At 42.9% G+C, this 144179-nt stretch overlaps 5 protein-coding genes across 6 annotated transcripts in view; 4 read left to right on the top strand and 1 right to left on the bottom strand.

Moving 5' to 3' along the window:
- Nucleotides 1–3423: 3423 nt before the first annotated feature.
- Nucleotides 3424–3876, bottom strand: LOC119825407 (40S ribosomal protein S13-like). The gene has a single exon (XM_038346252.1). The coding sequence runs from the start codon at nt 3874–3876 to the stop codon at nt 3424–3426; it is 453 nt and encodes a 150-aa protein (XP_038202180.1).
- Nucleotides 3877–12644: 8768 nt separating this feature from the next.
- Nucleotides 12645–94890, top strand: Atp13a3 (ATPase 13A3). The gene is given in 51 exon segments (XM_042055879.1): nt 12645–13117; nt 13254–13397; nt 13820–13864; nt 36832–37037; nt 38598–38698; nt 40615–40788; nt 41171–41353; nt 41567–41637; nt 43152–43232; nt 45132–45201; nt 46713–46847; nt 48742–48814; nt 51212–51343; nt 52308–52487; nt 52601–52758; nt 53590–53778; nt 55379–55440; nt 57164–57314; nt 59755–59871; nt 60489–60509; nt 60593–60746; nt 60840–60960; nt 62710–62801; nt 62804–62850; nt 63713–63748; nt 63750–63783; nt 63786–63859; nt 63861–63890; nt 64845–64910; nt 64912–64968; nt 65067–65146; nt 66212–66239; nt 66242–66271; nt 66354–66463; nt 67144–67186; nt 67189–67242; nt 68158–68179; nt 68182–68229; nt 70565–70605; nt 70607–70740; nt 71433–71475; nt 71477–71503; nt 71506–71529; nt 71532–71624; nt 72212; nt 76299–76319; nt 76322–76377; nt 84118–84126; nt 85052–85126; nt 88365–88370; nt 92310–94890. Coding segments are annotated over 47 exon segments (3702 nt in total). The 5' UTR covers nt 12645–13117; nt 13254–13397; nt 13820–13864; nt 36832–37037; nt 38598–38647; the 3' UTR covers nt 92508–94890.
- Nucleotides 94891–98839: 3949 nt separating this feature from the next.
- On the top strand, nt 98840–100545 carry Gp5 (glycoprotein V platelet). Its single transcript, XM_038344609.1, is given in 2 exon segments — nt 98840–99733; nt 99736–100545. Coding segments are annotated over 2 exon segments (1704 nt in total).
- Nucleotides 100546–124838: 24293 nt separating this feature from the next.
- On the top strand, nt 124839–135423 carry Lrrc15 (leucine rich repeat containing 15). Its single transcript, XM_038346698.1, has 2 exons — nt 124839–124912; nt 133663–135423. Exon 2 carries the CDS (start codon nt 133666–133668, stop codon nt 135421–135423), a length of 1758 nt encoding a protein of 585 aa, XP_038202626.1. The 5' UTR covers nt 124839–124912; nt 133663–133665.
- A 6200-nt stretch (nt 135424–141623) lies between these two features.
- Cpn2 (carboxypeptidase N subunit 2) overlaps nt 141624–144179 on the top strand; it is an 11322-nt gene continuing 8766 nt past the window's right edge. For both annotated transcript variants that reach the window (XM_038345893.1, XM_038345891.1), the window contains exon 1: nt 141624–141761. The gene's annotated coding sequence lies outside the window, so the exon portion shown is untranslated. The remainder of the gene's footprint in view (nt 141762–144179) is intronic.

Genomic DNA, 144179 nt, shown 5'->3' on the forward strand with positions numbered 1-144179 from the left:
AGGCTGCGCTTGTCCCGGGTTTGCTCTAGCTGCCAGCTCTGAATCTAGGCCACAGGTGACTGGCAGTCCCTCAGAGGCTCATAGGAAATAGCTACAAAGGTCAGGGGAAGTTTTTAACGACTGAGTATCCAGGAGGCCAGCGAATGACGGGCTTCGAGGAGGTCTTTGGAATGTGAAACAGGCGCTTGGAGCGGCAGCCCTGGGCACAGGATGACAGGTGTCAAGATGTCAGCCTAGTGCTAAGGACCTGTGGAAGCGCTGGCTTTGTCCTTCTGTGTAGAAAACCCCTCTTTAGGCAGGGGACTTCTTGCGGCTGACCAATCCCTTGTCTGAGGGGCGTGGCCGCTCCAGGGGCAAAACATACCTTTAAAAGAACCTGGACTCATCCAGTAGGACTGCAGATGATCAGGAGAGCTGTCTTGCTCTAGCTTTAGAGACCCGCTATAGTATTCTCAATAGAACAGCCTGGATGAGCAGCCTTTGAATTTCTCCTTCCCTTCCCCCACTTCATGACTGAACCTAGAGCCTCAGGCAAGATGAGCAGAGTAACTACCACTGAGCTACATCCCTCCCCAAAAAAGCTCCTGAACGCCAACTCCCAGCCTCCTACCAATTCCTAATTGTGGTTTTACAGATGTGTTTGGTACACAGGGTCTTGCTAAATTGTCCAGTTGACTTTGTGTGCTTCCTTTGTGGCCCAGGTATGTCTTGCATTTATACCCCCCTGCTTCAGTCTCCTAAGTGAGTGGAATTACAGGTGTGTGTTAGCAGGCCTGGCTGCGTCATTTTAACCCAAAGATGGGATTTCAAGAAATGGGAAACAAAAGTGTTCTCTCTCTCTCTCTCTCTCTCTCTCTCTCTCTCTCTCTCTCTCTCTCTCTCTCTCTCTCTCTCTCTCTCTCTCTCTCTGTCTCTCCAGTTTATTAAGAATGGGAAAGATACTCCTGTGAATGGGAGTAGGCTAAGCAGCTGGGGAAAGATATCGGTTCAATGCCTCAAAACACAGATTTTTATGAGATGCTTGTCAGCAAAGGCCATACCTTGTGCTCTTAAGAATGCCACTTCACTGACCAGTCACTGTACTGGCGTTACTGGGCGTTACTCTCGCTCGTCTCATTGGTCAGCAAAGGTAATTTCCAATCCAGTTTCACCCACCACTAACAGCTAATGTGTCGCCCCACACATGGCAGGATGCATGCCACGAACGGATGCCAGCGAGCTTTCTCTGTAAAGAGCCAGACAGTAAGTGTTTTGGCGGTGTGGCCCATGTGTCCCTTATCACACTTCCTCACCTCTCTCGTTCTAGAACAAACACTGCTACAGACAATATAGAAGTGAGTGTGGTTGTGTGTTCCAGTAAACTCTAGAAAACCAGTACACTGGGTGGGGCGTAGCTCAGTGGAATAGTGGGTGTAGGCATAAAGCCGAGGGTTGGCGACTAGCAGTAGCTAAACATGAAAAAAAACCAAAGGAGAAAGGAAGACAGGAATGAAGGAAGAGAAAACACAGGATGGGAACCAGGTAGCTAACTGGTTTGGGAGCTCTAAACTTTAGATCAGCGATTCTCAACCTTCCTAACGCAGCACCCCTTTATTTAATACAGCTCCTTATGTTGTGACTGTCCCCCAACCGTAAAACTATCTTCATTGCTGCTTCATAACTGTCATTTTGCTACTGTTAGGAATCATAATGTAAATACCTGTGTCTTTCAATGGTCTCAGGTGACCCCTGAGAAAGGGTCATTTGACCACCAAAGAGTTCACGACCCATAGGTGGAGAATGGCTGCTCGAGAGTTTAGGATGATAAAGACATGGGATCTGGAGCTGAGTTTGAGTCTTGAGTCTTACTCGCTAGCTGTGTGACTTAGATGTACGGTCGGAAGACTTTGTCCCTTTACCTCTATGCTGGGTATAGGACTTGGGGTGTACTTGAAGCCTAACAGATAGTAAGTGCTAAGCATGGTTGTTAGACGATCCCGTAGAGGGGATGAGGGAGATAACACTGCATTAGCGCTGAGGCTGGGGTGCTCTGCTGACACAGAACTACTGCAAGCCCAACTGCTTGGCAGACTGAGGCAGGAGGGTTATGAGTTCAAGGCCAGGCTGGGCAATTAAATAAATTATTGTCAAAATGAGAGGTCTGGTGCTTGCCTAACATGCGTGAGACTCTAGGTTTAATTCATGATACCACAAATAAAAGTAATACAAAAATTGGGATTCAAATTAAGAAATGTATGGTTTCCAGCCAGGTGGTGGTGTCATATGCTTTTAATCCCAGCACTCGGGAGGCAGAGGCAGGCAGATCTCTGAGTTCAAGGCCAGTCTGGTCTACAAAGCTAGTGCCAGGGCACGTTCCAAAGCTACACAGAAAAACCCTGTCTCAAAACCACCTCGTCCCCCCCCCCAAAAAAAATAGAAAGAAAAAGAAATGTGTGGCTAGACTTAAAGTCGGTTTCTCCAACTTTAACACAAGTGATATTTTCTTTTCTTTTAAATTCAAACGTGATCTTTTCTTGATACAAATGCAGTTACCTCGTCTAGACACAAGGACAATCTCTGCAACAACTGAGCCAGGTGCTGCCCTTCAACCCCTCACTTGAAGCGCTGTTTGTATTGCCTCCACATGGGGGGCACAGGGTTAGAGCAGGTTTGCATGGCCGCACTCAAACTGACTGCTGAATTCTCAGTAATTCTGTGACCTACTTGTTAAACCCATAGCAAGTTGAAATTGAGTGTGGTGAGATCATTAATATCTCAGAACTGGACCACATAACCAAACCTGGTTTTTTAACGAATGGGAAGCTAGTAGGGAGGTCCCTATCAGAAAGCAAGTGGCCTGTGATCCACTATATGAATAAGCAGTAAGATCAAAATATGCTATGTTGTTCTTTTATTATTATTATTTTGCTATGCTGAGGATGAACCAGGGCCTCACATATGCTAGCTAGCCAAGTGTTCTAGTACTCAAAGTACTTTTGTTCAATGTGAAGTTTTTATGTTATTACATATGAGAACATATATTCATTGTGTGCGTGTGTGTGTGCGCGCACAAACCAGACTGCATGTGTGGAAGTGAGAGGACAACTTTCAGGAATTGGTCCTCTCCTTCTGCCATGTGGGTCCTGGGGATCAAACTTGGAACCACTCACCAGCCTTGTATTTTCATTTTGCTGGTTGTTGTTTGAAGCAGGACTTTGCTATATAGTCCTGGGTAGCCTGGATCTCACCGTGTAGATGAGCTTGGCCTGGAATTAAAGGTGTACACCACCACACCTAGGTAGTCATTTCTTTGGGATAAAGTCTCATTCTATAGCCAGTCTGGGTTTACCTGGAACTTATTATATAGTCCTAACTGACATTGAATTCATGGCAAACTCTTTTTTTTATTCAAAGTGATTTTATTATTCGTGTAAACAAGAAAATTTATGCCACTAAAGCAGAAGCTGTGGATGACTCATATTTCCAGTTGGGTGGGAGGACCCGCTTGGTCTTATAGTAATGAGCCAGCCGGTGAATTCTGCTCTCTATCAGAATCAGGAGGAATTTAGCATCCTTGTCCTTTCTGTTCCTCTCAAGATGCTTTCGGACAGCGACTGCCTTCTTAATCAAATGGTGGAGGTCCTCAGGGAGATCAGGGGCAAGGCCTTTGGACTTAAGGATTCTCAAGATTTTATTACCAGTCACAAAACGGACCTGGGCCACACCGTGCGAGTCCCTCAGGATCACACCTATCTGGGAGGGAGGGAAGCCTTTCTTGGCCAGTTTGTAAATCTGCTCCTTCACGTCATCAGACGTCAGCTTCAGCCACGTGGGGCTTCGGCAGTAGGGCAGCGCCGACTGGGACAGGTCCTTCCCGGGAGCGTGCATGCGACCCATGATGGCGGAGGTCTGGCAGCAAAGACTCATGGCAAACTCTTATCCCAGCCTCACGAAGGATAGGTTACAGAACGATCCACCTCACTCAGCTTAGTTTTTTCCTTCTTATTTTCTTAGTCTTCTTTTGTAATTGCTGTTTGGAGACAGTCAACTCTGTAGCCCATATTGACCTCAAACTCCTGGTGACTCTCCTACCTTAACCTCTTGTGTGTCAGAACAAATGTGAGCCATCACACCTGTCTCAAAAAACTTGTTTCCTTTTGTGGAGGATGCAGAGGGAATACAAAGAACACTGGAATTAGTCAGAAGGACTCACGGTAATTAACCCCTCCTGCGATCTTCAGTTTTCTTCCCTATAAAACTGCATTTGAGTCTAGCATGGTGTTACACACCTGTGATCTCAGAACTTAGCAGTAGAGGCAGGAGGATCAGAGTTCAAAGCCAGCCTGGGCTATACGGGAACCTGTTTCCAAAACCAACCAAAGAAATCAACACATAAAGCAGGAATAATTATTCCATTGCTAGCAGGTCATAGCAAGTCTGAGAACTAGTGAGTCTGTCATCCATTGGCCTGTCACAAACTCAGCAGCATTCTGGCCCAGTGCTCTGAAAGAGGGAAGGTTCTAGGAGCAGGTAAGAAGGTCTTGTTCTCGAGGGAGCTGAAGTCTGGGTGCTTGAGCAGACACTCTGCATGCCAGAGGATGATCACTGTGGCCTTGCTTGGTCTTGGCTGTCAGAAGTTTGGCTCTAGGGCCAAGCTGTTTGGGTCTGAATGCTGCACATTATGTTTATGGGCTCTGTGGTCTTGAGGGAGTTATTTGTATATATTCCTAGTCTATAAAATGAGATTTGAAGATTCTTCAGTATTATCTGTAAACAGACGTAACAACAGTCTATAATTCCTAATACTATTATAAACATTGGATATAATAATACATTACACTATTTAGAAGCCTAGCAGCTAGAACACGAATAAATCAAGTATGGGGACACACAGGCCTGCGTCTTAAGCAGTTGGAACACAGAGGCAAGAGGACGAGGAGTCCAAGGACAGCCTCAACTATCTGGTGAGACGGAGTATTTTACCTCACACAAACAAAAAGAAAACCCCAAACCAAGAATGAGTAAGAAAATAAGAAGAAACACAGAAATTCATGAGTAAACGCAGAGGAACGGGATATCAACACTAAACAGATCCAAGATTGTAAATGTAGCGATGCTCCCAAGAGGGAGTTCGTGGGTGTATGCATGCCGTTGTCCACCTGTGAAGATCAAAGGACGACTCATGGGAGTCTGTACTCTCTTCACCATGTGGGTCCCAGGGATCAGATTTAGGTCACCAGGCTTGGCCTCGAGCATCTTTACTCCCTGAACTGTCTCGCTGAGCCTGGTTTTGGTTTTTTGAGACAAGTTCTCAGTATAGATCCCAGGATGGTCTGGCACTTAGGATCTTCTTGTCTGCATTTCCCAGGCACTAGGAATACATGTCTGCCTGCCTTCCTTCCTTCCTTCCTTCCTTCCTTCCTTCCTTCCTTCCTTCCTTCCTTCCTTCCTTCCTTCCTTCTTTCTTTCCTTCCATCTCCCCTCATTCCCATGTAAGCAAGACTGGCCTTGAACTACACATAGGTCTTTCAGATTCAACAACCCCAGTGCTGCGATTAGAGGTGAGGGCCACCATACTCAACTACATCTGCCTTTCATTGCCTTTTTGTTGTTGTTGTTGTTGTTAGTTTGCTTGTTTTAGTACAGAGTATAATGTAGCTGAGTCTGGCCTTGGCCTCAAATTCACTATGTAGCCAAGGCTGGCCTCAAACTTCTGATCCTCATGCCAGGATTATAGGATTATGCCAGAACACCCTGTTGTCACTTAAGAAAATTTCAAAACTACATATTAATGTAGTTAATACTATGTGTGTTTATGTGAGATGCAGGAGGGGCATACTGTGGCGGCCAGAAGACTAGTTTGTGGACTCTATTCTCTCCTACCTTTAAGGTGCATTCCTGGGATGGAATCTGCATTGCCAGGTTCTACAGCAGGTGTCTTTCTTTACCTGCTGAGCCAGCTCACAAGCCCTCATCTTCCCTTTCTTCCAATGCCTCTTCTTGAAAGACACTGGAATCACAAATGGATCTATCTTCATTTTCTTTTGTTTCTGTTAGTGCTGAGAATTGAACCTAGGGCCTTGTGGGTGCTCTGCAAGTGCCTTGCTATGAAACTACAGCCCTAGTCTATGGTTCCCATCTTCCCAGAGGTTATAGTTTAACAGGACAGACAGATTTAAATAAACACGTGCTGGTAAGTAAGACTGTGAGGATGGTTACAGAGGGGGCAAAGGAGATGGAGGAAAATAAAGGGTGAGGAGGGACTGGCACTTTCTCGGGATCTGATGCCTGAGGGTCTAAGCCCAGAGACGAGGTCCTAAGAGTTAGCTCACAAAAGGAGAAAAGGGAAGGGAGAGAGAGAGAGGAGGTTGTGCAAAGACTCTGAGGCAGGAAAGAGCTTGGTGTGCATAAGGAACTGAGAGAGGACCATGTGACAAGGATGAGGAAGGTGGACAGTGGACTCAGGGTGAGAATGGCCCAGTGCCAGCGAAAGGGGAAAGGCCTGGGCTTTGTAGGCCAGCGAAGTTTCCGTTTTATTCTCAGGGAACCGGGCAGCTGTTGAAAGCTGTCATCGGCAGCAGTGCTCCCGTGCGAGCCCAGGATGTGAAATGGATTGGAAGCGGCAAGGGTGACGGTGGAGAAATCAGCTGGGGGGGGGGGGGGCAACTGCAGCAGTTCCACTTGAGAGGTGGAGGTGACTGGGATTGTTATGGTGGGAGACTTGTGGACAGATTTGGAACGGCCATGATATTAGATCGGCAGTGGCAGTGAACGAGTAGGAAATAAAAAGGACAGCATCTGAAAGGAAATGAAATCAGTTCTACGACTGGGATGCCTGTACTTTCACATTCAATGAGAGTCACAATAGCCAAGATACAGACTCAACCGAGGTGTCCTTTGACAGTAGTAGATAAGAAAAATGTAGTACGTTAGTCAGCCTGATGGTACATAATTTTTGTGTGTGTGTTTTGGAGACAAGGTTTCCCTGTGTAACAGCCCTAGCTCTCCTGGAACTTGTAGGCCTTGTAGACCAGGCTGGCCTAGAGATCACTCTGCTGAGTGCTGGATTAAAGGTGTGTGTCACCACACCCAGCGATGGTACATACTTGTAATTCCAGCACTTGGGAGGTAGAGGAAGGATGTCAAGATCATCTTTACCTGCTTAGCAAGTTTGAGGAAAACCTGGGATGCATGAAACCACCTCAACAACCTAAAATGGGCTTAGAAAGCAGCTCAGAGTCGGGTGATGGTGTCTCATGCCTTTAATCCCAGCAGTTGGGAGGCAGAGGCAGGTGGATCTCTGTGAGTTCGAGGCCAGCCTGGTCTACCAGAGCTAGTTCCAGGACAGGCTCCAAAGCTACAGAGAAACTCTGTCTCGAACCCCTCCCCCCCAAAACAAAGAAAGAAAGAAAGCAGCTTGGTTGGGAAACTGTGTGTGGCATTCACAAAGCCCCGAGTTCTGTCTCTAGCATTTCATAAACCCATACTTGTCAATGCCCTCCTCAGCGAGTGGAGGCAGGAGGGTCAGTAGTTCAAGGTCCTCTTTATCTACATAACAAATTCAAGGACAGCCTGGGAAACTAGAGACCATCTCATTAAACAATCAAACAAAAAAGGGTGTATTTAAGAGACGGGCCCCTGTGTGATGGCACACATTCTTAGTCTAAGCACTCAAGAAGCAGAGGCGAAACCACACCGATCTCTGAATTCGCGCTAGCCTGGTCTACAAAGTGAATTCAGAGCTATACAAAAAAAAAAAAAAAAAAAAAAAAAAAAAAAAAAAAAAAAAAAAAAAAAAAAACTTGTCTCAAAATCAAAAAACAAAATAAAACACAAACAAACAGCAAAAGAAGGAAACAATAGGGCTAGAGAGCTAACACACTGGTTGAGAGCACTTGGTGCTCTTCCGGAGGACTCAAGTTCAATTCTCAGCACCTACACTGGGTAGCTCACAAGCACCTGTAACTTCAGCTTAAGGAGGTCTGGTACCTCTGGCCTTCACAGATCTGGGCGTTTATATGTACCACCCCCCCACAATATAATTAAAAAAAATAAATCTGAAAATAAAAGAAACAACAGTAACAAAGGTAGGGAGAGAGGTATTGTCTGAAGAGGGCTGTGGGGACACAATTGAGACTTATTAATGTACATGCCCATGACAGCTATAGCCACAGTAGACAAGGTTACCTGGAAAGACTATGCTACTATGAATATCAGAGGTGCTGTCATCTTTGGCTCTGAGGGGGGGGGGAGGGACGGACGGACGGACGGACAGACAGACAGACACAAGGAAAGAGTAACAAAGAGGAAGAATTCCAAGACTACATAAGCAAACATAACTGATAGAAAAGGTGTTCCAGAGAGGGTGAGTTAGATGGACGAGAAGGAGCATGCCTGTAATCTCATGTCTACCTGGAGAACTGCCATAAATTTCAAGCCATTCTGGCCTATATAGTGGGTTCCAGGCCAGCCAGGGTGACAGAGACTCCCTCTCAAAAATAAATAATGGACTGGAGAGAACTGGCTGTCTTTCGGAAGATCCAGGTTCAATTCCCATCACTTACATAGCAGCTCACGCCTATCTGTAACTCCAGTTCCAGGAGATGACACCCTCTTCTGGTCTCCAAGGGCATCAGTCAGACATGTGGTACACAGACATACATGCAGGCAAAACACATAAAATAAAAAAGTAAATAAAAATGAAAGATGGGGTGATAAATTCTGTCAGGGATGGGTGAGTGGGTAGAGAGCTAGAAACAGAGTCCCCTGGCATTAAGAACAATGGTGACCTCCTTGGGGCCTGACCCTGAACTTAAATAGAACAGTGGTTCTCAACCTGAGGGTTGCGACCCCTTTGGCAAACCTCTACCTCCAAAAATATTTATATTATGACTCATAGCAGTAGCAAAGTTATGAAATAACAGTTATGAAGTAACAACAAAAATAATTTTATGGTTGGGGGCCACCACAACATGAGGAGCTGTATTAAAGGGTTGCAGCATTACAAAGGTTGAGAATCACTTATAGAGAGAGAACTCTATCAGGAGGGGGCTTTGTGTCTTTAGAATGAGAAAAAAGAACTAGATGTAGTATTGGGGTGACATGTGGATCCGGGGAAGGGGATGAGTATGAGTATCTATAGATGGCTTGCAGTTTGGTGACACAAGAGGTTAAGTGATGGGAGGGGTTGGGGTTTGAGAAGAAGTGAAGATGGATTTTGACAATGGAAAACTTTTTGTGGCAAGAATGGTCAGATGTGACTGGAGGACTATTATCTGTGTTTGTGGTCGTGGGTTGAGTGTTTTGTTGCTGTTTCCTTTTCTTCTTTTGGAGGTGTAGTCCCCACACGTTAGTCTGGCTGGCCTTGAACTCCAGCACTCACAGGATCCTGACTCATTCCCTAAAAGCTTCAATTTTAGGTGTGGACAAACATACTTAGTTTGGGTGGAGCCTTAAATAGTGATCAAAGAAAGGAAAGCCTGGTCTAGCATGACAGAAGTCTGGGGCCTAGAAATGTGATAGGCTGTGTATCGCTCTAGCTTCCAAAGATTTTAAGAGCAGCTCTCGTCACTTTCGGTATGGTTAGGGGACTCTCTCCTCCATGTCTTCTCTCAGCCTGACTCCACATCTCCTTCTCAAGCCAGTGCTCAGATTCTCTTCTCTCCATACTCAAAACATCTGTAGCAAAGAACTTCTTGAGATATTTAACTGCTTTATTTCTTCCAGGAGTTCCCTTGCCCCATGTGAGCTGCCTTAGTTTGAGAAATTTGGCTACATCTTGAAGTCTGGGCTTTTCGGGGTTGTTGGTTTATTTTGTTGTTTTGAGACAGGATCTCGTATAGTCCAAGCTGGCTACAAACTCACCATGCTTCCACCTCCCAGTTGCTGATTTTACAGCTATGTATCACCAGGTGTGGGCTCTTACTGTCTTTTAAAAGCCCGAGTGCTGGACTGTAAGATAGTTGGTATAGGGACTGCCAGGCTTGTCCCCTTGAGTTCCATCCCTGTGACCCACTCGGAAACATTGTTCTATGACACCCACACTTGTGCCATGATGTGCCCCCCCACCCCCAACAAATAAGTGTAACGAAAATAAAAGCCTGAGTGCATTGACCTTTTTAAGTAGTGTGCACTTCAGGCAGGATGGAGGATGAGCTTGTCTGAAGAAGGCTGGTGGGAGGCTGCCAAGCAGCATAGCTCAGAGAGAATGGGTGCCAGTGGAATGGAGGTAGGAATTCGAGGAGAGCTAGATAGGGCTTAGTGATTCGTCAGGGGTGACTCATTCATTCCTAACTTTCTCATTCAGATGGCTGTGTGATGGTGGTGCTAATAGCTTTGAAAGGGACAATTATAAAGGCAGAGGATGAGTTCAGTTTTGGACACATTGGTGTTTCTCTTTGAGCTCTAGATAGAGATGCATGGCAGGTAGTTGGATATTTGATTCTCTCTGCTTATTTCTTTTCCTCTTTCTTTCTTTCTTTCTTTCTTCCTTTCTTTTTTTTCTATTTTTTTTTTTTTTTTGGTTTTTCGAGACAGGGTTTCTCTGCAGCTTTTTTAGAGCCTGTCCTGGAACTAGCTCTTGTAGACCAGGCTGGTCTCGAACTCACAGAGATCCGCCTTTCCTTTCTTCCTTTCTTCCTTTCTTCCTTCAGTTTAACCCATGGTAGTGGCACATTCCTTTAATCCCAGTAACAGCAGATCTCTGTGAGTTTGAGGCCAGTCTGGTCTACAGAGCAAGTTCCAGGACAGCGAGATCTACACACAGAGAAACCCTGTCCTGAAAAACAAAACGAAACAAAACAAATGAGAGAGACAGAGACAGAGACAGAGACACAGAGAGAGAGCGAGCGAGCGCTCTGGGCTGCTTTGGGAGTTGACAGCAGAGGTGGAGATGATTCTCCAGAGCAAGTGAGGTGGAGTGGGTGCAGCTGTGGGCTTAGAGGGCTGCCATGCATTTCCGGTGCTGCTTCACAACTGGTGGCACTTAAGGATGCCACTGAAGAGGGCAGAGGTCTTAGGTACTGAGACTTGAGAACTGGGAGAGCACAGTGTCCACAAACTGAGGGAGTAGAAGGTGAGAACACGCAGGGGTGCAGAGGTGGTATGGAGGAAGAAGCATTTCTGCCTCAATGGCGGGTGATGGGTTACTCTCACCTGAATAGGGCAAGTAATAGGGAACCCTTCCCCTCCCTCTCTCTCTCTGTGGTCATTTTGCCAAGAGTTGAGGAATGAGGGGGGTTACTGTTCAAAAGGTGTGTGTGAATGGGCCAGAAACACTTGGCAGCTAACTGAAGAAAGCACTCTATAAGTGGATAGTTGCCTTGGCATTTGTAGGGCCTGGAGAGACTTGAGCTTGTTTAAAATCTGGGAGGTAACGAACCAGGAGCGAAGGGAATTGGAAGGAGTATGTGTGCGGAAGGAGTATGCTCGGCCCTACCCAGGCTACCCTAATCCTTATGCCACGTTCTTACTCCAGCACAAGAAACACACACTCAAGTTTGAAACTTAGTGGTAAGCTGGGAATACACAGCGGTGGTTTATCTTGGTTTAGCGTGAGGGCCATATCATCTGGCAAGACATTTCCTGGTCACTATCCAGGACCCCACTGCTACGAGTGGAGGGCAGCAGGTGGAGGGCAAGGGCAGCATCCTTTTAGCTCCTAAATGAAGCGTGTTAGTGCCATGGTTTTGGGACACTGTGCTGACCCAAACGAGGTGCCATTCTGTGCTCTGGACCAAGAGTCCTAAGAGATGACTAGGCTGGAAGCTCCTTGCCCCTGGCAGACTAAGCCTAAGTATGGTGAACAGGGTTGAGCACGTGCTGTTCCGTCCTCTTAAGACCGTCAAGCAGCTGAGAGTTACGTTTGCAGGAAGGCGGGAGAACAATAACAGGTGATGACCAGGCGTCTGGTACGCAGGTGAGGTGGACTCAGGGCGGAAAGATGGCGGAGTTGGAGGCAGCAGGTGGCAAGCTCAGCTACCCGCTCTCGGCGCAGCGCAGAGCAGAGCAGAGCAGAGCGGAAGGCAATGAAAACCCAAACCCGCGATTTGAATATCCGGGCGGGGTAGTGCCCCGAGATAAGTCTCCAGTGGAGGGAAGTATTTAATTTGCATCTAGCACTGTCGGAAAACTCCTCCCTGAGGCTCAGGCGGTCTCGGGTGTGAGAGCTTTCTCTTGCCGACCTGACTCTGTTCTCTGTCCCACGCCCGCGGGCTGGGCCAAGAGTTCCATTGGAATTAAAGTGTTCTTTTTGGTGTAGGTGGGGAGGGAGGGGGGGAAATAAAGGAGGGAAAGAATGTGGCCCTGGAGCTAGGACTTCTCTCTCCACCTAGTTAGCACAGGAGTCCTCTCTTCACTGCCGTCACCTTAGGCAAGTCAGCACTCTGGGTCTCAGTTTCTTTGTTCCTAAAATAGGGGTTTGGACTATGACCTCCTCTGTGCCTGGCAAGCCACATACAGTTCATAGACTCTCGCAGAACCAGCCCTGAACAGCATCCCCGCAAAGCGCTCTTCCCGAGTGCCTCCCGCTAGCTACTCTAGTTTAGGCAGGCTGGGGGCCCGATCGCGAGGTGGGCGGGGCCGGAGAGTCGCCCCGCCCCCTGACGGCCCCTCCGCGCTCGGCGCTGGGATGAGGCAATCACGTGACCTCACATCCGGCGCGGGAGTCCTGAGCTCGCGGGGTGCTCCCCGTGTGCCCGCTGGCCCTCCCCGCAGCGTGACCGGGCGCCGTGGCCGCGGGGAGGGGGTCCGCTTCGTCGCCGACGGCGGGAGGCCTCTTCTCCGCGCAGGCCGTCCCCCTCTCTTCCCCTGCCGGTCTTCCGCGCCACGCTCCCTTGTTCGTTCTCGCCCTGCCCGGCTGCACGCCGCCGCCGCAGGCGCCGACGAGCGGAGCGCGAACGCCCCTGCGCCCGGTGCGGCCCGGAGCCCCGCCGCGGAGACTCCGTCTCCACAATCCGAGCCGCGACGCGCGGCGGCGGCGCCTCGAGCCCAAGCGACCCGTGGCCGCCGGCGCTGGCCGAGGGCGATGGGGCTGGGCTGAAGAGAGGCGGCGGCGGCGAAAGCGGCCGCCCGGCCCCCTGCGGCCTTTTGGCTGCCCGGGCCGGGAGGCCGCCGAGGAGTCAGCCCGGCGGCGCGGCTGGTGAGTGGTTGGGCGAGCGGGGTGTGGAATGGGCGGCCAAGGTGATGGGGGAGGCTGGAGAAGGCGAGCTGCGTCGCCCCGGGTGGCGGGTACCAGTTGGCTGCTTCCACGCCCTGACTTGGACATCACCTCTCAGGGAAGGTGTGTGTGACGGGGAGAGGGCGACGGGACCCGGCACCGTCTGGGACCACGTGTGGCTGGCTGGCTGTGGAGGCCTGGAGTTGCATCCGCTGCGTGCGGCCCGGGCTTGACGGGTCAGCCGCTCGAGAAAGTCTAGAAGGTGATGTGTCCCGATGAAGAGGGTGGGCAGGGCCCCTGACGGGTTCGTGCTGGTGCCGACGAGTCCAAGTTCGGCCCCGGCCACGGAGTAGTAGTAGATTCCTATGGGTATCGGCACACTTTATAGCTAACCAAGGCCCAGAAAGGAAAAGTGACTTCGGACGTAATGAGGTGTCAGCGCTCGAGATTGTAAAGAGCCAGGCCATACCGTGAGCGCTAGAAAGACTCGGAGCCCTTTCCGCTAGTAGTTTGTGGTCTGCCCTTCACGTAGACGGGCTGTGGGCTGAACGTTGTCTTTTGTGGTGGGGGGTGTGGAGTTGGGAGGGAGGGAAGGAATAGCACTGGGGATTGACAGTAACTGTTCGGGGCTTCCCAATTTGGAAAGCTTTTGTGACAGGTGTTTATTGTTTCCTTTTCCCTTAGGACTGACAGAAGTGTCCTAGGATCTTGGGTGTCTGGACATAAGAGGTATGAGTCACTTATATAATTAGCTACTAATCATTAATGTTTGAGATTTAGAACTATATTTAGTGGTTTATATTAGTGCAAAGTAAATGGGAATGGAGCCATAAACTTACACGATTCTGAACTGAATGGAACATATTTGAGTATGTTAATCGTGATTTTTGATCTACAGGACAGGAAGTGGGGACTTTTCAAGATAAACATTCTTCTAGAGGGTTTGTGGCTAGCATGAAAGTTTATTATCATTTTAAAGTATTTTTATTTCTGTATGTGTGTCTATTAGTATGTATTTAACATGTGTGGGTGCCCTTGGAGGTCAGACTCTTTGGAACTGGAGTTACAGGTGGTGTGAGCCTCCTGCCCACACTCCGGGTTCTCTGTAAGAGCAGTTATCACTCTTACTGCTGAGCTCTAATTCCAGTGTGACTTTAGTTTTGAAGGGCCAGTACATCATTAAAAGTGTACCTTTGATTAGAACCTCCTTGCTAAAATACCATATTAATGAATTTTATCTTTCTGGACTATGCGTAGCATTCTTTTTGAGAATTATTACTTTGCTGAATAGGCTGTGGTTGCCAAAATAGATTGTGTGGACAGCCCATCTGGGTTTAGCAATAACTTCAAAAGTTCATCAGTTTTTTGAAAGTTTTTTTTGAAATAGTAAATCTAATAATGATTTTTGTAGAAAATGAAAAAAATTTTTAAAGTAAGGTTTGGCTATGTACACCCAGGTCCATGATCTTTCCTTAGAGTTTAACCTAGAGGGTAAAGTTTGCTTCTTCTCTGGTATTAACATCTGTTCACCCCTCCCCCCATCATTCATCATTAGATAAAGTTGAAGATAAAGTAGTTGAGATTCTTAAACTTTGTCAGAACATCAGCGCTTGTATTTGGAAAATGAAATTGGGCAGGAAAAGTATTATTTTAATTGCTTCATTTAAGTAGTACAGTTAAAATGGATGAAAACATTGAATAACAGCATATTTTGAAAACAAAGTTGATAAACTTCAAATTGGTGTTGTAGAATGATTGATTTCTTTGTCCAGGTCAACCAGTAACAAATTGAAGTTTTAATTTAGAACTAGCTTGAAATTTTCTATATTGGCATGAGACTAGTTTCATAGTTATTAGAACAAAACTCAATGTCTGTGGTACTTGGTTGTTACCTGATTTTAGCATTAAAAGAGTTTATTAGGTAATGACTGTTTTCCAAATTTTTAAATTTATGTGCCTTGTTGTTTTGCCTGCTTGTATGTCTGTGTGAGGATATTGGATTCCCTAGAACTAGAGATACAGACAATTGTGAACTGCTATGTGGGTGCTGAGAATTGATCCCGGGTCCTTTGGAAGAGCAGTCGGCTCTCTTAACTGCTGAGTCACCTCAGCAGCCCAAAACGTATATTTTTCAAATATTGATTCTTCAGTGGATAAGTGTTTGGTTCTGGATATAGTTCAGTTGGTAAAGTAAGCTAACTATTCTCCATGAGGCCCTTGGTGTAATGTGAAATGCTTGTAATCCTCAGCCACAGACTGTTTAGGGCTAGCCTGATCTACATAAAACTGTTGATAACTATAGAAAATTGTAATAATTTGCATGAAATTTGGGAATCAGACCTGACTGATTTTTTTTTTTTTTTAAACTTTGCCAATGCCAATAGTATGCTAGACTCTAAAATAAATACTTGGTAATTATTGAACTTCATTTTCTAGATGAGGAAACTGAAGTTTTGTAATATGTTCTTAGTCATACACTTTGATAAACCTAGAAATAACTTTTGTGTTGCAGAAAGTAGTGTTAAACTTAGATTGTGACTGTCTTCAAAGTAAATTGCTCAACTGCTCTTTTTCCTCCTTTAATTCGAACTTACAAAGAATGATAACATTTCAAAGAGACTTGAGGGTTAACAGCCAATGTAAAGAAAGGACCACTTAGCTCTCTTGACACTCAGAGTTCCTTTCTTCTTCCCATTTTGTGCATTGTGTTTTTATATCATGATGGTTTTGAAACCACTGAAGAACATGCTTCATTCCTGAAATAAATAATAATCTTAGCAAGGTGCTGGGATCGTATTACTGTACTCATGGAACCCAGTCAGTGGTCAAAGCATGGCAGGAGAGCACACCGGAGAATTTTGTCTTCATCTGTATTTTTCCCCAGTGTTGGGTGATAGTGAAATAAAATCTGAAAGGTAACCAAAATATTGGAAGACAAGAGAATTTCAAAGTAATCTTGATGTTTTTATTTTATTTCTTTTTCAAGACAGGATTTCTCTGAAGCCCTGGCTCTCCTGAAACTAGCTCTGTAGACCAGGTTGCTTGAACTCAGTTATCAACCTGCCTCTCCCTCTCGAGTGCTGGGATTAATGGCATGCAACTCCACTTCCTGGCTCTATGGTCTTACGTACAATGGGTTCTGTTTCGCTGTACTTGAATTTGAATTCAGGGCTTCACAGATGGTAGGCAAACACTATTCAGAGCTACATCTCCAGCCCCTTTTGCTGTAAGGTTTCAACTTACTTGCCCAGATTGGCTTTGAACTTGCCTTCACTTGAACTTCTGTCGAGGATTTCTAAGTAGCTGGGATTATAGACCTGTTACCTCAGGCCTGTAAACCAGATGGTTTGGAAGTATACTTGGTGGCCTATACCTTGTATGTGGCTAGACCACACGTTGAACACGAGTTAACAGCTTAGCATTTATTGACAAGAACACTTTTGTTGAGGTACACTAGAAGTGGTTAATTTACTGTCTAACTGTTGATACACTTGATGTACCCTAGAATTCTAGTGATGACATGTATTCTATTTAGTATTCTTTCTACACAGCACCCACCAATAGTTTAACCTTCTGTAGTTTCAGTTAACATCATTCACCTGTGGTTTGAAAATACTAGATGGAAAATTCCAGAAAGAAACCTTCTACACTAGTGGTTCTCAACATGTGGGTTGCAACCCTTTTGGCAAACCTATCTCCAAAAATACTACTACGATCTATAGCTAGCAAAATTACAGTGATGAAGTAGCAACAAAAATAATTTTTATGGTTGGGGTCACCCAACCATATGGTTAAAAAGTCACAGCATTAGGAAGGTTTAGAGCCACTGTTTTAGACATTTAAGTTTTGTATTATTTTGAATAATGATGAAATTTTGTACTGTTCCATTGTTCTGGCCTAGACATGAATCAGCTGCTGGTCCAGTATACTTGCTGTCTGTGCCTACCAGTTGCTTATTAGCCAAATTGTAACCAATAAATAGACTGTTGTGATATTTTAGTTGTAAGTATCCCTATTTATTTAGCTAGCAATTCAGATTATCCAAAGAAAAACTAGAAATTGCTTCCTTAAGTTAAAGATAATTTTAAGAGGGAAAAACAATTGGAAAGATAACATTCAAATAGCTTTCATTACAGTATGTTATGTTGCCCTGTTATTATTGATAATCTTACTGTGCTTAATTTATAAATTCATAGACATGTGTATAGGAGAAAACATCAAAGTCTGGTTCCATGTGTGCTCTGGGAGGTCTTGTACTGCCCAGTTGGTTTAAGGGAACTACTGTATGCTATATCTGATCTAGCTAAATCTTGATCTACGAGGTGGGCTGCGGGAGTTTTTTTGTAACTTTCTGTTAATTGAAGCTAACTGGCCTATATACAGAGAGTAACTATGTAATAATCAAAGCCATGTTCTGATTAGCCACCTAAACTTATCCAGATAATAATACATAAGCAAGGAATCTTACTTGAATTCTCTTACTTTGAGAGAGATGTTCAGAATTCAGGTAGAAATATTGAGTATTCTAGGGTTATTTAATCTTTTAAAAATTTTATTGATTTGCTGGACGTGGCGCACGCCTTTAATCCCAGCAGAGGCAGAGGCAGGCAGATCTCTGAGTTCAAGGTCAGCTTAGTTTACAGAACAAGTTCCAGAACTGGCTCCATAGCTACTGAGAAACCCTGTCTCGAAAAACCAGAAAGAAAAAAATAATTATTTACTTTTTACAAAATATAAAAGTGCTTTTATTTTATGAATGTTTTGCCTGCATTTATGTTTGTGTACCACGTGTATGCCTTGTGCCTAAGAGGCTGGAAGACTCCTGGAACTGGGCCTATGAATGGTTAGGAACTACCATGTGGGTGCTGAGAACTGAACCCAAGTTCTGCAAGAGCAACAAATTTTGGGGGGGGGGGTAGGGGTAAGGGTTGAGACCGGGTCTCTGTAGTCCTGACTGTCCTGGAGCTTGCTATGTAGAACAGGATGGCATTGAATTTACAGAGATCTTCCTGCTTTTGCCTTCCTTTGAGTGCTGGAATTAAAGGTGTGTGCCACCATGTCTACCTGGAAAAAGTGCTTTTATCTGCTGAGCTATATCTCCAGGCCCCCCCCCCCTCTTATTTTTTAAAAATTGTGTCTGTGTATAGGAGTTCAGGTGCCTATAGAGGCCAGAGGTGTTAGATCCCTTGGAGATGGGGTTACAGGCTGTTGTGAGCAGCCTGATGTGGGGTGTTTGAAATCAGACTTGGGTACTCTGGTACAGACATGTGATCTTAACTGCTGAGCCATAACTTAATCTTGAGGAAAGTAGGTATTTAAAAGGTAGAATATCCTGAGGTTAATGATAATCTGATGTACGGTGTTAGTTACAAATTTGGCATTACTGATATTAAAAATAGAAGTAATGTATATGGCTAGGCATGGTGCTGTGAGTGTGTAGTTTATGACTGGGGAGGCTAAGGCTGAGGATATTTGAGGCTAGTAGAACCAGCCTGAAGTGAAGCCTAGTGGTACTTTGGCTCAAAACAAGTTGGGTATGGTAATGCTGGCTTATAACCTCAAGAGGCTGACATAAGGCTCACCATAAATTCAAGGCTAGCCTGGGCTACTACCTAACAAGACCTTGACTCACGGTAACAACAAAAATAAAATAACAAAAAGGATAAAATATCGTGAATTGACAAAAGCATGATCCCTACTCTGATAGTTTAAACTTTATTTTTAATAATTAGTCTTGAAAATAGGAGTGAAGAAGAAAGCTATCCAAAAATGCACATACCTGAAACTAAAATTATCTGAGAATGGGAATTGTTGCAAAGTTCTCCAGAACATTCTAACACCAGATCGCTTGGCATCCATGGGTCATATTGGGACCTTTGGTAGAATTTGAGGCGGTAAAACTGCTTGATAGATAGGTTTTAGGGTATGAAGTTAATCTGTTAATCAGAACTTTCATTCTTTTCTGAAAGTCTTACTTTGGAATGAGCAATTATATGACATAGAATAGTTAGGAAGGAAAGATTTAGAAAGAACAAGTTGTGCCTTAGTAGACTGAATTTACTCTTATTATTTGTTTTCTTCACAAAAGCATTGGACATTAAAATAAAGGTTCAAGAGCAGAAAATATAATGCGGAGAGGTAACAGACTATTTAGACTGCCTCTTAGAACAGAAGCTGGTGTCTGGGGAGGTAAATGACATCATATTAATAAAGGGTTGATTTCAGTCTGTCTTGATCAGGGTCATGATCTGTTTTTATATTCTAGTAGTGATACTGTAACCAGCCTGGCAAAGGTGAAGATTGGACTACTGAAACAGTGGGCATTAGGAAATTAGAGCTCCCCCAGGAAGAGGAAGCCTAAAGCATAAGACCCTGTGTGTAGGGAAGGGTGATCAATGGATGGGCACAAAACTTCCCCTGGAAAGAAATTTACAACTTGACATACTACCTTACAGGAACCACACCTTGACCTGGACTGCTTAGTAGAAATATGGAACTCTAGTAGCTGCCTTCTCATGGTTAAGACCCAGAAGATGGACTTGACCAGGGGTTGCTGCATCACTTTGGCCCTCCTTACACCAGAAGCACATTGACCAAACCTCCTTCTGTTTTCACTACTAATTTGACTGTTTCAGTTGGCTTATTTCATGTGTATGGATGGTTAAACTTGACTTCTTGTGGCAGAGGTTGTGATCCTGACATAACAGCACATCTCAGAATTCAGTGTGCTCTGTGACCCTTGTTGGGGGGTTGCATATCACATTCTGCATATCAGATATTCATGATTCATAACTAGCAAAATTATAGTTATGAAGTAGCAGTGAAAATAATTTTATTGTTGGGGGGTCTCCACAAAATGAACTGTATTTTAAAGGGTTGTGGCATTAGGAAGGTTGAGAATCACTGCTCTATGGAGAACCAAGTTCTTTTTTTATGTTTTTTGTTTTTAGAGACAGGGTTTCTCTGTGTAGCCCTGACTGTCCTGAAACTCACTCTGTGGACCAGGTTGGCCTCGAACTCAGAGATACACCTCCTGCTGCCTCCCAGAGCCTAAGATTTTTGATGCATAGAGAACCAACTTTGGAGAGTTGCCTTTGATTGCTTGTCACATTTATTAATACTAGTTTTAATTGGTTTTTAAATGAGTCTTGGAATGTTTTTCACATGTGTGTCTGAGGTTTTTTTGACAGTATCCTTGATTCTTTGTTTTTTTCCCATTTGTGAAATATTAAAAATACTTTTATTTTGCTACAAAAGACAAGTGTTTTGATTCTTAATCTTTTCCTTCACAGTACTGGGGATTGAGCATAGGGCTTCCTGCATGTTAAGCAAACATTCTACCACCGAGCTATGATCTAAGCCCTTAATTTTTTTTTTTTTTTTTTAAGGAAAAAGTCTTCTTACATTTCCTACAGTGGCTAGGATGGTCTTGCACTCTGTAGTCAGGCAAGCCTGAACTTTAGTCTCTAGCCTTAGCCTCTCTAGTAGATGAGAGTATAAACCTTTGCCACTGCATTTAGCTCCTAGTTCTTTCTGGTTAATCTGTATTTGAGTTAGAATCAAATTATGTCTTATGTCCTGCTTTTTGGACCTCAAGTTCACACTGAAGGAAGGCGTCTGTAGGGGAAAATTACCCAGGGGGGAAAATCCTTGAAAACTGCCTTGGAGCTGGAAATGGCCACTTGACTTGGGTGTACAAAATCCTGAGTTCAATCCCCAGAACTGACCCCCTCTCCTCCCAAAAAAGTGCCAGCTTGAAAATTGGAAATTGATGTACTGTTTTTGAATTTAAGTAGCCAGTTTTCCCTCTGACAGGTTACCTTACTTAAGTTGGAATCTCTGTTTTGAGACTGGTCTCATGTAGCTCAGCCTGGTCTTAAACTTTTGATTCTTCTGCCTTTATCCTCCACTTTCCAAGTTTTTGAATTCTAGGAATGTACCACTCTGCCTCGTTGAGGGTCCTTTAACAAGTGAGTGGTTGTAATGTGCTCCTTTGTAATCTCAGCACTCAGAATGCTAAGGTGGGAGGGTTGATAGGCAATTTGAAATCATCCTGACCTCCATTGTGAATATAAGAAAACATACAGGACTTATATCTATCTCTCTCTCTCTCTCTCTCTCTCTATCTATCTATCTATATATATCTATATATATAGAGATAGAGATAGATATAGATAGCTAGCAAGACCATCTCAAAATAACCACAGAAACCTATTATTGTGGGTAAGATTTAACAGTCATATACTCTGTAAGAGAGAGTTTATTGGGATTTTTTTTTTTTGGTGTGTGTGTGTGTGTGTGATTATTTTACTTATTATTTATTTAATTTTTTGAGACAGGATTTCTCTGTGTAGTCCTGGCTGTCCTGGAATTCACTCTATAGACCAGGCTGGCCTCGAACTCAGAGAGATCCTTCTGCCTCTGCCTCTGCCTCTTGAGTGCTGGGGTTAAAGACATGCACCACTATTGCCTGACGAACTTGTGACATCTGAGCCACATGCTTACTGGCCCTATATCTGGGATATATAAATCATTTAACCTTTTTACTTTGCCAAGCAAAGTTTACCTTAGAGAGTTTAAGAGAGTTCCAGTAAATATAACAAGCTAGTATTTACTTGTTCAGTAATACTCAGCATGTTCTAAACAACTAGTGTGTCTATTTGGAAGGTACTTGAGGATATTTGGCTTTTCATAGAGGAAAACATTTCTTTCATCTTTAGCAACATCTGAGAAGTTCATGTTGGAAATCTCAGGTGTCTCTGTTATGTTTTATGACTTTTTCTCACCATTTAAAAATTTTATGTGTATGGGTATTTTGCCTGCACGTATATATGTGCACCTTGTGCATACCTGGTACCCTTTGAGGTCAGAACCTCTGGGACTAGTTACAGTTAGTTGCGACCTGCCATATGGTGCCTGGGAATCGAACCCAGGTCTTCTAGAAGTTAGTGCTCTTAACTTCGGAGCCATCTATCCAGCTCTTGGTGTGTTTTATATAGTGTATTTTACCTGTCTCTTTGTGCGGCTGTTTCTTTTTGTTGTTTTGTTTCTTTGAGATGGGTTTCTTTTGTGTAGCCTTGAATGTCCTGGAATTTGCTCTGTAGACCAGGCTGGCCTCAAAACTCGGAGATCCACCTCTCTCCCCCTCCCTGTCCCCCTTAGTGGTGGGATTAAAGGTGTGTGCCACCATTTCCCAGTTGCCACTGGTTTGTTTTATCATCTGTTCTCCCTTTTTACTGTTTCTGTTACCAGTGTCTGTCTGTTCCTGGCTACATTAGACTCTTTCAGGTATTGTTTGGGTTAGCCTTTCTGTATGACAGAACTGAAACATCCACTCTTTACATTTTCTCTAGTTATTGTTGTTTGTTTATTTGAAACAGGGTCTTCTGTATAGCTTAGCTAATGCTGGTCATGAGCTTTCCACCTTTCTGCCTTAGCCTTTATAGTGTTCGGATTACACTGGAATACTACCAAACCTCACATCTATTCTTAATTTTGTTATTTAGAGATTCATATTAGGTTTATCACCTTTTCTAGGTATTTATGAAAATCTGTCATTTTCCTAGGGTTAAACCAAAGAATGAAACATAATTAAAAGGTTAACTAAAAGTTGAGACTATTAGGAGACACTTCATATTTTGTGTGTATGTGTGTACCTACACATACCTGTGTGCATATAGGTACACATGTATGCAGGTATTGTGTGCATTTGTGTGGAGGCCAAAAGATAATCTCAAATATTTCTCAGTGGCCATTTGTCTTGGTGTTTGTGGGTGGAGTTGGGGGTGGGGTGTGACATTGGGTGTCTTGTGGCTTCTTCACCTTAATTTTTGAGGTAGGGTCTTTCTCACTGAACCTGAAGCTCACTGATTGACTAGCCTTTCCATGTTTGGCTTTTTTATGGGGTCTGTGAAGCAGAACTTACGTCTTTTGTGTTTGTTTTTTGAGACGGGTTTTTCTTTGTAGCAGCCCTTTCTGTCCTGTAATTCACTTTGTAGACCAGGCTGGCCTTATCGGCCTGCCTCTGCCTCCCTAGGGCTGTGACTACAGGCATGTGCTGGCGCCATCACCCTCAGCCAGGGTTCTTAAATATCTCTCCATCTCTCCCTTCCTTCCTTCCTTTCTTCCTTCCTTCCTTCCTTCCTTCCTTCCTTCCTTCTTTTTGAGACTGTCTCGCTCACTATCCTGAGACTAGCTGGTCAGTGAACCTCACAGATCTGCCTGTCTTCAGGCCGGGTCCAGGTCCTGTTTTTTTGCATTGGTTCTAATCCTCACGCAGGGCTTACCAAGCACTTTACCCACTGAACCCTCTTCAATTCCTAGCTATCACTTCTGTATACTTCGGAGCAGAATAACTCGAGCAGTGGTTCTCAACCTGTGGATCGCAACTCCTTTGGGGTTGCCTATCAGTTATCCCTCATCAGATATTTGTATTTCAGTTTGTAACAGTAGCAAAATATGAAGTAGCAGTAAAGTAATTTTTGTGGTTGGGAGTCCCCACAGCATGAGGAACCGTATTAAATGGTTGTAGCATTAGAGAACTGCTCTTGAGGAAAGAGGAATTAATTTTATGGGCATAATGTTGTGATGAAGTTGTAAAGGGAGGGTTACAGGTTAGGAAGGGATCTGTCTAAGTTAGTTGGGAAGGGGCATAGGGTTGAGATGTGGGAACATGCCCAAACCCAAAATTTATTGTATGATTTTTGCCCAGAAAAAAAAGAATGGCTCTACATCTGGTCTTACCTTGTTTCATTCATTCAATTACATTACCAGGTGCTGACTTGAGTCTCAGCTTAATGCTTTTAAAGCTAAGTTTGTGTTTGGTAACTGCTCTGACAATTGGAGTAATGGGAAAAAGTGAGAGGAGTCCTCTGTTAGAAGATTGAAAGAACAGTCAAAGTTTAGTTAAGGCTTGAGTTGGCTTGAAGGATTAATAGCAGTGCCTCAGCCAGGCTAGGTTTGGAAAGACATTCTTGGCAGAAAGAGTATTTGTATATAGAAGAATGGAGTCAGGAAGTGGCAGCACTATTTGAAGAGCTGCAAATTGTGCTCTCTGTGAAAGGGATGTAAAGTTTGTAAGTGTGATTGATAGTATTTGGTAACTGACAGATTCTAAAGGCTCTTACAAGTCTTGTAATTAGTTTTTACTTTGGATCCCACTTCCATGTTGGTAGAGAAATTCATATTTTGCATTGTGAGACTTCAGATGCTAGCTAGAGAGCAGTGTTTCAAGTCACCATTTATTTATATGAGCAGGGAATCTTTTGAAATGCTCTGGAGACACTCTTAAAGTTTGGGAAATGATTGAAGACAGTGGCAAGCTGTTGAGACTTATATAGGGAGAGTAGAGGTTATAGTTTGCATATAGATGTGACTGAGGAAGACTAGGAAAATGACCTTAATTGAGACAATGTCAGTGAGATGGGACTGGTGAAGTGGCATGGGGAGAATAGAAATGATGACCAGTTTGATAAAGGTGTTAAATAGTGAAGTCTAGGGTCACTTGTTTTAGACAAATCATACTCATTAAGGTGGAGAATGAACTGATAAATTTGAGGGGCAGTATATTTTGAAGAAAGGTTGAATTTTAGCTGTCTGTAAACAAGCATGCAGAGGTTGAATCTGTGAGTCTGGAAATGAGAGATCAGTGCTGAAAAACTGATGGGCAGTTGTTGCTTCAGACATTCCAGTAGGTGCCATACTTTGTCCCTGATGACAGTGTTACTGAAACAGGCCAGCGGATATTAACAGTTAAATGATCATAGGAAGTGGTAGCTTGGTAAACTGGCTACTTGCCCCCTTTTTTAGGTTAGTATAAGGTAAACTGCAGATAAGCAGAATTGTGGGAGGTAGAAAGGGCATTTGTGGACCATCTTGGAAGCTGGGTCACTGTTTTCCTCATGAATAAAGGGATCAGCTTTATTTGTAGCAACAATTGATTTAATGGTTTTTGGAAAATAACCCTGTGAAAGATAGTACTGTCAATGTCATTCTTGTCTTTAAAAAGATACTCTTTAGGCCTGGGATTGTGCTTGAGTATCCAGTGGTAGAGTGCTTGCCTAGTGTGGGTGAGGCCCTGGCAATATCAGTAAATTGAGTAGATGCTGACAAAGGTGGTTTCTAGACTAAGTATACCTGTACACATGTTATTATTTTGTTTGCTGTACTCTGTAACCTTCACTGGCTGAAGCTCAATGGATAGACGTGGCTGGCTTCCTGCTCATGGATCTGACTGCTTCTGCTTCCTGAGTGCTGGGATTAAATGAAGTACCACCACAGCCCATAGTCCTTTCTTCCCACAGGCATGGTCTTGCAAGGTAGCCTATGCTGGCCTTGAATCAGTGATTTTTTTTTCTGCCTTTGCTATCTGAGTATATTTTAAAATTTTTCTTAGGATATAGTTGAGGTCTTTTGTAGTGCAGTGAATCAACATAGCATGATTTGAATTGAGAAAAAGAATAAAACAGAAAGACATTCATGTAATTTCTGAAGTTCACATAAGACAGGTATATGTGTATTTAATCCAGCTACCTAGGAGTCTGACTCAGGAAGATTTAGAGGCCAGCCTGTCCATTATAATCATACCTTATCTCAACACACAGCTCTCTCCTAACAGACATGGGGCTCCAAGTGCTTGTTAGCTACAATTGCAAATATGCAGGGTTCTGTCTTTGTAAAGAATAATTTCCTACTGATTTTCTGCTCCTTTGTGTTTGAATCTTCAAATCGTCAAGCCTGAAAGCGTGAAATATGAATCATACTGTAGTAAAGATCATGAATGAAATGAATTTTGGTTTTTTGAAAGCTCTGCAGTAATCCTGAAGTAAACCATGCCGAGTTACTAAAAGTAAACATTAAGCTTTCCGTTAGAAAAGAAAAAGACAACACTAAAACGAGAAGGGAAGCTTGGGGTGGTCGAGTGCTTGCCTAACATGCAAGAAGCCTAGGATTTTAAACATTCCCCCAATCCACTACATAGGCCAGGCATTGTGGCTCAGGCCTGTAAGTTCAGCACCCAGAAGGTGGAGGCAGGACATTCAAAGTCTCATGAATTCTAGGTTGCACCTACAAGTTGAAGGCCAGTCTGTGATGTATGAGACCTTGTCTTAGAAGATATTTCTGGGGTTTCTATCTCCTAAACACATTAAAGATTTAAGAATCTAATCAATTCTCTGGAAATTTTCTTGTCTTGTTTTTTTCTTTTTCCTGCCAGTATTCTCAATTTCCCTCTTTCATCCTGGCTTTTCCTGTTGACTCTGCTGCTGTATTTTGAGTCCTTTCTGTACTTGCTATTACTTTTTGTTTGACATTCCAACGGTAGTGAAGTCATTTAAAATACATTAGTAACTTTAAGCATGTACTTACTACTAATAGTGTACACATATATCACACTTTGAGAAATAAGAACAGAGATACTAACTCTGAGCATTCTATGCAGTGACCCATGCATCATCATCTGCTGACTTGCTGACAGCAACAATAACATTTAAAAAGCACTCCAGTTTTAACTGTGGTAAAATGTGAAAAATAGTAGTCTTAGAATTAATGAGTATTTAGATTTCAACTATCATTTTTAAATCATTGATTTTAATGTCAACCGAGTTATTAGTGGTTTTAGTTAATAGTACTTTAGTTTTAAGCTGACACCAATTTGCATTTATATATTATATATTATATATTATATTATTTGAAGAAACCCTTAACCTTAAGTCTGAAATTATAGATTTTAGGTTGGGGTAATTAGACTCATTTGGCAGTTTGCCTTGCTAACAAAGATAAACTATTACTGGAACTCTTTTTTTTTTGTAACCCTTATTGTATTTAATATCTCTATTATGCTGTTTTACTTTTGGTTGTTTTAAAATAACTTTTTTTTATTCAAGTCCCACTGTCATCCTTAAAAAGGGGAAAATGAACAAAAATTTTACATTCAGTTATGCAGAGGAACTTGAAGGATACTTGTGATCTCTGTTCTATAATACTTATACTTTTTGAGTTATCGTTAACACTTTGGTGTATGTCTACAGTTCCTCCCCCTCTTCCCACTCTCTCCGTCTTTGAGACAGGGTTTTACTATGAAACCTTGGCTAGGCTGGAATTGTATAGCTCAGGCTGACCTCAAACTCACAGAGATCAGCCTGCCTCTGCCTCCAGAGTTCTGGGATAAAAGCCTTGCACCACTAGTGATTCCTGCCTTATAGCTCGTTTTTAAATACATACATGTAAGTTTTTGATACAAAACTCCTGTATTAGTCATGTTTCTTTTTTCTTGTATAGAGCTATCTTGGTCTCCACATAAAGTAATTCATTTGCCTTAATTTTATAAGCTTATCCATATTCTGTTGGTGGACATTGATTTAAATTCTAAGGGGCTTAGGTTTTTGTTTTCCCTTGGTACAAAAATGTACAGTAGGAATATGTTTTATGCATATATACTTATATATACTTAGTCTGGGTAACTCATTACATGGATTTTAATTAGAATTGTTAGATTAAGGTATATATAATTTTGGTATATAATTAAGGTATATATAAATTTAAAACTTAAAGATGCTGTAAGTTGTTTTTATAAAAACTGTAAATTCTTTTTCCTCTCTTTCTCTTGTTAGAGATCAAACCAAGGCTTTGTGTATACTAAAGATAGATGATCTTTTTATTGATCTCTTTTAAGAGGCAGGTGATGTAGGTGTGTCTTCTATCTATCTGATGATTTCATTGGTTAATTAATAAAGAAACTGCTTGGCCTGATAGGTTAGAACATAGGTGGGTGGAGTAGACAGAACAGGATGCTGGAGAATCGCCCTGCCTCTCCTCTCTGAGCCAGATGCGATGAAGCTCCAGCCCAAGATGGACGTATGCTAGAATCTTCCGGGTAAGCCACCACCCCGTGGTGCTATATAGATTATTAGATATGGGTTAAAGCAAGATATGTGAGAATTAGCTAGTAAGAGGCTGAAACTAATGGGCTAGGCAGTGTTTAAATGAATACAGTTTGTGTGTTGTTATTTCGGGGCATAAGCTAGCCAGGCGGCTAGGAGCCAGGCGGGACAGCTCCTCACTACAGGCAGGAAAGGTCTTAAGTAGCCCAGGATGGCTTTAATTTATAGTCTACCTGCCTTAGCCACCCGAGTGCTGGTATTACAAGTATGCATCCCCAATGCACCACCACTTCTAACCCCAAATCTACTCTTTCTGGGTTTTCAAAACATGGTTTCTCTCCATGTAGCCCAGACTGGCCAGAGAGCTGCCTGCCTCTGACTCCTAGTTCTGGGATTAAAGCCATGTGCCCATGCACAGCCCCTCTCTCTCTCCCTCCCTCCCCCCCCCCTCCCTCTTTCCCTCTCTCCCTCCCTCTGTTTCTCTCCATGTGCAGCCTTACTCTCCTTTCTTTGTAGTTCATCAGGCTGGTCTCAAGCCAATGTGTAGCTGAGGATGGCCTTAAATTCCAGACCCTCCTGTTTTACTTGCCAAGTGCTAAGATTGCAGATGTCTCCCACCACTGCTAGGGGCTTCGCTTTGTTGTTGTTATTGTTGCAATTAAATTTTTAAGATGACCTATAAAGTAGTGAATTTTAACATGAGTCATACTTTGTTTAATGTTACTTCCCTATTACCCTCCTCAGAATAATTTCTTTGTATCTGTATTAGGGTCCACCATACCTGTTTCTTGCTTTTATCACCTGTTTAATGGCTAAGTTACCACATAATTTTCCTTCCTTCCTCCCTCCCTTTCTTCCTGTGGTAAAAATTTAATTAAAAGGTACATGGGTAACAGATGAAGTCAGATTCAAATATCGTTAAGTAGTGAGGAAAGGTGAGAAAGAAAAATTCAGATTTTGTCCAGACCCTTCACCACCTACCTAATTAATTATCTTGCCCTAGAAACACTGTTAAACGTCAGGATTCTAGCCCCTTTAGTCTGTTTTGTGACCTTCATGTATCATTTTGAGTGATTAAGCTTAGACAACTGTCTTTAGTTCCAAGCTAACAATTGGTCATAGGATTCTTCTGAAATATCAGTGCTGGTGCCGTCCCCAGGGCAAGCTTGTCTAAGCTGGGTGCTGATGCTGCTGCTGCATTCCTGGCCCAGTTGTGGGAGGCCAAGGCAGTGGATATTTCCTGGGCAGTGAAGTTGGGCGATAAGTGATGAGCATAATCAGCTGATAACCGTTGAATAATTCGTCCACAAAGGGCTCTTAGCCATTGCCTCACACCAACTATCAATGAGCAGTTGAGGTTGGTGGTGTGGACTTTCTCACCACTGCTTACCACCTGGAAAAAGGTCCTGAGGTGGGAGGGCAATGTGAATGTGTCTGGGAGACTGTTTTTTGTTTTTGAGAGGATCACGCTATTGAGCCCTGACTGGCCTGGAAACCCACTTTATGGACCGTGCTGGCCTTGAACTCACAGATTGTCTCTGTTTATGAATGCTGAAATTTTAAAGGCCTGTGTCACCATGCCCAGGCCTCATTATGTTTTTTGTTATTTATCTTATTTTTTCTCTTGAGACACGTGAACGTGGCGTTTCAGAAAGCAACCCCTTTTCATACTGATATTTTGAGTTTTTAACAAAACAAATTGGTGCATAATATAGCTCATCTTTAACCACTGAATATTTTAGTTAACTTCATCTATTCCTTTTTCCTTAGCAACATTAGATTGCCACCTACAGGTGAAAGAATACAACAACAAGTTTTACATAGCGCCTATGCTTTTTTTCTTCCCTTTTTTAAGATACAGGTTCTCAAAACCAAAAAACAGAACAACAAAAACAAAACAAACAAAAAAATAAGCAGAGCCGGGCATGGTGGTGCATGCCTTTAATCCAAACACTTGGGAGACAGAGACAGATGGATTTCTGTGATTTTGAGGCCAGCCTGGTTTACAAAGTGAGTTCCAGGACAACCAGGACTAAAACCCCATCTCGACCAAAAAAAAAAAAAAAAAAAAAAAAAAACCGAAAACAATGACAGGGTTTCCACAGAGATGCCTCTGGTAGAGCAGGTTGACCTTGAACTCACAGAGGTATTTTCAGCCTCTGCCTCCTGAGTGCTGGGATTAAAGGTGAATACTACTATACCTAGTTTATTCTATTCTTAGTATGATGATGCACTTGCTTTCTTTATTCTATAGATGAATTCAATGAAATAAGATTTTGCAGTCAGGCAGTAGTGGCATATGCTTGGCAGGCAGATCTTTTGAGTTTGAAGCCAACCTGGTCTACAGAGTGAGTTCCAGAACAGCCAGGGCTAGACATAGAAATCTTGTCTTGAAAAACAACAAAAACCAAACGATAATTTTTTGATGCTCATCTTATTTGTATTATGGGTTGTTAATACTTTTACTCAGCTGAACCAAAACAGAAAAGAGATAAATTTAATTAACTGTAGCTTAGCACACCTGCTGAGCTTGGGTGAGATCCTGGGTTGTGAGTTGTAGGCAAGCCTGCACTACAAAATAAGTAAAACAAAAGTAAAAGACAGTGTGCTGTGAAAATAACTTTGAAAATGCTGACAGAAAAGAGACAAGTGAGATCCAGGTAGAGAGTGTTTTGAAGGTTTCATATTGGCCATGCATTGTAGAAATGGAAGTTTATCAACTATTTGGTATTTTTACCAGAAGGAAAACTAAACTCCCTTATTCTTTTTACCCTAGCACAGAGGATGGTCACAGTTGGTTAGCACAGTGACTTTTATCTTAGGTGTCAGAAGCAGTTTTCTTTCTAGGCTGTTTTATTCTGCTAGTTTTTTTTTTTGTTTTTTGTTTTTTTTCCGAGACACATTTCTCTGCAGCTTTGGAGCCTGTCCTGGACCTAGCTCTTGTGGCCCAGGCTGGCCTTGAACTCAGAGATCCGCCTGCCTCTGCCTCCCGAGTACAATGCCCAGCATGTTCTGCTAGTTTTTTAAACTATTCTGTCTGCAGGATAAATCTGTTTCAAACTCTTTCCTGATGTAGCATTTTTTATTATGGTTGGGTAGGAATTTGAGAGCTATGTAGTTATAATAACTAACACTTTGATAACTTTTAACCTTGAACGTGAAATTTGGAACTGTCACACACATGAGAAAGAAATATGAGACTTCTAGGACCCTAGTGACTTGAATAATTGAATCAGATAAGAAAACTTCTACTTATTTTTTTAGTCCCAATCACGTGAAGTTGAAGCCGAGTTCAAACGCCCTGTGCAGCTGAAGATATCTTGAATCTGTTGATCCTCTTACCTCTCTCCCAAGCACTAGCATTACAGGCATGAACCGCCATCCCCAGTTTTATTTTTAAAACTAAGTTTTTGGTTAGCATACAAAATAATAGTTTTCAATGTGGTGATTTCATATATGTATAATTGTTGTCTCACTCCCTCACTCATCCTGCTTTCTCCCATTCCCCTTCAGACCTTAGACATTTTTTAAAATGTAAAATAAACTGGGTGCTGTGGCAATGCCTATAATCCTTGTACTCTGGAGGTACAGACAGGAGGCCACCCTCAGTTGTGTAGGGAGTTCAAGACCAGTCTGTGTTACTGAGACTCTGTTTTAAAAACCTAAATAAACAAAATCCAAACTTTTATTTAGATTAACTATTTTGTCTCATGAGGACAGTCTTAAGCATGCGGGATACCTCTAAATAAAAATGCTCATTTAAAAGATTGTGTGTGTGTGTGTGTGTGTGTAATAAAAGTGATTAAAAATAGTGAAGGCTGTACTCATTCTTCATATTAATCCCAAAGACTTCACTTGACAAATGTAAATACAGTCTTGGATTGGTGTATATTGGACACAATAGCCTTCCTTAAGCCTAAACACAGAAACAAAAGCATGTATTATAAGAGAAAGTCTGAGATGGAAGTGATAAAGTGGGTATTGAGTGAACCTTTGTTAAAATTTAGCTGGTATCCTTGTAAAATTTCCATGTATTCATTAAGTTATATTATGTCATTTTTATTGTTAGCTGATTTGAAGTTGACTTCTGTCCTCATACTTGTCATAGTTTGCTTACTCTGGTTGGAAGATTAAGATTTTATTATTCTTTTCCCATAGGTATTTGTATAGATACTAAGATTAAGATTGTTCTATGGGCTGGGTTAGTTTAAATGTACCAGGGCATATTTTGCTTCAGTTGCACAAAATAGAACTTTCGAGTTGTGGATTTGTTGTGGGTGCTATAAATTTGAAAATCAAATAAGTTGAGAATGCTAGTTGTGGTATTTATAATTCAGGATCTTTGATGCATCCTTTGTGTCCTTTGGTTTTTAGCTGGGTGGAGTGATAAATGCCTGTAATCTCAGGACGTGATAAATTGAGGGAAAAGGTTTGGACCAGTTTAGGCTTTATGGAGCGACCTAATCTCAAAAAAAATGGGGGTTAAATATTTATTTTAAAAATTTTATTTGTGTATGTCACAGGGGGATGCAAGCATACACATGCCAGAGCATGTATGTAGAGGGCAGAAAGAACTACACAGTGAATGCAGGACCAACCTGGGCCACATGGGTGTTTTCAAAAAAGAAGTATAATATTTAATACAAATATAATACTTAAAATTGCTATGCTTGATGTTTTACTTGAGTTAATGATCACTCTAAAGAACCTTGTAAAATTCTTCGAGAATTCTAGGTAGGCTTAGTAAGTTTCATTTCCTTTTATTTTGGACTGACCTGAACTTATTATTCCCCTGCCTCAGTCTCCTGATTGCTGGGATTACTGATGTATACACCACATTTGGCTCTGAATTGTTACAGTATTACTCTCTTAAAAAGCAAAGATGTCTAAGAGGTTTGGGGAATTCTCTGCCTGTTGACGCCAGTTTGTCTTGTTTTAGGAAATAGGGTCTGACCATTTTAGAACAGACTAAAGACAATCAGTTCTTAGAAATTATGGAATGGGGGATATAAGCATTATATTAAACTTGGTGAGTTTTAGTTCTGATAGCTTCATTTTGTTCTTCACTGCAGAACACCCCCTACCCCGTGAAGTAAATCCATTTCATTATAAATTCAAGGAAGGGTTTGGTTAAGGACAATAGCCTAACCCTTTGCTGTTTAGATAACATCAAGATTCAGGCAGGCAGTGTGACCGGAACTTGTGTGTGCTAGCAGGATAGGATTTATTCAGTAGGAGCTCTGCCAGTGACAAAGAACAGAAGGTATATGTTCTAAAACCCATTTAAAGTTTCTGAATTTAAAAGTCCTAGATTTTAATATCTTAATCATCTTAAGACAGAACCTATATTTGGCATAAAATTCTAGTGTTGTATGGATTTTTATGGCTTTATTTTATACGAAGAACCAGTTTTTGAAAGCTGAAGTATCAGGATCTGAGAGGAATAATGGTATAATGTTATTGGTAAGATTTATTTTCTGTGATAAAGAAATTGACTTAATTGAAAAAAATGCACTCTAGCAAGCCAACAAGGCTTTGTTCAATGTAGTTTTGAAGCTTGTTGTTAATGCTGAAAATGTCTTATTTGGGTGTCTGTCAGAAAAGTATTTAATATGCATCTTGGTTGTGTTGTATTTTAAGATACTTTTATATTCTTTATCTTTATGGAGTCATTGAAAGGTTTATTTATATAAACATTTACATTTATAATATGCGTGTTCTAAATGTAAGCAGAGTTGGAATTATGAGTTTTCCAAGTGTATATGAAGGGTTAATTCTTGATAATTTCCTGGGAGGTGTGATATATTTGAAGTTAGTGATAATGGGTGAATTTTAGAACAGTTTTATATTTAAATTAATTTTGCAATTTTGCTAACTTTGGTAAAATTGGTAAGACGTTAATTATGTCTTAAAGCATTTGACATGTAGAGAAGTAATTTTTGTATAAAGTATTGCAATATAACATGGTCAGTGATTGTTTAGGAAAATAAATTACCATGCAAGTCAAGAAGAATTGGAATATTCCTTGATACGCTTTTTTACTGCTCAAGATCTTGGGAATATAGTTAATACTTGTTTAAGAAATTTGGCGGAAAAATTTAAATAGTTTGTGGGCCCAGTGAAGACATTGAATTTTAATGGCAATTCCACCTCAACATACTGGTTTGTTCCTTATAATTCCAGTACTTTTGAGGCTGAGCTAAAAAGATTGCCATAAGTTTGAGCTAGCTTGGATTACATATCTTGGCAGCTGGTGGAGTGGGGGGTTGGAGGGAGGAAGGAAGGAGATGGGATTGTTAGGTGTGGTGATGAACACCTTTAACTTTAATCCCAACACACAGGCAGTCAGCCTGGTCCACTGTTGGGGGCTGCAGACCCCTGGCCCCTTGACTTTCTTTGCCTGACACAGACCCTTTGCCTGCTGAAGTGAACTGAGGAAAACAACTTGTTTACCCGTGCTTGCAGCTGCTCTGAGCACGAGACCTTGATGGCAGGGGAGTGGGTTCTGGTGAGGCCTGCAGCTGAAAGATCCCAAGAGCTGGGGTGTGGCTATATAAGATCCCTATATAAGCTTCCCTGGAGCACAATAAAGTTGGCATTCTTGTTTCAAGGATGACCCGTGTCCTCGTGTCTCTGTGCGTGTGTTTTTAAGTCTGCAGCCTAGTTCCTGGCTCGCACACCATCCCATAGTGCAGGCGCTACAGTCTACATAGTGGGCTCCAGGACAGCTGGGCTACATAGTGAGATCCTGTAAAAAAAGAAAAAGACTAGGGACCCTTTTTCAGATCCTTTCCTTCCCTCTGTTTTTTTCCCCTCTCCTGGGTCTCTTGTAGCCCACGCTGGCCTGGAACTCCAAGTAGCTGAGGCTGACCTTGAACTTTGATCCTCTAGCCTCCACTTTCCAGCGTCTAGCTTTACAGGTGGGCCAACCATACCCAGGGTTGCTCTTTGTGTGCAGATCTTCTGGTGACATAACTTATGTGTTTCTTTTTACTCCCAGCCTTAGAAGCTTAGGGATTGCTGGACCCAGTTGAGTTTCCTGATCTATGTTCAGTAAACTGGAGCAAGTGTGGAACATGCTGTGTTAGCGTCACAGTGCTCAGTTACCAGTTTCCTTCATTGCCTGATGTTCATTCTTTAAATCATTATGCATTTTGTTTCTGTTTTAGACAGGGGGTAAATCACTATTTGAAACTGAAGATTATAAAAACTGGAAGCAGGGGCTGGTGAGATGGCTCAGTGGGTAAAAGTGCTTCTCTCACAAGTCTGATGACACCTGTGTTCAGTATCTGGCACTCGAGAGAGGGTGAGAACTGACTTTGTTGTCCTCTGACCTCCACACACTTTGTGGAATACCCACTTGGACTTGCACAAGCACAATAATAAAAATTTAAATTTAAAGACTAGAAGTAGTTTCTTTCTGTGTAAATGTGGTAATGGGAAATAACTAAAATTGGTTATCAAACATTATTCCCAATACATCCTTAGTGGTGCTGAGCTTAATGAACCCCAGCTTAGTCCAGTATTCTCTAGTGGAGACTGGCAGGGACGGGGTTGGGGTTCTTTGACTTACCTTTGAAGACAAAAGCAGGACTGGACTGTACTACAAGTTCAGGCAGTGGCTACTGATCTTTATCACAGGGAACAGTGTTGGGCTCACTTAATTGTTTCTAGATAGCTAGCCCTTGAATAACTACCGCTTCAAATCATTGATTTGATGGATTGTTATTATGGTATTGGGATGACTGTTAAGTATGCTTTAGTGCCGAAGTACGGCCATAGACAAACATTTCTACATATAGAGTAGTCTAAAATTCTTTGTCATGTAAAAAAAATTGCTGTCTTAACAGAAATATATTTGTCGAACAGTAACGGTCAAACAAGTGTTTTTTGATTGTCTGCTATGTGCCAGATCTGATGTATACTGGTTAGGGAACATATGGAGTCTAAATTGAGATAATAGTGTTCCACTGTGTTCTGCAGAGACAAACCCTGTTTGTTTTTGTTTGTTTCGTTTACATGCCTGTGTGCGTACACACTACTCCCACAGTTCTCTTATCTTTCCATTGTGGATTCACAGTGTCAAATTTAGGTCATGGGGTTTGTGTAGTGAGGCCATCTCACCAGCTCTCTACCCTTGTTTTAAAGCAGTAACTCAGACTTTTTAGATTTAGTCTCTTCTGTATAATTTTACAATTATTGTTAGTGTGCAGGGGTTTATGTATTAATACTGTATTATAAGTTAGAACTGTTCCAGTGGTGCCAGATGCCTTTAATTCCAGCACTCAGGAAGATCTCAGTTAATTCAAGGCCAGGCTGGCCTATATAGTGATTTCCAGGCCAGCCAGAGAAGAGATTTAGAACTGATAATTTATATGTAACTGGCCATTGGTATTGTGGAGGACTGATGCCAGGATTTGCCAGGTACTGAAGTCTGAGGTATTTAATTTTTTATGCAATATGGTAGACTATTTGCACTTAACCCATGTATATTCTTTTGCTATTCACGACAGTAAAAAAGTATACATGTCGAGTACAAGTGCTTCCTCTTCTCATATTTGCTCCCTGGTTGGTTGAACTCACTGGAAGTCTTCTGGGGATGCAGATACGGCTCAGCGGGAGAACACTTAGTTATCCAAGAACCCTAGGCAGGTTCTCCATCTCCTCAGAAACAGTACTTGCAGGTTCTGCAGTCACAATAACATGCCAGTTTTTGACTCACCACTATTTACGACCTGAAAACAGTATGCTTCATTAATCCATACCTGCTGCAGCTTTGATATATAACAATCTAAGTTCTTTTTTTTCATCCTCCAGCTTTAGGATAGTCTTATTCATCCACCTTGAGCTAAACTACTTCATGGAACGGAATTGAATTACAGTAAAACAACAAGCACCAGCAAGAAAACCAACCTCACAGCCTGTTTTGGGAGTGTGTTAGGTAGGGAGAGGAAGAATCTCATCAAGGTTAAATAGCTCAGACTAGCCTCAGACTCCGGTTATTCTGAGTGCTGGGATTACAGGTGTGTACCCCTTGGTCTGTGTTTTAAGGGATTTAAGTACCTAACAAATACTTATCGAATGTGTTACATACTTAATAGTAATTCCTAGCCAAAATTTTATTAGGATGATACTGTACCAGCCTTGTCTGATACCAGGTACACTGAGCAATCCTCTATGATTGTTTTCTACTCTCTATGAAGCTGTCTGGGGTGAAAATGAGTTAATGGACAGATTAGTAAGAAAGGGATAAGGGAGAGATCATTAAAGACATTTGTAAAATACCACCATTTTTATTGCCAAGAAATTAAAGTTTGGCCAGGTGGTGGTGGTGCATGCCTTTAATCCCAGTACTCAGGAGGCAGAAGCAGGTAAATCTCTTGAGTTTGAGGCCAGCCTGGTCTACAGTGCGAGCCTGGGAAGGCCAGGACTACATGGAGAAACCCTATCTAAGCAACAAACTTTGTTTTGTTGTTGAGACAGGGTCTTACTGTTTTTGCAACAACAGCTGGCCTGGAGTTTACTATGTAAGCCAGATTGGCCTTGAATGCACAGATATTCTTTCAAATGCTGTCCTGGGATTTAAAGTTGTGAGCTACCATACCTGGTATTATTAACATTTTTAAAGATAGATCATTCTTTGATATTTTCATTCATTTCATTTAGTGTGTTTTGACATACCCATCCTCTTGTCTCCATTGTCATCTTCTCCCTCTTCCACAGAACACTTTCTCAACAAGACTAAAAAAATTTAAAAAATTTTTTTTTTATTTTGGTATTATGCATTCAGTTTAGTTAGGGTTGATTGGACAGCTTACTAGTGACTATTCCACTAAAGAAATTTGCCCCCCTCCCCAAGCTAATGCTCAGGTGCTCTGAGCCCCTTCTCTGTCCATGATGGAACGGCGATGGCCATATTTGCTGCTGTGAGTGAGTGAGTGCTGCTGTTATGTGCAGAGGACAGCGTTTCACATTCCCCACCTTTGGGTTCTTTTTCCCGCTGCCATTTACAATGATGTGAGCCTTGAAGGGAGTGATACAGATGTGGTGTTTAGGGTTGAGCTTTCAACAGTTACTTATTTTACTAGTTATGAGTCTAACTGCAAAAAGATGTATCTCTGTCCAAGATTGAGAGCAGCAATAGTCTATGGGTATAAACATAACTATTTGGAAGGTAGTTTGGACAAAACAAGAATAATAGATTTGTTCCCCTTAGGCCTGAGAATCAGGTTACAGGTCAAAGCATGATTTTCCTCCTGTGGAATGGGCCCCAAATACTATCACAAAGTAGTTAGTTTTGTACATAACAGTCATGACCTTGTTGTACCCACGAGGATGTTTTGTCTGACAGGTTGGTGTTGTTGTGAACAAAATCCATATTGGGGTAAGACTGTTGATAACTTTTCTCCAGTAGCACCTTCTGGCACTAGGGAGGTTCTCCACAGGGAGACAGTTTATATCTGAGTTCCAACTTGATTTCTCAGTGTGTGGTCATCAGCAGTGGGGTTTTACCATCTAGTTGTGGTGGGCAGCCAAGATCTGTTTTTAAAGAAAGGCAACATTTGTTTCTTTTGTTCTTGCAGTTATCTTCACCTGTTGTGTGAAGCACAGCACCTATCAAGCCTCTGTAGAGATGGACAAAGAAGAAAGGAAGACTATCAATAAGGGTCAAGAAGATGAAATGGTAACTATCCTTCATAATTTCCTAAGGAGTAAAAAGAAAATTAATGAAAAAACCCAACATAGGTTGGGTTACAACCCAGTGGCAGAGTGTTTGTCCAGCTAATGTTCTGAGGCTCTTGATTGGATCCCTAGTGAATGCCTATCCATGACACATACATATGAATTTTCGTATCCCGATTTAGGGTATGTATGTGCATGTGCGCTTCTGCACGCATATTTTGTTTGTTTTAGGCAAAGTCACCATGAAGCCCTGGTTGAACCGAAATTTAACTCCATAGACCAGGCCAGCTTCAGTCTCATGAGTTCTACCTGCGTGTGCCTTTCAAGTCCACGGATCAAAGGCACTTGCCTTTTTACCTGGTTTGACTTGAGTTTAATTGAAGTGGTTGTTTTTGTTGCTGTTAATATTATTATTTTTGTTTTTTGAGACAGGGTTTCTCTGTGTAGCCCTGACTGTTCTGGAACTCACAGTAGACCAGGCAGCCTCAGAGATCCACCTGCCTCTGCCTCCCAAGTCCTGGGGTTAAAGGGATATGCTGCTGCCACCTGACTTGTTTACTTTTAACATTTTAAAAATGTATGCTTTTTTTGTGTGTGTGTACATTAAGTACGTGTGTGCCGTGGGGTGCATGTGGTGGAGGTCAGAAGATGACTTTCAGGAGTTTTCTGGGCTTTAGGGATTGAGTTCAAGTCAGCAGGCATGCATGCCAAGAACATTTATTATGATACATCTTGTGGGCTCCCCAAGTAACCTCTCCTGAGTTAGTCTCCCAAGTGCTGAGATTATAGGCATGTATCACCATCATGTTAGGAGTAAGTTTTAGTATATCTTGTTGCCATCAGATAAACAAATTTCCACTGCTTACTTGAAATGTATACTTCATGAAGCCTTTGGCAGTTTGAGGTGTTTTATTTGGCAATCACTGGGTGGGAATTCAAGAATATTTAAAAATAATTTGGGTTAATAAAGTTGATCAGTTACTGTGGTATTGAAACAGTTAGCAAGTTACTTTAAAAAAAATCATCTAAATGTAATGTGCCTGGCATAGTCATGCATGCTTTAATCCTGGATGCAGGGGACAGAGGCAGGAGGATCATAAGTTGGAGGCCAACCTTGGGTGCATCACTTATCAGTGTGAGACCCTGTGTCACGGCCAGCACTTTTAATATCTGAGCCATCTCAACAATCTGAGATCCTCGTCTCAATTAGTCAGTGAATGTAGTGTCATAAAATATGACGGAAGTAAAAAAGACTGGTGAAATCCTGACACTGAGTGTAGTTGACAGTAATCGAACACTGTGGTTTTGACAGAGGAAACTGGATTGAAGGATCTAGAAGAAACACTGATATTTTTACACTTTTCTGTAAGTCTGAAATGGTTGCAAAACAAAACCTTTTAAAAATGAAAGGATAAAAATGAAAAGGAATGGGACTGAAGAGCTTGCTTGTGCTTGAGAGCACTGGCTAGTCTTCTAGCGGACCCAGGTTTGATTCTCTGTATCCACATGGAGACTTGGATTCATTTGTAATGCCACTTCCAGGGGGCATCCAGAGCCACTTCTGGTCTTGAGGGCACTGCACACACATGGCTTACAGTCACATGGACAAAACATTCATACACATAAAGTATATATGATTTGCTGTGTATCTTTGAAACAAGTTTATCTGCCTTATTTTCTCATTAATCATACACACACAGTTGAATTAGTAGCAAATAATTTATTAGACATAAATATAGAACATGGTCAATAAACTTTACTATTAAATCTGAAATTTTCAGTAAGTTTAACTGAAAATAACAGGTAAATAATCAGTTGAGAAAATAAAACTTATATAAAAATGTATCTTGGAAATAAGTTCAAGTTTATCTGCCTTATCATTTGCTCATTAATCATGTGATTGCCATTTTTGTTCAGGAGATACATGGCTATAACTTATGCCACTGGAAGCTTGCCATGGTTTCCATAGGAGTGGTTTGTACTGGTGGTTTTCTCCTCCTCCTCCTCTATTGGATGCCTGAGTGGCGAGTGAAAGCCACGTGCGTTAGAGCTGCAGTTAAAGACTGTGAAGTGGTGCTGCTCAGGACTACCGTAAGTCCACGCGCGTGTTACTAGTAGTTGGTTGATTATTCAGTAATGTCTTTGTGTAAACTGTTCAGAATAAGTGACTGGGACTTTGGAATGTTTAGTATTTCTCAGGTATGACTTTGATATGAATATTTTTTATAAGAGGCTGTAATAGTTAGTTTATTATATATGTGAGTAAATTAAGGCTTGAATTGTGAACTTTTATGGAATCTTTTATACTGTGATGTGCTAAAGTTGATCATAAATTTTTCATGTTAAGTGATTCGGAAATGATGATACTCTCTCAGCACGAGATGACTAAATTTTTAAGTAATAGAATTTACATAAAAGTACAGGCTGTTATTTAATGTGCATAACTTACTTACCTTTCTCCCTTTCTTCTAAGGATGAATTTAGAATGTGGTTTTGTGCAAAAATTCGCTTTCTTCCTCTGGAAAATCAACCAAATTTTAACGCAAAATCTGTAGTTAATAAGGTTTCTAATGGCCATGCTGTTCATTTAACTGATAATCTGCCTGAAGAAAACAGATGCGAGATGAATAAATACTCACAGACTCAGTCCCAACAGGTACTGTGATGGAGTATCAAAGCTTTTTTGAAAAACCATAATGTTCTACATTGTCAAAGGTAGATCATAATTTGCAAAATTATACATGAGTTAAAATTGCATGCATTGTAAAATACATCTGCCATTAAATAAAACTAGGTTTAGTAGAAAAAGTGACATGTTATGAGAAGTGATGATAAGCCTTGTGATGTAATATTTGTGTGTGTTCTACAGATGCGTTATTTCACCCATCATAGCATAAAATATTTCTGGAATGATACCATTCACAATTTTGATTTCTTAAAGTAAGTATTTTTCTTTTGCTTAGAATGTATTATGAACATCTTGAAAATGCATTTTTAAAAAGCTGTATTCTAATGTTACATAAATTCAGAGAGACTAATTCCATTACCTTTATACACTTACTAAAGTGAGTTTCACCTGCAACTTGTACCTTTGGAAAATTTACATAAAATTTAGAAAGCTCATGCTTGTGAAGCTAGCCGTCAGGGAGGCTGAGGGGCGTGAGGAATTTTAGTATACCTCACAGCTTAGGTTTTCTACTTGGTTTTTCTTGTTATATTTTACTTTGTTTTGGGTGTGCACTGGGCTTAGGATTGAATCTGGGACTCACACATGCTACTAAGCAGTGTGTGACTGTAGCACTGAGCCCCACCTCCCAGCCCCAGAGCTTTAGCTTTCCTGTGTTGTTGGTCCCATTCATTTGTAATCAGAGAATCATGGAATACATATTTAGACACTTTACTGTCGTGATGAGAAAGAGCACTTGCAACTGTGTTACCTTTGATAGGACAAATTGGAATAATTTCTTATTTTGTGTGTGTAAAAAAAGGATCAAGAATACTTAAGATAATACCTGGAAATTTTACCTGAAATACTAAAGAATTAGAATGTTCTGTAATGGGCCTGATGGTTTTCTCATGCCTGGTTTTAAGTTGAAGAACCATCGCTTTAAGGAAAAATGCTGATGTCAAATGCCAATGTCCTGCAGTCTTGTTAACTGCTAGTCTGTCTTTGAACTGCATTCTGGAGAAGTCATCAGCTCTGATGGAAAGAATGTCTAATATAATTGTTTGGTCTCTGCCAGCCACTGAAATTTGCAAAATTTAAACTTATCCTAATGATAACAACAAATTGTAGAGCTTAGCTTCCCTGTATGTAAATGTAGAGAATAAGGAAATTAATGTGTTTAATTCTCTTGCTTTAGAAATGTTTGGCTGGTATCAGTTAAAATAAGTAAAATTATGTTTTTTGGGGGGCGGGGAAACATCCTAGTTAGGATTGTTCTAGGTTTTAGACATTTATGGTCGTAAATTCTATATTTGAAACGAGGTATGTAGTAGTAGTTCAGGAAAGTATATTGGTGCATTGTGGAAGAAAATGAATAGGATTTCTTCATTTAAAACTAAAAATATAAAGGAGAAACAGGATACAAACCAAGTCTTGTTTAGAATTCTCACTAGTTATACTTTATCTGGAGTTTATTAGTTTTATTGCTTACTCAAAACCTTTGAAAACTGTTAAAGGATAATGCTACTATATGTACATTTACTTACATAGTATTATTTAGAGCCATGACATACAGTGGATAACATAGCTATGTTTGAGACTTATACCAATTCATTGTTTTATCTAAGACTGAGATTTTTAAAATTCTCATGATTTCTAATTTTGTTGTTAAGAATTTCTAAGAAGTTTGTAAGGAAGTTACAGTTTTAAAATCACACATATAGCAAAATGAGGCATTAATATGGATATTTAAAACTTTGTTTAAAGTAAAAACTTTGGATTTATTTAGGGGACTGGATGAAGGTGTTTCTTGTACATCAATTTATGAAAAGCATAGTGCAGGACTGACAAAGGGGATGCATGCCTACAGGTAACTTTATCCAACTAAAGTAGATCTGTTCTCAAAATTCCTAAATTCAGAAGTGTGTATATAGCCAGCTCTGTACAATATAATGTAGGTACCTAAGCAAAACATGCTGTTAGTTGTGCTCTTACTGATATTTTGAGCAGAACTCCTTTAGTTTAAGAATTATAAGAATATTAAGCTAAAGTTAACTATCCTAAAGTTTTATTTTTATCAATTCTAAGATGCAAAACTCATTTTCTTGTCTCTGAAATTGAAATGTTTAGTGTGTGGAGTGCCATCCTCAGTCACACATTATAATGGAGTGTTCTGTAAATTAGCAGCACCTTAGGATTTTCTGATATGGGAAGTATAAGCATGAGCTTGGATTTCCCACCAGGAAAAATATGGTTAAAGTATAAAAATAATACCAGTGTATTGCATATTTTAAAGATGTAGTTTTTGGATTGAATTCGAATTTTTTTGTACTATCGTAATGTGTTTTTCAATGTTTTAACAAAAAAATTCAGACTTAATTAACACTTTATAAAAGGCTATAATATAGCATACAAATCATTATTATATTATTATTATTATAATAGCATACAAATCATTACAGGAGATTAAAATGAAGAACCTGTGGGTTTTAGAGGGATGAGGGATCGGGTAGAATTTACAGTCTTTCTCAAGCTACACCCTACACCGATGCACTCCCCCACCTCCCTGTTTTTTTGGGGGGGGGGGCTTTTATTTATTTATTTTTTAAAAAATAATGACAAGGCCTCATAGTTAAGACTGACTTCACTCAGTATGTAGTCAAGGATGGATGTCTTTGAACTCCTGGTCTTACATTTGCTTCCCAAGTGGTGGGCTTCCAGAGCTTGGTTTATGCAGTCCTTTGGAATTGAAGCCAGGGTCTTATACATGAATGGCAAAGGCTCTGATAGTGGAGCAGCAGCATCCCTGTCACTAAGCACTTTAAGAAAATGTTTTTCTGAAGGATTTCAAGTGTGCAGTGTTTTGAAATGAACTTTGTTAGTAAAATATTCTCCCCAAGGAAAAGAAGTAGAGTAAGATTCTTCAAAGTATTTAATTTCTTATAAAAGTCGTAATTTAAATCTCAATACAATTTGCTCTGTTTGGGGCTAGAGAAAATGTCTCAGTGGTTAAGAGTACTTGTTCTCCCAGAGGACATGGATATAGTTCCTAGCACCCATGTGGCCACTTACAACTAATTGTCTGTAATTCCAGTTCCAGAGGATCCAATGTGCTCCCCTGGCCTCCGTGCGTATTGCATGCATGTGATGCATAGACACGGTAGGCAAAATACCCATGCACATGAAATAAAAATGAAAATTGTCAAGAAGAGAACTTGAGTCAGTTGTCGTGGCTTACACCTTTAGTTTCAGGATTTGGGAAGCTGAGACAGAAGGATTCCCATAAGTTTGAAGGCAGCCTGATCTATATAGTAATTTTCAGGACAGCTTAGACATAACAAAATGAGTCTTTTGCTTACATGATTATTGACTAATGAGAAAGGTACTTGTCATAGTAAAAATGAGACTCAAAATGATGCAAACTGCTAAAAGCTTGGTTACCGGTATTGACTGCTTTGACTTAAATAGCATAGATAGCTTTTTAAATTTTATTTGCTTTGCTTTTTTGTTTTCAAGACAGGGTTGGTCTATGTGTTCCTGGCTGTCTTGGAACTTGCTCTGTAGACCAGGCTGGCCTCGAACTCAGAGATCTGTGTTCCTCTGCTTCCCAAGTACTGGGTTTAAAGGTGTGTGCCAGAACTACACAGGAGTTTTTTATTTATTAAAGTAGAGAACTTTAGTCATTAAGAACAGTTGGCTTTACTTATATCTAACATAATTCTTTTCCTAAATCATTTACTAATATAGTTACTGTATTTTTCTGTCATAGAAAGTTGATTTATGGAGTAAATGAAATTGCTGTGAAAGTGCCTTCTGTTTTTAAGCTTCTAATTAAAGAGGTAAGACTCTGTGTAACTAATAGTATGTGTTCCCATACACTGGGGAGAGTCACGTGTAAGGACACAGTCTTGGTATTCTGTTTAACTTTGCTTCATATTTTACTTGGAAAGTTAAGATGGAAAAATTTGTTGGCTGGTAGAAAAGTATTTATAATGTATATAGTTTTGCAATTTTGTTACAGATTTCTTTTTGTGTGTGTGTGTTTCTATCACATCTAAATCTTGTCTTAAAAGTGTATATATAGCCGGGCGGTGGTGGCGCACGCCTTTAATCCCAGCACTCAGGAGGCAGAGGCAGGTGGATCTCTGAGTTCGAGGCCAGCCTGGTCTACAAGAGCTAGTTCCAGGACAGGCTCTAAAAAAGCTACAGAGAAACCCTGTCTCAAAAAACCAAAAAGAAAAAAAAGTGTATATATAGCTTCTCATTCTCTTTGGTCCTTTTCTCATTTCATGTGGTGTAGTATTGGAAATGAAAGGAAGTGTGTTAGTTCTTGCAGTGAGGGTTCATTTATAACTGCCTTAGCTGTGTGAATAAAGGACTATGTAAAAGAAGTTAGTAACTAACTGCCTAGCCCAGGAAGGCTTGCCAGTCTTTTGTTCTGGTTTTTGGCTATAGATGGATACTTTACTAGAAATATGAGTAGCCATTTGATGCAGCTTGCAACAATAGTTTAGTGTACTGACTAAAAAATTTAGGACCAAAAAGAAAAAAGTTTCTGACGATGGTGGTGCACACCATTAATCCCAGCATTCGGGAGGCAGAGGCAGGCGGATCTTTGAGAGTATCTTATTAGTAGCTGTCTTTGATTTTTTTTTTCTTTTTTCTTTTTTTGGTTTTTCGAGACAGGGTTTCTCTGTAGCTTTTTAAAAGCCTGTCCTGGAACTAGCTCTTGTAGACCAGGCTGGCTTCGAAGACACAGGGATCCGCCTGCCTCTGCCTCCCGAGTGCTGGGATTAAAGGCGTGCGCCACCACTGCCCGGCTGATTTTTTTTTTTTTTTTAAGAAAACATTTCTACCTGCTACTTGTTTATGGATGAAGTTGGAATAATTTCTTACTATTTAATTTAGGTTTGAAGTAAAATGGTACTATATACATGAAAGTGCTTAGAAAGGTACAAAGCAGCAGTTATAAAAGACATTGGGAGGGAATTAAGGGAGATGAAATACCATTTTATAAAGTTCACCCCCAGGGCTTTCTAGTCTTACTTTTATTTGAGAATAAATACCGAGAAGTTTCTTTGAGATAACAAAGCAGTTTCTCCGTTATCACATATTTATCTTCTCTTTGTATGTCAATGAACTTTTGAAATATAAGTAAATTTATCTTTGGGGTTCATTAAAAGCAAACATTTGTCCTGTTTGATTAAAAGTTTGTTTTATCCCAGAGCACAAAATAAGTATCTGGTTGTCTACATCTCTAGTGAAATGGTGGAGAGGTGAAGAATCTACATGTTAATACATATTGTTATCTCATTTATGCCTATTGATGTATCCTTTTTGTTGTTTTTAGGTTCTCAATCCATTTTACATTTTCCAGCTGTTCAGTGTTATCCTATGGAGCATTGACGAATACTATTACTATGCTCTAGCCATTGTGATCATGTCCATAGTATCTATTATAAGCTCACTATATTCCATTAGAAAGGTAAGTCAGAATTTCTTACATCTTTCAAGAATATATTTGCATTCTGTAGTAACTTGTAAGTTTTGTAGAATGCATAGTACTTGGTATAGAGTACATTTAACGTAATATTTCCACAAGTACACATAAAACTTTCTTTTTGTTCATTTAGACAAGATAGCTGAGAGGGCCAGGGAGCCAGACCAAAGCCATGACAGGTTTCTAATAGTCTCTGGCAGGGACGTGTTTTGGTTTACTGAAGGTGACTGGAGCTGAGCAAGGAGTTCTCTAAAAAACTACAAGTCAGGGGCAACCAATTAGCAGGTCCTCCACAGCCTTCTGTTGGCTCAGCACATGACCATAGCTTCTTTATAGCTAAAGATAGCTTTCTCTACTCTGCTGCTAAACCGTCCCTAACGACTAGAGCCACCTACAGTACAATCAGCACCCCCAGATTAATTTCTTCTCCCTGGAATTCCCCTAATCTCATAAAAAGGGGCCTGTGAACCTCTTGGGTGGTCACTATGTGCTACCCCAAAATGTTGGCAGTTTTTTTTTATTTATAAACGTTCTTGCTTATTGCATACGTAACTGGTGGTCTTTTATGGGCTTCTTGCAGACCTTATCAGTAACTAGGGTAACCAGTCTTCCTACTTTACGCTTGGTCTTGAACATACTTGTGTGTGTGTGTGTGTGTGTGTACACTGTTGTTTTGTCTTCATTTATGTCAGTGCAACTCAAGTGTCTGGTGCCTGCAAAGGCCCAAGGAGATTATTGGATCCTCTGGGACTAGAGTTATAGATGATTGATTGTGAGCCACTGTGTGGGTGCTGTGAATCAACCTGGGTCTTCTATAAGAGTTGGTTGAGCTCTTAATCATTGAGCTATCTCTTCAGCCCTGGCTTTTTTCCTTTTTTTTCCCCATTTGGATTAGAGGGGAGAATCAAATACTTTATTGTTTTTGTGGTATTAGAGTTTGAATTTAAGACTGCATATGCTCACAAAGCTACACTCTTAGATGTTTTTAGAATCAAATTAGCACATAATCTCTCAGAAGCTATAGGCGTCTGTATTTGCTTGTTAAAGATTGAAGTGTTGACAAGATAATTCGTATGTTCTCAAGACTGTCTCATTTAAAGTGTATCTTTGTTTGAGCTAAAACAGTAATTCTTGAATTCCTAACTTGGGTATATGCATGGATATGTTTATATGTAACTGAGTGCAGTTTTACCTGGCGGCCTCATTTTGATCCTGGGAATCTTAGATTGTTTTTTGTCCTACTCATTGAGGCATGGCTTCAGTTGAACCCAGAGCTCACTTACTGAACTAGTTCAGCTAGCCAAATTGCTCTAGGAATCCTCTGTCTTTGCCTTTTGAGTGCTGAAATTATAGGCAGGCTGCCATGCCCATTTAGCTTTCACATGGGTGCTCAGAACTGAACTTGAGCAGTGTCTTTGCTAGGGTTTCTTCTATTGCTGTGAAGACACACTCTGACCACGGTAACTCTTACAAAGGAAAACATTTAGTTGGGACTGACTTACAGTTAAGCAGTTTAGTTCATTGTCATGGCAGGAAGCACAGTGGTATGCAGGCAGGCATGGTAATAGAGAGGTAGCTGAGAGTTCTACATCTGGATCAACAGGCAACAGGAGGAGAGAGTGACACTGGGCATGGCTTGAGCATTTGAAAACCCAAAGGCCACACCTTCCAACAGTGCTCCTGTGTGGACTTGTGGGGGCCATTTCATTCAAGCCACCAGAAGTAGCAAGCAAGTAGCCATGAGTCATCTCCCTATCCTATGAGTTTTGACCTTTTATATAGGCAGAACAGTAAAAAATGATCACAGTAATTGAGCTTTCTTTTATTTTTTCAAGTATCTCGAGAGATTTGTATATTGTTTATTTCTTTTTTCTTTCAGCAATATGTTATGTTACATGATATGGTGGCAACTCACAGTACCGTGAGAGTTTCAGTTTGCAGAGTAAATGAAGGTAAGTACACCAGAGGAGGGTTGAAAGAGTAAATGAACACACAACACGAAATTAAATACTTGTGTAAAGTAAGACCATTTCTATGTGTTTATACATATTTTAAAATTGCATTTATTTATTGTATGTATGTACAGTGGCATATGTATGGAGATCAGAAGACAACCCACGACACTCCCTGCTCTCTCCCACGTGGGTCCGGGATTGAACTGCGGTCATTAGCCTTGGTGGCAAGCACCTTTACTCTTTTCCACTCCACCAGCCCTATTAGTTCTTCTTCTCTCTTCCCCTCTGCAGAATTGAAAATAACACATTTAGATTCCCAGATCTGTGGACATTTCGTTCCTTTATATAACATTGTACAGTGTAGAGGTTCTTTGCTGAGCTCTAGGACATGATAAACAAGAGTGTGGTGAGTGCTATGAAAGCAGGGACTTCTTAACACTAGAGTGTTGTGCTCTTAGGTACTCGGGGGGGGGGGGGGGTTGAAGTCGAAGAAAGCCAAATTAAAGACAGGTGAGGACCAAGCCATGGTGGTGCACGCCTTTAATCCCAGCACTCAGGAGGCAGAGGCAGGCGGATCTCTGTGAGTTTGAGGCCAGCCTGGTCTACAAGAGCTAGCTCCAGGACAGGCTCCAAAGCTACAGAGAAACTCTGTCTCAAAAAACGAGGAAAAGAAAATTGGTGAGGAGTCTAAGATGAGGAGGGGAGGATATTAAGCACCCAGCGGCCTGAAGTTAAGACTGTATTCTCCTAAGACCTGAAATTCAGCAAGGCATGTGCTGAAAGTAGATGAAGGGTTCTAAGGGATTTGGATGCCTCCTAAGGCTAAAAAGCTACCAAATGGCTTTAAGCAGATTCCATCCTGTTCGTCTTTCAGAAAAAAACATTAATTCTGGCTCCCATGTTTAGAGTGGTTTATCAGGGAACAATACTAAAGGCATCACCCAGATCAAGAACAGGATTGTAGAGGTAATAAGAAAGGATATGGGTTTGAAATGTGGGCCTTGACCAAGATGTGATAATTGAAAGTGAAGTCTCGAGATGTGTGCAGTTGGGTAGTGTTGTTACATGGGGGATTGTGAGGAGAATGCTTGGGACATATAAGCTGTCTGAGATGTTGAAGTGAAGGATAGCATAACACCATGGTCTTTGGAGGCAGTAGCCACTTTGATTTCTCCAGAATTCAAAATCAGTCTATTTTTTATATTCTCCACATTTCTCTCCCCCCAGGCCCCTCCCTCTTTCTTTTGAGTTAGGATTGCTAAATTAGCAACTCTGGCCTCCTAAGTAGCTGGGATTACAGGTATGAGCTTTACCTTCAGGCTCCATTTTCTTGCCTGTCTCCAAGTGATGCAGTCTTCCTTCCTTGCTTCCTTCCTGGTCACTTCTGTCTCTAGAATCTCCCACACTTGCTGCCTTCTTATTTTTGGTAGGATTCTTTTAAAGTTTTTTTTTTGTTTTGTTTTGTTTTTGTTTTGTGTGTGTGTGTGTGTTTCTATATTATAGCAGCACAGGTTGGCCTAGACCATGTTAACTGCAAGGCAGCACAACAGTTTTGGAACTTTTTCAGTGAAAAGCTACCACACTCAGCTTGAAGGTTTTTAAGTCTACATGTACAGGGATCTGAGAAAGGGTCTTCTTTCCAGGCTGGCTTCAAATTCATGATCTTGCTTTTCAGCCTTCCAAATGCTGGGATTTCATTGCCTGATTTAAATTTTCAAGGAAATAATGAATTAAGTGTTAATATATATTTAATAATTCTTGATATACTTTTTAATAATTTAAGAGACTAAAACATTGAGAAGAGGCAAGACAAATAATTGCATTAAAAAAGAATATCTTTTAAAAGAAAATATGGTAAACTTTTCATGTTTTCTTTAGTTGCTGTGTAATATTAGAAATCTGAATTCATTTTGCCTGTTCCAGCCAAATTTCCTGTGTGGACTTATGCTTGTATTTTAAGATGGCAGATTGACCAGACCATGGAGGTGTGATGAGGATGTTGTATCACCTGTGCTAAGTCAGCATGTTGTTAGGAGACAAGCCAACTGACATATTTTGATGCCTGGTGCCTATGGAGGCCAGGAGATGCTGTCAGCGTCCCTAAAACTGGAGTTACAGATTGTTGTAATCCTTCATGTGGGTTCTGGGAATTGCATTCAGGTGTCTTGCCAAAAGAGTCAATGGTCTTAACCCCCGAGTCATCTCTCCAGTGTTGATGCATTGCTAATGTAGTCCTGTTTGTTGAGATTTCATGTGCTACACTTTAGGTATTAACACACTGTATCAGTAGCTTACTGAGAGCAGGAGACTTTTGGATAGGTCGTTTATTTGCTGTAATTTTATTTCAAATTAAAGAATAGTTTCTTCTTCTTTTTTTTTTTTTTTCAAATCCAGAAATAGAAGAAATCTTTTCTACAGACCTTGTGCCTGGAGATGTCATGATCATTCCATTAAATGGGACAGTCATGCCTTGTGATGCAGTACTTATTAATGGTACTTGCATTGTAAATGAAAGCATGTTAACAGGTAAATGGGATCACCAGTATCTTGCTTATTGTTTATGATGGCATTAATGTTATGTAGTTTAAACTTCTTAAAAATCATACCATTTCTATCATTTACTCATAAATGTATTTGATGGTGATTGCGTGTGTAAGTAGACTACATTCTGAGCTAAAAAAACTAATACTAAGTCACTATTCTGGTACTAACCATATTTCTGGACCTGTTTCTTGCCACTCTTTGGACAAAGAAATGTATGATAGTAAGGGAAGAGGAGAGAAGTCCTTTTCTATAGAGATTGCAGTGAATTTGCTTCTGTATTCATTATTTATTAAGATTTATTATGTTCTTTAATTGGGAAGAAGTAGACTTTAACTACTGGAAATTCACAATTTAGAAATAGATCTTTCTGCCTTTTAAATTGTGAATTTTTAAAATTATAATCTGGCTAGAAATTGTTTCCTGTATATTTTGAGGCTTAAAACACACAATCTCGAACAAATTTCTACATTCTGGCTGTTTTTGAAGAATGCTATTCAGAATCAAAGGACAAAAAGAAAGAACCACATACTACCTATTCTTTTTCTTGCCCAAATTTTGTTATAGTGGTATATTTCTGTCTATATTCGTGTCTTTTTGTGTAGTGGTGATTAAAGATGTCATGACATCACTGGTTACTAAAAGTAACTACTTTTTAGCTCTGTTCTTAAGGATGTGTTCTTTGGTCTTTGATATTTTTTGAAGGTCATTAGGCATTATTTATGAATCACGAATCAGTCACTCTGGACTTACTGTGCGAAACTACTTGGTATTTGTCAGTGAACCAACTGATGGACAAAAAGCCCATGGGTTACACCATGTCTTCCATATATAGGGCAGCTATTAAATATCACAAAAAATACTAACATCTAAAATATTTCACTGTTTTTTCAGTATGTATTTGACATTGATTTCTAAGCTTTCTTTTAACATTTGGTTTTCTTAACAGGGGAAAGTGTTCCAGTGACAAAGACTAACTTGCCAAATCCTTCAGTGGATGTAAAAGGAACGGGGGAGGAGTTGTACAGTCCAGAGACACACAAGAGACACACTCTGTTTTGTGGGACAACTGTTATTCAGACCCGTTTTTACACTGGAGAACTTGTGAAAGCCATAGTAGTTAGAACAGGTAGATAAAATCTCTTTAGAATTTGATACCTACTGGATGTTTATAAAGGAATTGTGATTGGGAAGTTAATTCTCATGAAAAGATAAGTAATTTTTCTTTTTAATTTTTGAAAGGATTTAGTACTTCCAAAGGACAGCTTGTTCGTTCTATACTGTATCCCAAGCCAACTGATTTTAAACTCTATAGAGATGCCTACTTGTTTCTGCTGTGTCTTGTGGTGGTTGCTGGCATTGGGTTTATCTACACAATCATCAATAGCATTTTAAATAAGGTATGTAACTTGATAGGTTTGGTCCTTAATTATTTCACGTGTGACTGAAGTTAATTTTAACTTTATCTCTGAAGAAAACTATGACATTAGTATCTATTATATCAGAAGGCAAAATTATATTGGGTGACCTAGGCAGGAAAATTAGAAGTTTTGGGCTGCATTGCAAGATCCTGTCTCAACCAGAAAACTCCACAAGTATAAATCATTTTCATCATAGCATATTATTCTTTAGAATGTCTGGCACCAAACACCCTTTCATATTTGTCGAATAAGTTAATATATACAGTTGTAGCTTGTCTTGCTTATTTAGCTATGTTTTGTTCCTAACTCCACCTCTTGGGTGCTGGGATTACAGGTGTGCACCACCATTCTTAGCAAAATTATTTCTAAACACTCAGTAAAAGAGGCACATGTAAGGGCCCATGCCTGATTTTTTTTTTCTAGCTTCTGTAGAGACTTGTCCAGGTGCTTTTAGGATGAAACAGTATCACATAAAGTTTGTTCAACTTGATTTGAAGGCAGTCATGTGACGAATGCAAGCGTTAGATTGAGATAAGTATTTCTAAGAGTAAATATTTGTCTTTAGCTGTTACTCTGTTCGTCCACTGAGTCTTCTGTTTAGAATTACCTATAAGCATTGGGGTTTGTACCTCGGGCCTCAAACATGCTAAGGTACTGTTCATATGCCTCAGCCATTTTAAAAGATCTTTGAATGAAAAAAAATATGGCAGTAATAGATAGGAGTATGTATTTATAAATACAAAAATAGTGTTTTTTCATTAGATTAATTGAGTATTGTTAGTTTGACATTTATTTTTATCTTAATTGTAGAAAGAAGTTCAGGAAATAATTATTAAGTCTCTTGATATCATTACAATTACTGTGCCACCTGCACTACCTGCTGCAATGACTGCTGGAATTGTATATGCTCAGAGAAGACTGAAAAAAGTTGGGATTTTCTGTATCAGTCCCCAAAGGATAAATATCTGTGGACAGCTGAATCTCGTTTGCTTTGATAAGGTTGGTTTAGTTTCATAATCATTACTGTTACTTTAAATGTTATATTTGTATTTCATTTATGAATTAATTTGCCCTTATTTATAGTGTTTCTATAATTTTCCTTCTTTCTAGTTACTTAGCATATGTAGATTTTTAAATATTTTTCTTCACTCTCCTCTTTCTCTTCCTTGACACTGGTTTTCACTATATATCCCTGGCTGGCTTGGAATTCATATAGATCAAGGTGTCCTCAAACTCACAGAAACCTGCCTTCTTCCGCTTTCTTGAGTACTGGAATTAAAGACATGCACCACCATCCTGGCCTCCTTCGTTATTTACATGTTTGTTTGTTTAATCTGCATGGGTGTTTTGCCTGCATCTTTGTCTGTACATGTTTGTTCAGCGCTCACAGTCTAGAAGAGGGACCCTGGAATTACAGACAGGTGTGAGAAATTTAGCCCAGGTCTTTCAAAATCTTTTAGTAATAAAATTGAATATGTATGGCTACTGGAGAGATAAATAGATGCTCAGTATTTATGAGCACTGACTGTTTTCAGAGGATCAGAGAGCCCGATTGGTTCACATCACCCATGTGACACCTCAAAACCTTCTGTAACTGTAGTTCCAGGATAATGGTTCCCTTTCCTGACCTCCTTGGGCACCTGGCGTGCCCAGGATAAACAAGTGTATGTGCAAACAAAACACCCATACTCAAAACTAAATTAATTTTAAAAATTAAAAACTTAATGCAAATGAGTAAAGATTATATGGTTCTTCATATTTTTAGGCAATTATAATGTAATAGAATAGCCTCTGTGGATATGTATTTACTGTGTGTGTAAAGATGTATTTATTTATTACGTATACAGTGTTTATCTACATGTATGTGCCAGATCTCAGTATAGACAGTTGTGAGCCACCATATGGTTGCTGGGAATTGAACTCCAGAACCTTTGAAAGAGCAGTCGGCAACCAGTGCTTTTAACCTCTGAACCATATCTCCAGCCCTCAATATTTTTTAATTGCTCATAAATATGTATTTTAATACTCTGTGATTTTTATTGAATCCCCAACCATTTTGTTGAAGAAAACTGGTCATTTTCTTTTTTTTTTCCTTTTTTCTTTTTTTTCCCCCCAGACAGGGTTTCTCTGTAGCTTTGGGGCCTGGAACTAGTGCTAGGATTAAAGGCATGTGCCAACACTGCCTGGCAAAACTGGTCATTTTCTTACCTGGGTTTAACTATTAGCTTCCTCTTGGTGTTTAAATTTTTTTGCCTCCTTGTTCCATAATCTGTGCTGTTCTACCATTACATCAACAGATACTGCTTGTTGGTGAGTAAGTAGGTTGACAGGTGCATTTTGTTTATATTGTTGGCACATGAGTAAATTAAATAAAGTTCACACAGGTAGTGCCTTGTACTTGAAGGAGGGATTGTGCAAGTACTGTGTGCAGGTTCCCTGACAGTATACGAGCTCCCGCCTCTCTTTCCTTTCTTTCAGACTCTGCTTCTTCCTTGTGTATATGTAGCATAGTTGTTACTTGATTTGAGTCTCAGCATTTTATTTTTTGTAAGCAATTGTCCTTACCTTGTCCATGTGTACTTTTTTTTTTTTATTTTAGACTGGAACTCTTACCGAAGATGGTTTAGATCTCTGGGGAATTCAGCGAGTGGAAAATACCCGGTAAATATTAGCTAGATAGTCTAGTTAATTTTTAACATTTTAGCATATTCAGCTTTCTAACATAATAGACAACTATGTACCTACCACAGAGAATAAACTTATTCATGTATATGTTTCCGATATCTTTTAGAATTTATTTTGCGTGTGTGTGTGTGTGTGTGTGTGTGTGTGTTTAGGCAGGTGTGGGCTTGTAGTCAGCACAACTTGTAGGAGTGAGTTCCTTTCCTTCAGCATGTGGGTCTGGAACTCAGGCTCAAGTTGTCAGACATGGTTTCTGTCAAGTTTGTGTGGCAAGCAAGCACCTTTATCCCAAGCTGAGCTGTCTTTAACTAATTGCTTTACAGTTAGCATACAAAGTAATGGATTTCATTATGGCTTTTTCATTCATCTGACTTTGGTTTTGCTCTAGTTTACCCTTTTTCCCCTTTGTTCCCCCTTAGGCCTCTTCTCCACACTTGCTTCCTTCTCCCCCATCTCACCCTCTGCTTTCATTTCACACACACGACATTGCCCTCTTTTTTTCCCATCTTAAGATCTCTTTCCTCTCCTCATGTTCCTCATTCTAGTTTTCATATCTTAAACAAACATGCTCATACTCACGCACACACATAACAGTTTTCAATTACAATACCTCAGATGAGAGAAAGTGTGATTTGTCTTGCTGAGCTTGGCTTATTTCACTTAATAAAATGATTTTCTGTTATAAATGTGCCAATGTAAGCTTTCTTTGACTAAATACAATTTTACTGTATATTTTTTTATTCACTCATGTGTTGATGGATATGTGAGTGGTTCCATTTTTTAACTGTTGTGGCCCTCCCTGGTTGTCTTGGAACTCACTATGTAAACCAGGCTGACCTTTAGCTCACAGAGATCCTCCTGCCTCTGATGGAATTAAAGGCATGTGCCATCATTCCTATTCTGGAAGTTGAAGATTTCTGTATGTTGGATGTCCATAGAGTCTCATATATATCTACACACACACACACACACACACACACACACACACACACACACACATTCTCAAGAGCGTTACAGCTGGGCTTTCTGGTAATTTTACTTTTTAATTTTTTTGATGAACCTTACTGATTTTTATAGTGGCTGAACAAGTTTCTATTCCCACCAATAAAGAGTATATAAGAGTTTTTCTCTCCCCACAATCTTCACTGTCATTGGTTGGTCGTTTTATTGGTGGTAGCTGTTCTGACTATCAGCTGGAATTGCAACTATAGTTTTGGTGTGCATTTCCTTGGTGACTAAAGATGTTCAAGACTTTTTCAAGTGTTTATTTGCCAAATAGCCAGTTTTTCTTCTGAGAACTGTCTATTTCATTAGCAGTTTTATTGATAAAGTGATTTGATATTTTTGTCTTGCATCGTCATAGTTATTGCTCTGAGGCAATTGGCAAAAGTTTTTTCCTGTTCTCTGTTTCCTCACTCTGGTTAATGGTTTTCGTGCTGCACAAAAGCTTAATTTTATGAAATCAAATTTGCCAGTTCTTGTGCTTTTGGAACCCTAAAACTTCTGCTCATGCCTCTGTCTTGAAGTGGTTTGCTTATGTTTTCCGCCAACAGTTTTAAACAATGTCAGACCTGGTTTTATTTGTATTTTTGTTTTATTTTATTTATTTATTGCTTGATCACAAACCTGTAAAGATGTATTAAAATGTTGGGTTTGAGTTTAGAGAAATGCAAACCTAATTCAGTGTGTATTCTCTGTTTAGATTTCTTTTACCAGAAGATAATGTTTGCAGTGAGATATTGGTAAAATCTCAATTTGTTGCTTGTATGGCTACTTGTCATTCACTTACAAAAATTGAAGGTGTTCTTTCTGGTGACCCACTTGATTTGAAAATGTTTGAAGCCATTGGATGGGTAAGTTTAACCTTTTGCTTTTGAAACAGGGTTTTTTTTTCCCCCCATTTTGTAGCGTAGGCTTATTTTAAACATAGCTGTATAACTGAGGATATTCTCCTGCCTTTAAACTCGTGAGTACAGGCATGAGCTCTTAACTTTCTTTTTTTATGGTGCCTTACACTCTATTTATGTGACACTATCTGTATCTTGACCAGTAGCTTAGTACTCCCAGCCTCTTCCCAGACTTCACCTACTCACAGTGCCAGCCTCGGCTGCTCTTCCTGACCCTTTTCATGCCTTCAAAACAAGCTTATGTGATTCTAATACATTATCAGTTTGGGATGTCTGCATGAGATGGAGCCTTGTCTACCCTGGAATAGATTGTGTGCTAACTCTGAGGAAATAGTTCCAGAAGATTTCACCTCAGTGATTCTGGCCTCTTTTTTAATCACTGTTAATTCCTTAGCCCCAGCTGACTAGCATCAATTTCACCAAGCAAAGGTTTTACTTTAATGGATCTGTTTTGTTGTTGTTGTTGTTTTGGTTTGGTTTTTGAGACAAGATTTCTCTGGCTGCTCTGAAACTCTACCCTCGAGATTACAGCGATCCGCCTGTCTCTGCCTCCTAAGTGGGATTAAAAGTGTGCACCACGACTACCCAGTGGTTCTGGTCTTTTGTTAATCACAGCCAATTCTTAACTCCAGTTGCCCAGAACCACAGATTCTTAATTTAAATATATTTCATAAATGGACATGATAGAGTTGTTTCTTCCCTCTGAATCTCACAAACGAGACTGCCACCGCCACTGAGCTCTGAGCATACAGTGCCTTTTCTAACCTCCTTCCTCAATCCTCTCTAAAACATGGTCAGCTCTGCCACAATAATACCCCACAACCTGGTGCTAATTTCTGTTTTGGTTAGGGTTTTTATGGTTGTGGTAAAAAAAAAAACATGACCAAAGGCAGCTAGGGAGGATAGGGGTTTATTTGAGTTTATAGTTCCACGTGGCATTCATCATTTAAAATAGTGGATGTAGGAAATCAAAAGTAGAACGTCTTGGAGGCTGGAACTGAGGCAGAGCCATGGAAGAGTGTTGCTTTTACCGGCTTGCTTCCCAAGGCTTGCTCATTCTGTTTGCATTTTTTGTTTTTGGTTTTTGAAACAGGGTCTCTCTACATAGCCCTAGGTGTCCTTGAACGCATTATGTAGACTATGCTGACCTTGAACTCACAGAGACCCACCACTTCTGCCTCATGGGCGCTGGGACTAAGTGTGCCTTCCACCTTACCTGGCTTCAGTTGGCTTTCTCATACCATCTAGGACCACCTGCCAGGAGTAGACCATCTCTAGGGGCCAGGTTCTCCCACATCAGTCATTACTCAAGAAAATGCCCCACAGGCTGGTCTGGTAGGAGCATTTTTTAAATTATTGTTTCCTCTTCTTAAACTTGCCTTTAAACTGATCATAGGACAATAAGATACTTCCCAGTTTCTGAGATGGTCAGATAAGCTTTTCTTGCATAATATTAGGTTCATTTTCCAGCATCATATGGCAGTTTAGAGCTCTCAAGTCCAGACCCTCTCGTGTACACACAAGGTGTACAGATAATATGTTTGGGTAAAAATACCCATACCCATGCACATAAAATATTTTTTTTTTTTAAAAAGGTGAAAATCAAGAGGTTACGACTGTAGTAGCTAAGCTGTTTATGATTTTATGGTATGGCTTTAAAATCACATGCTATCTTGTACAGCTTATTTTACTTAGTGGTTCCATTAACTATATCTGAACTCTGTCTAGGCTTGAGAAAAGCTCTCATGTAGTCCGGTTGACCTTAAGCTGACTGTGTAGCCTAGGCTAGCGTGAAACACCTGATTCCTTTGCTTTATTATTCCTTTTGTTTGTTTTTGAGACAGGGTTTCTCTGAGTAACAGTCCTGGCTGGCCTGAAACTCGCTCTTTTGTAGACCAGGCTGGCCTCAGACTCACTACTGAGATCCTCCCGCCTCTGCCTCCCAAGTGCTGGGATTAAAGGTGTTTGCTACCACTGCCTGGCCTTGCTTTTGTATTCTTCAGTACTGGGATTACAAGGTATACCTGTGAATACATACACACTTGTGTCATTTGTTGGCAGAAAGGAAATCCCTGTATTATAGGGTAAAAAATCTTTAAAAACCATGTGCCTCCAGCTCATTTTGAAGACAACAGGCTTCATATTTGCTTCTTTATTCTACTTCTAAGTTACTTCTCCCTTCACCCAAAGGTTGCAAGGTGTTTGAGTAGTTCTTTTTATGTTTTATTTTATTTATGTTAATAAAATATATTTAAGTAAAATGTATTTATGTTAATAGTTTAGTGTTCATATGTCCTTTGGCAGCAATTGCTTCCCCACCTCCCAATGGACCACTTAAAAATGAAACGAATACAGAATTTGTGTATGTTGTATGTTTTACTTTTAGATTTTGGAAGAAGCAACTGAGGAAGAAACAGCACTTCATAACCGAATCATGCCCACTGTGGTTCGTCCTTCCAAACAGCTGTTTCCTGAATCTACAGCTGTAGGAAACCAAGAAATGGTATGATGTCACTTTGAATTATAGTTAGAAGTACCTCTATCAGAAGGGTGTTGGGTATGTGATCCCATGCAGATACAGGTTGTTCTAACTGAGCTTATCAGAATTGTTTACCCTGGTGGGATATAGGCATTCTCTGGAAATGTGAATGAAATTTAATTCTCAGTGCCCTTGTGTCCTTTGCCACTTACACATGTGATAGTCAATCTTTTTAGTTTGCGTCTGTATCCCTAGAATTGTATACAAAGAATTTATAAAAAAGGACTCATACTAGTTTTACTCTTAGATGAATTTTTCAGTGCCTCTCATTTATTTTAGCATTTAATGTGTCAGTATTTTTATGATTCTAGAATATTTGAAAATGTTGAACACTATTCTCCCCTCCCCCCTTAGTCCGTGATATCTGTGCTAGGAATTGAAGCCTGAGCTGTAGGCATTCTACCTGGGTGGTCATACCATGAAGCTACACCATGATAGAATTTTTTTTTTTTTTAATGGGAGATGTTGTATTGGGACTCTTATGTTCTGACTTAATACTCAAAGTTGCTTGTTATTTGTGAATGTTTTAGTTTTTTTGTAGCCGGTGTATATTAATCTGTACCTTATTTTCCTGGTTTTAGGAGATGTTTGAACTTCAGTAAGTAAAGGTTTTCTTCTTAGATTAGTACATTTGTTTTTATTCTTAAAGGACAAATAATCCTTTGTGCATTTTTAAATTAAATAGGCTGTTTATGAGATAGGAATTGTTCGACAGTTCCCATTTTCTTCTGCTTACAACGGATGAGTGTGGTTTGCAAGGAAACTAGGTGACAAGAAAATGGATGCCTACATGAAAGGAGCCCCCGAGGGTTATTGCCAGTCTTTGTAACCTGAAACAGGTAAGGAAGAGTAGGTTCTGGGTACAACTTAGCCTGTTTATATAAGCTTACATTAACCAATTCTAAAATTAAATTTCCTCTTATTTTTAAAAGTTCCAATTGATTTTGAGAAAGTCTTGGAAGATTATACCAAGCAAGGCTTCCGTGTGATAGCTCTTGCACACAGAAAATTGGAGTCAAAACTGACGTGGCATAAAGTACAACATATTAGCAGGTATGACTGAGTGGCATTCCTACAGTCCCCATAATGTATCCCCCATGTTCTCTAAGCCATGTACAGTAAAGGTTAAATGTGTGAATATGTATATTGTAGCTTTGTTTTTGGTGTTTGAAGTAAAACTATTGCTCCCCCCCCCCCTTTTATTCTATATTGTCCTTTGTTTGGTTTTCAAGACAGTTTCTCTGTGTAGTCCTGACTATTCTGGAATTCACTGTATAGAGCAGACTTGCTTAGAAATCAAAGATCTGCCTGCCTCCTCCTCCTAATCCTAATTGGGATTAAATCGTGTGCCACCATGCCCCACTCATCAATTTTTTTGCCTGTGTTTATGTTCTTAAAATAATTACTTTCTTTAGAAGTCTGGAAATACTTGTAGTTTGTGAATTGTTATCAGATTCTGTTTTTTAATTTTGATTTTTAAGGTACTTGTATGTCTCTGTGTGGATTTGTACATGTGATTGCATGTGCCCATGGATGCCAAGAGTGAGTGGTCCCCTTGAGTTAGAGTTACAGGCAATTGTAAGCTACCTGATATAGTTGCTGGAAACTGAATTTGGGTCCCCGTCAAAAGTGGTATTATGTGCTCTTGGCCACTGAACCATCCTCCAGCCTATTAGCAAATTTTTACTGTGTGCCAGGCATGTTTTAGGAGCAGTAAATGATTCTACTGTTCATTTTTCCTAAAACCACCCAATGGGAATCAAACACATCTGATATTCTTTCTCTCCCATTTTTCTCTATTCATTATCTAAGGACATTACTGACATCTTTATTCTCCTATATAGATAAGGCTTCATATTTGACTTAGCCTTTCCTGTGGCTAAAGCAGTTTTTCCTGGCTAAAGCAGTTTAAGGAAGAAAGGGTTTCTTTTAGCTCACAGTTCAAGGTACAGTCATTATGATGGGGTAGGGCAGTCAAGGCGGCAGAAGCTTGAAGCATCCAGTCTCATCACAGTTAGGAAACAAGATTATCCCTGACAGGATTACTCAGAGTCCTGTCTCCAGTTGATCCCAGATTGTCAGGTTTACAGCTGTTGGCATTAACACCCTTCTGTTTCTGTTGAATAGCTGATGATGTACTTAGCCTTTAAGGGCAGTGTAATATTTCAGGCTGTGTTTAGTATTTTGTAAACGAAAAGAATTTAGTTTGTCCTGATACTTCTGTCTGTTTTGGAGAGAGGTGATCTGTACATTAAAAAAATACAAACAAAAACAGCAAGAAGGCTGGAGATGTAGCTCAGAAGTTAAGAGCTCTGGCTACTTTTTCAGAGGACCCGGGTTTGGTTTCTAGCTCCTGTATAAGTGTCTCACGACCACCCATAACCCCAGAACCAGGAGATCCAACATCTTCATCTAACTTCCATGGGCACTAGGTACACTACTATCATACATGCAGGCAAAAACCCATACATACAAAACAAAATACTAGTGAACTGATAAGTCGCTCTGAAAACCACAGGTATGTCCTAATTCTCACAAAAGGACACATTGGTCTTTTCTTTCCTTCTAATGTCACCTTTTTTTTGCCCTTGTCACCCTTAAGACTAGTTGTTCAGTCACGGAGCTTTCTGTTTCTTTGAATAGATGTTTAAGTTTTGGAGATAGTGAACAGGTACTTGTACCTGTGGTTCATTCATTATGTGAGTGTTTTACTTTATAGTTTAAAGATATTTTAGATTTAGATATTTAGATTTCTCTGTCAATCTTTTTGTCCAAACTAAAACTATTATAAATTCTTTTCAGAGATGCCATTGAAAACAACATGGATTTTATGGGATTGATTATAATGCAGAACAAATTAAAACAGGAAACCCCTGCAGTACTTGAAGATTTGCAATAAGCAACATTCGAACTGTCATGGTCACAGGTGAGTGTGACTCTGAAGTTCAAGTTTGTGAGATTGATGGATTAGTCAGGTATCCATTTAGTATCCATTTAGGCTCTAACCATGGTATTGTCCTATTTCAACTCTAAATAATTTTCCAAGATAATAAAAATACCTATAATCCTCACTCTACACAAACAAAATCTGTTATAGAAAATGTAGTACATATTGAAGGGGAAACTGAAACTTGTGATTTTTGTTCTGTCTCCTGTACCCTGTGTTGGTACAGTGACTGGTGAATTATCCATAAATGTTTCTTGTGATGTAATATAAAATTCTTGAGGGATAAGTGCCATGCCTTGTTCATTTGGGGATTATTTATAATTTTTAGTGTTGGCATATACCAGGTGTTCATTAGAATTAGGTTAGAATTTTTCTTTTTCTCTATTATGTGTATGTATGTGTGGAAGTCAAGAGAATAGCTTACAGGAGTCCGTGTCTCCTTCCATGTGAGTGCTGGGACTCACACTCCGTTTTCAAGCTTGGCAACAGAGTTTCCCTTTTCCAACCGGAGTTATTGTGGGAGCCCTTCTGCCAGCCTAGGCACTATAGTAGATGCCTAATACTCATTCTATGCCATTATGTTTCCTTTCCTTTCCCTTTTTTTTTTTTTTTTTTTTTTGGTTTTTTGTTTTTGTTTTTTGTTTCTGTTTTTTTGATTTTTGTTTTTCGAGATAGGGTTTTTTCTGTAGCTTTTGGAGCCTGTCCTGGAACTAGCTCTTGTAGACCAGGCTGGCCTGGAACTCAATGAGATCCAGCTGCCCTGCCTTCCCGAGTGCTGGGATTAAAGGCGTGTGCCACCACCGCCTGGCTTACGTTCCTTTTCAACCTTAATGTCGTTTAAAATACTTCGAAAATTAGGTGACAAACATGTTGACGGCTGTCTCTGTGGCCAGTAGACTGTGGAATGATTCTACCTCAGGATAAAGTTATTATGCTGAAGCATTACCTCCAAAGGATGGGAAAGTTGCCAAGATCAATTGGCATTATGCAGACTCCCTGACACAGTTGTAATGAATCATCAGCAATTGACTCAGAGGTAAGTTTGTTTATTTGAATTTAGTCTGGGGCAAAACAAGCAGTGGTACAGATAAACCCAGTATTAACAAAAACTAATGAAAATAGAAGTGAGGACTACGACTCCAGAGATTTGATTCATTAGCGTAAGAATCTGAATGTTTTAATTTTGGTATTTAGTCAAAATTGAGAACCATAGTTTCAAAGTGTAAGATTCCCAAATACCCAGTTTTAACCATAATCAGCAGTAACATGATCCAGGCAGTTCATAAAAATGCAGTTCTCTGGTGCCGGCACACGCCTTTAATCCCAGCAAGACTGGCACAAAGCTTTAATCCCAGCACTTGAGAGGCAGAGGAAGGTGATATCTCAGTTCAGGTCAGCCTTGTCTACACAGTGAGTTCCAGTACAGCCAGAGCTACACAGAGAAACCCTGTCTGGAAAAAACGAAAACCAAACAAAACAAACAGAAAAATTATTTCTCAGATCACTTCAAATCAAAGCTGATCCTGCCTTTGCCTCTTTAGTGCTAGGATTAATTTCTCTCTCTCTCTCTTTCTTCCCTTCCCGTCCCCCTTTTCCTCTCTCCCTTCTCCCTCCCTCCCTCCTGCTTCCTTCCTTCCTTTTTTGATAAATATTATAGGTAATCTTAATATTGATTTTTTTCTCCTACTTTTTGAATAAATGGTAAGGTTTTTGTTTGTTTGTTTGCTTGAGACGGGGTTTCTCTGTGTAGCCCTGACTGTTCTAGACTTGCTCCGTAGACCAGGCTGGCCTTGAACTCAGACGTCTACCTGCCTCTACCTTCCAAATGCTGGGATTAAAGGTGTACACCAACCCTGGCTAAAGCTAAGATTTTAATAACATGTATAATATATAATATGAAATAGTTTAATCTTGGAATAAATATATTAAACATACAACTGTATTTCTTGGTATGGCTGCCTGAATATTGTTTCTGATGTCTCATGTACAGGCTATTCCAATTAAACTTGCCCATGATAGTTTAGAGGATCTTCCATCAACTCGCTATCATTTTGCGAATGAATGGAAAGTCATTTTCAGTGATACTGGAACATTTTCAAGATCTTGTTCCTAAGGTAAGTATTGTGAATTTATGGATGTTTACATGTGCATTTATGAACAACATTTAAAAAAAAACAAAACTACAAAAAAACCAAAACCGTATGTTTTCTAGTTGATGTTACATGGCACCGTGTTTGCTCGAATGGCACCAGATCAGAAGACACAATTGGTAGAAGCCTTGCAAAATGTAGAGTGAGTATTCATAGATTTTTTTTTTTGGCTTTTCCGCTCATTGTAATTTTCAAGTAAATTGTAATTACATTTCTCAATTCAGAATTAATACTTAATATTTCTCATGTGTAGTTTGGTATCTTTAATCCAAACACCAGAAATCTGAAAATACTTCAAAATCTTTAAACTTTGATTGTCACAAGATAGAATTTGAAGCAAGCATTTCAATATATGTAAATTTCCCAAAAATCTGTGAAACACTTAACAGATAAAACTTTAAAGTACATTTGAATGCGTGTGTGTGTGTGTGTGTGTGTGAGAGAGAGAGAGAGAGAGAGGAGACGAGAGGAGAGAGAGAGAGGAGAGAGAGAGAAGAATTATTTTCTATAAGATAGGTAAACAAGCTCACATATTTATCTGGCTGAAGAAAATATTCACAGTCCTTAAGTTTATACCCACACAGAGATTGTAATTTACTGCACTTTTCATTGAAATTCATGTAAGTTGTTATAAACAAGCCCATTCCCTCTGATCCCAAGTCTCCTTACACTTCTCCTTCCCAAGCTCATGTGTTCTTTCTTCTATTTTCAAGCTACTCAGTCCACTTAGTGCTGCTTGTATATGTGTGGGTACATATTGAAAGAAGTGACTATAATTTGATTTTTTTGTTTGTTTTGTTTTGAGGGTAGTGTGTTAGCTAGGCTTGAACTCTTGATCCCCCCAAGTTCTGGGTGTATAGGTTCATACAAATGCAATTGGTTCAGGACTTGGAAATTTTAGTAGCCAGTAATGTTTGAAGTATCTAGGAGAAAAACACAAAAAGTGTATAAAATATATTCAGGCTGAAGTCTTGTTGCTCCACAGATAACAAATTCAAGACACCAAAATTATTTGTCCATGTTTCCAAGCCGAAACCAAATTACTCAGCTCATGCCAGTCTCGGCCCCGCCAGTGTGCTGTCAGTAGAATGTTGTTTGCGCTCATCTAGTGTGAAACTCCTAGATCTGTTAGCTCTCTGTGACTGCTGGAGAATCCATTACTTTATATGTGATGTGTAATAAAAGCTTAATCTTATTTTTTTCTTAGTTACTTTGTTGGGATGTGCGGGTGAGGTTGGTGATGGTGGCAAATGATTGTGGTTGGTAAGTAAAGTTTTGTGATTTATTTTGGAGTTCTTTAGCTTTGAGTTATATTCACAAAATTTAATCAATATTCTTACAACAATTAGGCTTTGAAGAGGGCAATGGTGGCATTTCCTTGGTCTGAGCTTGAAGCTCTGTGGCATTCTCCTTTTACTTCTAAGACACCTAGTATTTCCTGTGTGCCGAACCTCATCAGGTAATGGAAATTGGAATATCTTCTTCCCTCCATTCTTTTTTCTTATAAGAGACCTCAATAAAACATGTTTGTGTTTTGCATGCGTACATGCTTGATATCTAAGGAGAAGAGAAAAGAGCATATCTGAGCCCTGGAACTAGAGTTATGGGCAGTTTTGATTGTCATGTGGGTGTTGTAAATAGAATGCCGGATCTTCTGGAAAAGTGCTCTTAACTGCTAAGCCTCTTCTTCAGCCCCCAGGACCCCCGACTCCCACCACACCACACCACACATGCACACCAGACTTAATCTGTATTTTGAGACTGAGTTTCACTTTGTACCATAGGCTGGCCAGTAATTCCCTATATAGCCTGGATGGCCTTGGACTTGTATGAGCCTCCAGATTCAGCCTCCCCAGTGGCTATGAACACAGATCTGAGAGCTAGTATTCAAGGCTCAAAGTTTTATAATATAACGGGGTAAAATACCATACAGAGCAGTACAGACTTGTTTGAATATGCATTTGACCTGTAACTCACTAGTAATAGATTGATGCTTTTGTGTTGTGACATAGTTTTTTGGTATCAGACTTTATTGTAGCTGTGAATGTTGATGTTCATCAGTCATGATGTAATCATGCTCTGAAGGTCAAGCTTAAGGGGCTGTGCTTGTTAATCACATGTTGGCATTTCTATTCACAGGGAGGGCCGTGCTGCTTTAATGACATCTTTCTGTGTGTTTAAATATTTATGGCATTATACAGCATCATACAATACTTCAGTGTTACTCTCCTGTATTCTGTGAGTACCAGAACTACCCCAGGGATGTTTCTTTATGGCACGGCACCAACGATATTGGGCATGTTTTTGTTTGACTTTTAGTACATTGATTAAAAATAAAATTTGTATATAAAATTACCTTGAGATAATAAAGTTGAATGAGTAGCAGTACCATTAATTTGGCATGCATGTTCATTAAAGCCTATATCCGTGACTACAGCTTTGTGGGGAAGAAATGCTGATTTTATTCTTTTTAGTTTGTAGTACAGATTGGCTTTGCTTGTTTTGGGCAGGATTTCATGTTTGTAGGCCAGCCTCACGTTCATTATGTGGTTGAGGAGCCTTGAAGTCTTGATTCTCTACTGCTGTTATGTTAGGAATAAAGATGTATGCCATCTGTGTTATAATCACAGGCTGTAGTTAACTTCACTGTGCATTTACAGAAAAAAGACATTTCAGTAATACTTGATAGAACTTTATGCCTTTGAAGAATCTTGACAGTAGTTGCAGTAGGTTACTCTATCAGATTTATGATTGATGTAATCTCCCTGCAGATTTCCTACTGACACTGTGAGACCGTCCCCTTTTTACTATTTACAAAGGGAACACTTAGAGTATGAAGAAACTCAAGATACTGATATTTAAGAATGCTGAGGATTAGGAATGCTGAATATTTTGAGTAAAAATTTGTTGTCAAAATCAAGAATGCTTTGTCAGATTTTAAAGTTAAACCTTCATATATTAACATTCGGTTTTAAAATTATACAAATGATGTTATTGTTGATTAACTTCAGAAGCAAATGTAGTTCAGTTTTTAAGTGGATTGAAGGATCATTTTGAAAGTGTCATTCTTGGGGGGGGGGAGACACACAACAATCTGTTGCCTGGCAACAGTGCTATGAAAATACTCTTAAACTTTCACAATTGCTTTTGTAGATCTTGAGTAACCTGGGAGACTTCAGTTTCTCTTCATTGATCTGGCAATCATTTTGGTAGTGGTATTTACGAGTAAGTATTTTGCTAATTTTCTTAATTCTCAAAGCATATGAAAAATTTGTATTAAATAATTTAATATGCATGTGTTATTACTGGCTGCTTTATTATTGTATATGTTTCATTACTGGTTTGCTTATATTTTGCCTTGTCCGTTTTCTAGAATGGAAGTGAGTTTTATTTTTTTTTTTTTTTTATTTTTTATTTATTTTTTTTTTTTTTTTTTGGTTTTTCGAGGCGTTTTCTCTGCAGCTTTTGAGCCTGTCCTGGAGCTAGCTCTTGTAGGACCAGGCTGGTCTCGAACTTCCAGAGGTCCGCCTGCCTCTGCCCTCCCGAGTGCTGGATTTAAAGGCGTGCGCCACCACCGCCCGGCTTGGAAGTAGGTGAGTTTTAATCCTGGCTCATTTAATATCGTTTTTTTATCTTTTTTTAAAAAACCTTTAGAATGGATTTATTTACAACATTTGGGCCTTTAAAATACTAATTGCTTATCTTTCCCTTGCTCCAATTAGTAAATCAGAACCTCTGTTAGCCATTATATTGAACTTGACCTTGATGCATTATCCTTCTCTTAACTAACAATCAGGTTTTCTTTTTTACTCAAAATAGAGTCTTCTCTCATACAATACATCCCAAACATAGTTTCCCCCTCTCACCCCTAGCGTCTTCCAACCTCCCATCTCCCCAGACCCATTCCCCCTCCATTTCCTTTTCAGAAAAGACAACAGGCAAACAAGACAAAACAAGATACAGTAAGACATGATGAAGCCTTCATTGAGACTGGACAAGGCAACCCAGTAGGAGGAAAAGAATCTTGAGCAGGCAAAAGAGTCAGAGATAAGCCCACTCGCCTCTAAGGAGTCCCACAAAACACCAAGCTAACAGCCATAACATATTGTAGAGCATCTGGTGCAGACCCAGGCAGACCCACATGTCCTGGGGTCCTATCCCACATCTTTTCTTCCCCTTTTACATGGGGTTTTTTCAATCTTCACGGGGCGGAACCTTTAATCTAGACTGTATAATGTCTGACAGTGCATCTCTGCACTTGCACCCATATGCTGCCAGAGGAAGCCTCTCTGATGATGACTGCTGTGAGTATAGCAGAATATCATTAGGAATCATTTTGTTGTTTTTTTCCTTCCCCAAAGACCAGTTGTGTTTAGTCCTACCCTAGGTCTCCAGTTATTTAATCTCCAGTTTCTAGCCATCCAAGTAGTGTTGGACATGGGCTCCCTCTTGTGGCACGGGCCTCAAGTTGGACCTGTTTTTGGTTGCCACTCTCACATGTCCCAGTATGTCTTACAGGCAGGACAGATTATAGGTGGAGGGTTGTGTGACTTGGTTGGTTTTCTCTTCCATAGCCTGCAGAGTAATCTTCTCATGCATAACTAGAACATAAGGGTGAATGTTCCAAGCCTCTCTGTGTTCAGTATTGGAATGGAAGTTGGTGGGATCCTAACATTAAGATAAATAACTAATATATAAATAACTATAAAATTCTATCTGCTATAACAGCCCTCACCAAATCTTTCCTGGGGTGCTAAAATTACCCTGATGAGAATTGCTGAGTTAAAATGCTTAATGGATAATAAACTAGTTAATGGGTGAGCAAATTTTTAATAGTGTCAGTGTGATTTTTCACACATTATTCAAAAAGATAAACTATAGAGAAAAATTGGTATATCCCATGTGTTGTCAATTGGACTAATTCTACTTTATGTTACTATTCTATTCATATTGCTTCAAACATTATAGTAATTTCTTTAAAGGGAAAACATGTAACTATTTCTTTTTTCCATTTTCATGTTGCATTATGTTATGACATAACAGGATATGACATAGTTTTGCTTGTGTGTATCACAGGTGTGTGATCCTCCTGCCTCTGGCTCTTCTGTTCTGGATTAGAGGTGTGCAGTACCACATGTTGATTTACAGATACTCTTATTTTTTACTGGTACTAGTATTTCCCATGAATGTAAATGTAAAACTTACTGGAGACATTTTTGAAATCAGAATAAATGTTTTACCCAGGCGGTGGTGGCGCACGTCTTTAATCCTAGCACTCAGGAGGCAGAGGCAGACGGATCTCTGTGAGTTTTGAGACAAGCCTGGTCTACAAGAGCTAGTTCCAGGACAGGCTCTAAAGCCACAGAGAAACCCTGTCTCAAAAAACAAAATGACAACAAAACACAAGAAAAAAAGAACCAAAGAAAAAACAAAGAATAAAATGTTTTTATAGCTTATTAGACAAAAACAGGAATTTTAAAATTTTCATTTCTAAGTGAATTTTGTTATGTTTTTCTTAGTGGGGAATTTAGACAAAAACTTTCTGTTCTTTCAAATATAGTGAGTTTGAATCCTGCCTGGAAAGAACTTGTGGCACAGAGGACCACCTTCGGGCCTTATATCTGGGGCACTCCTCTTCTCCGTTCTTGTCTAGATTGTCATCTGTGTTGGATTTTCAGTCACTGGGCTTTTTCGGGTCAAGCAGTATAAAGTGTGTGATCCCCATATTCAGAGTAAGTTGGTCAATCTATTATAAGTATTTGTGTAAGATTGAATATGAAAAGATGAGCCTTGAAATATGTATAGGAGTTCATGTACCTTGTTTTAACACCCTAATAATTTTTTTTTCTTTTTGTCAAGGTAACTTTAGAAGAGTGCCTTTAATTTTTTGTTTACTCTGTACCAAGAAATCGATTTATCTTCTTCCTGACTGAGAAATTACATATCTTTTTTGATGGTGGTGTCCTAGGCAATACGAGACATCACACAATGAGGACTAGTTACACTGTTTATAATAAACCTTTTCTCATATGCCCATTATCTGTTAATTACATGAATAAATCCACTCGTGGCGGCAAAACTTAATCACCCAGTTCTTTTACTATCCAAGTGGAACTCACTATATATATATATATCCCACAGTTAAAAGTGGTAGCACGAAAAGGCAGATATCTGGCCTGTTCATGTTCTTCACTGTACTAAAATTCCAAAAATTTAAAAAAAGACACTACTGATTATAATTTAATGAAACATAATGGAATATATCTAGCTAAAGGGGAAAGAAGAAAAGCTTTTCTGCCTGCCCTCTGTGTTGCTGCTGTTGTGTCTTTTGCTATAAGTAGCATCTTACTTCTTTGTATTGTAGATGTCATTTTGGCTTCTTTGGGGAGGTGCTGCTAAGCTCCTAATAGGATCCTTTTGTGTTCCAGTGTTTGTAATACAACAAGAAGCGCGTGTTGGAACTCATCGCATTTTGTACAACGGAACTGAACTTGATACGTGGTAAAAATACAAAATTATGAAAATTACCACCAGTATTTTTTATCTCCAGTTTTCAGTACCTCACAGTGGCAGTTGCCTTTTCAAAAGGAAAACCATTCAGGCAGCCTTGCTACAAGATTGTAAGTGTGACATCATAATCCTATCTAATTACAAAGCCAGACCCTGTGTCAAAAGTAAATTTTAAAAAAATAAAAAATGAATAAAATAAATGAAGAATTTTAAACTGTAAATTCTTAGACAAGATTCTAAATCTTTGCATGTTCACTTTCTTTTTTTTTTTTTTTTTTTTTTTTTTTTTTGGTTTTTCGAGACAGGGTTTTCTCTGCAGCTTTTTTTTTTTTTTTTTTAGAGCCTGTCCTGGAGCTAGCTCTTGTAGACCAGGCTGGCCTCAAACTCACAGAGATCCGCCTGCCTCTGCCTCCCGAGTGCTGGGATTAAAGGCGTGCGCCACCACCGCCCGGCGCATGTTCACTTTCTTATTCTCACTTTCATGAGCATTCCCACTCTACAATTTTTAAGTGAAGCGACAACTAGTTTTCATATCCTGTTATACTTTGGGTCCTTTCCTTTGTGAATGAGTACAGAGAATTAGGATTGGAAGCAAGAATCTATAGGATGATCTCAGGAGACAGTGGGTATCTTTTCCTTTGGGGTATTCTATACAGAACCACTGCCCTTTTCTCTGCTCATGCTGGTTGTGGTCCAGTGTGTCTTTGGAGTTCATAATTTTAAATCACTTTTGCTTCCCACCCACCAGAATTGGCAAACAGCATAGAGATCTGTGTCTGTCCATAGGCCAGTAACATAGATGACATAAATTAGACCTTAAGGCCAAGACTTGTTGTTTATGTGTTAGTTACCAGCTATTAAAAATAGAAAAATTTAAATTTTTTTATTTAAATTTAAATGTGATAGCCTAGCACTGTCCTACCTGAGAAACTTGACCTAAGTCCAGTCCTCGGAACCTACATAAAACTACAAAGAGACTCATCTGCCACACAGAAGTCCTGTGACTTCCCATATGCTCACATATGCCAGTTCACACACTTAATAACAGTTTTTAACAATTGAAAACATAGTTGACATGGCTTTGCTGTCAAGGAGAAAATGGCAGGTATATTGGCAGGTATTCTTGTGTTTGTGACCATGAAAAGAATCATTGTTCAGTTAAAATGCCAGGTCTACATTTTCAATATCATAAAAGTAATAATCATTAGACCTTGTTTCTTATCCTAAATTTGCAACATTTTCACATGCACTATCCCAAATTTGACCTTGTGCATGTTTGAACAGCTAATATTGAAATTTGTTTTTACTGGAAGTTTTTTGTTCTTTCCTTTTGTACTGATAGTTCTCTCTAAGATAAGAACTTTATTATTATGTATTTATTATACATGTTACTATGTAACTGTACTCATAGCTGTAACTAAGACCCACTAGAACCCTTCTGTGATACTTAAAATAGGACCTTTAGTATATGTATAGTTTTAGTTTATGAAACTAAAGTTAATGTACTGAAAGGTGAACCTTTTGTGGGGGGCGGAGTTAGAGGAAGGGAATGGAGATAATATTAAGGGCTTAAACCTAGGGACTCTCACCACAAGCCATTGAACTATATCCCCAACTCTATTTTATTTGTTGTTGATTTTAGAGGTAAGGTCTTGTGTAGTTCAGGCTGCATAAACTGAGGTTACCCTGATCTTCTGATCCTCTTGCCTTCATTCTTGAGTGCTAGGATTGCAGGGGGTTTTGCTACCATACCCAGTTTCTGTAACATTAGGGGCCCAACCTGGGTGTAAAGCTGGGTAAGCATCTTCCAACTGAGCCTCATCCCTAGCCCTTCCTTACCTTTTTTTTTTTTTTTTTTTAAATATTGTCTGTTGAGGACAGGAGTCCGCTTTCTCCTTCCACCTTTTACGTGGGTGTCAGGGATCAGACTCAGGTCACTGGACTTATGCACCTTTACCCGCTGAGCCCCCTCATCCAGCACCCCCCCTCTTTTATCTCTTGAGATAGAGTCTTACCAAGTTTTCTTGGCAGATTTCGTACTTTTGCTAAGATTGGCAGGTGCAGTGCACTGTGTCTAGAGAGAAAGTGGTTTTCCTTTTTTTCTCCTTTTAGTTATAAAGAAAACTGCCTTCAGGTTGTTTCCCCATTAGGAAAATTAACATCTAAGGAAATATACTCCACCCTATCAATACTTAAATTGTTGAAAAATAAGAGATTGAGTTATTCCAAGCAGGGAGAGTTATAACCAGTGCTACCACAGAGAAGCCCTATCTCAAATCCCCTTCCACTCCGCAAATACATGTTACAGGATTTTTGAAAACTTCACATTTATCTTCTCATTTAGCTTCCAATTGATGTGAATACATGATAACCACTTTATTGTTGATAATGGCCCTGATTTCTTTTAAATGTTCTAAAATATTTCAGCAGAGGTATAATGATAAAAATTTTTGTAAAGCATATGCAAGAGTTTATAGAGGAACCAATTCTAGTTGGCTATATACCTTTTGCTAGTTGTCTTTCACCCCTTGTTTTCCTGTCACTGACATGCATTGCCATTGCAATTTTTGGACTAGTTCTTTGCTAGGACCATTCAGTTGTTCTCAAGTTCTAATCAATGTAATGTATATATTTATTTTGAGATTTTTATTTGTTACTGTAACTAATATCGGAGGCGCCCTCTCCTGAATGGTATTCCCTCCTTTCTGATTTATTTTCAATTTAAAATAAAACCTACTCTCAGTCTAGCATTTTCAAGCTGTTATTGTACACTATTATGTTTGGCTGTGCTTCCATTTCAAGTACCATGATAATGTACTCTTAATTGTCATTTTTCACTAGATTGAACTTCTTTGTTTGAGGCAGGATCTTACGTAGCTGAGGGTGATTGATGTGAACTTTTGATCTTCCACCTCCCAGGTTGTGGTGTTGTAGGTGTTGAGCCGTCTATGCCCGGCAGTTTCAGCTTCTGTTTCAGTTTGTTGCTTGGTCCTTGTAGTTTTTGTTTGTAAAAGTCCATTTTCTGTCTTTGCCTTTGAAGTGTTGAGGCTGAAATGTTGACCTCTCCTGTCTCTTTGTCATGCCTTAATTGGTGGGAATAATTCAGATAACTTAGCCCTACAAAATATGTTCACCTCTCAGAGACAGATAGCTGAGTAAAGGAAAAGGGATAGAGAGCTAAGTCAGAAGGTGGCAGTTAATGTTTGAGAAAAGAAACAGGATTGAGAAGCAGCAAGAGAACTGTTTATTGAGGACAACAAATCATAGGTGTATATTTTGCTTTATGTATTTTAATTTTGGGGAATAGGCAGGAAATCCTTTTCTGTCAGAAAGATTTGTGTACAGTCATCTGGGACTTGATTTTACCTGTATATTTCCAATGTTTTTAGAGAACATTGAGACAGTGTCTTGCTGTCCAATCTAGGCTTTTGGCCTTGAACTGGTCGTGGTTTCTGTTTCAGTCTTCCAAATCTTGGAACTGTAGACATGTACCACCAAACTAACAGTGTCCATAGCCCAAGTTGTTCTTAGCTTAACCACTTTGCTCCAGGACCCATCAATCACCAGCAACCACATAACTTACTCTGGCACTTGTCTCTAGTGAAGAGCATTTGTACTTTAACAGGATTGCTAAATGCTCACTTGCTGACAATTCTAAGAGGACCCAGAAGCTGAGGGTAATCTACTAGACATTCCTAGCTCTCTGAATAGTTGATTTTCCATTTTTTGTTGAATTCTTAGATTATTTTCAAAAAATTGTGTGCTTATGAAAAGCCATGTGACGTCTACCTTTTTTGACTAGTTCTTGACTTATTTTTATTTATGGGTTGTCTCCATCTTCATCTCCGTGTGACTTGTATGCAGTGCTCACAGATGCCAGAAAAGGTTACTAGATTCTCTTGAAGCTGGAGTTAGATACAGTGTGAGCTACCAGACCTGGGTGTTGGAAACAGAACTTATATCTTCTGGAAGAGCACAAGTGTTCCACTGCGAGCATCTCCCAGCCCATAGTAGATGTTTTATCTCCAGTGGAAGATAACTTTTTTTCCCCTCTTATGGAAATCTTGGCAGGTTTTTAGAAGTCAGATGTGGGGGGAGCTCAGCAACTTCTTAACTAAGTTTATCAGGGAACAAAATTATGCAGTAAGATTTGGAAAGTACCTAACCTAATATGGGTTATGTCTTCAGGAACTTCATCCATCAATCCATCTCATTTTGATTCATTCTTCTCCTGAGATAGATCTTATCAAACTCAGTCTTCCTACTCTGCTCTCCAGTTCTGTGCCATTGTACTTGCCTGTGACTATTTCTTTTAGTTCTTTATTTTTTCTCCCCATTTTTACTGCTTGTATTTGTGTATTTCCAACTAGCACTTTCTTTACCATAACAACTTCGGATAACTAATATACATTAATTTAGTTGTACTTGTGAAGTAGAATATTAGATTTCCATTTGTAAGTATTAGAATTGCGGGCAGGGGAATCACTTTATAAGTATCTATAACTATATACTTCTGGCTGGCCTGGAACTCAAATCTGTATCTGGATGCTGGGAATAAAGCATGTTCTACTATTATCTGACGTACATTAAGATTGAAGCTAACGGACTTTAGATGTCTTGTGGGGTTTGCAGAATGTCTTATACTGTAGGAAATAACAGCATATGCTTTTTTATATTTCATCTTAAGTAGAGGTACTAAATCTTGAAGTAATTATATGCTTTTTGGTTGTTTGGCATCTTTAATTTAAAGAAATGCCTAATTTAATTGTTTACTTTCTTTCCAGATTTTTTTGTTATATCTGTGATTATTTGTATGTTTTCATACTGTTCATCATGTTGCATCCAGTTGCCTCTGTTGACCAGGTTCTGAGGTAAGGCTTAGCACTTCACTATTGTCACTGGTTGACGGTAACTGGGGTAACAGTAATTAAGACATTCGTAGAATAGCTTGGTGCTGTACTATTATATGGAAGGTATACAGCTAAATGATATTTCTGATCTTTGATACTGACGGACAGATTAAACTACCTCCATTTATTTTTCCCAATATTGCTTCTTTTCCTTTGTCTAAGATGTGGTTGTATTTACTAAACGATGCTCTAAAAGAACATAATAAATTGATTTTATTGGTTACACCTGATTAGTTCATTGGCCTATTCTTTTCCCATGTGTCTTCCTTCAGTGGTTCTTCTGACATCTTTCAGTTCCCCAAATGTAAAATTTGTGATTTTCATCCTGTTAGGGGCTTTATTTTATACTTGAGTTCTCTTTATCTTTTCCTGGTAGTGCCAGACTCGCCAAATTATTATGACTTTGTAAGGGATCTTATATATTTCAGGAACAACGTGATAGAATCATCAAGATGTGTTTGTCTGGGAGTATTTCTTTCTAAATTTTAGGTTTGGCTTGTCGGGTACCAAGAAAAGCACCCTTGGAATTAGAGTTATACTGAGTTGTTATTCTCTCGTTGCTGTGACAATAACTGATAAGCCATTTGAGAAAGGGAGGATTTATTGTGGTCCATAGTTTGAGGGGATATTTTTTGTCAAGATGGATAATGGATGCTGTCAGGAGTTTGAGACAGCTAGTCACATAGTCAGAAAGCAGAGAGAATCTCTATATTGACGCTTTGCCATTGCCAAAATAAGCTTCTCTGGCCAAGGTTGAGAGCATCATTAACCAGTGGAAGATATTAAGAAATTTATATCCATTGAGCAAAAACAATAGTAGTTGCCTCTTGGGATCCCGACCTCCCAAGCTCTGGACTCTTGACCCACATTTGCAGCTACCAAATCTATAGTGGAGTCTGTTCTGTAGAGCAGGCCCCTGAAATCTAGTCAGAGAGCAGTTCCTCTGAACTTTGTGTCACTGTTGAACTAGTACGCACATCTTTGCTTGGCAGGCAGATCTCTATCGTAGCGTGCCAGGTGCACTGCTGAATTTTCCAGGTCAGTTCCAGCTTGATTTCTCTGTATCCTGTAACCAGAGTGTATTGTATCTTTGGCACTAGATAGACTTACCTTCTAGCTGTGATGGACAACCAAGAGCCAGTGGCGATAACCTGTGCTGTTGCAGGGAGATTGACTCTAGGGCCTCCCTGACCCATAGTTTATAGGAAAAGTATACCACACCTGACACTGATAATTTTTATGTAATAATTTATGTCTTCTGGGGAAAGTGTTGTTCACCTTTACATGATACTTCTTTCAAACTCAGTTTTCTTCTTTCTGATATTTATACTTTTTTAACACTTATTTTTATTTGTATGTGTGAGTGGTTTGCTTACATGTGTTGTAGATGCACTACATGTATTCAGTGCCCACAGGAGACCAGAAGGAGGGAGTCAGATCAGCTGGAGTTACCGACAGTTGTTGAGCTGTCTTGTGGGTGCTCCTCCACAGTCCCTTAACCACTGAGTCATCTCTCCAGTCCCTGCATGCACATTTTAAACTTAGTTTACAAAGAGATTTCTTTTAAAGCTTTTTTTCTTAGCTCACCCCCCTCCTTTTTCTTCCTCCCCATCGCCCCAGCCGTATTTAAACGTTTCCATCACCTGAAACCCTGCCTAAACACTACCACTTTCCCCCTCTACTTTTATATTACATGCGTGCCACTCTTTCCATCCCCTTTAAGGTCTCCTTTCCCTCTCAATATGCCTTTTCTAGCTCCTCTCCATATGGGAGAGAGAGTGAAGTATTTGTCTTTCTGGACCTAAGTTGTTTCACTTAGTATATTTTCCAGTTCCATCCATCTTTCTGCATATGATTTCATTTTTCTTTATAGCCTTTACATAATTTCATTTTTATTTACATAATTTACTTTTTACAGCTGAATAAATTATGTATGCAGCACATTTTCATTATCCATTCATTTCCTAGGCTATTGTGACTAGAGCAGCCTTGAACATGATGTGTAAATATTTCTGTAGTAGGATATGAAATCGTTGAAGATTTCCATGAGTGGTATTGCTGGGATCATGGTAATTCTCGTTTTTCAATTAGAAACCTCTGGTTTCCATGGTGGCTATCCCAATTCATACTCCCACCAACAGTGGATTAAGGGTTCTCTTCCCCACATTTTCACCAGCATTTGGTATTGTTTGTTTTCCTTGAAGGTTAGCCATTATGACTAGGGTAAGATTGCAGCCTCAAAGTAGTTTCAGTTTTCTCAGTGGTTACTGGTATTGAATACTTTTAAATGTTTATTTTCCAGCTTTTTTTTTTTTTTTTTCTTTTGAGAATTCTCTGCTCAGTACCCCCTTTTGTTGATTTTTTTCCCCTGGGTGGGAGGGGCACTGTTTCCCTTAGTTTTTAGTTTCTTGAATTTTTTGTATATTCTATATACTAATCCTCTGTCAGATGTGTATATGGCAATTTTTTTAAACCCATTCTATAGGCTGTCTTTCACTTGACTGACGGGATTTTGGTGGCTGGTGGTTTTACTGTATATCAGCTTTTTGTTTATGAAATCCTATTTTTTTATTGGTCTTATTTCCTGCCTGCGCAGTCAGTTTTTTTTTTTTTTTTCATAATGTTGTTCCCTTACCTTAATATCTGCTTTCTATTTTTTCTTGAGAAAGTTTCAGGTCTTATGCTGAGGTTCTTTATCCATCTAGAGTTGAGATAAGGCACTAGTTTTGTTCTACATTTTGGTCTCCAGTTTCCCCATCATACTTTGTTGAAAATGCTACCTTTTTTTCTATCCGTGCTTTTGGCATCTTATAGTTGTGTACGCTCTTACGTGGATCCTCTATTATATTCTGTTGATCTCCATATCTGAGGTTTTGTTGTTATTGTTGTTTGCCATTGCCATGCTGCTTTTGTTACAGTGGCTCTTTAGCATAACTAGAAATCAATTATGGTTATACCTTAAGCAGTGTTATTTTTCTCAAGATTGCTTTGACCAAGTGGAGTCGTGTTCTTTCTTGTGGGCACTCTGCAAGCAGCACAGTGTTAAGACAAAAGAGAGTCCGGTTAAACACAACTCAGTAGCCAGTGTTCTTTTAAACTTAGAGAAACTAACACAGGTAGTTTGTTTCAGGCATATTAAGCACGTCACAGTTGGGGTAAGTATCCTGTATTCTGGGTTGGCTGTTGTCTTTCAGAACTTGAAAGACACCATTACAAGCCTCTTGGCTCTTAAAATTCAGTTGCCCCTCTGCTCTCCTGATAAGCTGCCTTGATGTGTTGTGTTGACCTTTATCCTGCTGCTTTCAGTTTGTGTTTAATGATGCCGTTGACTGAGGAGCTTCTTTTCTGGTTCTTGTGGCCTGCTAACTAGGCTGGCATCTTTCCTAATGTGAAGAAATATTGTTAATGTTCTCTCTCCCTTTTAAAATGAGATTTTTCTCCTATGCCTGTATTTGGTCTTTACAGAATGGTCTTTATAAATTCTCACTAGCAACTTTATACCTTTCTTTGTAGCATGTTGGGTTGTTCTCATTCCTCCATTTTCTCTCTTCCTTGATCCATTCAGTTGCAGGGAGCTTTTTATTTGACCCATCTCCACCCCCAGGCATTGCAGATGATTGATTTTTAGTATTTCCATTTCTGAATTCCTCTTTAGAGCCTTACATTACCTTCTCTGTTTTGTTCAATGCTTATATTTTTATTCAGCAGCTTATTTTGTTTTTGAAATCTTCAAGTATAACTTATCTTTATGTTCTCTGCCAGGTGTTTCATATAATTCATACTAGATGCCGTACTGTAGGATTAGCAATTTTTTGAAAGTTTTTTTTTTTTTTATTAAGCACATCTTATGTTCAAGATGAGACTTAGGTATATGGTAGAGTTGAGGATTAGTTAAGAAAGAAGTTCTGGTAGTAGGCTTTGTTTATTTCATGAGGTGAATATAGTAACCACAGCACTCCTTTGAATTGAGTCTGGAGAATGAAACTACCACTGATAATAGTGGAATATTTTAGTTAATGAGGTTAGGATTGGGATCAAAGTTGGGTGGGTGAGGGTAAGAATAAGTATGAGTTCAGCTTTAAGGAAAGAATCAAGGAGAGGGAAGGTGAGATACTGTTAGGGTTCACAGATAATAGGAATTGGTAAGGCTGTGGAAGGTTATCATTGAGAGGCCAAAAGAGGAGGGATTAAAGGTGAAAAGGGAAAAGACATTGAAGTAAGAGATGAAGCATAGCCAGGCGGTGGTGGCACACGCCTTTAATCCCAGCACTCGGGAGGCAGAGGCAGGCGGATCTCTGTGAGTTCGAGGCCAGCCTGGTCTACAAGAGATAGTTCCAGGACAGGCTCTAAAAAAGCTGCAGAGAGACCCTGTCTCGGGAAAAAAAAAAAAAAAAAAAAAGAAGCATAGATGGAAGGTATAGTTAAAAGAAAGCCTGATGGGTGAAGAAACCTAACAGCAGTAAATAGACAAAACTACCAAGAAACACATGCACAAGGGTGGAGATTAAATAATAGAAAATAAAGAGTACAGTTGCATTGAATTGAAAGTTGCAGCTCTCAGAGGCTCCACATTGGGGGGGGGGGGGGGGCGTGGCGTAAATAAGGGCGTTTGCTCTCTGCAGTGTGTGTTGTATCCTTTTCATAGCTCTTGAATAGGGAGGTGATCTTTTTTTCCTGCCTTTATCAGTCTGGACCCCCAATCCCATGGGATGGTGGCACCCATGATTAAATTCCTGCATCTCTAGTCAGATTCTTTTTGGAAAGGAAACTCTGTCTCACAGAGTTAACAGTGAAGATTCCATTCTGTAATGTAATTTTCTCCATGAGATGTTTTGTACATTTTTGTTCAATGTTTTGCAGGATTGGTATGTCAAGGGAACAAAAGCCATATCTATTTACACTAACATGAGATACCAAGGCAGGAGGATTGTTTGAGCTCAGGAGTTTGAGGCTACCATAGGAAACAAAGTGAGACCTTGTTTTGTTTTGTTTTAATATTTATTTATTTATTTTTATGTATACAATATTCTATCTGTGTGTGTGCCTGCAGGCCAGAAGAGGGCACCAGATCTCATTACAGATGGTGTGAGTCACATGTGGTTGCTGGAATTGAATCAAGACCTTTGGAAGAGCAGGCACTGCTCTTAACCTCTGAGCCATCTCTCCAGCCCCCAAGACCTTGTTCTTAAAAAGAAGATTCAAGAGAAATCTGTAATGCAGCCACCCCCCGCCTTTAAACTAGTTTCATTTAGGTTATTAAACAATATCTTGATGTTCTAAGTTTTATAACACAAATAGGTATGTATTTATAGGCCAGCTACAAAAATGGAGTTTCTCGGAGTGTGTTTTAGTTCTTACTGTTTTGTTTTTTTTTCCAGATTTTTTAATATAATACATACATACATACATACATACGTGTGTGTGTGTGTGTGTGTGTTTACATGTAGATATGTGTATCTAAGTGCAGGTTTCCCTCAGGGGCCAGAGGCCTTGGATCCTCAGAAACTAGAGTTATGAGTGAGTTTGTGAGTCACCAGATAGTCAGTTCTGGGAACTAACCTTGGGACCATGGAGGAATAGCACATTCTCCTTTGCCCTCTTAGCCAGCTCTTCAGCTCTTTGTGTGTGATTTTTGTTGTTGCTTGTTATTTTGTTTGTTTGCTTGTTTTGAAGAGGGTTTTCTTTGTGTAACAGCTCTGATTATTCTGGAACTCACTCTATAGACCAGGCTGGCCTTGAACTCAGAGAGCTCCTCCTGCCTCTGCCCTCCCAAGTGTTGGGATTAAGGTGTGAGCTGCACCATCGTTACCTGGTTTAGTCTCATGTTTTCATTTTTAAAAGATTTTTTGTGTGTGTATCTACATAATCTATATGTACTGTTGCTTGTACGTCTATATGTAATACAGCTTGTCTGCGTACTCCAAATAAGCCAGGGAAAAGATACCACTGACCCTTTGGAACTGGTGTTATAGGCATTTGTGAGCCACCATTTTAGTGCTGGAACTGAGTACTCTTAAATGCTGAGCTATCACTCTAAGCCCTTCCAGTGTTTTCTGTTGCCACAACAGAAATACTTGAAGGAAGATAGTTTATAAAGAGAAGAGAAGGTTTTGTTTTTGATTCCTTTTAGCTTAACATTCTGGAGGTCTGAGAGCCCTGCAGCAGCATCTGATCAGCTTTCAGTGAGGATTTCCATTTCCCTCTGAGAGCCAAAGGTGGATTTTGAAATTGGCGTGCAAAAGAGCCCATGGAAGGCCCCCCCGAGTTCATTTTGGACAACCTGCTTTGGTTTATAACTGTCTTAGCAGAGAAAGTACATTGATCCTTTCTTGAAAATGGAACCCCTTTAAACTAATTGCTTTAAAGACCCCATTGCCTGTTAACACTTAGGGTGGGAATCACATCTCAGCATGAGTTTGGAAAGAGTGACAAACCTTACCCTAGCTATAGGAAATTTTATCTTGAGTCTTTTCATAAAAAATGCATTACTGAACTTTTGAAGAGCAGTGCACAACTGTGTTCATATTTTGATTGAGAGATTGAGTTAAGTGTTAACACATATTCTGCTCACCCTCAATACACTTTGCCACCCTAGCATGGCTGAGCTACTGAAACTACCCCTGACCAAGACCATTAGCCACCTTATTAGTTACGTGTAGTGTGCGTGTGTCTTAAGTTTTTTGTTCTAACTCCAGTCGTGTCGTGTCCCCCCCGCCTCTTTAGTTCCAAAAATACTGAACCATTGTAACCAGGCCAGGTTTTTGAGACATCTTCCCCTTAGTTGTGTGCTTTCTTCCCATTGGCTTTCTCCTGCCTTCCGTGATCCTCCTTCTAGATCCTCCATTGTGGCTCTTTTCTTTCTGACTTATCTTTAAACATTAGTTCCTCATCTTTCTGATCATGTCCCTCTTTTCGCTCAGTACTCAGCTGATCTGCCTTGTATGCAATAGTTTGCCTTGCAGTTGGCATCAGTAAGTTAAAGACTGTTCAGTCTATACCCTGAGTTTAGCTGTTAACTGTTGAATGGTAGACCTGAATACTAAGTGATAGCAGTTGCCCCAAAGTGAGCATTTTAAAAAGTCTAACTTTGGAGTTGAACTAGCTCAGGGTTTGACTGGACCCCCCAAGTTCAATCCCCAGAACCCACATAAATGCCTTGCATATGGTTTTGGTATGCTTCTAATCCCTACATTAAGGACATATATTGAGAGTGATTAGAACAGGAAACTTGACATCCTCCTTTGACCTCCTGTGTTGTGTGTGCACAAGTTATGTGTATACATCACACACACATACGATATCTAGAAGCTAAGGCTTAAAGCTAAATGTATCATGTTCTCTTTCATCTTGCCCCCCCCCCTCTCTGTGTGTGTGTGTGGTGGTGTGTGTGTGTGTGTGTTGTTTGTTTTAGTTTTTTCCCCCCCTGTTCTGAAAATTTTTTCCTTGAGCTTCATGGTTCATTGTCCCTGGTCTGGCTTGGCGTCTAGTATCTCTTGCAGTCTTCTCATCTCAGACTTTACTAGAGCAGTATAGTATGTTAATAGGAAGTACATTAGGTCAATTACTCCTTCACCTCTTACATGTGTTTTAGCTACTCATTGATAAATATTTGCTGACTAAAGGATGTTTTAGGTCAGAGAGAGAAGCAATCCGATTTTTAGTGTTAGATATTGTGGTGTGGGATGAGTTCTAGCTGTTAGAAGCTTGAACAGGGGAAAGTCAACTTAATTGACCAGCATTTTAAAAAAGATTCATTTTTTACACTATATGGTATATATAGGAGGAATATACATGCTGATCTGCAGGGCCTACAGAGGCCAGACGACAAACAGCAACTTAATCCCTTGGTGTTGGAAGTTAACAGGCAGCAACAGATCTTGTAGCTATCAGATCTGGATGCTGAGAACCAAAGTTAGAGCCTTTGGAAGAGAAGCACGTGCTTCCTAACCACAGAGCCATTGCTCTAGTTGTCTCTGCCTCATTTCTGAAAGATTTTTATTTAAAAAAAAAAAAAACTTGTTAGACATTTTTGTAATACTGTAGATTATTTTGAGTCTCTTAAGATTTAATGCTAGCTAGGGCAATGGTAATGCACACCTTTAATCCCAGCACTTGGGAGGCAAGAGGCAGGCAGAATCTCTGTGAGTTCGAGGCCAGCCTGGTCTACAGAGTGACTTCCAGGACAACCAAGGCTACACAGAGACACCCTGTCTTGAAAAACAAACAAAAAAGATTCAATGGTGAGAGCAATCACTTTTTAAATTGTGAGATAGTTTTATTGTGCTGTGAAAAGATGCATACTTTGTGGTATTACCAAAAGTTAAATGGATTAAAGTATGTATTTGCATTTTATATGTGTGTATATATACATGTACCTATGTAAATAGTATATACATATAGGGTACATAGCATTGCTTTGGTAAACTCACATTTTTTTTTTTTGAGATAAGGTGTCAGTATTCCACTCTGATTTGAACCTAAAGATTCATAAGGATTAACTGAACTCATGATCTTCCTTTTTCTGGCCTCCTAAGTACTGACTGGGATTACAGGCATTACTTCAGATACCACGATATAATGCCTATAATATCAATTAAGCCTAACTTAATTTTGTTTTCTTCTTCTAGATTGTATGTGTACCATACAGTGGCGTTATACATATGCTTATCATTGTTCTTATCAATGCCTTCGTGTCTATCACAGTTTGAGGTAAGTACCCAGCTTTGGGATTCTTGGGTGATTTAAAGGTGGTAGTGGTGGGAGAACAGCTAATATTATACAGAAGCCCACACTCTTATTTTAGGCAGATTGTTTCAACTTCCTGATCAGACCTTTCTGCAGTTCTATATAGATTTGATGAAGTTGCATTCATGAATATAGGAGGCATTTAGATAGTGAGATAGCGTAGAGAGAAGAGTAGGTGTCCGTGCGGCTCACAGAGCCATCTGTGTTCCCAACAGAAAGTATAGTGTGCCGCTTGGAAAAATGGCTTGGGTTGAAATTGAGATGAGATGGGAGCATGGATATTTGTAGCCGATCATTTTACATTCTATAGAATGTGTATTTTCTATTCAAAATCCATAGAAAGCACATTTAAGATCATGTTAGGATTCTTTCCTACTGTGTAAGTTCATCTTTATTCTTGTTATGTAGAGAATATTTGTATTGGTTGCTGATGAAATGTTTGTATAGATATGTAGACAGAATTAATACTAGATATTAAGTAAGAGTAACTTTTTAAGAAAATGGCCATGAATCATCAGCATGTTAATTTAGGGAAGCACTGGGGATCAGAACCTGATTTGTAGAAAATTTTAGTCTTGTTTTTATCAAGAATTTTATGACTTGTATTTGTTACAAAAGTTACGTAGCCTTTTGTAGTATTTACTGAAGTTTGCCATGTGAAAAACAAATCACATTTTTTATATTAATGATGCAACATTGTGTGAATGTTAGCAAATGTGCATGTTGAAAAGGAATGACCTGGCATTTTTAATTCTTAACTCACTGGAATATCTCTCAGAGCTCTTCCTTGACCGGTCCTTTGGAAGGTTGTGTTCAGTCGAGACAAACAAGGAGAGTATCGTTTCACCACCACACAGCCACCACAGGTTGGAAACGAGCTGTTGATTATGTTGATTCTTCACGTTACATACTGGCTTTCCCACTGTGTACTTTTGTTTGTTATCTGTGTGTTCAGCTTCAGCCGCCCTCTGTTGTGCCTGGCATTTCCTTTTCTTTTTTGGTAAGGAGTCCTAGAAAACTCAATACTTAATATAGGTTTTTTAGGACTTTGAGAATTTCGTACGTCTCTTCCATTCCAATCCTCTGTATGTGTGTATGTGCTTACTCGAATGTCTCAGTCTGTCTTATCCTAAAAGATGAGGAGTTAATTTTTTCTTCCCTCAGAAGGGTTTCTCTGTGTAGCCATGGCTGTTTTGGAATCACTGTATAGACCAGGTTGGCTTTGAACTCCCAGAGATCTGCCTACCCCTGCCTATGAGTGCTGGGAATAAAGCGTACAACACTACCACCCCAGCTGAGAGTTAATTCTGTTAATTTTTTGCCTGATTTATCGTTTATGTTATATTGCTTTATATGCATGCTATTATATTTTCACTAGTCTGATTAGAAGGTAAATGACAGTCATGTAAACAAAATTTGTTTTTTTCTTAGATAATGATGAGGAGACACTTTTTGTGATTTTATTCTGTGTTTTTGTTCTGATAGTTGCTATGCATTAATTTAATGTGGCCTTTAGCTTTCCCTGACTAGTACCAGTCATTCAAAAATTATTTGCTCATTTCTGTGTAAGCAGTGATGAGGGCTTTTAAAGGCAGCGGAATAACTGATTTATCAGATAGCACAGAGATCCTCTGGCAAAAGGAAAGAAAAGTTTGTTACCTAGTGTGAGGTTGTTACAGTAGAGCTCTCCCCCCCCCCCCCCCCCCCCCCCAACACACACTTTTCCTAGAGACAGAGTTTCTCTGTAGCTTGGGAGTCTGTCCTGGAACTAGCTCTTGTAGAACAGGCTGACCTCAAACTCACAGAGATCCGCCTGCCTCTGCCTCCCGAGAGCTCTTGATAGAACGTACAGGTTAGTCTGTAGATTGCTGTCATTCAATCATAGCCCTACAATAACTTTAACATTTAACATCGCACCTTGCCAAAAGTTGTAGCACACAGTCCCAGCACAGGAAGAGGTGGGGGTAGAAGGAATGATCATAGAGAGTTCAAGGGACAGATTGTATCACATTGGAACCTGTTTCCACATGTTACCACTGTTCTTTATAACATGAGTGATGTGCCTTGCTAATATGTGTTCAAGGATTGGCATTTCTGACTTAGAGCATCAACTCCATTTTCATACCTTTTACCTAAATGGTGACTTCCCGAGTTTTATGTTTGGTGATTAAGCGGGCTGAGATCCAGGTTAGATTCCAGGCTGCTGTATACGATGTAGAGTGCTACTTTGTGCTCTGTGCTGCATGGTGGAATAGGGTGGAATAACAGTGGTATGCAGTGACAGCCCGAGTCTGAAGTCAACTCCAGTTTCTTTTTTCTCAAAGCAGTTCAGTGCTATTGTTTGTCACTAGTGTAGGGCAGGACCAGAAAGACCTGTGGAGCTCAGGTCCTTTAGCTGAACCTCCTCTGTGATAATGACATAGCTGTATTTTTCTTTTGGGACTTCAGTATCGTACATTATTTCAGCTCGGACTGGCTCTGGTCACCCTTCTCGTGTGAGATATTAGTGTGGAAAGGCACAGGCCTAGGGAAACATACAAATTTTTAACCGGGTTTACTTGCTTAAAAGATGGGTCTTTTTAAGGTACAAAATATTTGAATTAGAAATGCCTTTTTTTTCTTTTTGGTTTTTGGAGACAGTTTATCTTGTAGCCAAGGTTATCTTGGAACTCAGAGATCTGCCAACCCTCTGCCTTCTGAGTGCTGGGATTAAGTGCCACCCTACTCAGCTCAAAGAAATCCCCAGTTATTCAAGCACATTAGAATGGCAAATATGTATATATATTCTTTACTACTGTCTCTCAAAATTTGTAAATATGTTTCTTAATTTTTAAGTTTTTATTCATGTGAAGTTCTACCTCTAAAATGTTCTTGGAGGTAATAAAGATAACAGAGGCAGTCCATTAGCATGTAAGCTCAGCAAGTCCTGCAAATAGACCCATTCTGGATTAGTTCTGTGGTTTTAGAAAGCACTTTTTTGGAGCTTTATTTTTAGAAAAGGAGAGTCCTTATCTTGGTGCATAAAGATTAAGTTTCCTTTAGTGATGCTTCTGTGCTGAAGTGCTTTGCTTCTTGTTCAGTGGCAACTCTGTCCAAGATCCCTCTCCTCCCCCGCCAGGGAGTGGCAGTGTCTGTACACAATTTTGGTTATCACCACATTAAGGGAGAAGAGGTTGTTATTGGCATATAGAATAGGTAGAGGTCATTGGTACTGCTAAATAAATGTCCTTTGGTACATAGACAATAACTCCTGCCAAAAAAGAGCTGGACCCATGCTGATGTAGAGAGCTCTACTGTAGGAAACAGAGATGGCTGGTGACACTAGCTTTACTGCAGGCCGTGTGTGCTGTTGTTGTTCTGCCACAGCCCCTTACTCTGCACTGCCTAACTGGAGGTGCTCAGTTTTTACAGAGAAGCCCATGAGATCCCAGACTGCAGCTCTCAGTGTTAGAGAGCTTTCATATTCAGGGCACTGCTGGGTTAGTTCAGGGCTGTAGGTTGCAGTTTAGGCCCCACACTAAACTGATGGTGGTTGGAAGTCATGAGAGAACTAGAATCATGCTGTTGTGCACTGTGACCCTCAGGTTTATGCCTGAGTTACGTTTTCTCTTTCGTGAAAATCTAACTGAGCAGTAGCCATTATGCAACTTGAAAAAACTATTTGAAAATACCATTTGAATTTACTTAGATAGATTGGTAGGATGTTTGGATTATATTTGTTTATAATGAGGATTGATGTGGAAGATTTATGAAAATAACAGTACATGCCATACATGGAAAAAAATGCTTCCTAAAGGACTGCCGGCCCTTAAAGATCTGGGCATTAGAATGAGCCACTTGGAAATCTCAGAAGCAAGGTTGTGACTGCAGGTCTTTTATAAACATCTGTCTGGTTTCTTTGTTGACCCGTGATATTCTTGCTCTTGTCTTAGAGGATTCTGTTTTTGACCATGTCAACCGTTCCAAATCAACTAAATCCAAGGCTTCAGTGTTGTCCTCCTTCAGGAACTGACACTGCGTTGAGGAGATCCAAGTGCTCATTCTAAGTCCCATGACTAAAATGCCCTTTTTGTTACACATGATCGACTGTCTTCCTTTGCTGTCATCTTTCCTTTCCTGACTTTTGTCTGTCATGACTGTAGCCCCTTAATATTTTCTTCCAGTGAATTATGTTGTTTGAGGACGTGTGTGGTACATTATGTGCAGTCTCATGAACCTTGTGTGTGGTGTATTTATTTTTTGTTTGTGACATTTGGGGGAGCTAAGGTTACAGGAACAAACATGTTTTCTAATTATGGTAGGGGGAATCTCAGGTGTTCTTTGTGACTTGATGTACAATGAATATACATTGTTTTCAACAGATGTGAATGTATATGTGTTTGGGCATATACATACACATGCATATATATTAAATATTAAAGCCAACTGCACTTATGATGTCACTTGTCATTGGCTTTAATTATATTGCTTGCCTTTGTTTCCACAGGTGTAGAGCAGTGGATGTAGAGGGGAATGTGTGTGTCTCCTGTGTGTCTGTGTGTCTTAGAATCCATTACTCTCGACTCTTTGCCTGTTTTGTTGTGCATCACCTTTCCACTCAGAGGTCTCCTGTCTGCACAGACAAGCATGATGTGTTTCTCTGTGGTGCTTTAGCAGTGCTACTGTCAGTGAAAGTGACAGCTTTCATATTTAGGAACAGTGCTCTTTTCCACAATTGGGCTGAAGAATCGAAGCACTGGGGAAGCAGTAAAATGCAGCAGTATAGGGTCATCTCGATGACTGACTTGTGTGGTACAGCTACACTGGGAAGGAAACTGCTAACTGTTGCTTGATCACCTGAGGGATCCCAGGCATGATTACCTGGGTGGATTTGTGGTGGATTCTTTTTAAAGAATAATGTAATATCACACCCCACCTTGGCTTTCCATTATTATTATTATTATTATTATTATTATTATTGATGTGGGGGTCTCTCTACTGTATAACACTGGCTTGGCCTTGAACTCATGGTATAGACCAGGCCAGCCTCAAACTTGTGAAGATCCTCCTGCGTACTGGTGTTATAGGCAAGTGCCATCATGCACAGCTAATAACTTTGATTGTGGTGGTAATAGAGGTTACTGGATGAATCATCTTCAAATCCTTTAGTTTTTCCTAGAATGTAATATAACTCATCTGTGACTACAGTTTTGCCTTTAAATCCTTGGGAGTGATGTAACTCAGTTTTATTTTACATACTGAAAAAGAGAGGCAGGGTTCCTGGTGGTTTGTCTTACTAAAGCGAGAAAAGTACTGGGAATAACAGTTTTCAGTGCTTTATTTTGAAGTACTTTTGGTTCTTCCCTTTGGCTACTACTTGCCTTATTATTGATGGACCAATCTGTTGAGATAGAGGTTTTCACTTTGTAGCTTAAACTGGTCCCAGACCTACTGTTTAGCTCAGGCTGGTATGAGCCCCAAATTTCCTGCCTTGGCCTCCCTAGTACTAGGATATAGGATACTATACATGCTTGGGTCCTGTTAGCCAATTAAGAAGTGTGTTTCAACTATGTATTATAACACATTTGCCTTTCTTGACTGTAGGTACAGTGGATGTTCACATTAGGATGTTTTATCTGTTGTATTTCCATTTTGTAGGATTGCCTTCCATTAAGGCCATAGCCTAGTGTGGACGGGGTTATTGTTGGCAAAGGATAACTGGGATATAAATTTTATTTGAAAGAAGCAATAACCAAGTAATTTACGGGCTGTTTTCAGAGGTGAAATAGCCATTTAGATTTATTTCAAACTTCACTTGGAACTATTCTGTCGAGTTATTTTCCTGCAAGAACTTTGTCTTCCTGTTCTTGAAGGATTCTTTGTCTTCCTGTTCTTGAAGGATTATTTATCTAAGGTCATATTCATCAGTAATGATTGATCACAATGGTTTCAATTTAGTTTTATTTTATGAATTTGTGTTTTGCCCACGTTGTGTGGTATATGTGCATCTATGTACAGTGCCTGTGGAGGACAGAAGAGGCGTAGAGCTCCTGGAGCTGAGGTCACGGGTGGTTGTGAGCTGTGGTGTGTTGCTGGGAATTGAACTCAAGTCCTCTGAAAGAGCAGTTGGTTCTCTTTATCACTGAGCCATCTCTTCAGCCCGGCTCTCACTGTGCATCTTTCTGTGCATCTTCTTCCCATTATGGAGCACTAAGGAAACTTACTGGGAGAAAGCAGTTTTATATCATTGAGGGTATGGTGTTACTTTTTTTTTTTTTTAAACAGAATTACTATGTAGTTGTGTGAGTTGGGTTTTTATTGCTGTGATAAATACCATAACTAAAAGTAACTTGGGGAGGGAAGGGCTTATTTGCCTAGAGTTACAGTCTACCATCAGGGGAAGCCAAGGCAGGAACTGCAGCAGCGGCTGTGGGGAACATTGCTTACTGCCTTGTTCCCCATAGCTTGCTCAGTTTGCTTTCTGGTGGCAGCACCCCAGTCATCTGGTCCCTCCCACATTACCTTTAATCAAGAAAATGCCACAGACTTGCCTACAGGCATTTCTCGGTTGAGGCTTCTTCTTGCCAATGAGTCTGACCTATCTGTGTTAGCGTGACAAAAACAAACCACCACAGCACCCTAGCTGGGATTGCAGGTGTGTGCCCCATGCCTGGCTGGAGATGGGTTTTAAATAATAGATTTTTTTTTTTTTTTTTTAGTGTGACCGTGAGATTCTGGTGTTTACCTCAGGCTTTGTCTTTATTAGCAGTAGCAGTGATGTCTTTCAATGGTCACTTTCTTCTAAAAGTGATTGCTAGGTATCAATATAAAAAAATAATTTGGGATAGAATTTGAGGATTTCCAAATTAAATATTAAAAATATTTCCTGAGTAGTTTAATAGTTATTCATAATAAACTAGGTTTTTTTTCTGCTAGGGAAAGCTACTTAAATAGCATAAGGACACAAGAGAATGTGTGCACAAAACTAAAGGAGCCGAGGAAAGTCCTGTTTAAAAACAATCTGTTCCTAAATTGAAAGCTGACCTTTTTGCATAAAGTTTTTTCCTAGTTATTTGTTGTATTCAGAAGTATTTCATATTGTTCTGTGCACAGTGCATGTTAACAAATAAGCCCTTACTCAGGATGTTTTTCCTTTCCCAGGAGTCAGTGGATCGGTGGGGAAAATGTTGCTTGTCCTGGGCCTTGAGCTGCAGAAAGAAGACACCAAAAGCAAAATATATGTACCTGGCACAGGAGCTCCGAGATGACCCTGAATGGCCACCTAAGCCTCAGACCACGACGGAAGCCAAAACTGTAGTAAAGGAGAATGGATCATGTCAGATCAGCACCATAGCATAGCAGAGACTGTCTCTGCTGTGCGAGTGACAGTATTCAGGAGGATGTGATGCTGGGTGTCAGAACGGCACTGTTTCAGTTTATATCCCTCTTATAAGACAGTAGCTGATTAAAAAAAAAAAACAAAACCAGTAAAACGGCATTTGCCTCACAGTTATTAACTATCAGTCTGGCTAGATCTTCATGCAGTAACCTAAATATGATATACACTTTATATTGGGTATGAGACAGCTGTTAGGTTTTTTTAAATTTTTTAGCTTTGGACACTAGTCTGCCTCTTTTAAATTTAATTTTTACAAACCCCTTATTAGCTAGTTCCTTTTATATATAGACCCTAAATTGGGACTGTTAAAAATTTATGGTTGTAATTGTGATTAGCCTTCAGTGAAAATAGGTTGGAAGTCTGTTTTTTGATTCCAGTGTTTCTCCCAAAGAATTCTATGTTAAACACATACCAGTTTCTGAAGGAGTGAGTTTGTGTGTTATTGTTGGTTGAGCATCTCAGGTAACTTCCATTCTGGTTTTATATTCTGTGTGTAGACTGCCTAGGTGTCACTTTCTAGCCAGCAAGGTGCTTCACTGCTGTCTTGATAGCCTTTGTAACAGTTGTGGGTCTCATGCCGTGTCTGACATCAACAGCCCAGTTGGCCTCATTAAAAACGTTCTTTTTTACTAGAAAAGATTTATTTCTGAGTCAGGCATGGTGATACAGGCCTGTACTCCTGCACAGGAGGCTGAGGCAGGAGGAGTGTTCTTAGTCCAAGGATAGCCTAGAGTAGCTAGTAAAGCCCTGTCTCAATATACATGCATGCAGAGAGGGATGATCGTTTCCCTTGGTGGTAGAACTCGCGTCTCTTCATACCCACTCTTTGTTTTTCTTTCAGGATTTATATCATTTTAAATGCTCCCTCTATTTTTAACCTAAAGGAGTAGGATAAATTTGTTTGGTTTGGTTGTTGTTGGTTTGGTTTTTTGAGTTAGAGCTTAACCTTGGTATATGGCCTCTCCTTTGGATAATGAGGCCTTTAAAGGAATAATGAATGCTGAGTTTGGCTTTTACAAAGCAATGTGAACTTGAGTAGAGCTTGTTTTCTGCATTAGGTGGCACCAGAGGTCAGCACATGCCTGTTTTGTTACAAATGAGCTTGAGGAAATAAAGTATACACATTTATTGAGCCAAAGAAATGTAGAAAGCATTTTTCACACTTGTGTTTTATCTGATTAATGTTCAATTCTCAAGGAACTTCCACAATGCCTTCCTAGGTAGGACTTGGGAGTTTGGCAGTGCCCATAGTTATGATGAACTTGGGGAGCTGGCATTGCTATAAAAATGGACCCTAATTAGTGAAGCAGTGTGAGGTTATTCTATGTTCTTTCTTAGCTAACCACATGTTACACTTCCACTCGTAGTTGATCATACTGTCCCGGTACATACTTACCAGTTACCCAGATGTTACCCAGATTTCTGAACCATTTTTTTTCTTATTTTTATGGTGCAGAGACCTGAATGATGTTTTGATAATTGTAGAAAAAAATGTAAAATATTCTCAGGATCACTGTTACTGCTATTGCCACTAGTGATTCTTACAAAACACATAATTGAATTTTTCCAACAAAATGTATGATATTACTATATGTTAGATGATAAGAACAATTGTCCCATGAATGATTCTATGAAGCTATGCATCTTAGACCTCTTGAGCTGTGAATTAGCACTATTTTCTATAATTACTTATTCTCTGTTTTATACTGTCCATGTTCATTTCAAATAATGCTCATATTATTCTTAGTGATTTTTCTGAATTGTTAAGTCTTTTTTTTTGGTTTAATGCAGAAGCATATAATTAATTTCTAGCTGCAGCTTAGAATCCCAATATCAATTGTATTTAAAACAACCTCAAGAGAATGGTCATAAAGGCTATTTTTGACACATACCCTTTTTAATATTTAGAGTTGATAAGGGGTTTATATTTCATCTGTCCATGTTGTTTGCAAAGGAAAACAGGATTTATGTAGGTGAGAGAAAGCATTTGTAGGAAGTTAGATTTGAACATAGACAGGGTAGGTTGTTCCAGTGAGAATATTGTTTGCGGAATGTCTGTGAGTTCAGATATGGGTCCTGCTTAGTACCATAGGTAGACGGAAGTTTTCTGTAGGTCACCGTCACATAGAGATTTGGGTTCTGGATTTTACATTAAATTATTTGAGTATATACAGACCTAGATTTTAAAATCTGTACATATATTATTTGATGTATTAAGATTGATAATATTGCTGATTTAAATTTTATTTATGCACATACTTAAAGGACAGAAATGTCCGGGAAAGTAATTGTTAAATAATGATATGTAACTTTTTAACTTTTTAAATAAATAAGATTTTTTAATGTGGGTCTCCCTCAGGGTTGTTTTAAAGTTGTTTTCCTCCATCAAATATAAACAAGTAGCGGTAACTGTCTCCTGTCTGCACACCAGCTGCTGCACAGCATTGCTGCGAACAGTGCTCGGTCAGCGTGGAGAACAACAACAAACCAGGGCTTCATAAGTTTATCAGCCTGGCATTTGGAAGATTTCCAATCGCCACTCGCATTGAAGTAAACCTGTTACTGTTTTTACACTATTTATTTGTTTCCCATGTTGATGAAAGTTTCTGCCACAGTTTTCAAAGGCATGGTAAATATGTGTCATATATAGATGTGTATTATATATTATATATATTATATTATTAAATGGCATATAATTACATATGGCATATAATATAATATATAATATAAATACACATATGTAAACCTGTTCCAAAAGCAGCAAAAGCTCATATGCAGTGAGGAGCAACATCTAATTTTATGCATGCAGATTTGATGTATCTAAGAAAAGGGTTTTGTATATTTATGGTGGGAGGTTACTGGGAACTTTTTAACGAGATAGGGTATTAACTTCTTGTACAGTCTGGACATTTACATGTATTTTTAATGTCTTACAATTTGGTAATTATGTGCACATGAAATTAATAAAGTTACTTCCTGTTATGATTTGTGAACTCCCTAAGACCGTGAATTTTTTTAAGTAACTTTATATATCAGAAATGATACCACATCTTTATATTTTTAAAATTGTATTGCTGCCTCAAGAATGGTACCCTGATGTCAGAAAGGTAGATATCATAATTGTACATTCAGCATTGTAAATAACCTTATAAAATCTTTTTGATTGAAGCTATTCAAAATAAAATTTTAATAAATTAAAATTTTCTGGGTCTTTACATACTTGTTTGATTTTTCTTTCTTTTTTAAGTTATGTAAATGCAGCTCTCTCAGGACCCATTATTTAGTTTCTTTTCTTTTTTTCTTTTACTTTTTTCCCCCGATTTGGAATTACAGTAGTGTTTCCATGTGACCCTTTGGCCTGTGCCTTAGGGAAGTTGCAGCCGTTACACATAACATAGATTTCGCGTGGTAAACATCAGGGGATGGGAGGGAAATGCTGAAATAATGCTAGAGACATAATCTGTCAGTAGTTGGATGGATCAACAGCCAGTATCGGTGTAGTGTGCCTGGGCACCCATAGGAACCCTTGAGACAAGGATCCGGATTCCAGAGAAGCAGCTGTGTTGACTAATTTACCTGAGTGGGTGGTTAGAGAGGAAGGCAGGTTGGCTGTTGAGTAGATGGGCTGGTTGCGGGAAGGGCTGACTGCAGATTGCAGTTAGGATGGCAGTTTGGGGCTCTAGAGTGCTTCTCTTGGGGAGCACTAGAGGAACCCATCAGAGCTTAACAAGGCATTATTTTGGCCCTGTAATTCAGAACTGACTAGGTAGTTCCAGTTTTAAAAGTCCAATGTGGGGCTTGAATATACTTGGATCAGTCAGTGGTAGAAGGCTTTGTCCTGCCTACCGCGTACAAAGCCCTGGGCTCAATCTCCACCACAGGAGGGGGGAGGGGAACAACAGTCTGTGTGCTTGTATACGTTGTGGGGGCCTCCTTCCCAACTGTAGAAAGCACTTCTTAACCACTATCCCTTCTATAATCTCAGTTGAGTGTTGTATATATAATGGGTGTCTTGAGTGAAGGTCTGTGACCAGCTTGCCCAGGGATCTCTGACTACCATGCCTGGCTTCTCCTGTGAGTTCTCAGAATGTATTGAGTCTTCATGTTTGTAAGGCAAGCATTTTGCTGACTGCGCTGTCTCCCTAAACATTGGATCTTGGTTCTTAATCAGTTGAAGAGTCATGAACTTGTGTTACAATGGAAATTAGTGATATAAGTACCTTAAAGTAATGCCTCTTAGGTACCATACAAAGAAACTGCTTATCTCCTAGAGATCTGAATGCTAAGGAAAAGAGCATTAGAGCATTAATTGGTGGGGAGTATTCTGCCTTGGAAGGATTTCTTAACACCCGTGACTCTGACAATGGGTTAATTGTATTAAGAATGTCTGCAATACAAGATTGAAAACAGCTGGGTATCCTACATTCTGTGATCCCCAAAAATCGGAACACTGGGGCCAGACAGATTCATAAATTTGAAGCTAGCCTGGGCTGCATAGCAAGACTGTCTAAAAGAGGAAAAATAGATGTGTGGAAAGGAAAACCCAAGTTTCTCAAAAGCTGGAGCACAGGTGACACTTCATTGTAAAAAGAGGTCAAATTCATAAACAGAAATGCAACCATTTGACAATAGGTTGGTGCACTGCTGTGCTGTTTTGCTCTCTTAGGTTGGGCCTGAGCTGTGCCAGATGAGGGATAGACGTTCATGGAAACAATATGAATGACAAAGATTGAAAGGATGGCCAAGCATAAGCATAAATACACTGTGGTGGGCAGTTGGATGTTACAGTGCACTGAACATGAACTCTTGAACAAGGCCATTAGTAAACATGTTTGGCGATGGCTATACTAGTCATCAAAGGGGGGGTGACATTTGAGAATGTTTTTAGCCTTATTTTTAAAAATAAAATGTTGAGCAAAGGAGATGGCTCAGCAGGTCAAGGTGCCTCTAGGCCTTGATGGCATGAGTTCAAGTCCTTGGAACCCACATGCGGAAGCGGAGAACTGACAGAAGTGGGGCTGTGGCACATACGCGCCCATGCTCATACACACCAAGTAAATGTATGTGTGTGTGTGTGTGTATAACCTATTGGTGTGACTGCTGCAATGATCCATACATCCCCAAACTTTCTTACTAGTCTTAGCTTGCCATTTATGGGAAAAATTCTGCCTTCTGCCAAATATTTGGCTTCAGCAATAGGATTCTATCACACGGGCTCTCACAGTTTGAAAGTTCTTGTCATTAAAACCTAGAATATGCCTTCTTGAGATAGTCTTTTCCTTGAGGTTTTTTTTTCTGGCAAGGTCTTTATCCTCAGGATGCAGGAATACTCCCTCTTCCTCTGTGAAGTGCCGAGTCACAGGCCCAGCTGTAAGCAGCATTTCAGTCAGTCCAGGGTACAGAAGCCACTTCAGGTAAGGCCAAATGTTCTTTAAATTAGTTTATATAATTACAGGGTCCATTTCATATGGGGCAAAAGGATCTGGTACAAATTTTTACTTGGGAAACATTGGGTAAATAGTATGCTTTGTGTTCCAGTTAATTCAGTGCCTAGAGTAGTTTTCATTAAGCAGCTTGGCTTAGAAGCAGATATTATTCAAATAATGTGTGAGTCAGAAAGACTACCTTCAAATTCTATGTAACTTAAATTACTTCATGTGTTGAAGTGCCTCAGCATACCACCCTCCTTGTGCCTACTGCTAACAGAGCAAAGCGCAGAGAAACATAGCATAAAGCCTCGTGCATTATCACTGCTCCACTGTGCTGGAGGTTAAAGGAAGATGTACTGTGTTGTTGGGTGTTGGTACTTTAAAATTTTGGTTTTAAGAAAATGAATGGAGTGGGTCTTGCTGTTCCCTTCCTGGTTTGTTGGGTAGAGCCAGCCCTGCTTAAGTCAGTAGAATAAGTAGCACAGTCAGTCTTCCCAGCAGATACTACTTTGTGATGACTGAACATGACCCAGAGAATTTTAATTCATGCTCTAAAGAGTTTAAGGTATTCTTTCTGTAGCTTAAAGATGTCCAAATTTCAGCGCTCTAAACCGAGAGCTGGGGAGATGGCTCAGTAGGTAAGAATATGTGCCCCGCAAGTGTGAGCTAGAATCTCCAGCACCCACATAAACTGAAGAGAAAAGTAGTTTATTTTTTAATCTGCCCTTGTAAGAATGAAGGGAGACTTGGTTGTATCTGGGCAACATTCCAAGGCAGTGAGAATGCTGGCCAAAGAGCTTTGCTTGCAGCAGATGCCGGACTCCAAGATCTCATCTGAGCCTTGTTGTCATTGCCTTTCAGACATGCTAAGGAGCACCCTGTTGTGCACAGTGCTCGCACTCGTGCGCACCCAGACCTTCCCCTGCCCTAAATCCTGCAAGTGTGAGGTCCGCGATGCGGTGCAGTGCTCGGGAGGCAGCGTGGCTAGCATTGCCGCGCTGGGTCTGCCCAGGAACCTCACACACATGGTACTCTTCCGAATGGATCAGGGCGTTTTGCGGAACCACAGCTTCAGTGGCATGACAGTCCTGCAGCGCCTGATGCTCTCAAACAGCCACGTTTCCGCCATCGACCCCGGCACCTTCAATGACCTGATAAAACTAAAAACCCTCAGGTTGACGCGCAACAGAATCTCTCATCTTCCAGGCGCGCTCCTGGATAAGACTGCGCTCTTGGAACAGTTGTTCTTGGACCACAATTCACTAAGGGACCTTGACCAAAACCTGTTTCAGAGCCTGCTTAACCTGCAGGAGCTCTGTCTGAACCAGAATCAGCTCTCTTTTCTTCCTGCTAACCTTTTCACAAGCCTGCGGAAGCTGAAGGTGTTGGACTTATCGGGAAACAACCTGACCCACCTGCCCAAGGGATTGCTTGGGGCGCAGGTTAAACTTGAAACACTTCTGCTCTACTCAAACCAGCTCGAGTCTGTGGATTCGGGGCTTCTGGACAACCTGGGCGCCCTGACTGTGCTGAGACTGGACCGGAATCACCTCTATTCTGTCGCACCCGGTGCCTTCGACAGCCTCGGAAACCTGGGCTCCTTGACTCTGTCCAGAAACCGCCTGGTTTCTCTGCCACACGCGCTCTTCCTTCGTACCAGCCGCGTGACTTGGCTGACCCTGTTCGAGAACCCTCTGGAGGAGCTGCCGGAGGTGCTGTTCGGGGAGATGGTTGGTCTGCGGGAGCTGTGGCTGAACCCGCACCCAGCTGCGCCACGCTGCCCGCCGCCTTCTTCCGCAACCTGAGCGGCCTGCAGACGCTAGGGGTGACGCGGAACCCGCGCCTGAGCGCGCTCCCGCGCGGCGCGTTCCAGGGTCTGGCTGAGCTGCGCGTGCTAGCCCTGCACTCTAACGCCCTGACCGAGCTCCCGGACGACGCGCTGCGCGACCTCGGCCGCCTGCGCCAGGTGTCGCTGCGCCACAACCGGCTGCGGGCCCTGCCCCGCGGGCTCTTCCTCAACCTCAGCAGCCTCGAGACCGTGCAGCTGGAGCACAACCAGCTGGAGATGCTGCCTGGAGATGTGTTTGCGGCCCTGCCCCAGCTGACTCAGGTCCTGCTGGGTCACAACCCCTGGCTCTGCGACTGTGGTCTGTGGCCCTTCCTCCAGTGGCTGCGGCATCATCAAGACCTCCTGAACCGAGATGAGCCCCCGCAGTGCCATGGCCCGGAGCCACGCGCGGGCCTTTCGTTCTGGGACCTGCTGCAGGGTGACCCATGGTGCCCGCACCCTCGACGTCTGCCTCTCAAGCCTCTAGCCGAGAACACCCTGGAAGCCCCCGCCCCGTCCCAGCTGCCTCACAGCTCGCAGTCCCGCCCGTGGGTCCAACTGGTGGCCAAGGGTGAAGGTTCCGATCACAGCCTCTACTGGGGTCTTTATGTTCTGCTTTTAATAGCTCAGGCCATCATAGCCGGGATCATCGTGTTTATCATGATTAAAATCGGCCAGCTGTTTCGAACATTAATCAGAGAGAAGCTCTTGTTTAAGGCAATGGAAAATTCATGTAACTAATTAAAACGTGACCAGAGCAGTGTGGACGGGGCCCCAGGGAGAATCCAGTCAGGATGCTGCGCCCTTCCGCCTTTTCTCACGCCCCTTTCTTCTCTCCCCAGTTTTTTCTTCCTCTTTTTCTAGGCTTTCCCAGTGCTTGTTCCCTTCTGTTCCCCTCTCCTAAGACGTGCCTTTTGTAAATCGCTACTGCTTGCTAGCCTGTTCTCAGTTTCCTTCTCTGTTGTTAGCTTCCGTGGTGGGGGGTAGGAAACTTGGTTTGTTTTTGACTCACCTGATCCCACCCTGAGGCGCTTTCTTAGTTTCTGAATTTGAGGACACTCCTAGGTGGGCAAGACCTTCCTGCACCCAGCAAGGGTTGGGTAACATTTGCTGAAGGAACACCTGCATAAAACGAACCCTAGATCCCAGAGATGATGACCTTTCCCAGGAGAAAGCTGGAGTCTTCTTGTCTCTTTCTACTTGAAAGGAGATTCATGTCTGTTCTTTCTTGTTCTCATTTCGGGTTCATTGTGAGGACTGTTTGGGAGGGCTCTGGACTCTGATCCAGCGACGAGTTTTTGGGTAAGCCTCTTCTGTGATGGGCTGAGCTAGAACACACAGGAGCTCCCATCCCCGCCCCCAGGGACAAGGGCCACATCCTGGCACCCACTCCTGACCTGACTGGAATGGCTTTTGCCACTGATATGGGGTTGGGAACTCCCGTGGCCTGGCTCAGTCCATCACAGGAGGCTTGCTCGGAAAACAGGGCTCCACAGGAAACCAAAACCCGTCTGAGGGGTTCCGGAACTCATCTGAGAAGCCATGTGCCAGGAAGCTTGGGGAGCTCCGTGTGTCCCATTGGCCTCCTGGGAGTTTCCATTGCATTTGCACCAGGGAAATGTGTCATTTGGTTCCCATTTCCTAGAGGTAAATGCCACCTCATTTCACAGGCATTTACGGAGCTGTGCCCGTGTGATAGGTGCTCATGAACGTAATGATAGCTTGGTTTCCACGGACGGTGGTTGTAGCACATTCTCATTTATCCTTCCAATTGAGAGCAATTAAACCCTTGTTGCCTTAATTGGCTGTCTGTGCTTGGGAGAGGCAGTGGTTAAAACGCATGCACTGGGAACTGACAACTGCGGCTTCTGTCTCCGTGTCCCCATGTACTAACCCCTGAGGACTTTGTACACATACTCTGTAAGCCTGGGTTTCCTCATCCCTGAAAGGGATCAAAACAGTGCCGGCCTCACAGGGTTGGTGTGAGACTTAAAGGTAATAAAACACACAAAGACTTAACACAGTGCCCTGCGTACAGAAACTGCTCTGGAACAATAGTCAACTACTAAAGAGTATACAGTTACGTTCTCATCCCACACCCTCCTATTTCTGCGACACTTTGTAACCCTGCAGTCCAGGCTGCTTCTGAACTTGAGAGCGTCCTGTTTGAGCTCTGGGGTTATAGGGCTTGGGCTGCCATACTCAGCTGGTATCATGATTTTTAAAGAAGATATTTACCCCCTCTTATATAAAAGAGTAAACTTTCTCAAACAGAAGGTTACATCCAAACCAGCTATACCTGTCTGTCTATATCTGTGGCCTCAGTCCTGTGCGCTTGGGTTCTGCTCACAGGCCACAGCCGTGGATCCTCCCAATGCCATCAGGGCACATGGTGGAGAAAGAGCTGGATCATGACATCTGTCTGCATGTACTTCTTCAACACCAGCTTCAACTATCGCCTCCTTGGTGACGCCCTCCCTTTTCCTCACTGTGTGCTTCCTGTATGTGCTGCTTCTTGGGTGCTGGGAACCACCACCCTCTGTCTGGTCCTGTGTGTTATTTTAGGGTATCTGGAGCCACTTATAATTTAAAATCCAGATTTGTGTGTGTGTGTGTGTGTGTGTGTGTGTGTGTGTGTGTGTGTGTGAAATGCAGACTCAATTCTAACCACTATTATCTGAGGCACGCTTTCTCCCATGAAGCCTATTTTGTTCACCTGTAGGATGAAGGTAACAGTTGTCCCTGCTAGGTAATCTCTGCTAGGTAATCTCTGCTAAGTAAAGACAGTGGGTTGGTCTCTGGGGCCCAGTGGCAGCTGTTTTGATGGGCTAGTCTAGAACCCACATGTTCTAATGCTTCTCCCTGCCACTTCATGTGTTGTTCATTTGGCAAATTAATTTACTATTCTATACCAAGCTCTCTGGTAAGTAGAGAGGCAAAGCCAGGGGTGAAACAAAATGCCCACTCACTTCTACGGGGTTCTGCCCTGGGGTCCTGCCAGCTGTGAGGTTGTCCCAAACTCCAGGACATTCAGAACCAAAGTGTGGGGGACAGCTTCAGACACTTGAGCCAGCTTCATGATGTATTCAGACTTCTCTCTCTTTACCTCAAACTCACAGAGATCCACCTGCCTCTGCCTCCCGAGGGCTGGGATTAAAGGTGTGCACCACCACCGCCCAGCGCTTGATTCAATTTTTAAACAGTGTCAAAAACAGCAAGTTATATTGGAAGCCCTGTGGAATCTCTTCCTCGACTTTATTCCCTTTACTCTTTATAAAGCAAAAAAGTTACTCAATAAATCTTAATGATGCTACATACAATGGTCTTCAGCTTTTCCTGAACTAGGATACTTTTGAGATTTATCAGTATGATGATTTAGTTCTAGGACACTTGATATTTATATAATATTCTGTTGAGTGAATATACTATGATTTGCCACTTCCCTTTTGTTTGTTTTGGGTTTGGGTTTTGTTTTGAGACAGGGTCTCTCTGCATAGCTCTGGCTGTCCTGGAACTCACTGTGTAGATCAGGCTAGCCTTGAACTCCTAGGGATCCACTTGCCTCCCCAACATTGGGATTAAAGGTATGTGCACTTGGCTCTCTCTCTTCTCTCCTCTCTCTCTCGCTCTCTCTCTCTCTCTCTCTCTCTCTCTCTCATAGTGGTCATACTCTGCAGTTCATGTTAATGTCGGATTTTTTATATTTTAGTGAATCTGGTAGGTATAAAATAGTTTCTTTAGAAATATATTATCTCTGTGTGTGCTCGTGTGTGCATATGTATGTATGTGTGTGTTCCCATGTGCATGCCACTGTGTGCATGTGGAGGTCTGAGGACAGTTTGTGGAATCTGTTCTCTCCTTCCGCCTTTATGTGGGTTCCAGGGATCACTGGGCAAGCCCCTTTACCACCGAGTCACTTCCATGGCCCTAAAATAGTTTCTCATTGCTGTTTGATCTTGGTTTCCTGGCAAGTAATGAAATTCAGATATCTTAAAATGTTTTTTAAACACTGAGATTTCTTTTTCTGGAAATGATCTGCACACACACTGATCAATTTACACTGACTCATTTTGTCTTTTTCTTATTGATTTCTATGAATTTTTTTACATGTGGACATTAATCTTCTATAAGATGCATGTGTTGTATCTTCTTTCAATTATGGCTTTTATTGGTTTTGTCCTGTTTTTGTTGTTTGTGTGTGGTATTGTCATTTATTTTTTTCTTCGAGTTTCCTGTCAGATCTCAGAGCCTTGCACTTGCTAGGCGAGGTCTCCACCACTGACCTATGACCTTACACATGACTATCTTATGGCTGGCAATAACCCCCAAAACTGCTGCTTCTTATTAAAACTTTATACTCAACATTTACTTATTTTTACATTTAAAAACCTTGTCTGCACTGGCTAACCAATAGCTATCATCTTCACAGTAAGTGGCGCCAAACTGCATCTTAATTTCCTGACTGATGTTCTCCACTGTAAATGGGTCCTTTCAAGCTCTGGTTTGCTGAGTACTTTTAAATCACGAGTGGATGTTGAATTTTAGCAGATTTTGTCACGTCTACCAAGACGCTTTAGTCTTTCTCCTTTGGTATGGTCAAATGGTAGATGACTTTATAAATTTATTTATTTATTTATTTATTGTGTATACAATATTCTGTCTGTATGTATGTCTGCAGGCCAGAAGAGGGCACCAAACCTCATTACAGATGGTTGTGAGCCACCATGTGGTTGCTGGGAATTGAACTCAGGACCTTTGGAAGAGCAGGGAATGCTCTTAACCACTGAGCCATCTCTCCAGCCCCGACTTTATAAATTTTTATGCCTGCATTTTGAAGTTTTCTCAGGCTCTGAAAGCTTATCAGTTTTGAGCTTTTTTTTTTTAAAGATCCTTTAAATTTATATAAGGTCTTGATGTACAAATATGATCCCTCTGAGATGTCTTTGTTGTTTTTTATTCCTCTCGAATCCTTGGCTATTTTACTCCACATTTTAAAACTGAAGCGCATATGAAGGAGTCATCGAGGGCAAGGTTTGTTTTTGGCCACTGGGATAGCAAGCTGTTTTTGTTTGCTAATTCTTGGTTCTAAGAACTTCATCCACACCACTCCTCCCGACTCCAGCTCCTTCTGTTCCTCCCTGGATCCCTCCCAAATTCATGACATCTTCTTTAAGTGTGTGTGTGTGTGTGTGTGTGTGTGTGTGTGTGTGTGTGTGTGTGTGTGCCTCTGTTTAGTGTTACTTGTATGGACATGTCTGGATCTGCCCACCTTGGATTGGACAACCTATCTTAAAGGAAATGGACACTCCCCCCGTCCCCCAGTCTCTCACCAGCCATCAGCCACCTGCATCTTTCCATCTAGGGCAGGGTCTTGTGAATTTCCCTGTTCATGTTGGCATGTCAGCTGGTGATGTCATTATACTGCCTTGTCCGGGTGACCATCGTGTTGAGAGCTCAAGGATGCAGCTTCCCTGTCACGGATGTCCAGGGGTTGGGACTTTGTTTTGTTGTTGTTTATGGAGAGTTTTGTCCAAGTTGTGTCATCTCTTTAAATAACTTGCTTCTTTTTCCTGTTCCCTTCGGCTGGAAGCAGAAGCCGCTGTTCTACGCTAGCTTTCAAATAACTCCCTGGCTTTCGTCCTCACGTATCATACCTGTGTTCAGCCCTCCATGAGGTTTCCTTAGGAAGGTGGCATCTCTCCACCCACACTGACCGCGGCTTCCTCCGCACCTACCACTCCCTCCACTGTTTGTTTCATAAACCTGCCAGGATATGAACTCCATTGAGGACCCTCTCCACTGCCTGCGATGCTGAGCCTTACGCCATCTCAGTTCCTTTACTACCATCCGGATGCAGCCCTTGGAATCCACACGTGGTCCTGGGAATGGGAGGCCATACCTGTATGAAGTCTATCTGCTTCTCTTCTAACTCTGGAGTTCTGGAAGGTTCCCTGTCTTCTGGGAAGACTCAGATCCTCCTTGCCCTGGGTCCCTCCTGTAGGATGTCTCCCGTCTACCCCCGCCTCCCTTTGTGGGGTGTGCTTGGTTTACCATCCTAGAACCTCAATAGATGGGGACCTGAGCCTCTGCTGGTGCTGGAACTGACTCTGTCTGTTCTGAGGGAAGTTTCTCTGGGCTTCCCAGCCTTTAAAGCTCACCATTCCTTCCAGGGTGTGCCGCAGGCAGGGAGATTCCAGGACTCACTACCCAGCAGCCTGCACCCCCTTATTAGGCCCTGGAATGTTACAGGATGATCCATCAGCATCGTAAAGAAACAAACATTAATTGAGTCCAGTGGCTGCTCTGGAGTGAGAGGGTGACACCCGAGGGGAGAAAACAATGAGCAGCCTCTGCCCAGTGACCCTCAGCCCAGCCCTCCACCCCCTACCTGCTTGACCACGGTGCCAGTGATCCCTGGGTTTGATTAGTCAGCATGGCCCTGGTGTTTCTAAATCCAGCCCTTGGGAGAGCTCTGGATTTCAGGGGCTGTGCAACCAATGTACCTTTAGTGACCACTAAGCACGCCCTCTACTGTGATCCCAGTTGTCCCTTACAACCAACCAGGAGATAGACAATATTAGTCCTCCTTACAGCTGACAAGAACACGAGGTTCAGAGTGGAGGAGTGAGCTCCTTTGGTGACAGGAGAACTATCACGGATCACCAGTCTCCTAGCTACCAAATGCACACTCCCTTTTCTCTGGGCATGGACCAGACTAGCTGATACAGAGGCCTGTCTGACAAGGGAACACTCCTAGCCATACTGATCTAGGGGCTCTAGTCCTTCAAGTATGAAATGAGCTACCTGAGAGCTGAATATTACTTGGGGGAAGGGGAGGACTTGGCTTTTGATGAAGAGAAAATCAGAATATAAAAAGAAAAATGGGCCAGGCAGTGGTGGCTCACGCCTTTAATCCCAGTACTTGGGAGGCAGAGGCAGGCAGATCTCTTGAGTTCGAGGCCAGCCTGGTCTACAAGAGCTAGTTCCAGGACATGCTCCAAAGCAATACAGAGAAACCCTGTTTCGAAAAAACAAAAGAAAGGAAGGAAGGAAGGAGGGAGGGAAGGGGGGGAGGGAGGGAGGGAGGGAAGGAAGGAAGGAAGGAAAAAGAAATGGATGGAGAGGAAGTAAAGAAGAAGGAAGGTCAGGAGAGAAAGGAAGGATTTTAAGGGTGGGGCCATTACTGACAGCAGCTACAGGCTGCTCCTTATCCAGCAGGAACCAAGGCCCACAACTCTCCACTGACTCAGTTTCTCCATTCTTCCCAGGTGTAAGATGGTAAGGCAAATACAAGTGTCATTCACACAGAAGCTCTCAGGCAGGGAGGAGTCCTCCGTCACTGCTCACTAGGACAGCAAGCTCATGTCTGTTCTATTCCCTCCCTCCACCCTCGAGACAGGGCCAATAAAGTGACTCGGAGATAACAGGTTTATGGGAGGTCTAAAGCCTTTTCTATGTCTTTCCTGTGTCCAGATACCCCACTGCCAAAGCTTCCCCCCTCTCCCCCAGAAATACCTGGCTGAAGCGGCCAGACCCCTGGAAGACAGAAATATCCAAGCGACATCAATTTACTTTCCGTGTGATGTGAAAAGAGAAAGGACATCAGTATCTTTTTTTTGGTCCCCTTTAAGCTCAAAGTTTAGATTCATCCTTGGCTTGGGTTCTTCTTAGTTGATTTGTAAGTCAGAACTAGAGGAGATGGCATCAATGAAATTTGGCCATCGGCCCTGCTTTGATAAAGGTATTCTCTGCTAAAATGTTGACTTGCAACCTACCAAAGGGATTTAGGACGAACACAGGCTACCCCACAATGAGCCTCGGGGAACCTCTTGGATCTCTTAGAGCACTGTGCACCCTGGCCCTCCCTTGCACAACCCTCACAGTGGTTAGCTGAAGTCCCTGAGCACTGGGAGGGGTATTAATCTTTCCAGCAATGATGGAGACGTTAGGATTGTAGTACAGTTAACAGCTCTGCACAGGGAAAAGTCTTCCTTAGTTGAGTCCTGATGCTTGATTGCTCCTCCATGGGGAATAAGGACTGGAAGCAGCCAAGCAGATCTTGACTCTTTCTTAAAAACAAGTAACCAAACCAAGGACAAAAACAAAGTATGCTATCATGCTCTGCATGGTAGCCTGCCACCTATAGCTCCCACCCATGCCAAGGACTTCTGCATAGAAATCTAGCAAAGCCTTAGTCCGGTCCAATGTGATCGTTCCCACAGGGAGACTTTGCGGTTCTCCAACCATAGGAGGCAGATTAAAAGCCTCCGACATGCCCCTTCCTAAATCCCAGGCCATTGGACGTGTTATCTTAAACAGCAAAGGAGACTCTGTAGAAATCATCCGATCAAGGATTCAGTAGAAGGTTCCAGGGATATCTAAAAAGCCCCCAGTGACCACTGGAGTATTCCCCAGCAAAAGAAAGAGGCAAGAGATGAAGGCATGGTGCTGCTGACTCTGAACATGGTGAGAGAAGCCAGGATTTAAGGAACGTGGTAGCCTGCACTGGAAAGGTATGGAGCTGACTCTTCCCGGCCTCCAGTGGAACACGGCCACCCTTCCTCTCAACCCAGGGAGGCTTGTTCTGGGCTTGGGGTTGCTCACGGAAGCAGCACTAAGAAAGGAAGCGTCTCGTTTTCCTGTTTGATATGTGGCATCTAGTCTGCATCACTGTGGCTGTGCTTGAGTCAGTTTCCTTAGCGGGTGTTCCTCAAGCAAAAATGACATGTGCTTATCTTTCCTCTCATGCGCTGTGTGGGGCTTAATGAACAGTGGGTAGTCCTGGTGGGCACGATCCCCCATGAATGTGGAATGCATGAGTTGGCAGCTGGGACGGGCCATCTTGAATGCCTGCTGTGCTCTTGGGAGCAGGTACCTGCTGGCCCATGACCCCGTGGCCTTCTGAAAGGTAGCTCTTCTTTACTGAGGTTTTATTTTGGAAGACCACCACACACATTTACGTATCCTGGGCCTTAGATGTCCGTGTCTTTGTCTTTTAGGATAAGCATTTCTCTCATGTCTTAGACCAAGGCATCAGTGCAAATGTCAGGAAGGGAGAGGGGTCTCAGGTCACTAGAGGAAGCGTGATTTGTAATGCTGTCTTCCAACTTGAACATTCTGTTATACACTGACAACCACAGTTAGGTGTTGATTTGTTTAGTGTTGAACCCATTAGCAAGCAGATACCAGGTGTCTTGTTTAAGGTCATTTCAAAGGAATGGGGTCCAGGGAAGACCCAGAAGTAGTGGAGTATTTGCTGGGTCAGAGGAGGAACTCTTGCACTGTCCAAGGCTCTAGTGGCCCAGTACACCAGCAGAAGCTTCCTCAAGCCAAGCAGCCTTAGGCTGGAAGGAAAGAATGTTGGATGGAGACAGGAGTGGGACTGGAAAATGGCCTCTGAGATCCCTGTACCACAAACAGTCCATGGCTAATTACCCCCTTACCCTGGGCTGAACTGGGTGGGTCTGGGTGTAACCTACCAACCCAGTCACTGGTCAACTGAGACACTGACTGTGACCTTGCTGAGCCACCTGTTGAGTCGAAGGGCACTTTGCAAAAACTGTCCTGGCTCGGATGCTTCATGCCCTGGGGTCAGCCTGCATTCCTCAGACAAGCATACCAAACCAGCTGCGCCCAATAACAGGCTTTTTGAGAAGCTGTTTCTAGGGGAGGGGGCCTCTCACAGGTATCCTCTTCCAGGCTGGCAGAGTCACCTGGTCCTCCATCAGGTCACGCCGATCATCTTCAGGCTTCAGATAATGGGACTGAGATGTCCCGGATGCAGACAGGCATCTGTTCTTTGGTACTCTTACGTGTGAAGCAGGAGCCAGGAGCATAGGGACTTCCCACCTCAGGGTCTGACTCCTGGACCCCAACCTTCTCCTTTCTCACTTTCCTTCCCCGCCCTCTACCTTGATTCCATTAAGACCACCTCCCCAATCACCTGTCCTTCCCACACAGTCTGCACCTGAATGGCTGGTCCCTGCTCCCCTCTCCTCACAGTCAAACAGCTCTACAAATTGTCCCTTTTCAGATTAGGTAGACAGTCCGTGACAGTGTCTGCCCTACAGTCTCCATCCATGCATGCCCCCACAGTTCTAGCCACGACTAGCACAAACACCTGCCAGTGGTTCTCAGGGCTCCTGACTGAAGAGGGCCCTTCTGAATTCGGTCACCTTGGCATCCTTGGTCCTCACGTTAGTTAGCTGCTGCCTGGGAGTCCTGAGTACAGTGGTGGTGGGTGAAGGTGAGAGTTTCCTAGCTGGATCCTCAGCCTGTCTCTGTCATAAAGAGAACACTGCAGCAGCACAGGGGGGCTTACTGGGGACCTGATGTTGCCTCAAAGCTGATGGCCATGAGCAGTTGTTTTGGGGACAAAGGTGGTGACAGTAGAGACTGAAGGGGCTTTGTGACCCTGGAGCTCCTGCATTTTTCTTTCCTTCTGTGGCACTGCTGCTCTGCTGTTTTGCTTTCCCTTCCCTTCCCTTCCCTTCCCTTCCCTTCCCTTCCCTTCCCTTCCCTTCCCTTCCCTTCCCTTCCCTTCAATTCCCTTCCCTTCAATTCTCTTCCCTTCCTTTCCTTTCCTTCCTTTCTTTTTTTTTTTTTTTTTTTTTTTTTTTTTTTTTCTTGAGACAGGGTTTCTTTGTGTAAAAGCCCTGGCTGTTCTGGAACTCATTCTGTAGTCCATGCTGGACTCGAGCTTAGAGATCCACCTACCTTTGCCTCCCGAGTTCTGGGGTTGAAGATATGAGCCACCTTGCTTTTGGCCCCTTCACATAGATTAACCGAGATCAAGTGATTGTTTTGTAGAGCATTTAGAAGACTTGCTTTAGAAGAGGCTGTTTTCAGAGAAACAGTCTGACTTCTGAGGTGGAAAGGTCCCACCCTTTGACAGTAGGCTGCAAGGGCATTGTCAGCCTCAAGGCCCTGTGGTTTCAAAGTCCAGACAAGAGGATTAATGCTTAAGGAGAGTTGCCGAGAGGAGAAATGTGGCTTATCTCTTCCTTTTGACGGCCACAGATGCACCTCAAACAAGCCTGAAGACCAGAGGGTAGGAATCTGGCTCTTGGTAGGCTCTCCTGTTTGCCTGTGGTGGCGCCCTCAGCCCTGTGAGACGACATACCTCTGTCTCATGAGAACCTATAGTTGGGACGACTGTTGAGCAGGTTTGGACTAGTGTCAGTGCTCCCTGCAAAGACCCTTATGGGGGATGTCCCAGCTGGTCCTTGCCTCAGGTCACTTACCCTCCTCTTTGGTGCCTCACCATTGTGTATGCCACACTAGTGGACATAATGCCTTTCTCTGATTGCCTGCTAGGAGGCTTCAGGAGATATCTGGTCTACCACTGCAAGGTTCTTTGGCCATCTCGTCTGGGCTTCTCTCAAATGTTCAGCCTCTTCTCTCTGCCACTTACTGCTGAAGTCTGCCCCTGCCCCATGCCCAGCCAGACCTCATTCTCTTCCCTCAAGCCCTGCCTATCTGAAGGCAGGTTCACAGAGTCCTTAGTGTCTGAGCAGCAATCGGCTGCATGTCCCGAATCCACTGGGGACATTGCCTGGCAGGTCATGGAGGGCTGTCATCACGTGCCCTCTGACTAGCACAGAGGCAGCCACGTCACTGCCTTCTCTATCCAAGCCCTATAGTGTTTGTCTCTGTGGCTGTGGCGTCTGCTGCCTCTCGCCTGTGTCACAGGTATGGAGAGGATGCCGAGACTACCTTTAAAAATGTAAATGTGTTTGTTTTTGTCATTTATGATACTGGGACCACAGGACTTGGCTCATGCTAGGTGACTGTTTTGCCGCTGAGCTATTATTTAAGAGACAAGGCTCATTAAACCGTGCAGGCTGGCCTTGAATGATTAGACTTCCTGCCTCAGCTCCCCCAAGTAGCTGGGATTATAGGCTTGTGCCACCAGGCTTGACAAAATTTCTTTTAATGGCTTAACATTAAATGGCAGAAAAGTGCATGAATCCTACCTGTGCACAGCTGAGTAGAGGAGGACCATGGAATGAACGCTGAGTGTTTACTTTGGTCATATCCCTGGTTCCCTGTTAGCGCTTTGCTTTCTTAGCTTTAATTTAGGCAACCTTGTTGCATTTTATGTGAACTGCTCAACTCTTTTCTAGATGAGGCATCAGGAGGATACACGAGTTAATGGACTGGGTAGATTCGGAGGTCTCTGACGTGATCATGAAGAGCCTGGGCTCGAGGACCTCAGCTCAGCCCTCCATGTGAGAAACTGTCTGGTACTAATAGAAGGGATAGATTAGGGTGAGAGCAGGGCAGAGCCCAGGAGTTATCCCTAGCCAGCCTGACTCCGGCTGTATCGCTTACCCATCGTGTTGTAACCACATGTTCCCTATGCTCTCTGAAGTGTTGAGCAGCATTCTGACTTTCCTGCCTTCAGAGCCGTCTGCTGTAGGAAGAAGGGCTAAGTCCTTTTCATCCTCTTCACGGCTTAGGAAGGAAACAGCTAATGCTATTGCCAAGCCTGTGGCTCCCAGAATTGAGGTGTGGCTCTGAAGTAGAACCCAGGTTCACAACTGTCATTTCCTATGTACTCAGTGACTGTTTGGTAGCCCTTGCCTGTAATCCCACCACAGGAAAGGCTGAGGCCATAGGGTGGCCATGAGCTTAAGGCCAGCCTGAGCTACACAGTGAGTTTCATGCCTGCCTGAACTACAATGTGAAACCGTGTCTTGAAGAAATCAAAACAAAGCAAGCCAACAACAACAATAACAACAGACCGCTAACAAGAAGCAAAACACAGAACAGTTATCCAGACTGGAAGATCCATGTGTGGTCCCAGCATGCAGACTCAAGAGGGCCCTGAGTATAATGATCCAAGTTCAGATCCTCAGCACACACTTTAAAAATTCAGGAGCAGAGCCAGGTGGTGGCGGCGCACGCCTTTAATCCCAGCACTTGGGAGGCAGAGGCAGGCCGATCTCTGTGAGTTTGAGGCCAGCCTGGTCTATTTAGCAAGTTCCAGGACAGGCTCCAAAGCTACAGAGAAACCCTGTCTCAGAAAAAAAAAAATCCAGGAGTGGGGGCACACCCACCCATAACCCCATCATCTTAGGGGCTAGAGACAAGAGGATCCAATCACCAGGCTCGCCAACTGCTGGCTTATCTTTAGGTTCAGTGATAGGCTATCAAGGAAATAAGAAACCGAGTGACCACCTATTGAGAGCAAGGACTGGTGGATACAAATACGAATCTAAAGAGATTTCTCCTCCTCTCCTCTCCTCTCCTCTCCTTACCTCCACCCTTTTCTTCCTTCATTCCCAGATGAAACCATTTTGGTTTTTTTTGTTTTTTGTTTTTTGTTTTTTTTTTTTTTTAAAGTAAAGATGCAGGTTTTCCCCCATTAGCCTAATAGACTGTCCTGTATGGTTGCCTCAAGTCCTGTCCTATTGTATGGACAGGAAACCCCAAGACCCACTAAAGGAAGTGGCTCACTGGATTCCTGTTTGTGTTCACAGCCTTCCGTGTCTTTCACGAACATGTTCACTAGCCTGCTTTTCCCCCTAGCTAATGGCACACTCCTATTCTTCATAGTGTCTCACTAGGAGTAGCTGGGGGTGGGGGATGGCTCAGCAATTAAGAGCACTGGCTGTTCTTCTACGGAACCTGTGTAAAAATCCCACGAGCCACATGGTACCTCACAACTGTCTGTAACTCCAGTTCCAGGGGTTCTGACACCCTCCTTAGCCTCTTCGGGCCATGTAGACATGTGGTACACAGATATACATGCAGGCAAAACACCCATACACATAAAATAAAAAAAACCCTTAAAACCAAAAGGAGTGGGTGGTATAGTGGGGCTCCCACGGCTGGGTACCTGTGGCCCTGTCTCTGCAGCCTGTCTTGTAGGGCATCCAGAACAGACCTGTTCATTCATGCAGAGATTAAGGGAAACATCAGATCCCTTACAGCGCCCATCCCTGACCTTTAATTAGGTGTGGTGACGCTCTGGAAGCTGCTCTTGCCATAAGGACTGCGACGTGGTTAGTTTAATCATTTCAAAGGCTGCTCTGTTTTATTGTGGCGTAAAATTTGGAAGTCTCATATTAAAATGTACAATTAAATGTAACTTGAATAAATTGCTGTAGGCCAAGGAGAACTTTTTCCTCCTTCTCTTTCTCCACAGCAGCCCCATTCCCTCCTGACTCCCATGTGCCAGCCGTTTGCCTTTAGACTCCCTCGGCTTTCAGGGAATGGAATGCTGGACTCTTCGAAAACAAATGTTTCAGAGGCCTTTGACACGCATGCCACTTGGGCTTGGGCAATTCTTCAGGCTGATGTGACAGGACAGTAGCCTCTAGAGTGGTGGCTTGTGACCCCTTTGGGGGTTGAACGACCCTTTCACAGGGCTCTCATATCAAAGATCAGATATTGTGTATCAGATATTTACATTACAGTTCATAACAGTAGCAAAATTACAGTTACGAAGTAGCAATGAAATAAGCTTTGTGGTGGTGGGGGTCACCGCAAAGTGAGGAACTGTATTAAAAGGTCACAGCATGGGGAAGGTTGAGAGCCACTGCCCTGGAATGATGGACTGAAGGCTGGACCAGCCATCATCACCTGCCAGGTGTGCAAGGGCCTCATGTTCCTGTTAGCTGTTCCAGTTCACCCCCTCCCACAGCGGCCTTCTCTAGAACAGGCTTTGCTCCTGTCTGTGGTACCCCCACCCCATTCTATTCTCCAGATGCTCAATTTCTTTTAAGCCTCCTGCAGCTTCCTGTTTCCCCCTTTCCTTTTGTCTTATTATCCTGACTGGACCACTCCTCTCTCCCCAGTTTTGAACCCAGATGCCTGACTTACAGGGGACTGAGACTGTCTTGAGTTTGGGGTACCCTGTGCTCCCTGTTTAGGGGTGTTAGTATCCTGGAGTAGGGACTGAAGATCATTCCAGCTTGTCTTTGGGGACTCCTTGCAGAGATTTGTCAGGCATTTTGTTCTAGACCGTGAGTCCTGGCCATCTTTGTAAGGCTACCAGGATGATTCACCCAGGGAAGATGGCATCACTGGTCACTCCCAGACCCACTTGGGAAACACTACAAGGACGCTTGGAGAATAGGGTCTTAAAAATGGAGAATCCAAGGAATGTTTTCTTCACTATAAAAATCACGAGGCGGCATCAGAAAAAAATGTGAAAAAATATGACAGACAAAATTATAGGGACAGGAATATGGCTCATGTTCCTGTCACCTGAGACAATCTAGCTTTCCTCAAAAGTTTGGGCCATACCTGCTGGGTGAGGGGACCCCAGAGCTGACTAGAGCAAAGAATGGCTTCTCTAGTTTGCCAGGCCACTGCCGAAACAGGTGCCAGAATGCTTTGCATGATTTTCTGTGGTCTTGGTTTTTTTCTTAATAGTTTAAGGAAGGACTAGTTTTGATTTTACAGAATATCATCTTACTATTGCAGTGATGGATCTTAACTGTCTAGAACATAATTTTACCAGGGGGCTACTTTGTGTATTCAAATACATGTAACACACAATTTATTATTTTCCTCAATTTTTACCATGATAAAATACATATAAAACTTAACAGGTTAACTATTTTTAAGTTTTATTTTTTTAAATTTTACTTTGGTTAATGTTACTGAGGGTGGGGCTGGCAGCCTCGGACAAGTTTGTGGGGTTTCTTTCCCCTTTACATGAGTTGCAGAGAAGGAACTCGGGTCCAGGTCTCAAGGCGCGCAGAAGTGACCTTGCCTGCTGAGCCATCTTACCAACCCATCTTTTATTTTGTCTGAGGCAAGGTCTCATTATGTAGCCCAGCCTAACCTAACCTCGAAGTAGCAATCCTTCTGCCTCAGCATCCCAAGTGCTGGAATAATAGGTGTCGATCGCCACACCCAGCTTGCCTCAACCATTTTTAAATGTCCAGTTTGTGGCATCGAGTGCACCATAATTTTGTGCAGCTGTCACCATCGTCCATCTCCGGAAAATTTTCAGCTCCTCAAACTGAAGCCCAACCCATTGTCAATCCCTACCCCCCACCCCACTCCACAATCACTTTGTTATACACTGTCTCTGGGAATTTAACAAATGTGTGTGTGTGTGTGTGTGTGTGTGTGTGTGTATCCTTCCTAAAAGTGAAAGTGCACAATATTTTTTTGAGGTTGGTTTCCTTCTCTCAGTAAAATTTCCATATTCCTTTTCTTCTTGAAGCTGGAACAGATTCATACACAATTTTATTTGTACCACATTCTATGATCTGTTCAATAATTCATGTGCTGTTGGGCTTGGATTGTTCCCACTTCCGGCTGTTCAGGTTGCTGCTGCTGTGACTATGGGCGGAGAAGTTCTGCCCTGGGGCATGTGCCCAGAGGAGGAATGGCTGTATGATGTGGTCCTTCTCTATGTAACATTTTAGAAGTGCTGTCCTGCCCTCCGTGGTGGCTGTGTCATTTTATATCCCTGCCATTATCAAACAGTCACCGCAACTTGTCCACATCTGTTCTGACACATTATATTTTGGGTCTTTTTCTTCCTCATAGTAACACTTGCGGGGCGTGTGTGTGTGTGTGTGTATGTGTGTGTATGTGTGTGTGTATGTGTGTGTATGTGTATGTGTGTGTGTATGTGTGTATGTGTATGTATGTGTGTATGTGTATGTATGTGTGTGTATGTGTGTGTATGTGTGTGTGTATGTGTGTATGTGTGTGTATGTGTGTGTATGTGTGTGTGTGTCCTTATACTCTAGTTTTCACATTTGTAATGCAGTGGTGTTGGGCATTCTTTTGTAGCTTTATTGGCCACCTGTGTGTACTCCTTGAAGAACTGTCTGTCCGGATCCTTTGCCTGTTTGTTTGGGGATTGCTTTCTCACTGTGAGACACTCTCCCCTCCACCCACAGCTCTGAGCAAACATCCTCCTGGAACACCCATGACTCTGCAGTCACCATCATGAGCAGCACATGCCGGGGACCCGGACACTCTTAGGAAACTCATCTCTGGAGAAACACCACTAATAACTGGGTATGGATGGGGATGAGTCTGGGAGTTGTCGCTGAGGATTTTAAGGAGGTGACTGTCCGCTTGTTTGTCCCATTATCATTATTCTATGTATTTTCAGTATTTCAGGCATCATGCTTTCAACAAGAGCATGGTGCCTGGTGCAGTCACGTGTTACACATGATGTTTCTGTCAATAGTGAGCCACGGATATTCCAGTGGTTCCCTCAGATTGTATCTCCCATGGTTTAGCCTTCTAGGTTTGTGCAAGCAGTCCCTGATGTTGACAAGTGATGAAATCCCCTGACGATGCATTTATCACAAGCATCCTTGCTGCTGAGAGATGGGCAGCTGTACTTCATGTACCCCAAATTCAGCCCCTTTGGTACAAGCAAGGGATGATAAAGACACTTCCTCACAGGCTGCCTGTGCTCTTGGCTGCTGAGAACATCAGCTTTAGGGATAGGGAAAACTGAGGAGATTCAGGGCGCTCCCACCTATTCAGCTACTGAGTGACGTCCTGCACTGTGGGTCTCACATCTAATTTGTCTTCTATCTCTGAGTCAATCAGGCAAGGCAGGTTGCTGTTGAAGCTCATCGACTTCACACAATGGAACAAGAAGGCTCAGAGACGGAGGGTGAGCCCTTGCAGAGCTGAGATTTGAAGCCATGGGAACCAAGAGCCCTCTCTGCATCAGGGTCCCTGTTCCAGACTGTTGGGACCACACTGAGTGCTGGGTTAATGTTCACAGCCTTTCCAGGTCCCTCCTTCTCCACTATACAGTTTTACTCTGTCTATGGGCATGCTGAATTCTCTGTCCTTAAGAATCATCGTGTGCTGTGAAAACAGCCTGTGCGAGACTGATAATGTCTCATAGGAGGGCTCTGGGTGTGACCATCAGGGCACTGCGATGGGGCAGAAGCTAAGGGCCTGAGTTTGGATGCCCAGCACTTATATGGCAGTAGGGTATAGCAGCATGTGCCTGCAATCCCTGCGCTTTGGAAATACGCCTGGGGCTTGCTGACCAGTTTGGTCTATCCAATCAGTGAGCTTTTGTTCAAATAAAGATTTTTTTCTAAAATAAATAAATAAATAAATATAAATAAATAAATAAATAAATATTAAAAAAGGGCTCAGCAGATGAAGGAGCTTGCTGTCAAACCTGACATTCTGAGTTAGACCTACCCACATGGTAGGACGGATCCACCCACGGTAGGAAGAGAGAACTGCCTCTTGAAAGTTGTCCTCTGACCTTCATGTATGTGCCCAGACAAATAAAGAAATAAAATTGAAAGATAAATAATAGGGTGAAGAGTGATTGGTGAAGATGCTTGATATCATCATCTGACCCCCACGTGCAAGCACACACATGTGTACATGCACACACATACTCGTAACACACATATACCATGCATAAACCGTAGCACTCTGAACCTTCCCTCAGGACCCTGCTTTCTGCTCCTGCCTACTTCTTCCCACACCGAGGTTTCCTGGTTTCACCACACCCCAGTGCCTGGCCATTTTCTCCGTTCTTCCCCATCCCCTCCTCCCTTACTTCTGCTACTCACTGTAGCCTCCATAAAAATTAATTGTATTTATTTAATTTATTATAATCTTGTGTGTGCGTGTGTGGAGGTCAGAGGGTAACTTTGCAGAGCCAACTGTCTCCTTTATGTGGGGTCCAGGATCAAGCCCAGGTCGTCAGTCTAACCAGCTCTACTGCAGCCTCTTGCTCTCTGTCTGTCTGCCTCTTTTTCACACACACAAACACACGCATGCACATGCGCACTAAAGCATGTGTTTCAGGAAGCTCAGACTCCATCTTCCTCCCATCCCTTTAATGTGGAGTCTATTTTAAGCCAGGGCGCTGGCAGGCTCCAGATTAGGTACCATTTCTGTGCAATAACTCCCCACTACCTACTGCGTGGTGCTCTGCCCTTGTGCCTTCCTCTGAGTCCAGATGTGGTTTTAGACTCCCTTGGGAAGTCCACAGTGGGCTCAGCTTTGCCCCACAGCTATCTCTTCCCTCATCATTCAGCTCTCTTGATGACACTGGCCAACCACTCAGTTATGCATGCCTACATCTGGCTGATGGCCTTTACACTTTTTAAAAAAAATAATCACTGACAGCACAGACTGTCAATGGTCCCCTAAAGGCCATTCACTCCCCATTCCACTGTTGTGAGAATCTTGCTTTGTACATGGTGCTTGGCCCAAGATTACATTCCCCTTGCAGACAGGAGCAGTCACGTGACTAAGCTCTGGCCGGTGGGGTATGAGTGATATTAAAAGAGTGTGGCGTCTAGATCATTTCCTTAAAGAGAAGGGCCAAAACCATGCAGTAATGGCGCAAGCATTTAATCCAGCACTCAGGAGGCAGAAGCAGCAGATCTCAGTGAGTTCGAGGCCAGCCTGGTCTACATAGAGAGTTCCAGGACAGCCAGGCCTGTTACACAGAGAAACCCTGTCTTGGAGAGAGAGAGAGAGAGAGAGAGAGAGAGAGAGAGAGAGAGAGAGAGAGAGAGAGAGAGAGAGAGAGAGAGAGAGAGCGCAAACCTAAGCCTAAGTGTCTATCTCTTTTCTTGTCTTTCCTTTGCTTTCCTTTAGCAGAAATATGAACGTGAAGGCAGGTTGTTCAGGAGCAGCTTATAAGGTGATAACCATGGCCCGAGGATCAGCTGATGACATCACCAATGTAGCAAAGCCACCATTCCACATTTGGATGGAAACACCACCATGATTCAGCACTTGCGATACTGGCTTCTGTGGTGACGGTACCCCAGCAGCCCTGCTTCAGCAGGACCTCCGTGGCTATAAACATTCCATTGCCAGACTCCACCAATTGGCTATGCAAGCTACCTATCAATGCTTCACATCTGCCCAAGCTACTACCGGCATGTGTGTCGTGTTTCCCCACCCCATGTCCTTTAGTAACCCACACTCTACACGGTCACCAAAACTATCCATCTTCCACATCAGCCGTTCTTCTCCTCAGCATCAGCGATTTCCCAGACAGCAGAGTTGTCTGTCTGGGGGCTGTCCTGTACATCACAGGGCTTTTCACAGTGTCTCTTCTCCCATCCCCCAGATGCCAGTATCCTTTTCCAAATGAGGAGAACGAAAATGTATTTAGACACTTCCAGATGTCCCATGGAAGCCACCACGGCACACTGATCTGGTCACACACCCCCAGCTGAATGTTGCTGCATCTTACAGAATGCATACTTGGCGACACTCTTCCTGTGCTGGCCTTCCCCCCACCCCTCCTCCCGGATGGCGATTCTGCTTCTGACATGACCCTGCTCTAGGAACTGCTATTCTGTTTCTCACACGCAGGGTATGCTTACTGTGCAACACCTCTGTGCCTTTACAAATGCTCTTGATTCTTCCCAGAATGTCTGAATTCCTCCTCATTCCACCAGGTTCAGTTCGAGCGTCAGCTCTGTGGGAAAGCCTTGTTCCATGGTCCTCAAAAGCCCCATGGTTCTGTGTTTTTACTCTTGAACTTGATTGTTGAGGTGTTTGAGTTCTCTTAGCATGAATTCATTCCTGTGTGTTAACACCTAGTCTGAGACCTGGCACAGGGTTTGTTGAATGAGTCCTGGTGCTTAGAGTGGCGAGGGGTGGTGAGTCCAACGGTACGGGAGAGACAAGGGCTTTGATAGAGTGAGCCCATTCATGGGCCCTTCTCATGAAGGTGGCCTCCAGGTGAGAACAGGTGTGATAATATGGTCCCTAAATGGGACAGAGTCCATGGGTGGGGATTTCAGGAAGGCCGACTTCAGTTTAACAGATGGCAGGATAGAAATATAACTTTATTTATAGTCAGGCAGTGGTGGCACATGCCTTTAATCCCAGCACTTGGGAGGCAGAGGTGGATCTCTGTGAGTTTGAGGTCAGCCTGGTCTACACATTGAGTTCCAGAACAGCCAGGGGTTACATAGTGAGACCCTGTCTTAAGCAAACAAAACACGAACAACCTGTATCTATGAAATCTCTTCGAGATTCACAGGTTTGGGCCTCAAACTAGACTTCTGAGAACAGCCAGGACCATGAGTAGCTGAGAACCATAAGCCACCCATGGGGACCTTAGAGGCCCCATGGCCATTGCTGCCTCAGAGATGGCGAGAGGGACCATGGTGAGGGGTTGGGGGAGTTGAGGGGCCCTAGAAGGAGAGAGGTGGAACTGCTTTAAAGGCTATTTAAAGGGAACACTGGGGCTTTGTTCTGTCCTCTGACTTCTGGGGGGGGGGCATGATTGACAGTCAGTAAGATTGTTCCCCATAGGCTGAGGTGTAACTGAGGAACAGTGTTGCTCTACAGAGTGGCGATAATGTATCGAGAAGCAACTGCTGCCTTGCTATAGCCACATTGTCATCTGTAGAAAAGCTGAAGCAAGGGCCAGGAAAAGAGCTGTGCAGGGCTAGCAGTGGGAGTGGCTCGTCATCACACTGTTCCCCTGGGAGGGGCCTCCTCTGGCAGCTAGAGCCTCAACTATCCTTACCCCCAGTGTGGGGTTTCCTGCAAAACTTTGTTGTTGTTGGTTTTTTTTTCTCTTGGTTTTCCGAGACAGGGTTTATCTGTGTAGCTTTGGAGCCTGTCTTGGAACTCACGCAGTAGACCAGGGTGGCCTTGAACTCACAGAGATCCTCCTGCCTCTGCCTCCTGAGTGCTGGGACTAAAGGTGTGCGCCACCACCACTTGGCTTCCTGGATGAATTTTAATTCTTTTGGTCCCTGTACATGGGTCCAAGTCCTTCTTTTCCCTCCCCGGGTTTCTGTCTTGAGGAAGACAGATGTCAGACATTCATTCTGAACACTCTTGAACACAGTGGTACATTCACCGCCATTGTGTGGGAGTGAGACGACCCTGGCAAACGGCTTTACACCTCTTGCCTGTGGTAGAACAAAGCAGGCTGCTCTGTTGCCCACAGCCTCGCAGCCTTGGGTGCTCGCTGTCCTTTTCATTTTGTCACTCTATGGGGAGATCCATGGGATGACAAGGCCATGTGGTAGGGTGCCATGAGGGGTTTCCTCCACAGAACAGAAGCTGGATCCCAGGTCCTGGCTGCCCCATCCTTCTTTCTCCTTATGTGTGTGTGTGTGTGTGTGTGTGTGTGTCTGTCTGTCTGTCTGTCTGTCTGTCACTCTGTCTCTCTGTCTGCCTGTGTGCCTGTGTGTCCGAGAGAGAAAGCTCATGTGCATGAGATTTGTTGTGTGAGTCTGGGCACTAGCAAACCGCGGCACGCGCACACAAGCCAGAAGACACCTTTTGGGAGTCGTTCTCTCCTTCTGCCTCGCTGAGGGAAGGCCTCTTTCATTCCTGTTCTGTGGCAGCTCCAGGCTGGCTGGCCTGGGAACTCCCAGGTGACTCTGCTGTCTCCTGCTCCTGTCTTGACTTAGGAGGGTTGAGACTGCAGGGGTGCAGGCAGCTTTTTAAATGTGAGTTCCTGAGTTCCGTGGATCCATCTCCGGCTGTGGCGAGGCTTATGCCGTAAGGACTTTGACCCACCGAACCATCTCCAGCTCCCCTGTACCCATCTTAACCAAAATAGATCCGCAAGGGTCTGAGGAAGGGTCAGACTTCCTTTGAACTCTTCAGCAAACCTAGCCCTTCTGGTTCTCCCCCACGGGATAGACAGAAAGTGTGCCCTGAGGCCACAGGGCCTAGGGCGGGTGAGTCAGACTTTTCCTTTTAGCTGTAATGGGTCTCACTTGTTGGGGGCTGACTGGGCACCATGTTGCTTTCCCATACTTGAGGAAACGCAGGTGTAGGAGGATGGGTAGGGCACCCAGGGTGGTCCTCCTGCATGTCCTGGTTACAGTACATCAGCTACATGTTATCTATCATGAGAACCAGAAACTTGGCACCCGCTCCCCATGCCAGCATCCTACAGATGGCTCTGCTCATACTTCTTGTCCCTTCCAGTGCTTCTGGTGGTTCCCCACGGCCTGCAAGGCCACACACACAAGGTATCCTAGGCTTCCTCAGCTCCATCCCAAATCTGGGCTTCAGACAAACATGACATTTGACCAAGTGCCTTCCTTGTTCCACCTTGATGGTTTCCCTTATCCACTCCATTGTGTTTCGGCACCATGCCCACAAACGCTTCCTTCCACCCTTACCCCGAGGACTGCTCTGTCCTTCATACTCCGCCACCCTCTGTTCACAGTTCTCCCACCACAGAGCCTGTCTAAACCGTGTGGTGTTTTTATCTGTCGAAGTCACGCCTGTCTGAGCAATTAGTCCCCTGGCAATATGAACAGCACAGAAGCCACAAATTTGGATCCTCTCTCTGCCCCTTGATGTGTGACCTCTGGGCAGTCAGCACCGACCCGGGTCTTGTGCTGGAGATAATGACATCATTTGCAGTATAGAGAACCATCGACAGACCCTCCGTCACCCCTCCCCATGGAAGGTGATATTTGGCAATGTCTAAGGACATTTTCTGTTGTTACCACTACACAAGTGATGCTGCTGGCTTTTAGAGGGTAGAGGCCAGAGATGCTCTTGGGTGTCCTATCGTGCAAAGCACAGGGCAGCTCCACACACACACACACACACACACACACACACACACCACCCAGCCCTGAACATCGCCGTAGTGTGATTGAAAACAGGGTGTAGAAGAAGCAATAGAGAAACGCAGCCCAGGTCCTCCAGGGCATCCATCCGTAGCCTTGCTGCTCGGACGGCCATCCTTACTGTGTCCTCTGTTGACTACAGCTCTCAGCACAGAGCCAAGCACCCTGGCTGTGTGTAGGAACTGGGTGAAGGAAACAGGACACGCAAAATGTTCTTATTTTTGAAGGTACACAGGCAGGAAGTTGATGTTTCTGGGTTCAAGAGGTGGAGGCTCCAGGGTGAGGGGGGTGAGAAGGGAGGAGTTCTCCTGTGGGCTATTAGTGGAAAAGGAGGCTGGGGCCGGAGAGCTGGGGCTGGGGGTGTGGTGGCCGAGCTCTCGGGCTCCTTGTTTAACAGCCAGGACACTTACTTGTCTCTGGCCATGATTCATGGTGCCATGGTGAGGCGTGATTCAGGCTGTGGGGCTTGAGCACCCAAATGACTGTCTCAGTCATAACCTGGCACTTTTATGTCCTACTTTCATGGCAGATCTCAAAGCACCCTGCAAACATTAATTAAGGCTCCTGGCGTTGCACCAGGTGCTGGGTGCAAACACCGCTCTCGCCGCTTGGTGGAGAAGGTGAACTGAGCCAAGTCGCCTTCAGTCTCTAAGTGGTTCCTGCTTTGTTTGAGGGTCACGAAGCCCCTCCCCAACTGTGACACCCCTATTTTCTTCCCCAGAATCTCTCTGAGGGGGGACACCTTGAAGAGAAGCAGTATCTTGGTTCCCTACCAGGGTAGGGGCAGCAGGGCAGGCTCAGACTGTGGAGCCGAGGTGGGAGGTGTGGAGTCTCAGTCACCACCTCCATGGCTGTCACAGTCCAGGGAAGATGGCCTCAAAGGGACATGACATGCTGCTTTTGGAAGAGGCATGGCGGAAAAAATTATGTTCTTCCTTGGAACTTAAAATAAATGTCTTCTCTAAAATGTTAGCAGTGGCGGAATTGGGTGAAGTATCTGAATATTCCCTATATTGGTCTTGCATATTTTCTGGAAAATAGGAGCTATTTCTATATACAAAGTTTAGAATTAGGGGGGGAGGGAAGGGAAGAGAGGGGGAGAGGTGAAGGAAAATGAGAATGGACTCAAAGGCCACAGAAAACAGGACTCGGACCACCCCTGGGCTGGTGCCTCAGGCAAGTACAGAGTCTCAGTCACTCAGACTCAAGAAGTAGCAGAAAACCCCCTTTCCAGCGTCACAGTGGATACAGAGTACAAATTCGGAGAAGATGGGGAAGGGCGGGGCGGGGGAGGGGGGGAAGAGAAACTTATTTTCCAATTCAGTCGATGAACACCGCTTGAGCTTGAACGCAGTTCCCTGATGATGTGCCCAGAGTCGGGTGCCCCGCCCCGCAGGCCGACACTGCCCCCTGCGGTGACTCACGAGGGGATATTTAAATGACAGGGAGGACCCAGAAGGCAGGCACTCATGCTGCAGCCTTGAGCCCGCCAGGTCCTTCTTCTCTCCTCACCGGCTCCCTCTTGTTGACCCGGCAGCCGCGTGGAGCTGCTGGTAAGTGAGTGCCAGCCCTTCCCTCCTGGCCGCGCCCCACCTCCCGGCTGAGTCCAGAAGGGCAGGGCTGGCTCATGCCTGGGATGCTCTGAGGACCTGGACAGGTACAGCCTGCGCAGGAGCTGGGAGAGCCTGCCCCCACTGCTCCGGTCCCAGGGTCTAGCTATGTATCTTGATGCCCTGTTTGTTTCCCTTGTCTTTATGGTCTGTGGAGTCAGCTTGGGGTGCAGCCGGGAGAACTTTGACATGCAGGGAGTTAGTTGAAAGTTGACTGAAGTATGGGGTTTACCTTTTCCAGGACATCAGATCCACAAGGGTAGGAGTTTCTCTTAGGTTTCAGCTGTTGGAACCTGTATAATTTCTTTTCGCCTGAGGTGGCTGCTTATAGGGGCCCTTGCACAGAGATCTGTCCAGGATGGTGCACTTTGCCTCACGGGGTTTCTGCCTGGGAGAAGTCAGCTCTCTGTCATAGATTGACAGGGTTGCCCGCTGGACTCCAACAAATGTGCAGTCTCTCTTTAGGAATGCCAATATGTAATCCAACTATGGGCTTAGATGTCCAGATTCTAGCTCTGTGTGTGGTTTAGATGGTCCCGTTCTGGTAACCTAAAAGTATCACAGGGGAGCTGATGAGTTTGGGAAGGAGTGCCTGGAGGTGGATTTGTGATGAGAATTGGGTGCTGTGTGTCTGTGTGTGTGTGTGTATACATATACATATATATGTACATGCATGCATTCAAGCATATATGCACACATGCATGCACGCATACGCACATGTGTATATGTACACATGTATTTATGCATGCATGCATATATGTGCATATATACATGTATGTATATGTGCATGTATGTGTATGTATGTATTCCAGTGCTGAGGATCAGGGAGCTGACTGGGTGGGTTTTAATCCCATCCTTACCTGAGTCTCTGCCCACACACATAGGAACCAACTGTGGAAAAGCAGAGGCTTCTGGACCTTCCAACCTGAGCCATTCTACCTTTAGGGCCGAATGCACTGCCCCAGCACAGACCATGACTCCCATGATGACACATGTGCTCACTGAGTGTTGCCTGTCCCCGCCCCCCTCGCACCCCGCCACCGTCATCTCTTCCAGGGTAGCTTGCTGCCATTACTATAGCAGGCAGCTCTCAGATGTGCGGCTGCCCCCCCTCTGTGACTTGGAAATTTCCTTACTGGGTCTTTTTTTCTTTCTGCATTGCCTGAACATCTGGAGTAAATTCAGGGCCAGACAGTCCAATTTTGCTGTGGTCGTGAGTCAGCTGTTGGTCTCAGCAGGGACAGTGGCAGGGAAGGCACGTGAGAGGGTCATGGCCAGGAAAAGCTCTGAGAAGACCCCACATCAGGTAGAGGGAGACCTGTCCTGAGGCTGGGGGTGGGGGGCACTACCCAGGTTAGCTCTGCAAATGGAGGATGTGAGGCATGGGTGGAAGTAACCCCAGATGTGCAGCGATGGCAGATGTCACCCAGACTTCGTCCTGCCAGCACACACACGAAAGCTGTGATTACAGATGAGAGTTTGCTTCCTGCCTCCTGACCACAGTAGAGCCACTGAAGCTGCCCGTGCCGGTGCCTGCCTTGGCTGTGGGATGCAGGACAGGGTTGCTTCTGAGATGTTTTGATCGGAGGCCACACCATTTTCCGCTGCTGCAGACCAGTGATACACTGGGAAGGAGCCTCCCATTGCTACACTGGGAAGCAGCCTCTGTCCTGTACTCTGTGACTTCTTATCAAAAGGCCCCACTACTCGACGTCTGCCTTGGTGTCGGCCAGTTTGTGCTCTTCCAGCTCTTGCCTAGCAAATTACAGCCCTGCTCTGGCCTCTGCAGGAAGCCAGGCTGGGGCCTGCTCCAGGCTTGGGAGGGTCCCCACAGAGGGCCTGGGGAGAAATTGCTTTTCCTTATTTATTCTCTTTTTCAAAAACAAAACAATGAACAATATTTTGGCTTTGAAGGGCCCTGGAGGATGGGTTGTGACAGTCTTACTGTGGGATTCCAGGGTTCGTTGTGTCTGGTGTATTAGTGTTCCTAAATCGTAGGCTATGTGTGCTGAGAATACCAAATTCAACCCTTCTGGTGCCCCCTCCCCCACCCCGAACCTTCTCTCCCCTCGTCCAGGTTACTCCGTTAACCCTTAACAACACATCATAAGGGCAGCCTTGTGGGATGAGTTGGAGGAGGACTTGGACTTGGCTAATAATACTGGATGGTGGAGGGTCATTGTATATTGGCCAATCGGGTTAGGGGGAGGGACAAGGTTTCTCCCTCCCTCTCCCCCACACTGTCCCAAGGTGGGAACTCACACAGACAAGGCCCTGTCTCATGATGGAGTCCAGAGGTTCACCAGGCTCCATGTTGAGTCTTCGATTGCCTGTGTGACCTTGGGTGAGTCCTTTCTTCTCTACGGACCCATCAAATGGTCTGACCAGATGACTTCAAAGGGCTCTTGTACTGGTGCTGTCCTGGATTCCATGAACTAGCTCTGGAAACAGCTTCTAGGCTCAACTAGTACAAGCGGCAGACTCCAGGTGGGGAGGCAAACCAAGTGGCCTGTCTAGAAGACAAAACAGCCTTCAGTCTCTCCTATTCCCGTTCTTTTTCTCTGTTCTTGGTGACTCAATAACACAGGCTATGAGCGTAGTCTAGACCATATTCTAGACAGTTCTGAGTGTGGTCTGTGTGCACTGGAGTTGGAGTTCCTGTGTGTGTGAGTGTAGGCCTTAGCCCAACCTAGAGGTTAGGTGCTGTGGGTGGAACCCCCAGAGATTGGATTTTGCTCAACGACGAGCTAGCAATAACCAGCCTCACTTTCATTGGGAACCCACTTTGGTCCCAGAAACACATTAGGTCCCTTCACAGTCGTAGTAGTAATGCTAGGAGATCAGATCTAGTGTGTGTGTGTGTGTGTGAGAGAGAGAGAGGGAGGGAGAGAGAGAGAGAGAGAGAGAGAGAGAGAGAGAGAGAGAGAGAGAGAGAGAGAGAGAGACAGAGAGAGAGAGAGAGAGAGAGAGAGAGAGAGAGAGAGAGAGAGAGAGAGAGAGAGAGAGAGAGAGATTCAGAGGTCTGACCAGGTCCAGCATCTCTGATTTCACACTTCTTAGACCGTGCACCCAAGAGTAGCCAGACTGAGGACAGCACAGGTGGGGCTGGGCAGTGCAAGCCCAAACCTGGCCTCTTTGGCTTGGCTTAGGGTCTCACTCCTGAAGAGGCTTTGATTAGGAAGCCATCTTCAGTGAGTGTCACAGCCATGCAATAAGGTCCTCTTTGTGGGCCTCCGTTCCTTCGAGTGCACTGGGCAGGGCAAGGGAGGCCCTTTAGGGTCTTCTCAGGTCTTGGATTGTGTGAAGATACAGCAATTAACTCTTAAGATTGTACTGCCAGGGAAACTTCTGAAACATGCAGGCTTGAGAGAGTTAAGATTTTCAAGCCCTGGGGTGCAAGTGGGAACTAGCCAGGTGGCTCTTCATGGGGAAGAGGGGACGGGAGAAAACTAAGTCTTCATTTTAGGTTCCCTTTTGCCTTCAGCAGAAACAACACTAGAGCTATAAGGGCTTTGGAAGCTTTTCCAGAAGGGAAAACCAAGGCCTCAATATCTGCCTCAACTTGGCTTGCTAATGTCAAGACCACTGTAGAGTAGGTGTCTCCTTGGATCTCTTAAAAAGTCTCACTTTAGCCAGGCGGAGGTGGCGCACGCCTTTAATCCCAGCACTCGGGAGGCAGAGGCAGGTGGATCTCTGTGAGTTCGAGACCAGCCTGGTCTACAAGAGCTAGTTCAAGGACAGGCTCTAAAGCTGCAGAGAAACCCTGTCTCGAAAAAACCAAAAAAAAAGTCTCACTTTGTGGCATTGGAATAAGGAGTCTCTTTCCAGGGAACACTGTGCTTAGGGAAGATGAACAATGGTACGAATCCAAGAAAGCCCAGCTCCCAAGCAGAGACAGACGTCCAGGGCTTCAAAGCTAATTATGTGTTCGCTTGTGAGTCACAGGGTGTTTCTGCAAAGAGACCTACAGCCAGCACCCTGTTCAATCGTTTCCACTCCTGGGGAGGGGCTGCGTCCATGTCCAGGTGAGCCGTCCCTCCTTATGTCTGTCTGCCCAGCTTTTCTGACTACATGGGTCTGGCTGACGCCAGGTGTCCCCCCTCCCCAGGGGCTGGCCCAAATGATTGAGGACGCGCTCAATGCCTGGAGGAGGAGGCTGTAATTAGGGCAGCTTTGAGGGCCTTTAACTGCCATTGTCACGGCTGCCAAGCAGCACTGGGCAGCGTGGGCTATTAGGCTGATGTCGGCTCCTTGAGGCCAATGGCCATGGCCTGCAGCACCACCGAGAGTTTAAAGTCTAGCCCCAGGCTGGCTTTGAGTGCTGCATCTGCAGGAGTAGGGCACCTTCATGGTGCTCTCTGCAAGGGGTCAGGAGCACGCAGGTGGGAGAGGCGGGGCTCCAGCTGTCACAATCACTGGAAAACTGGAAACAGCTGCATGCAGCACTGGGTGGGCCCAGCAGATGGGGGAGGATTTATAAAAAGACATTGGGGATTCTTGAAATATTTGTTGTGCTGAGTGTGGTCCATTTTAGACAGCAATGCCTGTTCCCACAGGGAATTATCTCTTTGGTTTTCCTCCTAGGCTATAAAGTGTCTGCCAACCCTTCCACCACCACACCACCACCACCACCACCACACACACATACACACAGCCCCAGAGTTTGGAGTCTTCACGGGGCTGGCTTGATATCCCCGCCTAGCTGGGGAATTGGTCCTCAAGGGAGCTGCTTCCTACAAGAAAAGGCAACAGGCAGGGCTTCCAGGTGATGGCACATAATCACTCTCCATTACTTGGGCTATGACATCATCCTTGGAGCTGGGCAAAGGAATATTTATGAAAACTTAGTAGTTCAGACTCAGGCAGGGGTGAGTCTCAAACACATCTACCAAGGGGATGGACAGACACAAGCCCTGACTGCCCAGCCTCCTGGAAGATGGGTGGTTCTCACTTCCACTCTCTGGGACTCTGCCACGGACCCTGAAATCTTAGCCATGGGCTGGGCATCTGCAGTCTTCTCCACTGACTGCTTGCTCGGGGTGGGGTAGGAATCGTTTCTTCATCTCAATCTAAAAGTGCGCAGCTATGCTTGAACACAGAGCTTGCTGCCTCGGTGAGACTGCACACTGTACTCGGCTGTGCCACAACCCAGGCACGCTGGTATTGGTCTCTGGCGGTTCCTCACACTCTGGAAAGGCTTGTGGATTCTCTCTGCAGCTCCTTCAGTGGATGCTTGGATGGTCTATTCCTCTCACCAGCCTCCAGGTCATTGGTTCTCAAAAGTAACAGTGATGGAGTAGCAACGAAAATAGTCTTGTGGTTGGGGTCACCATAATGTGAGGAACTGTATTAAAGGGTCCCAGCATTCGGAAGGTTGAGAACCCCTGATCTAGGAGTTCTTTAAGAAACCAGTTTGTCAGCCGGGCAGTGGTGGCGCACGCCTTTAATTCCAGTGCTCAGGAGGCTGAGGCAGGTGGATCTCTCTGAGTTCAAGGCCAGCCTGGTCTACAAGGCTCTAAAACTACAGTGAAACCCTGTCTTGGAAAAAAAAAACAAAAAAAGAGGAAACCAGTTTGTCATTGGCTTTGACGTTCAGAGTGGAACCATGCACAGCACAATAAGAAGGGGCCTGATCTGGAGCTTTTTAAAAAATATCTTATTTATTTATTATGTATATAATATTCTGTCTCTGTATATGCCTGCAGGCCAGAAGAGGGCACCAGACCCCATTACAGATGGTTGTGAGCCACCATGTGGTTGCTGGGAATTGAACTCAGGACCTTTGGAAGAGCAGGCAATGCTCTTAACCTCTGAGCCATCTCTCCAGCTCCTGATCTGGGGCTTTTGAGTAAGACCAACATCCCTTCCCCGCCACACTCCCTACTTCCCGTTAGCTTTTGTTGCAGCGTTTTCTTGTTCTTGCCAACACAAAACCTGACATTTTGGAAATGGAGTCATTTCTTTCCTGTGCTCTCTTTGCGTGTGTGTTGTCAGGGGTGGGGTGGGAGGTGTGCCCTTGTGCCTTTGGGTACACATGCGGAGGCCAGAGGTCAACTTCACGTGCCTTCCTCGATTGCATCCCATCTTAATTTTCGAGCTAAAGTCTTCCACTGAAGCTAGAGCGCCTCTGTTCTGCTAGGCTGGCTGTCCAGCTGGAGAGCTCCCAGGATCCACCTGTCTCCACTCACCCAGCCCTGGCTTGACTGAGCTCTCTGTGCCTAGGCTTTTTAATTAATTTTCTTAATTTTTTTTTTTTACAAGGTCTCACTCCGTAGTCCAGGCTAGCCTCAGGCTTGCAGAAATCTTCCTGCCTCAGCCTCCTGAGTAGTAGCTTGAGTCACTATGCCTGGATCTGTGTTTCCTCTGTGTAAAAAGTTTTCTCTCTCCTTTTGGACCTGACTCGCTGTTTAAATGTGGTCCGCATCTTTACCTGCCTCCTAGACTTTTGCCACCAGACTTGAGTGGCCATGCATACTTAGGCAAGTCCTTCATCAAAGTTCAGCAGACCAGAGTTAGGAAAGGCGGAGAATAAATGAAAAGTTGAAGGCTATGTGGGTGGGAGATAATAATAGGGTGTTTCACGGCTGCTTTTTGATCAGGGAATGAAAGGGGTGTAGGAAGCCTAGGCCAGGGTGGGGAGCTAGGCTCAGGACCCCATCATCCCAGGGCGCCAAGAGAAGCTACTGAGTGCCCTCCCCCTTGTCCAGTGTGTGCCTTGACTGCCCACTGACATCCCTGACTGTCATCAGTTTTGTCCCTTGGGAGAGGCACTGCATACCACTCAAAGTTCTCACCTGGAAGCCTGGGGACCGGAGCCTTAAGACTGGAGCCTCAGTTTCCCTGCTGCCTGCCTCCCCGTAAAATCATGAGCGGTGGCAACTCCTTAGGCCTCAGGAGTTAAAGGCTCCTTTGAACTGTGGACAGAGCTCATGGCCTTTCATGTCTATACAAAAAAAAAAAAAAAAAAAAAAAAAAAAAAAAATCCTTGGTCCCTTGGCTAAGCCTGCCAGACTAGAGACACGTGGAGGGCTTGCTGCCTTCAGGGGCCCATAAACGTGTACTATGGGTAAACTGGGAACAAGGGCGTGCATTAATACAGCCATGCATAGGATGCCCTTTGAGTCAGTTCTCCATCTAACCCACACAACAACCCCAAGAGAAAACAGAGGTTGTCTCCCCCACTTAGCAGTTGGGGAAGCTGGAGTCTGAGGCCTGAGCACTCTCATTCAAGGCCAAGCAGTACCTCCAATACCCACGTAGGGAACTACACCCTTGGCTCTGTATTTAGCATTGGCATAGGTGACTTCAGACCCCAAGCCTTCCGTGTATTTGGCTCCTGCGCCTGAGGAGACATCTGGACCCACTTATACCCTTCAGCTTTAAGTGCGTCTTTGTTTTCAGGGGCTTATTCCAGGCCACCCAGGGTTTTCCTGTGGGAACCAGGACTTGCACCAGGAGCCACACCCTAGGCATCAGCCGAGGCCCAGCCCCCTCTTCCAGACAGGCAGCCTGTGGTGCAGACAGTGGCTGCTTATCAGGAGATGGCTTGGATTAAATCTAAATGAGGCACATGTGGACAGGCTGAGAAAGGGCCAGGGTGGTGTTGGTGGCGATGGGCTGGTAGGGAGGGTCAGGAGACAGGGCAGGAAGAGCTACTTGGGGTTAGTGTTTCCTCCCTCTGCTGGGTCTCACTGCCCCATCCTGTAGCCCGAACATCCCAGGCTCAGACCCTATTGATAGACTGACTTATTTTCGATGTCTTTCTGGTCCTTCCAACCAGGCCGTGTTCTGCCAGCCATGAGCTGAGAGCTACAGAGGTCATATGGTACAGTTCCTCAGCGAACTGAAGAGGGGGCGGGGAGATTGTGAGAGTCACAGGTGGGGGAGGGCCTGTCATGGACTCATCACAGCTGCGGAAGACCTGTGCAAAATCAAGCCAGTCCACATTCCAGCATGGGTTTGGGGAAGGGCTTGTGAGCCCCCACCCCTAGCCGAAGAGCTATTGAAAGTTGAGTTTTATTTAAGGGTGTGGCCCCTGGCAGGTAGAGTGGCTGGCCCCACACCCGTGTGTATATGAGCAGCACAAACTGGACTCCGTGGGTTATTTTTAAAACTAAAGAGGTCATGAATTGGAATGAGGTGAGTAGAGAGATAGGTGGGGAGTGGATCCAGGAAGAATTAGGAGGAGTGAAGGGGGCGGGAATAAGATTGAAATACAACATATGTATGCACAAAATTTTCAAAGAATTAATTAGCAGTATAATACATATTTAAGGATACAGTTTCTGTCTTAGCAAGCCACAGGAAGTAAGTTAACACCCTTAAAAAGCTTGTTGACTAGGAAAGAGACGGATAACTGCTGCCTCAGTTTAGCTGGCTGTGACCTGGCGGTGGCAGGGCAATGACCTGCACAAGGGGCACAGTGGGTGACTAATACCCACTGATGAGGTCTAGAAGACCTCTGAATGATGACTGGACTTGAACTTGACCCAGAAGCATGAGGCTTGAGTGAGTACAAGGAGCTTTTGGGTGAGGCGATTGCTCAGGCAAGGGTGCAGTCGTGGGAAGGCCAGGGGCTCTCTGGCCAAAGCAGAGAGAATTTTGAGTTCCGTGTATGATGGTGGGGCTAGAAGCCATGATTAAAACGGAAGGTTGGTGACCGTGACTCACACAGCTTCTCTCTCCCCACACAGGCCATGTCACTGAAATATTATCTCCTCTTGCTGGTGGGCTTCCAAGTCTGGGCTGCAGGCTTGGCCTACTATGGCTGCCCTAGTGAGTGTACCTGTTCCCGGGCCTCCCAGGTAGAGTGTACAGGGGCACGGATTGTGGCAGTGCCCACGCCTCTGCCCTGGAATGCTATGAGCCTGCAGATCCTCAACACGCACATCACCGAGATCCCGGAGACCCCGTTCCTCAACGTCTCAGCCCTCATCGCCCTGAGGATGGAGAAGAACGAACTGTCCAACATCATGCCAGGCGCCTTCCGCAACCTGGGCTCGCTGCGCTACCTCAGCCTGGCCAACAACAAAATACAGATGCTGCCTCCTGGTCTCTTTCAGGGCCTGGACAATCTGGAATCCCTCCTTCTGTCTAATAACCAACTGGTTCAGATCCAGCCAGCCCAGTTCTCCCAGTTTAGTAATCTTAAGGAACTCCAGTTGCATGGCAACAATCTGGAATACATCCCCGAAGGTACCTTTGACCACCTGGTGGGCCTCACCAAGCTCAACCTGGGCAAGAACGGCTTCACCCACTTGCCACCTAGGGTGTTCCAGAACCTTGGCAACCTCCAGGTGCTCCGGCTGTATGAGAACAGGCTTTCAGACATCCCCATGGGCACTTTTGATGCTCTTGGCAACCTCCAGGAGCTGGCCCTCCAGGAGAACCAGATCGGCACCCTGTCCCCTGGCCTGTTCCACAACAACCGCAACCTCCAGAAACTGTATCTGTCCAACAACCACATCTCGCAGCTGCCCCCTGGCATCTTCATGCAGTTGCCCCAGCTTAACAGGCTCACGCTCTTCGGCAATTCCCTGAAGGAGCTCTCCCCGGGAATCTTTGGGCCAATGCCCAACCTGCGGGAGCTTTGGCTCTACAACAACCACATCTCCTCCCTCCCCGACAACACCTTCATCAACCTGCCCCAGTTGCAAGTTCTGATTCTCAGTCACAATCAGCTCAACTCCATCTCCCCAGGAGCCTTCAATGGCTTGACGAACCTGCGAGAACTGTCCCTCCACACTAATGCGCTACAGGACCTGGATGGAAATGTCTTCCGTGCCCTGTCCAATCTGCAGAACATCTCCCTCCAGAATAACCGCCTACGGCAGCTCCCCGGCAGCATCTTCGCCAATGTCAATGGCCTCACGACCATCCAGCTGCAGAACAACAATCTAGAGAACTTGCCCTTGGGCATCTTCGATCACTTGGTGAACCTGTGTGAGCTTCGTCTCTATGACAATCCCTGGAGGTGTGACTCAGATATCCTCCCACTTCACAACTGGCTCCTTCTCAACAGAGCCCGGTTGGGGACAGACACCCTTCCAGTGTGTTCCAGCCCAGCCAATGTCCGAGGCCAGTCTCTCGTCATCATCAATATCGTCCCTGGGCCCAGTGTCCAGGTTCCTGAAGTATCTAGCTACTCAGAAGTGCCAAGCTATGTAGACCCTAATCTGTCAGGGTCACCCAGCTATCCTGACACCACCTCCATTTCCTCTACCACAGAGATCACCACTGCTGTGGAAGACTACACAGATCTGACCACTGTTGAAGTCTCCGATGACCGCAATACATGGGGCATGACTGACGCCCAGACGGGGCTGGCTATTGCTGCCATTGTGATCGGCATCATTGCGTTGGCCTGTTCCCTAGCTGCTTGCATCTGCTGCTGTTGCTGTAAGAAGAGGAGCCAGGCAGTCCTGATGCAGATGAAGGCTCCCAATGAGTGTTAGGGAAGCAGGCTAAGGCTAAAGCAGGGCTGGGGAAGGATGACACCAGAGGACCAAAGCATGTGATCATTCAGCTTCCAAACCTGGGTCCACACAGTCAAGCTCGGATGGCCCAGGGGGAAAACGCCCCCATCTTGTCCTGAGCCCCTGAGTCTTCTACAGAAGCAGGCATTTCAGGACCTTTTCGTCCCAGAGAAATCGAATTGGTCATTAAACAAACAAACAAACAAACAAGCAACCCCAGAGGCATCCTTCAGAGGGACCCTCTGTCAAATCCTCACTGCTGCCAAGAACAAGCTTCCTTGTACCCAGCCCCTCTCAGCCTCTGTAGACTTAATGATGACAAGGCCTGCTCACGTTATAAGATAGTTCTCTGCCAGGACAACCCGTGCCTTGAAGTATTATATAAGTTGATTTTTTTTTTCTTGCTTCTCTTTTTGTGCCATGGCTTGAATCTGTTCCCTCAAGTGAGAGGTTACCTTTTGTTTTTTGTTTTTGTTTTTGTTTTTTTTTTTTTTTTTTTTTTTGCTGCCAAAGGCAGACTTAAGTTCTCTCCGTGAGAAGGTTTGGATCTTTTAGCTCACTGCACTGGCTTGGAGCATGCGCTATAAGTCAGAAAGACACCTCTGCTGTCGGTCCCTTGGGCAGAGCTGTCATCAGCATCTGTTGCAACAAGTTCAGCCCTTTAGAGAAGAACGTTTAAAGCCACCAGTTTTCCTCCGAAGATCTTATCCCTTTATGGTATAAAATCACGCAGTCACAAAACATGGAAATCAGCTCATTAACAATGGCTAAAGGACACAACCTGCTGCCCAGGGTCCTTGTACTCAGCCCTTCATTTTCCCTTTCTGATTGTGTATTGAAGGATCATGTTCATACAAAAAGTGGGAGTGATAGCATACAGCCTGATGAATTCTCCCAATCTCAATAGATATCTGTGGGATCAGCGTGATACTAAGAAATGACATCACAGTGTCTCCGCTCCAAGCGTGTTCTGAAGGACTTTTGGAGACGCTGTGGACTTCCTAGCTTTCCATGGGCTAGGAAGGGATCCTCCAAGCCTCCCTTACCCCTCCGTGGGCAGCTTTTGCAAAGGTCTAGCTAGAAAGAGAGAGAGGTACAGTCAGGACAAGAGGCAACTGAGCTGGCCAAACCAGAAGCATCTGAATTACAGTAGCCTGTGCAATCACACTTCTTCCCTGCCAACAAGCCCTGTTCTGCACATCCGCATCCCCTCAACCCATCCTTGTATGGGTATTATATGCCCATATCTGTTTCTAATTTTTGTTCTCTAGTTGGGGGAAGCAAAATAGCTCAGAGATGAGATCTTCCAATTGAATAACCAAGTGTAATGGAAACCAGGATCTGTGGTCAAATTCTTCATCAACACTAGTCAGCTGGTAGCCAGACTCCAGGGTGTTCAGAGACAGCAGATAGCAGGGCATGCTGGAAGTTCACATGAGGGCGTGGGCTCACTTTGCTCGGGGTTCTGGTTATGAGCTGAATGGTTTAGTTTAGAGTTTTCTCCTTGAGTGACAGTCACAATACATCTGCCTTGACTGTGTTTCCTGCTACACATGTGTTTATTTCCACACTTTCAATAGTTATGATCAAGGCGACCTAGCTCTCTCAGGACAACTGATACACCTGTGTAGAAGCAAAACAACCAAACACGGTGGGGGCACACCTTGAATCCCAGCACTGGAAGGCAGAGGCAGGGAGACCTCTGAGTTCGAGGCCAGCCTGGTCTACAGAATGAATTCCAGGACAGCCATGGCTGTGTATAAAACCTTCCCTTGAAAACAAAACAGTGAAACAGAGAATGTCAGGTTTTCCTATCCACGAGGGAAGGACTCCAGCTGACCACAGGGCTCAGGAAATGATTCTCCAACCTGCAGTGGTGCTTACAGGGCAAACAAGAAATCCCTCTGAGTCTTGGCAACAGAGAGCCTCCCCTCCAGTTCCCTAACAGAATAGTCCAGAAAGAATGCTTGTGAGAACCAGTACACTCTGCCCCAGGCAATCTGATGCCACATGGACCAAGGCTGTCCCTAACCCCAGAGAAAGTGTGAGCATGCTTCTGCTGACTGGCCTGTTGGTGGGCCCTGAGCTGAAGAGAGGGAGCTGGGCCTGCTTTATTGTAGACAGAAGCTTGGCATGGTGCTGTGTTCTCCAGAACCATCTGATGATCCTTGTGAGCTACATCCAGCCTCAGGGAGTTAGGGCTGGAGAGAGCTGGAATCTGCAGTATCCAGGGTCCCCTGCCAGTTATAACCTGGAGCCGGTGACCACTTCTGACATTGGCCACGACAGTGATATACCTTGCTGGCCCAAAGGCTGGCCTGGGAGCAGCTGTCTCTCATGGCCTGCCTAGGAGCTTGCAGACAGTGAGCTATGTGCACACAGGTGCTAGTGACATGGGAGCGTTTTCCTTTCTCCCCAGTACAGTGTCTAGATGGTGTCATCGGATCTGTTCCTTCTCCATGGGCCTTTCGATTTCTCCACATCTTCTAATCAGAGAGGGAGATGCTGGGAATACTGTGTGGAGGGTTCTTTCCAGTAGGGTGATGCATTTGCAAAATTCTTAGAGCTGGAATGAGCTCTGTAGCCCCTAGAAGTCTGTGATACAGCACAGAGTTCAGCCCTCTTACCCTCTCTGTTCACTGGTGTCTGGACTACCACTGCCAGCATTTATGTGGAGCAGGGAGGGGAGTGGATGCTGGAAGAAGTTAATAAAGTCAACTAAAGTCACCATGTTAACAGATGCTGGGGGCCTGGGTGCAGCTCCTTCTCACCTTCTCGAATCCTTATGAGTTTAGTCCCACCACTATCCTCCTGTGTTGGAGCCTTTTCTGTACAGTGCCCAGCAGACCATCTCTGTACAAAGTCTCGTGGGCTGTCTAGGGCTTCCATCAGGAGACCAGAGGAAACAGGCTATGCACATACATCTGGGTTCTCGGAGCTTCTCACTGGCAGCCACACAGTTCCCACAGGCATCCAGATGGAACTCTGGAATCTGCTTCCAGCCTCGGGAAGGATATGAAGAGCAGGCAGGTAACTGGAGTCAGGAAGCAGGCTTTGTGTGTGTTCTAGACTTAGCTACAAGCTACTCTAAGGTTCAGGCCCAGACCCCACGGTCAGAACCAGATCTGGCCATTGAATGATGGTGATCTCAGGAAAGAAGACAGTGTGGTGCAAACAGAGGGGGCAGCAGGAAGCTCCAGGGTGAAACACCACCCAGTCCCAGGGCCCTAAGGAGAGAGTGAACTTGCCTCCCATTGCCTTTGCTCTGCGTTCTAGAACAATCACACTTGCCTTACTAGACAATCCTTGCAAATAGTCCCAGCTGCTTGAGAGTGCATTTAGAGCTTTCTAGACCCCTGGTGTTTTATAGAATGTGAGCCCTGGTGGGCAGGGTTGGGGGTCTGTACTTTGCTAGATGATGCTTGTGATAGTTTTGGTGCACAGAATCAACAATAAACATATACGCGGGACAAGTGTATTCTCTGTGGACATCTTGGTGAGGGGTCTCACATCTGTGGATGTTGCCCTTGCTGCCATTATAAAACTGGCCTGGATGGGTTGATTCTTCACAAAAATTTGATTCCGGGTGGTGAACAAGTCTTTGGGGAAAAATATGGGGGCTGAACAGCAGTAGCAAACCATGTCCATAGACCATTTATGTCTAGGGGACCTTTATGAGAAAGTTGACCCTTTTGACAGATAAAAAAAGTGAACTCAATACAATGAATTTCCCAGAGTCACCTTGTGAACTATTGGCTGGCTGCCCTCCCCTAATCACCCAGAGTCCCCTGGGACAGGCTTCTGGAATTCCACATAATGGGGAGAGGAGCCAAATCTGCATGCTTATTTTGTGCAGGATCCCCAAAGCTCTTGATGCAAATATCCCTTCATACTGCATACACATATGTACACATGTCTGTGGTCTGGACACATTGACACACAGACACATACACAGAGACACATAGACCACACACACACACAGACACACAGACACAGATACACAGACACACAAACAGACACACATATACACACATATACACACATAGACATATAAATGACACAGGGACACACAGACACAGATACACACAGAGACACATATATACACACACATAGGTACACACACACACACACACACACACACACACTTCCCTAGTGCCTCCCGTGGGAGAGAACACAGATTTACAGAGATCAAATCACTTGTCTTATGATTAGTTCCTTGAAAAGTCAGAATTCAAACCCTGCTCTGGCCCTAGATTCCTCTTGTGTTCTCTGACATGCGGACAAGAGAGACAAGTTGTGTCTCTAGAGGAGCCAAGGCCCCGAGAGCACAGGATAGGACAGCTGTCTGCCAGCCTGGGTGTGAGCCTCCGATTTGCGGGTTGAATGCCCTGCCATTCCTCAAAGCAAACATTCTGCCTCCATGAGGTTGGACACCATCCAGGGTGAGCCTGGGTACACCGGGTTTGTTATCGGAGGCTGCTTACTTGTTCCCGGCTGTCCAGACTAGAAATAACCACACAGAATCTGTATTAATTAAATCACTGCTTGGCCTATTAGCTCTAGCTTCTTTCTAGCTAGCTCTTACACCTCAAATTCACCCATTTCTATTATTTTATATTTTATATTTTATATTTTACCACGAGGCTCGTGGTTTACTGGTAAGGTTCCTGGGCGTCTGGCTCCTTGGCGGCCAGCTAAATGGTGTCTCCTTGACTCCGCCTACTCTCTCTACATCTCTGTTCCGATTTTCCACCTGGCTTTACTCTGTTAAGCCATTGGCTGAAGGCAGCTTCTTTATTAACCAATGGTATTCGCAGAATACAGAGGGTAACCCCACATCATAGGTTCACTGCTTGTCTGCCTCTTAAAGACGCCTGTCAGCTGGGCGGTGGTAGTGCACGCCTTTAATCCCAGCACTCAGGAGACAGAGGCAGGCAGATCTCTGTGAGTTTGAGGTCAGCCTGGTCTACAACATGAGTTTCAGTACAGCTAGGGCTACATAGAGAAACCCTGTCTCAAAACACAAGCAAACAAACAAAAAGACTCCCGTCTTCTTCTGTGCTGAAAGAAAGTGCTTCCTACTGGTTGGTTAGACCTTTGAACAGTGGGATGTCATCTGTTCATATGCAAAAGAAGTAATAAGTCACAGCAGTTTCTTAACAATGAGCACTGGTTAAATAGCTTCAGATTACACTGGATGATAGATTCCCAGCAATGAGGCATTATATTGCTTCTCTTGGTCACTCCTTCATGCTATACCTCATGGACACTCATATATAATTGCATGCATATGCACACATGACACATCCCTCACCCGATCATACCCACCATACAGTCACTCTCATTTTTATTATACATACTGCTTCCGAGTGCACGCACACACATACAACTCAACTTACACACTCACTACACACCCCTCCACTCACACTCACATGTTCACTTCATATACACACCCTAACTCACACCCTCACATGCTCACTTCAAGCCCATATACCAATCCACTCACGCTCTCATATGCCTACATCACACAACACACACACTATATATATGCATATATTATCTATCTATCTATCTATCTATCTATCTATCTATCTATCTATCTATCTATCTATCTATCTATCTATCTATCTATTATCTATCTATCTTCTATCATCTATCTATCTATCTATCTATCTATCTATCAATCTATCTATTGTGTGGTGTGTGTGTGTGTGTGTGTGTGTATATGTAAGAAGAGAGCAGTACATCTTTAGGCTTTCTCTTAGTGGCAGTACTGAATGCTGAGCAGGTGGCCTCTTAGCCCACACCTCTGAAACGAAATGCCCCTCATCTCAGTGTAATGCAGCCTGGAGGGACTTTTGTTTTTGAGGCAGGGTTTCTCTGTGTAGACCTGGCTGTCCTGGAACTCACTTTGTAGACCAGGTTGGCCTCAAACTCACAATCTGCCTGCCTCTGCCTCCAAAATGATGGGATTAAAGGTGTGCACCACCACCGCCCAGTTTCTGGAGGTACCTTTTAAGGTATAGTGGATTTTAGGGTCATAGAGCTGTCAAACCTATATATAGTCTCACTGGGATTTTGGCCCTATGGGACATCTGTCTATGGGAACCATTCAGGGTCATTTTGTAATCTTCAGAGGCCTTGCCCAAGTGACCTTGGTGTCATTCCGGGAACAGTCAATCCACACGAGGGGGAGGAACCCTTCCCAGGACTTTGGTCAGCATGAGGCTGGATTCAGCTGAGCACAGGGCACATGAAATACTGCTCTGCTTCTGAGAAAAACAGGGCTTCTGGCCCCAACTGCCCGGCCCCTCACGGTAGGTTTCCTGCCTCCATCCCGGGTCTGTGGGTGATGTGGGGACATCTGGAAAGGGACTTGCTGATCTTACCCAGAAGGCCACAGTAGCTGAGTCCCCTGGGAGGAGAAGCCCCTCAGTGGATCAGCTAGCCTTGGCTGGGAGGGGGCAGGGGAGGTGTGCCAGGGAGATTCTAATGGGGGACGATGGCCAGTCCTGGCTCTCGGGGAACTGGCTGTGAATGGGGGGACAGCAGCATGGTCACATATTCATGGTCCACCCTGGTTGGTGTCCGTTGTCTGGAATACTTAACGCTGTCCCCTTCTCATCCCACATCAGGCTTAGATGATGACATTCACATTCACTCCCGAACTAAATGGAATGTTGGCCAGGCACTATACAGTGCATTAAATGTGCTGTCTGACTGACGGGGGGCTAATTTCAACCTTAAGGACTCTAATGAGGAAATTAAGGCTTTGATAGATGGGGAGGAGAACCTTTGGAGTCTACACAACTGGTAAGTACAGTGTCTGAATTTGAACACAGATCTGGCTAGGTTGACAGAGCCGAGTGCTTGCCCACTTCATTAAGCAGATGAGGGAGTGGCCACAGAGAGCCACAAATATTCCGTTCATTCAGCCTAGTGACATTCCTGTGCCCAGCCCTGAGCCCGGTGCTGGGATGCAGAGCTGGGAATGAAAATACTTCAGGACCCTGACCCCTTGGGGTCCAGCACTCTGCGAATGACAGCAGTGACATGCCAGGTGAAGAAAGGCAGTCTGGAAGGCTCTCTGGGGACTACTGGCTTGGAAGGGTGGGAAGGGCAGAAGCAGGCAGTGATAGGGAACAGTGGTAGGCACAGGCGATTTGCAGCATTACTCAGGGGCTGGAGGTGTGGCCGAATGGGAAAGTGACACGCCCAGTCCACGCCTTCTTATGTCAAAGTGCCAGCTTCCCCACAAAACCAGTGCAGCAAAGAGCCAAGCTACCCTGATCTTTTTGCGATGCCAGATCTGAGGGCTACACACCAGCAAGTTCTACTGTAGGGTGCTGGAGTTGGCATTTGTGTGTGGGGCCGAGCCTCACACTGTCCAGGGGATCCTGGGATCTGTGGTTCACAAAGTTACCTCCATTTTATAAAACAGTTTTCTTGTTCTTCACTTTAAAGCTGATGTGTTTATTATTTTAAAATGCTTAGAAATACGTTCATAATTGTAAGCAGAGCCAATGTAGATTTATTAAGGAAAAATAAGGAAGAACTCCCAAGAGTGAGAGAGGATCCGAGGACGAGATGTCCTAGGACACTTCTTCAATAGAAAATCTTTTATGTATTCTTTGTTAGTTTCACACATGTAAACAATGTATCTTGGTCATATCTGTCCCCAAGATTCCTCATTCCCCCAAGGTATCCCCCACACATCCACCGCCCACCTTCATGTCCTTGACAATTTTATTTCTTAAATAACCCACTGAGTCCGGTCAATATGCCTGCTGGAACGCTGATTAATCCTGTTGGTTTGACCTGGTGCAGTCTTCTGACGGTAACCGTGGTTGCAGTGGGTTCATGAGGGTGACATCCATGTCATGGTCGTATTTCGTGTCACTTTTCCCCATCTGTGTGCTTTTAAGTTCTTACATCCCCTCTTCGAGATGTCCCTTCAGCTTTGTGGGGCTATTGATAGAGATGTTCCATTTATGATTGAGCACCCAGTAATCACTCATTATCAACACTGTGGCCAGTTCTGAGTCTCTGCTTCAGCTGCTGACCCCTGACCCCTGCAGAGAGAAGCATTTTCTGGGCAAGGTTGAGGGCAACACTACACATGTGGTGTGTGTGTGGTGTGTGTGTGTGTGTGTGTGTGTGTGTGTGGGTGTGTGTGTGTGTGAGAGAGAGAGAGAGAGAGAGAGAGAGAGAGAGAGAGAGAGAGAGAGAGAGAACAGTCTTTTTCAGAACTGATTAGATTTTATTGATTTCACAAATGACACAAGCAGGGTGGAGAATAACAGAAACTTGCTTGTATTTCCCTAAAGTTAGCTATCAGCTTAAGCGTTCATAGCCCAAACTGTATCCATTACACAAAAGAATATTGATACAAAACATTAGAATTACAAAACTCTTTAATTTCTTGTGTTGGTCCCAAGTGTAGGCAGCATTACAGTGGTCTTAAATGTTGGGGGCATCTAGATTCACCTGGAAAATTGTTCAGAGAGCCTGGATGTCGACAGGAGGAACTGGGGCTTTCTTTTTAATTCTCTTCAAGGCAGGCATTCAGGCTTTGTTAATTTTATAAACTTTATTATGAAAATTGAAAATAAATAAAAAACACCAAATACCAAAGTTTACCAGACCCAAAGTCTATACAACTCAATTATGTCTGTGCATGCCTATGTACATGAGTGTAATTACCTGTGGAGGCCAGAGAGGGCGCTGGATTCCCT

This window comes from Arvicola amphibius, chromosome 10 (assembly GCF_903992535.2).
Source record: "Arvicola amphibius chromosome 10, mArvAmp1.2, whole genome shotgun sequence".
NCBI lineage: Eukaryota > Metazoa > Chordata > Mammalia > Rodentia > Cricetidae > Arvicola > Arvicola amphibius.

What these genes read in the sequence shown, in the direction of transcription:
- LOC119825407 (XM_038346252.1), bottom strand. Translation starts at nt 3,876, where the DNA reads ATGGGTCGCATGCACGCTCCCGGGAAGGACCTGTCCCAGTCGGCGCTG.
- Lrrc15 (XM_038346698.1), top strand. Translation starts at nt 133,666, where the DNA reads ATGTCACTGAAATATTATCTCCTCTTGCTGGTGGGCTTCCAAGTCTGG.